Consider the following 144,179-nt stretch of genomic DNA (forward strand, 5'->3'; position numbering starts at 1 on the left):
GTAGTGTTCATCCACGGATTCCTTTCGTCCGTGGAGTTCAAGAATCAATCTTTAAAATACAAAAGCTTGGTTGATTGTGGTGATATGATCATACGCATGTTGATTCTTGTTTGTTTTGCTATATAATAGTATCGTGACTATTTTTATCTCATGAAAGTTATGTCGTTAGTTGAAAAACATGATCTTTGGATGGATTGATAGAATGGAAGCATGAAATCCACCTATGCCTTAAAGAATGCATGCAAGGTGTTTGATAAAATGCCTAGTATGTTAGAACTTCATATTTACCTGATTTCATGATATCTAAATAACAAGTTCATGTTTGTCAGACACTCCAATATGAATTTCCATGCAAATTATGTGTTGTTATTGTTGTTGTATAAAGCATGTATGATAATGGAGATATAAATTATGTACACAAAATATATCCATGCTTTCCCTACCATGTTTGAGATGTTAAATAAATACATGAAGTATAATATCCCCAAATCATTACAATATGAGCTAAATGTTACATGTTGCCGTTCCCTTATGCTTGAATGATTTTCATGCCATTACTATGACTAGTATACGTTGTTGGAATGCCCATGATATTAGAATATGAGATTTATGACTTGATTATAAGCATTCCTATTCCTGATAGATATTATGATGACCATGTACTTCATGAAATCCCCCACTCATGTATTATGGATTTTTATTGATGGTCGTGTACTCAAGAAATTCAAGTTGTGTCAATTTCCTTCCATCGAGTCCTGGGGGTACTTATACCCGAAAAATATAGTTGTGTGCCTAGAGCCATGTCATGTTTTCACGATACTCTCAGTCAAGCCATGATCTATAGAATTCAGTCAGTCATGTGACTCAGGAAAACTTAGAAATCTCAGTAATCTCAGTAGTCCAGTAATCTCAGTGCTCAGTAACCTTAGCAACCTCAGCATTCATAGTCAATCTCAGTAACTTCAATACTCTCAACCAGTCCTCAGAACTCAGTACATTTCATCAGTCATCGGAATCCAGTAAACTTATTTTAGCTCCGCTAAACAATACCACTAGTATTAGTTTAGTTCAGCTTAGTTATTCAGTTCAGTGTCCTTCAGATGGGAGTAGAAGTTAGCACCAAGTGAACCCAAGGATGGGAACTCACCTTCCAGTTTAGGGTGTGATTCTTAGCAGTCATCCTTGTGTTCTAGAACTACGTGGCCAGCGTAGGTTGAGACATCTTAACTCGTCAGATTGGGCTTGATGAGGTGGCTTAACCCATCAATTTAGGGTTCCACCATTCTCATTGAGTACCTGCCAGATAAGGGTCACTCACAGGCTATCTTTACTCATGGCACAGTATTGACACCTCTCCGGTCGGGGCAAAAATTCAACCCCAGCTTAGCTATAATAGCATACATGGGGCATGTCGATTAAACACTACCTCCTATAGTTTCAGTATCAGTCTCAGTAAAAGAACTCAGATAGTTCTTCAGGATATCAGGACTATCAAATGCAGTACGGAACTCAGCTAGTTCTTTCAGATTTAGGACTGTCAAATACAGTCATTCATGCTATCAGTTATCCAAACTCATGTAATCAGATATATCAGTTATCAAAATTCAGTTATCATTCATGATATGTTATTAGTAAATACATGTCATCAGTATTCATACTCAGTAGTCATGTTATCACGAGCTCAGTTTCAGGACTATTATATACGGTCAATTAAAATCAGTTCTTCATAATCAGAACTATCAGAAACAATCATTCCTTTATCAGTAATATAGTATCAATCTCCCAGTATTCAGAAATAGAGTATCAGTAAACTCAGTCATTCAGTATCTCAGCATCAGTAAACTCATATTGTCAGTATTCAGACTCAGTAGTCAGTATCACCACGAGTTTAGTTGCAGTTACATATGTATGTATGAATGTATTTATTCTCACGTTCATATTAGTCAGCATTGTTCATGCATATAAAATCTTTGCATTTAGCCTGCCTCACTCATATACTCAATACATTCAGTCGTACTGACGCATTCGCGCTATGGTGTTTTATTTGACTTCATAGGTATAGAGACACAAGTTTTAGAGCAGCAGTAGCATTGCAAATTTTAGCAGCCAGTGCTCCTCTTCATTCGAGGACAATATTATTATTACTTTATTACAGTATCTCAAATTAGTTTTTTAGTTCATGGAGTTAGTTGGAGACATGTTCCTTCAACTCCTTATTCAGTTCAGTTAGAGGCTTTCGGACTAGATATCAGATTAGATGTTTAGACTTCAGTATTTATGTTCCTTTTTGGTATTGTTATACCATGTTTTTCAAATATGTGTCAGTATTGAACCTCATGGCCTTACAGTTCATATTTCCGCATATTTTATGAGATATTATGTAGTTTACAGGTGCAGATATCAGTCATGGATTAGCTTGTGGTCCTTCGATGTCATGAGCACCATGTAGAGTTTTGGTTCAGAAAATTAGGGCGTTACAAACTTGGTATCAGAGCCTAAGGTTCAAAAGTGTCCTAGGAAGTCTAAAAGCTACATCAAGTAGAGTCTTATACATGGGCGTGTTGTGCACCACACTTTTGTGCAGGAGGCTATGAGATGTTTTAGGAATAGTTTCCCTTCTTTCATGTCTCAAGATCGTGCTATAGCAAGTTTCTCTAAGGAACCCATGTAGATTCATATGATGCACCCCTCATGTTCACTTTACCTTACTTTCAAGGTAACAGAAACAGTGAAGTTCAAAGTCCTAAAGATAGGGCTTTCTCAGACAGTCTCTACAACCAGTTATGGGATTAGGCACAGACTCAAACAGTGTCCCATTAGTTCATTATTGTTTCAAGGTCGTACAGATTTTATTCATGATCATGAGAACTCATTCTTGAATCCAAAAGTTTAGCAGTAGTAGAGTTGGGATAGTATTATTCTATTTGATCAAATTATGTATTCATGGGGATTAGATCAATAGGCTTGAGCAGTACGAGCTAAAAACTTAAGTTTATTGACTCAAAATTAAGCATGAAGGTGTGAATATGATATTAGCAGTATATGAGGAAACAAAATCAGATGATGTGTTTAGTAAGACAGACAGGTGTTGAACATAATGTAGGTATGTGATGGTAGATCAAGTACCTAATCCAGGCCCTCAGATTTCAGTAGTAGAGCCAGTATGTATAGAAAGCAGTAAGGGAAGACAATTCCAGACCCATTCTCATCTCAGTGCAGACTTTTTCACTTAAGCTATTACGAAACCAACTCAGGCATTGCATACCAACTCTATGGTCACGAACCATCCTCATGTATCTATTTTTCCATAATCATGTATGAATTCAATTTCCAGCATAATGAGTCCCTTTTACTCCACAGTATGAGTCATGTTCCATGAGAACAATCTACTTTTACACACTTTCCATGGGATTATGTGCGCCTTCAGTTCCCAGTATAAGAGGTTCAGTTCCAGATCCCTCAGTATTACGAATCATGTCCTACGAGTACAGAAAACTCTAGACTCAGGTCATACAGCTCATGAATCATGTACACAGATCATGCTTTACAGTATACTCAATTTTCATGACTCATGCTATGCCCCTACAGATCAGATAAATTCATACCATATCATGTATATTCTCAGTTCAGACCTTATTGGTAAATCCAAACTATTGATATTTTATTCCTCAAGTTTCAGTCATGTTTCTAGTTTAGTTTGTATTTATTCATGTTTCATGTCCTCCAGATTTACTCCTCCAGTTAGCTCTCCTTATGGAATAGTATAGTGATGAGCAGTTGTTTAGATAAGAGAAGATTGTTGCATGCTTACTTTGCACGAGGGTGTAGTTGTGAAGATAGGCTTGAATGTCATGATAAATGTGCAAGTAAACATCTATCAAGGGGTTGTATTTAGAATTTGGGAAAGTACAAAGTGTTAGTATACATTTAAATCCTTGACTTATGTCATTCCCCAGCATGTAGCCATCAAAAACTCAGTTGCCAACTCAATTATAGTTTCAGTATCCAGCACTCAGTGATCAGTGTCCAATCCTTGAATTCAGTACTTCTATACTAGCTATAGGCTTAGTTATAATGTCATCTTTAGTTCAGTAACCAGATTTGAAACTCAGTTCAGTTCCATACATGCTTGATCATAGTATCCAGGTTGTCAGTACTTAGTTATCAGTATTTCAGTACCCTAGTTTATAGAATACCTCAGAGCCATGTCGTACGCTTGGTCTCGCATTCGAAAATAATACAGACTTCATGAATCCATGATCAGATACCTCATTATACTCAGTTAGTCCTTATCTCCTATGCATAAAACTCAAAATTCCCAGCCGAGCTATTCAGCTAAGTACAGTTTAGCTTTGCAGATCCAGTATTCAGCTATCAGTTATTCAGTTAATCAGATAAGTTTAGTATATTCATGCACTCGTGTTTATCTCAGTTCATGTATCATGTCTCAGTTTCAGATCCTAGCTATTCAGTTATGACTCAGTTCCTAGGTGTCTTGCGCATCGCCTCGATTCCCCTCAGTAGCTCATCCAAGTCAGTATTCTTTGACGGACATAGTGTCCCAAGGGGAGATACATCAAACCCCCAAACTTTCAAGACATAAAAATGCTGCTCTATTTTCTTTTGATGAATCCAGTTTGGAAAAGGGGTACTCATAAGTCAACCCTCAAACTCCAACTTCAGTCGTATGCCATGTTTTCAAGATTTAGTTCAGATCATGAAATTCAGTATATCCACCACGTCCTAGACTCAGTTATGTTCTCATGTTTCTGATCATGCATATGGAGTAATTAATCTCAAACTTATCGATATTTTCAGTTCAAGGTAATAATTTTCCTTAAACTTACTCGTTCTCATGTTCATATTTCAGTACCAAACTTGGTATTCAGTTCCATGCTCAGTTTCAGTTCAAACTTGGTACCTTTACCATTGCATATTCATGAGTAAGTTTAGTCATGAATTCACGCATCAGATATGCGTGATCAGCTCATCAGTACTTTCAGTCATGTATTCGCATATCATGTCAGTCATATAATCATGCATCAGATATACATGGATTCAACATTTCAGTTGTGCATCAGATATGCATTCTCATTTTGAGAAAACTCACTTTATTAGAATCCTCAGTCTTATATTCATGAATCAGCTTCCCATGCATTAGATATGCATGTTCAGTATATTGTGCTCAGCTTTCAGTCAGGTCAGTCATGAACCCATGTTTCAGTAGTGTATGTCTTGTACATACTTTATCTTATCATCTCTCCCGCCTCAATTAATTTCCATTCGAGGAAGAATGTTCTAAAGGGGGAGATATTGTAATACCTCGCATGTTTCTAAGCTAGGAAGTGAATAAGTTTTCTACGTATGAAACCTCCTATCCTGTGAGTAGAATTTTAGTACATGACTTACAATGAGTATCCTAGTGATAATATAGCTTATGATGCATTAAGAATGTTCATATGAGTCACTTAAGGTAATACAAGCTAAGAGTTTTTGAATCCATCAAGTTTTAGCGTTTTATTTTACAAGGGTCATATTTGAATGAGTATAAATCAATTTTAATGTGGTATTTCTGCATATTTAGACCCACCAAGTTGTAGATAATCGAATTAGCTTTCCAATGATACCAATTTCACCTTAATTCAATACCCGAGCAAAAAGTTATGCCCATTTTCGTGAGAGACAGTAAGGATAGGCGATTGGTTAGGCACCGCCCAACCAAACTTAGGCGATTGGTTAGGCGCCGCCTAAGTCAGTTCCAAGTTCCAAAAACACTCCGTTTTGAGTTATTTTGAGGGTAATTAAGTCTTTTAACAATCCTTACATGTCCCTAAACTTAACCCTACGAAATATATAGCTTCTAAACACATTACAACCCTATTAACATCTCAAAACTCATCATCCAAGAGCACTAAAAGAGAAAAACAACTAGGGTTGCATAGTTAAGCTTGAAGATCCGATTTCAAGGAAATTCCTCCATCAGTCATCAAGAACCTCCCTTCCAAGGTATGCGTAGTGTTCATCCACGGATTCCTTTCGTCCGTGGAGTTCAAGAATCAATCTTTAAAATACAAAAGCTTGGTTGATTGTGGTGATATGATCATACCCATGTTGATTCTTGTTTTTTTTGCTATATAATAGTATCGTGACTATTTTTATCTCATGAAAGTTATGTCGTTAGTTGAAAAACATGATCTTTGGATGGATTGATAGAATGGAAGCATGAAATCCACCTATGCCTTAAAGAATGCATGCAAGGTGTTTGATAAAATGCCTAGTATGTTAGAACTTCATATTTACCTGATTTCATGATATCTAAATAACAAGTTCATGTTTGTCAGACACTCCAATATGAATTTCCATGCAAATTATGTGTTGTTATTGTTGTTGTATAAAGCATGTATGATAATGGAGATATAAATTATGTACACAAAATATATCCATGCTTTCCCTACCATGTTTGAGATGTTAAATAAATACATGAAGTATAATAGCCCCAAATCATTACAATATGAGCTAAATGTTACATGTTGCCGTTCCCTTATGCTTGAATGATTTTCATGCCATTGCTATGACTAGTATACGTTGTTGGAATGCCCATGATATTAGAATATGAGATTTATGACTTGATTATAAGCATTCCTATTCCTGATAGATATTATGATGACCATGTACTTCATGAAATCCCCCACTCATGTATTATGGATTTTTATTGATGGTCGTGTACTCAAGAAATTCAAGTTGTGTCAATTTCCTTCATCGAGTCCTGGGGGTACTTATACCCGAAAAATATAGTTGTGTGCCTAGAGCCATGTCATGTTTTCACGATACTCTCAGTCAAGCCATGATCTATAGAATTCAGTCAGTCATGTGACTCAGGAAAACTTAGAAATCTCAATAATCTCAGTAGTCCAGTAATCTCAGTGCTCAGTAACCTCAGCAACCTCAGTATTCACAGTCAATCTCAGTAACTTCAGTACTCTCAACCAGTCCTCAAAACTCAGTACAGTCCGTCAGTATCAGAATCCAGTAAACTTAGTTTAGCTCCGATAAATAATACCACTAGTATCAGTCCAGTTAATTAGTATCAGTTCAGCTAATTAGTTTAGTTAAGCTTAGTTATTCAGTTCAGTGTTCTTCAGATGGGAGTAGAAGTTAGCACTGAGTGAACCCAAGGATGGAAATGAAAACTCACCTGCCAGTTCAGGGTATGATTCTTAGCAGTCATCCTTGTGTTGCAGAACTACGTAGCCAGCGTAGGTTGAGACATCTTAACTCGTTAGATTAGGGTTGATGAGGTGGCTTAACCCGTTAGTTTAAGGTTCCCACCGTTCTCATTGAGTACCTGCCAGATAAGGGTCACTCACAGGCTGTCCTTACCCATGGCACGGTATTGACACCCCTCTAGTCAGGGCAGAAATTGGACCCCATCTTATCCATAACGGCATACATGGGGCATATCGGTTAAACACTACCTCCCACAGTTTCAGTAGTAGTCTCAGTAAAAGAACTCAGATAGTTCTTCAGGATATCAGGACTGTCAAATGCAGTATGGAACTCAGCTAATTCTTTCAGATTTAGGACTGTCATATACAATCATTCATGCTATCAGTTATCAAAAATCATGTTATCAGATATATCAGTTATCAGAATATAGTTATCATTCATGATATGTTATCAGTAAATACATGTCATCAGTATTCATACTCAGTAGTCATGTTATCATGAGCTCATTTTTAGGACTGTTATATACGGTCAATTCAAATTAGTTCTTCATAATCAGAACTATCAAAAACAATTATTCCTTTATCAGTAATATAGTATCAATCTCCCAGTATTCAGAAATACAGTATCAGTTCCTCACTTATTAGTGAATTACATATCAACATCAGTAAACTCAGTCATTCAGTATCTCAGCATCAGTAAACTCATGTTGTCAGTATTCAGACTCAGTAGTCAATATCACCACGAGTTTAGTTGCAGTTACGTATGTATGTATATATTCTCACGTTCATATCGGTCAGCATTGTTCATGAATATAAAAACCTTTGCATTTAGCCTACCTCACTCATATACTCGGTATATTTAATCGTACTGACGCATTCGCGCTATGGTATTTTATTTAATGACATAGGTACAGAGGCACGAGTTTCAGAGCAGCAGTAGCATTGCAGATTTCAGCAGCCAGTGCTCCTCTTCATTCGAGGACAATATTATTATTACTTTATTACAGTATCTCAGATTAGTTTTTTAGTTCATAGAGTTATTGGAGACATGTTCCTTTAACTCCTTATTCAGTTCAGTTAAAGGCTTTCAGACTAGATGTCAGATTAGATGTTCAGACTTCAGTATTTATGTTCTGTTTTGGTATTGTTATTCTATGTTTTTCAAATATGTATCAGTATTGAACCTTATGGCCTTACAGTTCATGTTTCCACATATTTTATGAGATATTATGCAGTTTACAGGTACAGATATCAGTCATGGGTTAGCTTGTGGTCCTTCGGGGTCATGAGCACCGTGTAGCATATCGGTTCAAAAACTTGAGGCATTACGATATAATATACTAATTGGAATCGATAATGCACAATAAAAAATTTTATTTTGACTATAGTTCATTGGCTTTGAAAACAGAATATACATTACATATTGTCTAGTGCATTTGATGAAACCAAAGACATAAAATACAATGTCAATCATATTATCCTACGTTTAGGCTGTATGTTATTCTCTTATGTCCCTACCTTTTGCACTTGGAGAACTTGTTTTCTTTCTTTGGCCTTGAAGGATCCAACTCACCCTTGACGTATCTCACCTTCCTCCTTCGAGTTTAGAATCAAAATCAGATGGAAGAACTTGTATTTCTAGATACTCTCGTGCCACACTCCACACCAACTCCAGAGATGCTGCATAAATAGGTTCTAAGTATGCAAGGAGGTATGATTCTTTCGAATATATGGGCAAAGAGTAGTTGTAAATGCTAGTATCGTATTCGTCCTCATGATTCAAACGCAATGCTTCTATTGCATGAGCACATAGCAATTTCACCAAGTCATACTTTCTGCAAGAAAATGAATATCTCGATAGATTAACTTTGGCGGAAGGACCAAAATCAAGCATGGTAAATTCGTCAGTGCTTCCGTTTATGTTGTTCACATATAGTTTATTATTTTCGTTCATGTTTTCCATCAAGATCTTCTCGGTTATAGGAACGAATGGTGTCCTTGAATTGTCCACCTCTGCATACCTCCTCCTGAATATTTCTCCAAACTTATGTGTAATTGAATTGAAGATGGTCGCCACTAGATACTCCCTTTCATCAAGCAAAATTGAGTTAAGCAACTCGGCGATGTTTTTAGCCATGATGTTAAATCGATTACCTGAAAGTGAGCTCGACTCCACTTTTAAAATCCAACATCATGTTTGAGGCAAGCTGCTATGCTGGGGAATATTTCTTTAAAGGCATTGAAGTAGTCATTAAATTCTTCCAACGTGTACTCCTGTCTACATGGTAGTACAAATAGAGAGAATCTGCATAATGGTGATTCATTCAAAAATTTTTACCGAGATGCCTCATAAAAACACCATGATGTGCAAGTAGATAATGCCTTGCGAAGCCGTTAGCTATGCTTACATGTTTATCCAAGATAACGTACAACTATGGTTCATCGACGACAAAGGCCTTAAGCTTCTCGAATAAGAATCCCCATGATGCATCATTCTCCTTATCCACCACACAATATGCTAAGGGATAGATATGATTCTGCGTATCTTGAGCAACAGCAGACGGTAGCACACTCTCATACGTGCTGAACAAATGCGTGCCATCAATGACAACGACCTTTCTCATGTGTGCATATCCATGGATGGAAGCCCCAAACGCGATAAAGTAGTAAATAAACTTGCCTGACTCCTCCTCGACCATGAGGGAATTTATAGAACCGAGATTGAGGTCATTCAAAATATATGAAAAGGCAGGCAACACTGTATATCCGATCTTGAGTATATCTCAAACTTTATTTTCTTAATGACGCCTGCCATCCAACACTTCTAATAGCCCGGCTTGCAATGTAGCCCCCTAAATACGATTACCTCAATCTCTTTCGGGCTTGGACCTTTGTTGTCGATAAAAAAGTTCAAAATAAGTGAGGAAATGAACTTCACAGTGACATTCTTTTTCTTTCCTGTGACATGATTAACGCCACAACTATGCTCTCCCATGTACTTGTGGATATAAAACCAACTCGATTCTCCGATCGCACATGGGCACACCATCCACCGGTAAGTAGGATCTACGTACCTCACCCTCAAGTATTTCTTACAACTCTTCACCGTTGTGCAATTGAAAGACATTTTCACCAACGCCTTCTTCAAGAAAAGATTCAACGTTTTCTTATCCTTGAATGTTTGTCCTACACACAAAGATTGGTGTCGTCCAAGAAAGAGTGGCTTTCTTGTGGTTTGAACTGCCCATCATCACCTCCTCCACACTCCTCTTCTTTATAATCTCCATTATTTTTCCATTCATCACCACCCATGCAATCGTATTCCGTTGATATATTATCCACTGCTGGGGGTGGGGGTGGGGGTGGGGGTGGGGGTGGGGCTGATTGAAAGCTTCTTCTCGGGACCTTCCAACAACTTTAACCCGCAATATAGGTCTGTAGTTATTAGAATCAACGCAAAGTATGTATAATTCTACGTGTCTATCATTCCTTATGAATGTTGGATAGATTTTTCCACTCCCGTTCATCAAGCAACTAATTACCACATCGCTTTGATCACAACTTAATTCACCGCTCTCCATTACGCTTTTAACCATATCGGCATATGACTCGTTGTGATGAAGGGAAATTGAAACTGTCTCCTTAGATGCGGTTTTCCAAACCCAACATTTAAGAGTCTCCACTCATTCACCAGAAAATATAACACCAACAACCACATAATATAAAATAGACATGATATACCTCAATGATAGTATTTAATAGACTTGAATAGTGTTTTATGAGCCTAGACTTAATAGATTATAGTATTCTTCTTCTTAGTTGTTGTCCGTATAGTACAAGATCGAGCTTTTTCCAATGACCACCAAAATAATCCAACGAATTACAACTTACAAACAACCCAAGGAGTGTTGGAATATTGCTATTGAACCAAGGATCAATTTCAAAATGTGGAACTGATTTTCAAGATTTTTGTATTAAAATGAAAAATTGGAGCTAAAAATATGAGAAAATGGCTTAAAACAATGGATATAATGTCACTTTCCTATGGATGTCAAAAAATTCAATAAAAATGGCTGGAAATGATCGAAAATCGAGGAAATGGCAAAAATATTGGGTGCTTAGTAGTGGATTGGTTGAGAAGTTTGATATTTTTTTAAAATTAATTATCCAATATTTATATTTTTAGACATGAACTAAATTATAGTTTTAAAAAAATTAAGGCTGAAATGGAAAAAAGGGCTAAAGTGTATATTTTTTAAGTTGAGTGCTAGGGTTGCCTTTTTTTGTGGTCCCATTAGGGTGTCTATATTCCTAATTAAAAAAAACTAAAAATTACACAATTACACAACTTATGTTTCTAATATTACAAAAAAATCTCAACTCCCTAAGCATATTATAAAAATCCCAACATATCCACAGAATGTTATGTATATGTCGGCTATATTATGTATATTAATAGGGAGAGAGAGTAAAGTAATTAAAAAAGTGAGAAAGAGTGTAATTACTTCCAAAAGGATTGGTATTTATGTTATTTACACTTAAAAAAACTAGTGTCTAAATATCAAATAAAGTCCTAGAAGTGGACTTTTAGCAAACTCCCCCAAGAAACTAACAACTGCACAACTAAAATAGAAAATATCCATCGTCTAGAAATAAAAACACATTAGAAGTTATATCATCATGCTAACTTAACATCAATTACTAGCTCATGAGGCATATTTCAACATTCCTCTTTGCACAAAAACATGCAAATTCCAAGTTTTTCCTCAAGATCTCAAATTTGCTTGTCGAAAGAGCTTTTGTAAAAATATCAGCCAACTGCTCTTTCGTTTTGCAATATATCAGATTCTCTATACTATTATTTTGCACTTCTCTACAAAAATTTTGCTTTACATTGAAATGCTTGATCTTTCTATGAAATACTGAATTGTAAAAACTAGCAATTACGACTTGGTTGTCTACAAATATCTCAGTGCTTTCCTTCAATTTCAAACCAAGAACCTAAAAGATTTTTATAACCATAAATCTTGGTTGATCGCAAATATAGAAGCAATGAATTTTGACTCTGTGGTTGACTGAGCAACAATCCCTTATTTTTTTGAACACCAAAAAGAAAAATTCAATGACAAAAATAAAGTAATACACTAAATTACTTTTCATATATTCAGCAAAATTACCTCAATCACTGTCAGAAAATTCTTGAAATTTAAAATTTTGACACTTGCTAAATTTGACTCCATAGTTCATGTGTCTTTGACATATATGAGTACTCTTTTTGCAACTTTCATATGTAATTTACTAGGAGAATTAAATAATAGGGATAGTACACTTACAACATATAATATATCTGGCCTCATTGTTGTAAGATACATCAAAAATCCTATTAAGCTTCTGTAGCTTCCTTCTTATGCTCGTTTAACACATCATCCTTCATTAGCTTATCCTTTTGATTCATAGGTGTGCTTATACTTTTGCAATTATCCATTCTAAATTTCTTTAGAATATTGTTTGCATACTTTTTCAGACAAATGAATATTTGATCTTGCATATGTTTAATCTCCATTCCAAGAAAGAAAGTCATCTCTCTTAGATCTATCATTTAATTCAAAGACTTTCATCATCTCCCTTTTTAACTCTTCTATATGCACAGCATTACTTTCTGTATTAAAAGATCATCAATATACAGAGAAACTATAATAATGTCAAAGTTAACATGCTTCATGTAAAGAGTTGATTCATTTAGGATTTTTTAAAAACCTAAGTCCAAAAAGACGGTCATCAATTCCACTGTACCAAACCTTTGGAGCTTACTTTAATCCACGGAGGGTCTTTTTTAGCAAGTAGACTTTTTTTTTATATACTTTTGTCTACACAACATAAATTTCTTCCTGCAACAAACCATTCAAAAAAGCTAATTTAACATTCAGTCTGTAGATTTTCCAATCTTTTTGTATTGAAATTGCTAAAAGAAGCCTGATTGTATCAAGTCTTGCGACAGATGCAAATGCTTTGGAAAAATCTACTACAAAAATATGAGCATAGCCCTTTATCATAAGCTAGCTTTGTGTTTGCTCGGACTATCTAGATTTAGCTTAGTTCTGTAAACCCATTTAATACCAATAATCTATCTGTCTTGAGGTCATTTTTTTCTATCATGGTTGGCTTCTCTTGTATTATAACTATCCATTTCTTTTCCTTTTTAGCTTCTGCATATTCAGCAGGTTCAAATACGATATTGTATTTTTGATAGATTTCTGAAAGTGAACTATTTCCTCAAAATGGAAGATAAGCAACTCACTTCTCAAAATTATGCAACTCATTAGCTTCCCTTTCTTATTTTTCTCCATCCTAATTCGATTGATTTTGCTAAGCAAATTTCACATCTCTACTTACTAAAATTTTTCCAGTCCATGGTTGGAATATTCTATAAGTTTTTGAATGTGAATTACAGCCAATGAAAATTTCAAGTTTTGCTTTCTTGTTAAGTTTATTCCTTTTCATCTGAGGTATGTAGGAAAAACATAAACAACCAAAAATCTTGAGGTTCTTCAGTAAAGATTTTTACCTATGCTAAGCTTCAAAAGTTGTTTGGCCATTCATTGCCTTCTTAGGCGGGCTATTCAATAAGAATACAACAGTATTGGCTGCCTCCGCCCAGAACTTTTGGGAAGCTCTTTCTTGCGAAACATATACCTTCACATATCCATGATAGTCTTATTCTTTCTTTCACTTACTCCATTTTTTTTTAGAGTATATGGAATAGTAAGTTGATGCTCTATTCCAGCAACTTCACAAAAGTTTTTAAACTAATTTAAAGTGTACTTAGTCCCATCACTTGTATTTTGTAGCTGCTTTGATTTTCTATCAAGGCTTTAAATTTTCAAAAAAACTCCAACAACTTATGATTTGAATCTTAAGAAGTATATCAAACACATTCCTATTAAATCATTAATAAAAATTATGTGATACCTATTTTCTTTCAATGATGGAGTTCTTCGGGGGCCTCCAAGATTTGTATGAATCAGCTGTAACTTTATGATTTTGTGAGTGACAATCATATTTGCTTACAAAATTAACATGCCTCGCAACTTGGGAGTTCCTCTTCAAGTGGAGGTATTCTTTTTCTGCATATACAAAAGAGCCCTATGGTGGAAGTGACCCAACCAATTGTGCCAAGTTTCTGCCATAGTGGACTGATTTGGAAAAGCTCTTCGTTCTTCCTCAACTTGATTCAAAGAAAAACTTTTATCCTGCATTTGATTTTAAATAGTTGTTGGCTACTTGGATGAATGATCAGACAGTCCTTATCTTCAAAAAATAATTTTAATCCATTTTTGAGAAGTTTTCGAACACTTAATAAATTTTTATCAAATTCAGGAACAAATAAAACTTCATAAATAAGTTTTGTACTTGTATAACTCGCAATAGCTACAGTCCTCTTTTATTTTGTCGAGAGATATTCTCCATTTTAAATCCCGAGTCTTGATGTTGCTATTCTATCAAGCTTTTTGAAAATATTTTCATCACTAGTCATGTGGTTTGTACAACTACTATCAATAAGCTATCTCACACTTGAAATACTAGATGCAAAACATAATGCAACAAAGAGTTGTTCTTCCTCATGTTGCTTTGCAACTTAAGCTTCTCCTTGTTGCTGCTGATCTTTTTCTTGCAGATGATCTCAGCATGCCTAAGTTTTTATTTTTTGGCATCTCATATCCGTCTTTCTCCAATATTTTGAATTGAGGATATATTCCTTCCACAATATTGACACGAAGGAAATTTGTCTCCTCTATTATTATTTGGGTTATCGCTACTTTCATTACCAACAGAAACTTGATTATTTTTATCATAATTCTTCTTCCCTTTTGTTTTTTAATTTGCTTTCAGCATATCTTTACAACTTGGCCTGTAGTGCACCTTCTACTGTTCCTTTCTGTCTCATTAATCTTCATTGTTTTTGTGCCTGCAATGCACTGTCAAAGATCTTTGACATATACTTAGTATTTTCTAAGAAAACAATGGTGTGGTCAAACTTCTTAGCTAATGTAACAATAATTTTCTCAACAACTATGTTATCTGGAAGCTTATTGCCCAATATTCTTATCTTGTTCACAATGCTAAGAAGCTTATTTGAGTATTTTTTGTCAGTTTCAGAATCCTTCATTCTTTGTATCTCAAATTCTCTGATGAGATTCATAATTTTCATATTTTTGATTCACTCATCTCCTTTGTATTTTTCTCTGAGAAAATCTCAGATTTGTTTTGTAGATTCCAACATCATGATTTTGGAAAAAAATTAACTGCAGCATATAAGCAAAATTTGGTCCTGAATTTTTTGGTCTTCCTTTCCTTATAAAGCTTGATCTGCCATTGTTAGATTGTCATGTAAAGCAGGAATTTCATAATCTTCCTCACTCTTTCTCAGAGATCAGATACAGATGTGAGTTTGCATCTTGATATCCTATACCTAGTAGTTCTCTTCATCAAACACCGGTGGAGAAAAAACATAAGATCTAGAAGAATTTTCTATTTTCATATGTTCTGATGGATTTTTTGAATAATCGATAGGGCTCTTGATTTATGATTTACTCAGACTACACTCCCAAGTTTCTAAAAAATAGAGGCTCTTACACTAATTTGATGGTGTTAATAGATGAAAAAAACAATACGACAGAAGAAGAAAAAGAGAGTTATTTTATTAAGTTAAAAGAAGAGATGTTTAAATACAAGAAAATCGTAATCTAGCTGCAGTAAAATAGTGTAGTAACTTAAAACAGAAACTTCCTAATAATTAGAAACTAAATCAATCCAACAGTTACATGTCTAAAGACTAGAAAATCAACAACTGAAAAGCTAAAATAAAAAATATCTATCTTTTGAAAACAATTTTAGCATAGAAGAATCTTGAAGATTCTTTGAAGTCTTGTTACTCTATTGAGATAATAATTGATATTAAAATAAAAGTCAAATACTTGTGATGGAGTATTGCAGAAGTCGGTCTTAAAATTACAAAATAATTTACTAACTGTGATGGTGAAGATAGATGATTCAACAATATAAAAGTCATAATCAAAAGAAAAACTGTCAATAAAACTCAGGTTCTATCTTCTTACTCTAATCTCTGTATATTTTCTACCTACCAAGTGTTAGGTAGATGATTATTTGGTGACAATCTTGAATGATGCACGTGATCATAAATACCATATGATTCATTTTTAAAAAAAATGCAAATTGATTTGCATGTGTGCATATATGTTGCATGAATAAATTGTAACAATTTAGTCTTTCAAGTTCGTAAAAGGACATGAGTTATATTATTTGAAAAGATACTATATATGCTTGAATTCTCAGTTATTATTTTAAAATTGTGACAAAAGAAAAATACATTTCTTTATATTGTGAAGTTTCTTAATATTAAGGCATGAACGCATGGATCATGTGAATTTTAGATTCATATAACTCTTTGTGAATTATGGATTGATTAATCTATGTGAATAAGAACATGTTTCTTATTATCTTACTCATAATATCTTTAAAAGACAGTTGAAAGAAAATTCACACTTTTGGAATTAATCTACACTAAAATTTGTGAGATAAATTATTTATCACATAATAAAAAGTATATTTATTATGTTTGTTTATGATTATTCAAGATAAACTTCAATCTTGCTGATAGATTTTAAACATGTTATTACAAAACATCATATGCATAGTTCAAATAAAATTGTTGTACGTACATATTACTTCTAGAGATCACAAAACTTTTCATTTTGTGCAGTAATATGAATATATTATTCGTAAAGATCATATCAATACTCAAAAGTTAGATAGCATTTTGAGATCAAGAAAAACGATATTAATTCCATTTTAAAGTAAAGGCTTTTATGAATAAATATGATGATGTATTCTTTTGAGAAGTATAGCATATAGATCTATGATTCATCATACTTGATAATAATATGATCTTTAAATTTTTAGTAAGCTATGAACGTATGAAGAGCATGAAGTATTTGGTTGGTTTTCAAAAGCTCATAGTAGCCTAGATTGTCTAGTATAATTCTGATGAACATAAGAACATGAATATTGATATGTCAGTCCTATGTTCGGTGTATATATTAAACTGGTCTTTTGACGACTAGTTTATGAAATTAAAATTTATAGCTATATCTCTTATTTGAGAAAAAATTGGTTAACATAGATATATTATATCAGATGTTCTTAAATGGAGCAACCAATTGTCATCTTTGATTATTTATTGTGATAATAAAGTTGTTGTATTTCAAGCTTCAAGTGATTGTTACAATGGGCGGTCGAAATAGTTGTCTTAAACGCAATTACATGAGAAATAATTGAAGAATGGTATAATTTTATTCAATATGTGAAGTTCGGATTTAATTTAGCAAACGTGTGGTCTAAAGTTTTAGACAAAATAATGAAATATAGAAAATTTGTAAAGTATGAAAATAAAGCCTGTTGGAAATTAATTTTACTTTATGGAAATCCTACCTAATGATGCTATCTTAGGTTTAAAGAAAAAAATAAATAAAATTATAATTGTGGAGCACATCACAATTTTCATTTCTTAAAAGAGTGAATAGATGTGCAGATGTAGGCATTCTATTCTCTTTATAAATTTATAAGACCGGTCTCGGTTGGATTAAGAGCACTTTTGATAGATTTTTCAATATTTTGGTTAAAGAATAGGATGAGTTCAAATTCTATTAATAAGTCTATAAACCGATTTTGGTTGGGATGCATAGAATTAACTCTTGAAAGATTTATCGACCCTTTGTTGTAAAGGAGGACGAGATTATATTCTCATAATAAGTTTATTAATTGATTGCGATTGGAGTGCGTAGGAACAACTTTTGACAGATTTATTGATCTTCACTGTAAAGGAGGATGTGATTAAATTCTATTAATGAATTTATAGATTATTTGGTCGAAAAATGCAAAGTTACTTTTGATGAATTCACCGGACTAAATGTGAAGTGGAGGCTGTTTCAATAAAATTTTAATAGAGAAATTTTAAAGCACTTGGATAAAAGGATTCAAGACGCATGATCTAAGGTGTCAAAGGATTTCAATTTTCAATAGAACATGGTAATATGTGTGTTGTACTTTCTACTTCATTCAATGAATTACTCCGTTTAAGATTTGTTCATTAAGTAGTCAATGTTTTAGAAAGTCTTCTTTAGCTAATGGTTCAAGTCCAAAAGACATCATTGTTAATGCGTTTTGCTAGATTAATTTTTCAAATTTTCAAAAATTATTGATACAGGTGGGGAATTGTTAGAACAAATGTTTCGATTAATTTTGAAACAATAATTTTGTTAAGAGTTTTGTTTTCAGATTCAATGATATTGAATTCACAAGTTTCTCTTCATTTACTTGTACGTGTTAGGTTCCTTTGGAAGATATATTTATCTTCCAAAATTTATGAACCTATTAAATGTTAATTGATGAAATAAAACTCTTATTTTACAAGAGCTTTTATCTTATAAATAGTTCTTGTTTTCTTGTAAAGAAAAAGTACTTTTAAAACAACATTTCCTTGAAAACATTTGAGAGACATTGATCAAAAGATGAAATCAAAGATTCAAGAATATAAAAGCAACGTTCTTGAATGTATTATTGAGTGGCTTAGTTGAATTTCGGAAATATAGTTGTCATTTGTTCTTCCGTTTCCGTTTGCTCATGGGAGAGACACCAACTATCCTCAAGAAGCATCATGACTTGCTTCTAAGCCAAGCAAGTTCTATATTGAGTCTTTAATATATTTATTATATGTATTCTAGCAATTTGATGATATTTCAGTTTGAGCACCTGAGGTTTTTATTATTCTGGTTTCAAAATATACATGTAACTTAGAATTTTGCAAACCAGGCATTGGAAAGTGTGTGATCATATCGGAGAAGGATCAGAACAAGCTAACGCTCTTCAGATTCTAAAGGGTACAAGATCGGGGTCTATTTCGTCAGGTATCATACGTTTGGGTGGGAACTTGGGAAGTAGACTAGCGACGCGCTTGGCTATCTCAAGGTACTTTACATACTTGTAAACAAGGCCTTCTTTGGTAATGCTTCCTCCTCCATGATTATTTTCTTTGGTGTCATGGCAACCCATGTTCAATGCCTTCATCATTTGTGAGCAGCAAAAGTTGCAATTGAAAAGTTTTTTCTTGAAAGTCCAGGTACCATTCCTCCAGTTGAAATGGTACAAAGGGAGGAATCTCTGTCCATAAATAGATATAAATTCTATTGCTGCTACAATGAACACAAATTCTTCCTTGGACATGTAGTAGGGGAAGCTGACCCTTGTCCATCCAGGCTTTACTCCACTATATCCCTGTCATGTCAAAGATAACTTCCTCAAATGATGTAACACTACCATTAAGACATTAACATTAAATTCTAGGGTTAATAACTTAAATGGTCACTCAATAACTTTTATTTTAGAAAGTCACTTATTTTTTTTATTTTATTCAGGAAGTTACTCAACTTCAGATGTTTTACTCAGAAAGTTAATCAACCTATTTTATTATTTTTTAAACTAATTTTTGCTTATTGTGTAATTTCTTTTAATAACAAAATTTTAAAAAATATAAAATATTAATTTAATGACCCTTTTACCCTTTCTTTTATTTCCCTTTCTTTCATTTCATACTTACAATTAAATATTGAAAGCCTACAGTATTCAATAGTTTATCATCATTTACATGTAAATTAATATCTCATGCACAATATCACCAAGCTGTGCACATATAGAATTTACGGTTGTAATAGTCGCTGAATTTATTTTTATACCCTTTAATTTTAATCTCATATCTTGTTCTAAATAAGGAAGTACATATAGGAAGTATTGTTGCAATAGTCACTAAAGCTTCAATTCTTGTTCTAGTTACTCATGCCTAAATCTAAACATCCCATAAACAGAAGATCGCATAAATCTATATCGCATCTTAATCATATCCTGAACAGCTGAACTCTACAACATAGCGGAGAAGATCAGGTCAGCGGTTAATATAATTAAAGGATATACAAATTGATTTAATAACTATTGCAACAGTACTTCCTATATATGCACAGCTTGGTGATATTGTGCATGAGATATTAATTTACATGTAAATGATCCATAAACTATTGAATATTGTAGGCTCTCAACATTTAATTGTAGGTATAAAAATGAAAAAAAGGGGAATAAAAAAGGGTTAAAGAGTCATTAAATTAATATTTATATTTTTTAGAATTTTATTATTAAAAAAGTATTCCACATAAGCAAAAATTAATTTAAAAAATAATACAATGGGTTGCGTGACTTTGTGAGTAAAACATCTAAAGTTGAGTGACTTTCTGAGTAAAATCCAAAATTAAATAACTTTTTGGAATAAAAGTCTTTTTGGAATAAAAATCTAAAGTTGAGTGACCATTTAAGTTATTAACTCTTAAATTCTATCAAGATCAACACTTACAATTGAATGTTATTATATACTTGTTTAATAATTCTGAATGATGTAAAGCGTTGTGAACAGGACAAGTTCTTGAATGCTGAAAGTACCATTAAGGAGGGTGCGGTATCTTATGATCAGTTTAGCATAAACTTGTCAGCAAAATATTTACCCCCGAAACACATTTTACCAAATACAGCACATCTAGAAATAGAATGTCAAAAACTTAGTGACTCGGACTAGATTTATTCACGGAGACTCACCATTTGAATTGCATCTCTAAAGGCAAGAGAATGAGGTTCATCAACCTTGAGCAAGCTATGTCCATAGGGTCCGGCACAAGCACATCCTCCTCGAGCCTGAATACCAAATAGGTCATTAAGCAGCTTAGCGACAAAAGGACCATGAAGAGGCTTATCTCTTTTGTTCCCTGTTTCTCCCCATAAGTAAAGGTCGTTTTTATCACCATTATTATCACTTGACATAGAGTGAGTTGTAGTATAAATGAGAAAAGAAAGCACAGCTTGTCTCTTGGCCATTACATTTCCCAAAATCCATATGTTAGGATTTGGGAGAAGGCTTTGTAGTGCAAGTTCAATGTAAGTGTGCTCCATTCTTTCAATTACTTTGTGACCTATGAACTCTTTCACCCAAAATGCTAGAGCTGTCCTCACTTTCTGGATGATTGGTGGTGTTCCGGCGTCCTCCCTTTCTTCAATGTTCTCCATATAGAGTGTGTCCTGGTAATTTTATTGCTTATCAAGACTCTATTTGCAGAGAATTACAGAAAATTAAAGAGAGAATGATAGAAACGAGCAGTTTAATTTTAGGATTCAGGATCATATGATTATGGTGTTATTTACTCCATATGCGTAGTGCCTATTTTGTGACTGACTAAGACCCGACTAATGAGAAATAGTGATGCACTTGTATGCTGTTTAGGAAGAGTTAATTATGCACTGTAAATACAAATCCCTAAAGTTAAATGTAAGATAACACATAGATAGAAGAAAAAATGAGTTATCCTTGAAGTATCTAGTTATAAATTGAAAAAGGTTTGTTGCTGATTTAGAGTTTGGTTGTTAGAATTCATACCTTGGTACTACTAAATCTAAGTCAAGTCAATTAAAATGATTGGAAGTTCAATGATTTTGCAGCCAGAAAATTCTTCGTTGACTTAATTATTTAGTCTCTATCTCTAGATCAATTTTTACAAACACCTATTTCTTTTGTAGGAAGAGTGACAACAACCCCATTTGCTTTTAGTCATTGTATTGAGGATTTTGTCGATTATAAACTTCTTAAATTGGCATTAAAGAAAAGCACATTTGCTGCTTATACTTCAAATGGCTGCCAAACTAATTTATGAAGTTGTTGGAATGTTTTATAGCCAAACAGCAGCTACATCAATCTAAATTTCAATAAAGAAGCTGTAGGTGAAAAGGATAATAAGATAAAAAGAAAGAAAAAAGACATCATATTAAATATACATGTATACCTTTTCATTGAAAGGGTTGACAAAATCGACAGTTCCACCACCACAAGTTGATGGAGGTGAATTTCTCAACCGATAGAGTGTCTTGTTCATTACAAGGATTCCAGGTGTCCCTGGCCCTCCAAGAAACTTGTGAGGACTAAGGAAAACAGCATCATACCCATCGATGTCTCCTGATCTCATGTCTATTTTTGTGTACGGAGCACTGCAAAATGACAACAAATGGAAAAGAATATATATCCGAAATTGGAAATTAAGAGGTATAACATAGGATTTAAATTATAAATTATACTATAGAACATAGGTTACCAACATATGTTTGTCATAGAGATTTACTTGTTACTTACTTTAACTATGACCTGATTGTGACTATAAATGTCTGTTTTGTACTATCAATGCATAGAACTTCAGCTCTAACTAATATCTTCACAAAATTAGCGTACCTTGCTGCGAAATCAAAGCAAGCAAAAGCTCCATTTTTGTGAAGAAGACATGCAATGGCTCTAGTATCAGAATAAGTTCCAGTGACATTACTACAAGCTGAGAATGAACCCAACAATGGCCTATTCTTAGACTTGTAGAACTCAAGCTGAACCCTCAAGGCTTCCATGTCTACTAGCCCATTTTCTTCCAAACCAATTTCCACAACCTCAGCTAAACTCTGTCTCCAAGAAAGGATGTTTGAGTGATGTTCATAAGGTCCAACAAAGACAACCCATCTCTCTTTGGTTTCGTTATGAAAGCATTTAGAGAGGACTTTTTCTCTAAGGATGGAAGGGACTGAAATCCCCATGATTTCTTGAAGCCTTTTAATGGCAGCAGTAGAACCAGAACCACAGAATATGATTGCATCTTCTTCTCCTCCCCCTAAGCATTTCTTCACGTATGCTGCTGCCTCATGCACCAATTTTGTTGTTTGGTATCCCACGTAACTATCGCTAGTGTGACTGTTGCCTGTACAAAATAATTACAATAGTTATAGTGACACTGCCTTTGTTCTCCAAAAATGACACCACACCAGTGTCCAAAAATACACTATTTTTGGAGGATCCGACACGTGTCATTAACATTTTTGAAAAGTTTGAGCAACATAGGTGAAAAGTGCATTTTAACTGCTATTAAGGTAAAACTTTTATGTCTTTGAAAGAATACTATTGTATGAATTATAAGTATGAAATAAATAAGAAAGACTACATTAACTTTTTGTTAGAGTTTGTGACCCGAATTTTATTAATCCGGCCCTGAAAAGATCGCGGTGCGACCCATGTTTGAGATTTCTGGGGTCTTTATGTTTTTGGGATTAGAATTTATTTGTACGCACATATAAGTGCGATCTAGTGAGTTATTTTTTGGCGGTTTTAACATACATCATTGTGACCTCCATCTCCTCCTTGTATTCCTCTCTATTATAGTGAATTTCCTCCTCCTCTGCCCGTGGTTTTTCCCATCAAGGGTTTCCACGTAAAATCTGTGTGTTCTTTTTGTTTTCTTTTGTTTGTGGTATTGCTTATTCTTTTCCGTTCCATAACACTTTTCTTACCTAAATTTATAATTTATAATACATACAAATTAGAAAACTGTAATGTGGCAAAGAGTGTGGATACACTCTGTTTTAGGTGCATGGTAGAAGAAAAATTAAAATATCAGCTCCCAAGTGGGGTATTTCCAGTTAAATTTCAGTCATATACAATGATTTTTTTGTTCTAATTGTACTTTTCTTCTTGCTTCTTAGTATACAAGGTATAATTTTCATCCGTTATTGTTTTTTTCGGAACTACTTTGTTTTATTTTTCCTACAGCCGAGGGTCTATGAGAAACAAAGTCTCTACCTCACAAAGCAGGGTTAAGGTCTCGATAGATTTTACCTCCCTACCAGTTGTGGAATTATATAGGGTATGTTGTTGTCATTGGCATTTAAATGATCACGGGAGATATGCAACGATTACCAAGTGACTAGTAAAAGAAAAACATACCATAGAAAGCAAGGACATTATTGATGATATAGTTTTCAATGTAGTGAAGGCATCTTCCAGAGGCAGTGTGATCAGCATAAGTCAGCCTACGTCTCCCAAATGGCGTCTCAAAATCGACATCCGTACCAATTATCTGAGAACGCAGCCAAGAAAGTTTCTTTTCTTCGGAATCACTCTTAGAAACACCGTTCTCTCGCGCATAAATGACTCAATTCTAATCCTACAGTCTTCATGTGAAGCAATAGTGGAAGTTGCAATACTACAATTTGTTTCAATATTGTACTATAGTTCTTATTGTGTTCCGTGCTTTGGCCGCTTATATTTTCTCTCAATATGTGCTGTTCAAATTCCATGTTAGACATCAATGAATGTTAGTGTGTTTGAGATGATTGAACGTGCAGGTATTTATTGCAGAGGAGAATTAAACGTGAAACAGTATATACTTCAATATTTTAATGTTAACGCTAAAGATATCGACGTGGTCCAACTTAGATCCATAAATTAATTTACCTTATCATTGATGAGCAAAGTGATGACCAAGACATAATGTTTCTTTATGAAGTTATCTATTACTCTTTTTGAGAGTACTTTTATCTCAGAAAGTTACTCAGTGTTGATTTTTACTTACAAAGTCACTCAACTTTCTGAGTAAAAATTCAAAGTTGAGTAACTTTCTGGGATAAAAGTTTAAAGTTAAGTGGCTTTCTGGGATAAAAGTCTAAAGTTGAGTGACCATTTGAATTATTAACTCCTCTTTTGATGGTTTTGTTCCCTTTGTTTGCCTATGAGACCATATTGGCAGACTAATTAGGAGCTAGTTTTCGTCAGGCAACATATCTGATAGTACCCGAATTACAGTGGATAGTTGTAGGATGCAAGAGCATCGAAACCATGAGTTTTGTTATGACGCACGTTTAGTAATAATATTAGTCTGAAAATATGTGTCACATGTTTGTTCCTAATTATTATGTTAAAATTAAAAAAACAGTGATTTTATCATTTAAAACTATACATCCATTATACACAGGAAAGAAGAGATTTTATGAGTTTAATTTTCTCAAACATCTTATGCGTATAAAGATAGTGAAGAACGTGACACTTTTTTTGATATGTCATTTTTGAATAGTTTAATTGTCTAATAGAAAAAAGGATCCATTGAGGTGTCTAAGTAAATTAAGTAAATTATGTGGATAACTTTAAAAACATACTTATACATGAAATAATTTTCTTAGATGACTCATGAAATAAACTAATTACCTTTGAAAAGTTCACTACCTGCAACAATGGAGCAGAGAATAGATCAATGGGATGTAAATTATGTAAAGTTGATACAGTTTAGAATGGATTCACTGAATTTAAATCTTGAATTCGCCTATGTATATAGCTAGAAATCAGAGTATTGAAATATTATAAATCATGTTGCATAAAAGTATGAGCCACAACAACACCAAGATAAACATATGTATTGTCGTTCGTAGATGCTAATTAGAAGTTATATAAATATATTTGACACCCGATACGTAATTAGATCGTTATACTATCTGTCGTTACATTGTCTGATCCAATGCTAAGCCACTTGAATAGCCCTTTTATCTTATTTAAGATCGATTTTTCATTAAGCTGATATAGTTTAGAATGAACTCATTAAGTTTATATCTTGAATTTGTCTATGTATAGCTAGAAACCAGAGAATAGAAATATTATAAATCATGTTGCATAAAAGTATGAGCCACAATAACACCATGATAAACATTAGTATTGTAGTTCGTAGATGCTAATTAGAAGTTATGTAAATTTATTTGATACTCGATACATAATTAGGTCGTTATATTATCTGTCATTACATTGCCTGATCCAGTGCGAAGCCATTTGAATAGCCGTTTTATCTCATTTACGATCGATTTTTCATGAAACCAAAGCAAACATCAACTTTTACCATTAAACAAAATCATTCATCCCTAATATTTGACTAAATTGAAAATTGATAGGCGTATAATCATATTTAATTTGTAGTTGAAACCTAATCTCTGTCCTATATACGTTTAGGACTCTACAATAATTGTCTTAGATCAATATAATAAAAATAATTAAATGATAATTTAAAATAGTATATGCCAATATTGTTATTTCTTTGCCCGTCCAAATATATCAATACTTTTAAACCTAAAGAAATCTTAAATGCAGGATCTTTAGTTATAATGTAGTTTTTTATGTCTATTTTACAATTTAAAGTATTCCTATATTTAATATGGAGTTACTTGTTTTTACAAGGAAATATTTCCTATACAACTCAACAGGACAAACTATCCTTTAAATATGGAACACTTATATGAGTTAAAATTTGAAAAGGTGGGGTTTTTTTTTTTTTTTGGGAAAAAAAAAATTAATGTAATACTTATGCTATATTTTAGGACTTCTACTTTTAAGAAAAGTCTTATTATATTTTTAAGGTGTTCATCCATATATTTTAGGATTCAATATCATAAATATAAATTAAATAATAATTTGATCAAAATAGTAAAAAAGACAATTTTGTTTGAATCAAATACTTTTAATGAAAGAAAAAAAGTTCAAACAATATTTATAAGCTGTTTCACACTTTTAATATATTAGAGATTAGGGATAGAGATTAGAGATAGAGATTAGAAATAGAGATTAGAGATTAGAGATAATGACAAACCACAAAAACGTAGGAGCGCGCTTTAGACCACAATTACAGGGCGCAACACAGGTTTCAAAGGATTACAATACCTATCGTGTATCTCAGATACATCGATTGAGATCGTGTATCTATGTATCTTCATATTCACGTTCTATACAAGAAAAAAGATCGCATATCTTCAGATACTTGTGTATATTTGATGATACAAGGGTCTTTGGTATGTTAGGCATTGTTAAAACGTGTATCTTTAGATACCATATCTAAAGATACGCGTTGTTTGTAATTTATTTTAAAGTTAGGTTTGGTTATGTAAATTAGGCACTGATGTTTGTGTAATTCAGTAATTTTGCATATGGTGAAGCCTAGGTGATGGGTCAGGGAAGGTCAGGTTTCGTAAATGACACAGTCCAACATGACGTTAGCTTGATGGGCTTGGTTACGAATTAGAGGTTTGCCTTAACAATAAGTGTTTGATTGTAACAAGTGTTCGACTTTAAAGGCAAGCACATGTTGCATGAGGCAGGTGTGGGGATTGTTTGTTTAAGGCTAGGTCCTGCCAATGGCTAGGTTTAAGTGAAGGGACCGAATGGCTCGATTAGGGCCATGGTCTAATGTGATGCTTGCTTTAATTACGCTTGGTTAAAAAATAAAGTTGTGCACTTGATGTGATCTACAGCCTGTAGCATCATGATAAGTGTTTGATCCTAACAAAGTATTAACCAAAAATTTAATTGATTTCCAATAATTTAAAAGAAAAAGTTCAAAATATTTTGGAAAACGCACATCAGTTTATTTTTTGTAAGCTGGTGGCGCCATTTGATTTATTTTATTCATGAGGAGTTCAAGGTTTACTAGCTTGTTTTACATGCTTGATGATGTTATTTCTATTATTTTGCAACCCATCGATTTATCAATATGAACAATTATGTCCATTATTCATGAGTCTACATTTGTTCCTTTTATACTCACAGTTTGCTTGGTCATGGTGAGAGTTGGGAGATATAACAAAAACGTGTGCAAGTCACCCATTATGAGGGTCATCATTTATGTAGTTTACCTCGTACTTATGTCATTGGTATTAAAATGATCTTGGAGATAAGCAACGACTACTAAGTGTCAAGTGACTAGTAAAAGAAAAACATACCATAGAAAGGAAGGACATTATTGATGATATAGTTTTCAATGTAGTGAAGGCATCTTCCAGAGGCAGTGTGATCAGCATAAGTCAGCCTTCGTTTCCCAAAAGGCGTCTCAAAATCGACATTTTCACCAACGATCTGAGAACGCAGCCAAGATAGTTTCTTTTCAGCAGACTCATTCTTAGAAACACTGTTCTCTCGCGCATGAAATGACTCAATTCTAATCCTGAACTCATCATGTGAATCAACAGAGGAAGTTGTACTGCTACAACTTGTTTCAATATTGTAGTTCTTATTGTGTTCCATGCTTTGGCCTCTTATATTTTCTCTCGATATGTGCTGCTCAAGGTCCATGTTAGAAATCAATGAATGCTAGAGTGTTTGAGATGATTGAAGCGTGCAGGTATTTATTGCAAAGGCGAATTAAAACAGCGTAGACAATACTTCAATATTTTAATGTTAACTTGAAAAAATATTGACGTGGTCCGACTTAGATCCCTAAAATTAATTTATTTTTATCGTTGATGAGCAAAGTGACCCAGCAATAATGTTTCTTTATGAAGTTGTCTATTTCTTTTTTCTTTTTTTGTGGTTTTGTTCCCTTTGTTTGCCTTTGAGACCATATTGGCAGACTAATTAGGAACTAGTTTTGGTCAGGCAAAATATCTGGTAGTACCAGAATTACCGTTGATAGTTGTAGGATCCAAGAGCATCGAAACCATGAGTTCTGTTATGAAGCATATTTAGTAATAATATTATGGCAAACCACAAAAATGCAGGAGCAGCTTCAGAGCATAATTACAGGTCACAACATAGGTTCAAAGAATTATAGTATTTGTCGTGTATCTCAGATACATTGATTGAGATTGTGTATCTATGTATCATCATATCCACATTTTATACAGGAAAAAAGAAGATGTCTCTTCAAATACTTGTGTATATCTGAAGATACATGAGTGTATTTTCTATGTTAGCCGCCATTAGAATGTGTTTCTTTATATACCATATCTGAAGATACACACTGTTTTGTAATTTTTTTTTTTTCAAAGGTAGGTTTGGTTATGTAAATTAGGCACTTTCTTTGTCTACTTTTATAATTTTACGTATGGAGAAGCCTAGGTGATGGGTCAGAGAAGGTCAGGTTCGGGAAGTGCCATAATTCAACATGGGGCTTGGTTGATGGATTTGGTTAAAGAATAAAGTTTTTCCTTGATAATAAGGGGGTGTTTGGCCATGAAAATTTTATTTTTTTCTGAAAAATTATTTTTCTTTAGTGAAAATTGTAGTGTTTGGCCATGAAAATTTTATTTTTCCCCGAAAAATTATTTTGCTTTAGTGAAAATTGTAGTGTTTGGACATAAGAATTCCAAATACAATTTCAAATTGTATTTTAAAAAATGACTTGTTTTCACTTTCACTTCTTCACAAAAGTAAAAAACAACTCCAATTTCTATTTATGGCAAAACACAACTCCAAAAAGAAGTAGTTATCATGACCAAACACCTACTAAATGTTCCATCCTAACAAGTGTTCGACTTTAGAGCCAACCACATGTTGTGTGAGGCAGGTAGGGGGATAGTTTATTAAAGGCTAGGTCCTGCCAATGGCTAGGTTTAGGTGTAGGACTGGAATGGCTCGAATAGGGGCCATGGTCTAATGCGATGCTAGTTTTAATTAGACTTGGTTAAAAAATAAAGTTTTGCCTTGATAATAAGTATTTGATCCTAACAAGTGTTCGACTTTAGAGCCAAGAACATGTTGCGTCAGACAAGTGTGGGGATTGTTTGTTAAAGGCTAGGTCCTGCTAATGGCTTGGTTTAGGTGAAGGGCAGAAATGGCTCGATTAGGGGCCATGGTCTAACATGATACTTGCTTTAATTAGACTTAGTTAAGAAATGAAGTTTTACCTTATTAATAAATGTTTGATTCTAACAAGTGTTCACTTTAGAGCCAAACTTATGTTGCGTGAGGCAAGTGCGGGTATTGTTTGTTAAAGGCTAGGTCCTTCCAATGGCTAGGTTTAGTTGAAGGACCGGAATGGATCGATCAGGGTCATGGTCTAACCTAATGCTTGCTTTAATTTGACTTGGTTAAGAAATAAAATTTTGCCTTGATAATAAGAGTTTGATCCTAACAAGTGTTTGACTTTAGAGTCAACCACATGTTGTGTGAGGCAAGTGTGGGTATTTTTTGTTAAAGGCTAGGTCCTGCCAATAGCTAAGTTTAGGTGAAAGACCGGAATGGATCGATCAGGGCCACGGTCTAACCTGATGCTTGCTTTAATTTGACTTGGTTAAGAAATAAAATTTTGCCTTAATAATAAGAGTTTGATACTAACAAGTGTTTGACTTTAGAGTCAAGAACATGTTGCGTGAGGCAAGTATGGTATTGTATGTTTATTAAAGGCTAGGTCCTGCCAATGGCTAGTTTCGATAAAGGACCGGAATGGATCGAAACACGATGCTTGCTTTAATTAGACTTAGTTAAGAAATGAAGTTAATTTTACCTTGATAATAAGTGTTTGATCCTAACAATTGTTCGACTTTAGAGCCAAGCACACGTTGCATGAGGCAGGTGTGGGGATTGAATGTTAAATTCTAGGTCCTGCCAATGGCTAGGTTTAGGTGAAGGGCCTGATTGGCTTGATCGGGCCATGGTCTAACGTGATTCTTGCTTTAATTAGGCTTTGTTAAGAGCGAACAAATATGTCCCAACAAAGTATAGCTTTGTTAACTATAGCTTTTAGCACTGCGATAAGTGTTTGATCCTAACAGAGTATCAATTAAAAATTTAATTAATTTCAATATTTAAAATAAAATGGTTTTAATATTTTTGAAAATGTACATCAGTTTATTTTTCTAAGATGGTGGCGCTTTTGATTTGTTTTATTCATGAGGAGTTCAAGGTTTAACTAGCTTGTTTTGCATGCTTCATGACGATATTTTTATTATTTTGCAAGCCATCGATTTATCAACACTGGAAACCACGTTAGCTAACGTTGGGGGGGTCCTGTCCTGAAATATGGATGACCATTATGTGCTTGCTTCGTGTTATAGTAGATAGTTATTTTATTGGGAGGTTATTGTCTTGGTAACTTTAACCTATTCTTCAGTCCATACGACTAATATAGTTTGGAGGCCTTTCGACAAAGGAAGCCGGAACCATATATCCCGTGGGTGCCTAAATGTCAATATGATCTACATAATTCAAGAATAAAATTTTTTAAATGATCACGCTCTATGTCCCTTGGTGAACTGTTTATTTTATCCCTTTTCTAGGGCTGCATACCCGTACTCGCCGTACTGACCGTCTCCGGATGTTACATCATTTCATGATGTAGGTTTGGAGAATTTTCTTTTGACCATGTGTAGCATTAGGTGAATGGTTACTCTATTGGACAACTGGTGAGAAGTGGTAGCCCTCCATAATCTGAAAGGCCATGTGACTTTTCATGTCTATTTATATTATTGGTTTCCTTGGTCTTTCTTCTGGCATAGTCCGGGTCATGTTGAAATACCCTAGGTTCCTGAACCTTAGAAAATTTCCTGGATTTTTGATTTCTGGGTAGTGTACAACAGGCGGGTACCAGTCATACCCTGGGGTATGATTGGTATGCCTTGGTCGTATGTTGACCAGTGTTGGTTGGTGAGGTGGATTTGGTTACTGGAATAGATACGACTTGGGTGGTACGAGTTTTATTGGTGGATACGGGTCATTTTGGTTTGTTTTTTCCCTTAACTTAATCTTAGACTTGGTAACTTAAGTTGGATCTGAGTACAAGTGGCTCTACGTGAGCCATAAGCCAGGGTACGAGTCGTACCATGGACTCGTATGGTGAATAGTGTTCAATCCTCTTGAGATTTTATTCTGCTAGGAGTACGGGTTAAGGGTACTAGTCGTACATTTGGATACGACATGGTTTGGGGTGTGTCATACCTTGGACAATATTGGGTCCAAGAGAGGTAGCCTTGGGTACGAGTGGTGGGTATCACTCATATTGGAAGGTACGACTAGTATGGATGGTTGTACCCACCTAACGGGATTTTTGGGAGTTTAAGTGAGGGCAATCTAAACATTTTCCCACTTAACCTACTAAGGTCCCTCGATTTATATACCTATTGGGAAGTTATTTGCCCTATTATTTTATTCATTAATACTTACATACTTCTCTTAAACACTCGAAAATTCTCTCAAGAGTTATTAGGTGAAGAAAGGCTAGGGTTTCACTAAGGTGGTCAATTTGGGGCTTGTGTTGGTGATTTCTCTTCATCATCTTCTTTGTATAATGCATGTTGTTTTCCCTCATTGTTAGTTCCAACTAAAGGCATAGTTTTGTTGTATGGTTTTGGTTTTCAAATATCTGTTGGGTGTTTTGGTTTTAAATGCTTGGTTATGGTTTTTCAATATTTTAATTATGTATTTACAATATTTTAATGATGGTTTGGATACTTGATTTTATGAGAATGGTTGATTGGTAATTGGAATTGATTTTGGAAACTCTATGCCCCCAATATGTTTGATAAAATGCCTATGAGAATGCTTTTACCATACTGTTGGACTTTTAATGAAAACTATTGCATGGTATAGTTTGGTAATGGAACCTTAAATGGTTTGGAATAGTTAAATGGAATGGTTTGGTTAAATAAACACACTTGTGGGGTACAATGGAATCCCCCTAGTAATCATAATAAGGGAACACTTGTGGGGTACATAGGACTCCCCTAAGTTGACCTGGTAATGTGATCTATAGGTACATGGGACTCCTTTGATCTCTAATAGTTTGGCTAAGTACAATACTTGTAAGTTATAGTCGGTATGACGATATCACTAATTATAGCCTTGGTTAAGAATGAATCGGTTTGATGGTAAATAGTTTTAAATAGACAAGGATGGCGGGATGTGATAGCTAACTGTGAAGGTGTAAATCCAATGGATGAACACTAGAAACTCATATTTACTGACATAAGGGGTTGGTCATGGCAACCATATATGATACTCATGAGGTACACGGTAATCCTCTAAGTACAATGTACATATGTATCATGGAGAGCGAAAGGTACTTGGGAATTCCCTATTCTTATGGTATCATGGAGAGCGAAAGGTACTTGGGAATTCCCTATTCTTATGGTATCATTGGTTCGTGTGGCTACACGTATCGGGGCCTATTTAGGGGGTTACACTGGACCTATATAGCCCGTGGGTGGTTAAGGACGGTTAAGATTCACATACTCGGATCAATGGTTTTAAATGCATGCTAACCCTGGTTCCCTTTCCCGGTATGGTTATATATATTTATATGTATGGTTTGTATGGATATGGATGGTTTACTTGGTTTTACTAACTAAAATTAGTTTATCCTTATCTTGAGTTAATGCTAATGTTCACCCGCTAACCTATCTTCGGGCAGTTGTATCCTTACGCGATGCAGAAACCAATCATTTTACTCCTCCTGCTTAGCTATCGAACATTTGGGATCAACTTTTGGATTGAAGTGGTAAGCTTCCATTATTTTGGAAGGCTCTATTTCATGGATGTTATCTTATACTTTGGTTTACTTACAAATATCGGTTTAGGCTATGCTTGGGGGTATGTCCTAACCGAATATTAGTTTTATTTTGGTTAAAGGCTTTTATGAAACTACTATGGATTGGTATGGGCAGGATCGGTATTGGTGTCAGCCTTAGTATTAGCATTGGTATTGGGGCTGGTATCATTAGAATATTTCTCACTTCTCTATCCTTTTATGTTATATTATGGAACTTGGTTTTGTTATCATCTGGGTTATTGGTTTATGGTTTGGTTCAGTGATCGGATGGGTTTAGGCGGTTAGACTCGGTTGGGCCGATCTCGATAATAGACCTATCACAGAGTCTATAATTTGGATAGCTATGCTATCTTGTTAAATGTTCAAAATTCAACCAACTCAGGACAGGCGGCTAGAGGTTGGGTTAGGTACCAAGGGTGGTCTCCGGTCCTGGTCGCACTTGCGGTGCCCATTATGATAAGGCCTTGGGTCCGGTCATGTCAGGTTTGTATTATAGATTTAGGTTCATGGTCAATTGGGGAATCCACAAAGTCGTGTCTGTTAGATTCTCTTATAGGGGTGTGGAGAGTGCTACCCTTACAAAAGAGAAGCTATAAGAAATTTATGAGTATTTCACTTTCTTGGTACTCGATTTTTATTCTTGGAGTGTAAGTCCTGGAATCCTCGCTAATCCTTATTTGTTCTCTTTTCAGATCATGCCTCGTAGATCTAGAATACAAGAAAATTCTTCTATCCCATTTGGGGACGATATTGATGGAGTATGCCCTATATCTGGAGTTCGTACTTAGTTCAGGGGTCCTATCCCTGATGGCGATGGAGTTCCACTGGTTTCTACTAGTCCTCCTCATGGTGAGGTGACTAATGTAAAATTTCATCAACCAATTCATACTATTGCTCAGTTAGTTGATGCTTAAGCTGAGTGGGATGTATCTGGTTTTCTATCTATGGAAGCCAAAAGGGTTGGCTAGTTCATGAAGATGAGTCCTCCTACTTTTACTGGTGTGAAGGTGGAGGAGGATTCTCAGGGTTTCTTAGATGAAATGGAGAAGATATTTAGAGTGACACAGGCCACTAATATGGAAGGAGTGAATTTTATAGCTTATTAGCTCAAAGATATTGCGTACCAATGGTACAAAGATTTGGATAAAGATAGGAGTGATGTGGAGGAGCTATCTTTGTGGGAGGCCTTTTCTAATGCCTTCTTAGATCACTTCATTCCTTAGAAGCTAAGGGGAGCGAAGATGGAGGAGTTTGTGAATCTTAAGCAAGGAAAAATATCTGTCAAGGAATACGCCTTGAAATTTCATCAGCTGTCCAGGTATGCTCCAAATTTGGTGGCTGGTATGAGGGCGAGAATGAGAAATTTTACTTTTGGGCTATCTCGGGATTTGATCCTTAAAAGCAAGACTGCTTTGTTAATTAAGAATATGGTTATTTCAAGGTTTTTTATTCATATGCAGTAAGGGGAGGAAGAAAAGAGAAAACAAATGGAGATCGGGAAAAGGCAGGGTAAGAAGAGCAGGTTCTCTGAGCAGGGTGGTGCTCAACAGTAAGGTGGTTGAGATGGCAGTAAATGTCAAAAGAAGAAGTGGGGGAGTTCTAGTTCCTTCTCCACAGCTAGTGCTCCTTACCCAAAATAATTGGGTGATAGGCGTCATCAGGGTAGTGATAATTTTTAGGTATAAGGTGCCCAATCTCTGGTGAGTGGTGTTCAATTGGCTTCTTCACGCCTTCTTTGCCAGTTCTATGGTCATTTTTATTTGGGATTTTGCAATGAAAGGAGAAACAAGTGTTTTAAATATGGCCAACCAGGCCATATACTTAGAAATTATCCGGTACGTAAGGGTGCTTTGAGAGAGTTCAAAGCTTTGGTTTCTTGTCTTCTGCTTCTACACCTAGTAGTGCTACTTCTGCATCTTCTCCTATCTCTTGTATTGGCATAGGCCAGAATATATTATATGCTCGTGCGTCTCGACAGTAATATGAGGCATTACCTGATGTCGTTACTGGTACGTTATAACTCTTTTCTCATGACGTGTATTTTTTGCTTGATCCGGGGTCTACGCTCTCTTATGTGACCCTATTTGTGGCTATGTGTATAGAATTTGATCTTGAGGTTATTTTAGATTTTTTTCTATTTCTACCCCAGTAGGTGACTTGGTTATTGCTAAAAGAGTTTATAGGGTGTGTGTGGCAGGTGTTGGTAGCAAGAAGACCTTGGTGGATCTATTTAAACTAGATATGGTGGATTTTGATATTATTTTGGGGATAGATTAGTTACACTCTTGTTACACGCTTTTGGATTGCCGGACTTATAAGGTTGTCTTTAAGTTCCCTGGTAAACCAGTTATAGAGTGGGAGGGTGATTCTATAGCTCCTAGGGGGATGTTTATTTCTTATCTTAGATCTTGGAGATTGATATCCAAGGGGTGTATTTATCACTTGGTTTAGGTTAAAGATTCTAACTCGAAAGGTCACTGTTTGCATTTGGTTCCGATGGTAAATGAGTTTCCTGTAGTCCTTTCGGATGATCTTCCTGGCGTTTCTCCAGATAGGGAAATCGAGTTTGGTATTGATTTTATTCTGGACACTCATCCAATATCTATTCCTCCTTATAGAAGGGCTCTAACAAAGTTGAGTGAACTCAAAGAGCGGTTTAATAATCTTCTGGATAAGAGGTTTATTCTTTCTAGTGTATCCCCGTAGGCTGTACTGGTGTTGTTCGTGCATAATAAGAATGGTTCCTTTTGGATGTACATAGACTATCAGTAATTGAATAAGGTAACTATTATAAACAAGTATTCTCTTCCAAAGATAGATGACTTGTTTGATCAGTTGCAAGGTGCCAAGTTCTTTTCTAAGATAGATATTTGATCTGGGTATCATCAGTTTAAGATTAGGGAGGTGGATATCCCTAAGATGGCTTTTCGTACTTGATATAGGCACTTTAAGTTCTTGGTTATGTCATTTGTTTTGACTAATGCCCTAACGATATTTATATATTTGATGAACATGGTATTCATCAGTTCTTGGATCTTTTTGTAATTGTGTTTATTGATGACATTCTGATTTATTCTAAGAGTGAGGTGGACCATGTTAATTATCACTCAATTGTGTTGCAAACCTTAAAGGAACAATAGTTGTATGTCAAGTTCTCCAAGTATGAGTTTTGGTTGAACACTGTAACTTTTCTTGGTCATATTATTTCTAATGAGGGGATTATGGTGGATCAACAAAAGATGGTGGTGATTAAAAAGTGGCCTAGACCCACGAATCCAATCGACATTCAAAGCTTCTTGGGTTTGGCCGGATATTATCGTTTGTTCATGGAAGGTTTTCGATGTTAGCCGCTCCTTCGACTAAGTTAACTCAGAAGAAGGTAAAGTTTTCTTGGTCGGATGCTTGTGAGGGGAGTTTTGAGAAGCTGAAGGATAAGCTAAATCCAGTTCCAGTTTTGACATTACCTGAAGGTAATGTAGGGTTTGTGGTTAACTGTGATGCATCTAGGGTGGGTCTTGGTTGTGTTTTGATGTAGCATGGGAAGGTGATTGCCTATGCTTCCAGGCAGTTGAAGGTGCATAAGAGGAATTGTCTTACTCATGATTTGGAGCACTTAATGGTGGTTTTTGCTTTGAAAATATGTCAGCATGAAATGTATGGAGTGCACGTGGACATCTTTTCTGACCATAAGAGTCTACAGTAGGTGTTCACTTAAAGAGAGCTAAATCTCAGGCAGAGAAAATGGCTTGATATTCTCAAGGATTATAATATGAGTCTCCACTATCATCTAGGTAAGGCTAAAGTTGTAGCTGATTCTCTTAGTAGGTTATCCATGGGGAGTTTAACTTATGTGGATAAGGAGAAACGGGAATTGGTGAAGGATATTCACTATTTTGCTAATCTTATGGTCTTTCTCCTAAACTCCGAGGATGGTGATGTCATGGAACAAGAAATTGTTCAGTCGTTTCTTGGTGTAGAGATTAAGGAGAAACAAGTGCTAAATCCTGTCTTGATAAAAATCAAGAATGATATTGGTGGGCAAAAAGTAATGGGTTTTGAGATTAGTGGTGATAGTACTTTGTGGTACTAAGGAAGGTTATGCGTTCCTGACGTCGATGGGTTACGATAAAAATTTTTGGATGAGGCGCATGAATTGTACTATATTGTCCATCCTAGCATGACGAAGATGTGCCATGATCTCAAGGAGATATATTGGTAGAATGGCATGAAAATAGATGTGGCTAATTTTGTTGCCAAGTGCATGGTGTGTCAACAAGTTAAAGTTGAGCACATGAGGCCTAGTGGGTTGTATTAGGAAATTAATTTGTCCGAATGAAAATAAAAGGTGATCAATATGGATTTCATTACCAGTCTTCCTCGGTCTCGAAACCAATTTGATTCGATTTGGGTCATCGTGGATAGGACAATAAAGTATGCTCACTTTTTGCCACTGAGGACTACCTTTTCAGTGGAGGATTATGCGAATTTGTATCTTAAGGAGGTTGTGAAGCTACATGGGATACCTATTTTGATTATCTCTGATCATGTTACACATTTTTTATCGTGTTACACATTTTTTATCTCATTTTTTTGTGGTCTTTACAGAAAGGATTAGGTACTAAGGTTAGTCTGAGTACTACTTTCCACCTGCAATTGGATGGGCAGGCAGAGAGGACCATTCAGATGTTGAAAGATATACTTTAGGAGTGTATGATTGATTCTGGTGGCAATTGGGTTGATCATTGAACTTTGGTAGAGTTTGCTTACAAAAATAGCTATCATTCTAGTATTGGTATGGCCTCTTTTGAGGCATTGTATGGTAGCTGGTGTAGATCTTTTATTGGTTGGTTTGAGCTTTGTGAGGTGGATATGTTTGGTTCAGATTTTGTTTATCAGGCTATGGAGAAGGTTAAGGTGATTAGGGATAGGCTTAAGGATGCCCAAAATCGCCAAAAGTCCTATGCAGATGTGAGGCGTAGAGACTAGGAGTTTGATATTGGGGATAAGGTGTTCCTCAAGGTGTCTACTATAAGGGAGTAATGCAGTTTGGAAAGAAAGGAAAGATCAGTCCCTGATATATTGGTCCTTATTTGGTTTTGCTGATAGTTGGTAGTGTTGCTTATGAATTGGAGTTTTCTTTTAGTTTGAGCTCCATTCATCTGATATTTCTTGTCTCCATGTTAAGTAAATGGCTTGGTGATCCTTCTTTGATTGTTCCTTTAGAAGGGTTGGGCACCTCAGATTTTCTATCTTATGAGGAGATCCTGATAGAGATATTTGATCGATAGGTTTATTGGTTGCAGACCAAGGATGTATCCTCGGTTAAGATTCTATGGAAGAACCACAAGGTGGAAGAGAAACGAAAGCATACATGAAGTGCAAGTATCTGCATTTTTTCTCTGCTTCGAATATTCATGCGTAAGGTATATGTTCTTGAACACATCTTTATTTTCTGAGTTTGTTAAGAGAAAGGTTGATTTCTTTACATCTTTGTTTTCTATCTTAAAGGTAAGAGTAGAGGCATCTAATGGGTGCAAGTTGTGCATGTACTACCTTGTCCGTCATTCGAGGATGAATGTTCCTAGTGGGGTAGACGAAAAAGCCTTGGGTTCCTGGGTTTCTAAACCTTAGAAAATTTCCTTAATTTTTGGTTTCTGGATAGTGTACAACAGGTGGGTACCAGTCGTACCCTGGGGTATGAGTGGTATGCCTTGGTTGTATCCTGACCAGTGTTTGTTGATGGGGTAGATTTGGTTACTGAAATGGATACAACTTGGGTGGTATGAGTCGTATTAGTGGATATAAGTCGTTTGGTTTAGTTTTTCCCTTAACTTAATCTTATACTTGATAACTTAAGTTGGATCTAAGTACGAGTGGCTTACCGTGAGCTGTAATCCAGGGTATGATTCGTACCATGGATTCATATGGTGGACAGTGTTCAATCCTCTTAGGATTCTATCTACTAGAGGTACGAGTTAAGGGTACTAGTCGTACATTTTTATACAACGTGGTTTAGGGTGAGTCGTACCTTGGACAGTGTTGGGTCCAAATGAGGTTGCCTTAGGTACGAGTGGTGGGTACCACTCGTATTAAAGGGTATGACTAGTATGGATGGTCGTACCCTCCTGATGGAATTTTTGGGAGTTTAAGTGAGGGCAATCTGGAACTTTTCCCACTTAACCTAATAAGGACCCATGACTTATATTCCTATTGGGAGGTTGTTTTCCTTATTATTCTATTAATTAACACTTATATACTTCTCTTAAACACTCTAAAATTCTCTCAAGAGCTATTGGGCGAAGGAAGGTTAGGGTTTCACTAAGGTGGTCAATTTAGGGCTTGTGTTGATGATTTCTCTTCATCATCTTCTTTGTGTAAGTCAAGTTCTCTTCTTTCATTGTTCGTTCCAACTAAAGCCATGGTTTTACACAATGTTTTTATGGCATGATTATTGTTTGGTTTTGGTTTCGAAATATCTATTGGGATTTTGGTTATAAATGCTTAGTTATGGTTTTCCCATGTTTTAATTATGCACTTACAATGTTTTAATGGTGGTTTGTATACTTGGTTGCATGAGACTAGTTGATTGGTAATTGGAATTATTTTTAGAAACACTATGCCCCAATATCTTTGATAAAATGCCTATGAGAATAATTTTACTATATTGTTGGACTTTTAATGAAAACTATTACATGGTATGATTTGGTATTGGAACCCTAAATGGTTTAAATAGTTTAGAATAGTTTAATGGAATGGTTTGGTTAAATAAACACACTTGTGGGGTACAATGGAATCCCCTAAGTAATCATAATAATAGAACACTTGTGGGGTACGAGGGACTTCCCCAAGTTGACTTGGTAATGTGATCTATGGGTACATGGGACTCTGTTGATCTCTAATGGTTTGGCTAAGGACAATACTTGCAAGTAATAGTAGTTATGACGATACCACTAATTATAGCCTTGGTTTATAATGAATTGGTTGGATGTTAAATGGTTTTTATTTGGCAAGGATGACAGGGTGTGATAGCTAACTGTGAAGGTGTAAGTCTAATGGATGAACACTGGAAACTCATGTTCGCCGACATGAGGGGTTGGTCATGGCAACTATTAGAGTTGTAACCTGAATTTTGTTGATCCGACCCAGATAGTTTTATGGTGCGACCCATATTGGTGATTTTCGATGGGGTCTGTGGTGGCAGCGTAGGGATCGGGCCGACAAGCTTGATATGGACCTTTATGTTTTTGGGTCTAGGACTCAATTGTATGCACATATTATATAAGTGCATTTAGTGGGTTGTTTTGGGTTTTCAGAAAATTCAGCCTTCTCCACATTGTACTCTTTCTCCATTATAGTGAAACCTCATTTGCCTCTGCCTGTGGTTTTTCCCGCAAAGGTTTTCACGTAAATCTGTGCATTGTTCTTGATTTTTTGTTATTGTGGTTTTCTTATTCTATTCGAGTCATAACAAACTGGTATCATAGCTTGGTCGATTGATTTCTCGGGGATGGAAACCATAAAGTACGAGATTTCATTGTTAGATCGCAATACTAGATTTTTGTTATGGCAGGTTAAGATACGGGTTGTGCACGGGCAGATGGATTTGGATGATGCTCTATTAGGGTTTGATCATATGCCCTCATCATGGATAAATAATAATAAACGACGTAAGGATCATAAGGCTCTATCACAGATCCATCTTCACTTATCCAATCAGATTCTTCAGGATGTTTTGAAAGAGACCACTACCATTGTGTTATGGTTGAAACTGGAATCCTTATGCATGATTAAGATCCTGATAAGTAAGTTGAATCTAAAATAGTGACTTTATTCCCATCGTTTTTCTGATGGTTCATTTTTTAAAGATCACCTATCTGTCTTTAAATAAATTGTCTCTGATTTAGAAACTCTGGAGGTTAAGTATGATGAGGAAGATTTAGGGTTGATTTTCTTGTGTTCGCTGCCTGCATCATACACGACTTTTAAGGATATGATTTTATATAGTCATGATACCTGACCATAGATGAAGTCTATGATACATTGTTCTCGAAGGAAAAGATGAAGCATCTTGTGAATAGGTCGGAGACTCTAGGAGATGGTCTCATTGTTTGAGGAAGGACTCGTGAGAGAAATTCTAGGGGTGATGATAGGTTTAGGTCCAAATCCAAAAATAGAAACAAAACCTGTAATTACTACAAGAAGGATCATACCAAATCCAAGTATTGGAAGCTATAAAATAGAGAGAAAGAGAAGCTCCAAAACCAAAGGAAAACCAACCTAATAAGTTCGGTGAAGCTAGTTTTGTGGAAGATGGTAGTAGTGATGGAGAACTCTTGGTATTTTCTGATGATAACTCCAAACCCTGTGAGGATTGGACTCTTGATTCAGCTCGCATATTTTATATATATTGTAATCGGGATTGGTTTACAACATATGAAATGGTCTCTAAAGGTGTTGTGCTGATGGGAAATAACATAGCTTGTAAGATAGCTGGTATTGGAATAATTAGGATCAAGATGTTAGATGGGATTGTGAGGACACTTGGTGATGTGTGGTATGTCCTAGACCTAAAGAGAAATCTTATTTCCTTGAGTACCCTTGATTCGAACTGATATAGGTACACTGGTGAAGGTAGAGTCCTAAAGTTTATTAAAGATGCCCTTGTTGTGATGAAGGGACAGAGAAAGTCTTCAAATTTTTATGTCCTGCAAGGCTCAACTATTATAAGTGATGCAACTGTTTCTACCTCATCTCTATCAGAAAGTGATGTTGCTAAACTTTAGCATATGCGCCAGGGGAATATGAGTGAAAACGGGATGGCTGAACTAAGTAGGAGAGGACTTCTTGATGGGAATAGTATTACCAAATTAGAGTTCTGTGAGCACTACATTTTAGGGAAGCAGAAGAGAGTCAGATTTACTAAAGGCATCCACTCAACTAAGGGCTCACTTGATTATATTCATTCTGATCTTTAGGGTCCTGCTAGAGTACCTTCTAGAGGAGGCGCTAATTACTTGTTGACTATTATTGATGACTATTGCAAAAAAGTTTGGGTGTTCTTTATGAAGCAAAAAAAATGATGTATTGTCTACTTTTGAAGGAGTGGAAGACTATGATTGAAAGGAAGACAGGGAAATAGGTAAAATGCCTTCGGACTGATAATGTTTTAGAGTTCTGTTCTAATGAATTTAATGGTTTGTGCAAGTCAGAAGAAATTGTGAGGTACTTGAAAGTTAGTCATAATCCATAGCAGAATGGTGTGGCTGAACGAATGAATAGGACTATAATGGAGAAGGTGCGTTGTATGCTCTCTAATGCTGGTTTACCCAAGTCTTTTTGGGTTGAAGCTGCTTTCACAGTTTGTCTTCATATTAACTGCTCCCCCTCAGTCGTGATTGATAAAAAGACTCCACAAGAGGTATGGTCTGTACTCCTGCTAGTTATTCTGATTTGAAGATAATTGGATGTCCTGCGTAAGCTCATGTTGATAATGGAAAGTTGGAGCCTAGATTTGTCAAGTGCTCATTTATGGGTTATAATGTTAAAGGTTATAAGATTTGGTGTTCAGAAAACAGAAAGGTTATAATTAGCAAGGATGTTGCATTTGATGAAACTGCCATGCTTCGAGCTCCCTCTAAATCTAATGTTTTGCCTCCAGATGAGCTTAGTGACATGAATTAGCAAAAGTCATTTACCCACATTGAATTGCAAATTAGAGCAGAGTTTACGCCAGTGCCTACTTCTCAGTCTAGCCTACAGATACAGAGTGGTACTATTTCTTCTTCACCACCTGTGATTCCACAATATTTTATTGCTAAAGACAGGCCTAGAAGAGATATTAGAACTCCTTAAATGTATGCTAAAGCTGATTTGGTTGCTTATGCATTGAATGTAGCAGAAGGTATTGATTCTGATAAAAAACCTTCTTCTTACTCAGAGGCAGTTAGTTGTGATGATTTCGATCGATGGATGATTTCTATATAGGAGGAGATAGAATCACTTTATAAGAATCACATATGGGATTTGGTAAAATTGCCTAAAGATAATAAAGTTGTCCATTGCAAGTAGGTATTTAAAAAGAAAGAAGGAACATCGAGAGTTAAAGATGCTAGGTACAAAGCACGGCTAGTTGCTAAAGGTTACAGTCAATTCCAGGTGTTAATTTCACAGATGTATTTTCTTAAGTTGTAAAGTATAGTTCGATTTGAGCCTTGCTTGGTATTGTAGCCATGCATTATATTGAGCTTGAGCAGTTGATGTCAAAACTGCATTGTTATATGGAGAACTTGAGGAGGATATCTATATGCAGCAACCAGAGGGTTTTGTAGTCTCAGGAAAGGAGAACTATGTATGATTTCTAAAAAAGTCTCTTTATGGCTTAAAACAGTCTCCCAAGCGGTGGTATAAGAGGTTTAACTCCTTTAATACCTCTCATATGTTTTGAAGGATTAGTTATGATAGTTGTGTCTACTTCAAGGAGGTAAGTGATGGTTTATTCGTGTATCTTCTCTTGTATTGATGATATATTGATTGCAATAAAGGATATGTGAGAGATAATAAAAGTCAAAGCCCAGCTTAGCAAGGAGTTTGAGTTGAAGGATCTAGGAGCAGCAAAGAAGATTATTGACATGGAAATTATGAGGGATAGACAAAAGTGTAAGTAATACTTGAGTTAGAAAAGGTATATTGAGAAAGCGCTTCACAGGTTCAATATGAAAAATGTTAAACCTATAAGTACTCTAATGGTAGCTCACTTTAAACTCTTGGCCACTTTATCTCCAAAGACAGGTGATGAGCGTGACCATATGTCTTGAGTTCCATAATCTAGCGCCGTTGGGTTTCTTATGTATGCGATGGTGTGCTTCCAACTAGATTTATCCTATGCTGCCAGTGCAGTTAGTAGATACATGGAAAATCTTGAAAAAGAACATTGGAAAGTAGTTAAGCGGATTTTTAGATACTTGTATGGATCTGCTGATGTTTTCTTACAGTTTAGGCCAAATAGAGATGGAGTTATCGAGTATGTGAATTCTAATTTTGTAGAAGATCATGATAAAAGGAGGTCCCTTACAGGCTATGTTTTCACTATTGGTGGTTGTGCTATTATTTGGAAAGCTACCTTAAAGACTACAGTTGCTTTGTCAACTATTGAGGCAGAGTATATGACTATTACAAACGCTTTCATGGAAGCTATTTTGTTAAAGGGTCTATTTTGTGAACTTAGCAAAGACTTAAGATTACAACAGTTTTTGCGATAGTCAGAGTGCTATCGTCTTTCAAAAGATCATATGTTTCACGAGAGGACAAAGCACATCAATGTTTAGTATCATTTTGTGTGTGAAATTATTGCTCGTGGTGATATTATGGTGAGCAATATTAGTACTCATGATAATCCTACTAATATGATGACCAAGACACTACCAAGTTTCAAGTTTGAGCATTGCTTAAACTTCGTTAGTGTTAGCTGTTAAGATGTGCCCTTAGGGGCTTTTGTGGAAGAGGTGGAGAGTTTGGCTTGAAATAGATTTGAGTTCTGAATTAGAATTCATGTTAAGGTGGAGATTGTTAGAGTTGTGACTCGAATTTTGTTGATCCAACCTAGAAAGTTTTGTGGTGCGATCCATGTTGGTGATTTTCAATGGGGTCGGTGGTGGCAACATAGGGATCAGGTCGAACGGCCTGATATGGACCTTTATGTTTTTGGGCATAGGACTTATGTATATGCATATATTACATAAGTGCATCTAGTGGGTTGTTTTGGGTATTCAGAAAATTTAGCCTTCTCCTCATTGTACTCTTTCTCCATTATTGTGAAACCTCTTTTGCCTCTGTCCATGGTTTTTCCCATAAGGGTTTTCACATAAATCTGTGTGTTGTTCTTGATTTCTTTTACTTGTGATTTGTTTATTCTGTTTGAATCGTAACAACGACCATATATGATACTCATGAGGTACACGGGAATCCTTTAAGTACAATGTACATATATATCATAGAGAGCGAAGGGTACTTGGGTATCACTTACTCTTATGGTATATTCGGTTGGTGCGACTATATGTATCGGGGCCCGTTCATGGGGTTACACTGAATCCATATAGCCCGTGGGTGGTTAAGGATGGTCAGACTTCACATATCAAGGTTAATGCTTTTAAATACATGCTTAATATGGCTCCCTTTCCCGTCATGGTTATATATATTTATATATATATTGTTTCTATGCAAATGGATGGTTTACTTGGTTTTACTAAATTGCATTATTTTATTCTTATCTTGAGTACATGCTAGCGCCCCACGTGATGCAGGAACCAGTTATTATACTCCTTTTTCTTAGCTATCAGACATTCGAGATCAACTTTTGGATTGAAGTGGTGAGCTTCAATCTTTTTGAAAGGTTTATTTCATGGATGTTATCTCATACTTTGGTTTACTTATGGATATTAGTATAGTCTATGGTTGGGGGCATGTCCCAACTGGATATTAGTTTTTTTTGTTAGAGGCTTTTCTAGAAATACTACGGGTTTGTATGGGTGGGATCGGTATTGGTGTTAGCCTTAGTATTATAGTATTGGGGTTGATACCGTTGGACTATATTTCTCACTGTTCTATTCCTTTATGTTATTTTATGGAACTTGGTTTGGTTATTATTAGGTTGTTAGCTTATGGTTTATTTGGTGATCGAATGGGTTTGGGTGGTTATACTCGATTGGGTCGTGCTCGGTAATAGACTTATCCCAGAGTCTGTAATTTGGATTGCTATGCTATCTATGTAAATGTTCATAATTTAGCCAACTCAGTGCAGGCGGCTGGAGGTTAGGTTGGGTAACGAGGGTGGTCTCCGATCTTGGTCGGACTTGGGATGGCCATTATGATAAGGCGCCGAGTCGAGTTGTGTCATATGTCTAGGTTTAGTATATATTTATTGGATAGAGGCATATAGATAGTTTGGGGTTTATTGTTTATTTGATCTTGGATTTGATTTTTGTTTCATTTCTTATTAAACTTTTTCTTTTCATTTTGGCTTTTGCAATTTATTTATACCATTGTGCTTATGATGTAAGTCTAGGGGCCACCTCATACCTTGGTTGTCTTGGGGTGACCATCACGGCTAGGGCCTCGATTTGAGTTGTGACAAGCTTGGTATTAGAGCATGGGTCAGGGTCACTAGGTATCTACAAGCCATGTCGAGAAGGAACGCCCTACTCATGGTATCCAGACGTGGTATAGGGCCCGTACTTCTGCCTCTACCATAGCTCATGGGATCCTACTGGTCCATGCTAGTCCTCTTACGGGTCCCTACTAGTCCTCCTCAGGCTTTTCGGGCTGGCGTAACTCATACTCAGTATAATACCCTGCACTTTTTCCTAACTCAATTTAGCTCCTAAAATGTCAAGGATTAGCTTCAAAAATAAATAACCTTTGATACATATAGAGTTTTCCAGTTCTAGACCCACTAGTGTGTAGAAATTTGAATTAGCTTTGCAACAATACCAATTTTGCCTAAATCCGATACTCGGTTGAGAAGTTATGGTATTTTTAGTAAAACAGTATGGGATTTTGACAGGCACCGCATCGCGGTGAAGGACGCTTTCGCAATTGTCAAATTTTGGTGGAGCACCACGATTATGTCGCATCATGGTAAAAATCCAGTTCTCACTCATAGTTTTTCCAGTGAGGTGACGCAGTACATAGGTGGCCAAAATGGGACTCATCTCTTTTCTAGTAGCCCAATGCGATAGCCCCGCATGGTGTTGATGGGTAAAATTGGGATTATCCCTTTTACAGCGAGCCACCGCGATAGTGGCGCATCGTGGACATGCCAAATTGGGAATTTTCTTTCTTTTCCAGTTCCAATAAAAATTTTAAAAGGATAGTTGGTCAATTCCCAAGCTCCAAATCGTGAGTAACAAAAGATCAAACATATTGTTAGCCTATTATACCCATTATTCATCAATTCTCTCTCAAAGAAAACCTTAGAGCTCAAAACTTACTCCCTAAGAAATCAAATTTCCTCCATTCTTCTTCCAAGATAACTCAAGATTAAGGATTCCCAATTCAAGAACTTCAACAATTAATCTTCAAAAGCTCAAATAGGAATTCAAGATCAAGCTTTTTACTCAACTGCATCAATTAAGGTATGTGGGGTTTATGAACAAGGATATTCTTTCATCCTTGTGCCCAAAATTCATTTTTAATTACAAATTTACAAGTTTTTGTATGAATATACATGAGTTTCAAATTAGGGTTCATACCCATTATTGTTAATTGCAAGATTATGAGATATCAAGTGATTTAGAAGTTGAGTTGCATGTTTATTTTTGTATATTCATACGTATTGCAGTAAATTCTAGATTTTGAATTGAATTATCAATATTTACACTATCAAGAATGGACATTATGATGCTTTAACATAAATTTGATGCATGAGTTATTAATCCCTAATTGGATATTGCTATTTCAAGATTGATTGTGCTATAAGCACTCTATGACTAGATTATTTTTAGATTTTTGATAAATATTTGGTCTTTTGATCTCAGCTTAGATATGAAATCCACTCTATTGTTTCATATTACAGTTTAACATAACAATTATACAGTTGGTTTTCGTAATAAACCATTATACTAAATTTTTACAGAAAGACATTAGCTACAGACTTCAGCTTTCAGATTTCAAATATAAAAGTGAGTCCTTTCTACACTTAGATAACATGATTTACAGACAGAACACTAGTACAACTTTTAAAACTAAATGTAATGACTCACTAGATTTATAAAGTATGATTTACTACTCATGATTATGATTCTCAATTTTCAAATATTCCAGCTTATGTGAGTCATCTATATTTAGCATGCATTATTTTACAAATTATGATGATGTTGAGACATTGCTTTACTTATGCATTCACCCTCATATACTCAGTACATTCTTAAAGTACTGATCCACATGTACGTCTATGTGTTATATTGTCTCATAATGTAGATTCAGGTGCTCAGTTTCAGCAGCATGAGTGATTTCGAGCATCTCCATCTACATCCTGACAGTTGGTGAGTCCTCATAGTTACGGGACATAGTTTTTCAATTTTTGATCTTATTAGCATAGATGATTCAGTATTTTTAGATAGTTCAAGTCAACCGGAGGCTTGTCCCGGTGACTCTCTAGCATTAGTAGTAGAGGCTTGTCTGAATGGTAGTCAGTATTGATTTATCAAACTCTTAAGTTTAGTATTTTCAAATATTATGTTCAGACAGTTTCAGCTTAGTTCAGATAGATTTCCAAATTTTAGCTTTGATCGTATATCTACATTTTCTCTATTATAAGCTTACAGATTTAGTAGAAGGATGACAGGATTAGCTTAAGGCTACTCATAGTCTTGAGCACTGTGTGACGTCTCAAGACCCATTTTTGGAGTGCTACACTCAGTCTTCTTAAAGAGTTCATTTGAATGCTTAATTTTATTATTCCAACCATATGCTTGCTCAAATTATGGCATCATAGTCTCACTGTTCTGATCATGTTGGTCCTGCCACTGATTCATTTAAGGTCACTCGGATTAATTAGTTTATAAGGATGAATCCCCCAACCTTTACGGGTTCTAAGGTTGAGAAGGATCCTTATGGGTTTATTGATGAGATAGATAATATCTTTAGGGTGATACATGCTAGTGATTCATAAAGGATTGAGTTTGTAGCTTATCAGTTAAAAAAGTAGCTTATCAATGGTATGAGGAGTTGGGGGGTTAAGGGGTAAATGTGTTGAGCCAGCTAGGAGGGAAAAGTTCTTGGGTTCTTTTCTTGATCACTTCTTTCCTCAAGAGTTGAGGGAATCAAAAGATGAAGAGTTTGTGAACCTGAAGTAGGGTAGGATGAGTGTTAAGAAGTATATGTTCAAGCTCACCCAACTATCCCGTTATGCTCCTGATCTTGTATCTAGTATAAGGTCTAGGATGAAAATATTTACTTCAAGACTGTCTCATAACTTATTGTTAAGGTGGCTATTCTACATAATTACATGGATATATAGAGGTTAGTCGTTTATGTGCAGCAGGTGAAGGGTGAGAAAAACAAGCAGATGCAAATAGGGGAAAGGTAGAGTAGAAAGACTAGGTATGTAGTGCAGAGTGTGAGCTAGCAGAATAGTAGAAACAGGAATGGATAGTGGTTCAAGATGATGACTTGGGGTAATTCGTACTCAATAACTAGTTCTCCTTCTTTGAAGACTTGGGAGATTGACGTTTCCAACCTAGTAGTGGTCCCAGGAAAAAAGGTGCCCAGTATCAGACTAGTGCAACTCAATCTACTCCACCTTACCCATCCTGCCATTTTTGTGGAAAGCTTCATCGTGGGTATTGTGAGGAGGGAAAATTTTGTGTTACATATGTGGTTAGCCCCGTCATATGCATCGTGATTGTCCTAGATAGGTTTGCCGCTGGGGCTAATAACTTTTTGGTTACCACTTCATTAGCTCCTACAGTGAATGGTGTTACTTTAGGGGCAGGGAATGTTTAAAACTGCCTTTATTCTTTTTCAACACAGCAGAAATCTGATGCATCCCCAAATGTTGTCACTAGTATGTTACAACTTTTTTCTCTCGTGATGTTTATTGCTTTCTTAATTTGGGTTCTACCCTATCTTATGTGACTCGCTATGTGGTTGTACACTTTGGTTTTTACCCTGAATATTTTTCAACCTTTTTCAGTTTCTACCCTGGTGGGTGGGTCTATTATTGTTAAAAAAGTTTATAAGGGTTATGTGGTGTCTATCTTTAATAAGGAGACATTGGTAGATGTAATAAAACATTATATAGTAGATTTTGATGCAATCTTGGGAATGGATTGGCTTAATTTGTGCTATACTTCCCTAGATTGTAGGACCCAAAAGGTCACTTTTTATTTTCCTAATGAACCAGTAATTAAATAGGAGGGGAGTTCCTTATTATTGAAAGAAAAGTTTATTTCTTACTTTAGGGCTCAGAAATTGATATCAAAAGGGTGTCTTTACCATCTAATTTTGGTCAAGGATTCTTACTTTAAATGTCCCTTCCTGCAGTTCATCTCTGTAGTGAATGAATTTCCCAAAGTTTTTACCAATGATATTCTTGGGATTCCTCCTGATAGGGAAAAAGATTTCGGGATTGATATCCTATTAGATACTTATCCTATTTTTATTCCTCCTTATAGGATGGCTCCGGTAGAATTGAAGGAACTAAAGGAGCAATTAAAAGATCTCTTTGATATGAATTTCTTTTGTCCTAGTGTTTCTTCTTAGGGTGATCTTGTGTTTTTCGAATGAAAAAAGATGGGTCTCTCTGTATGTGCATAGACTATCATCAGTTGAATAAGGCCATAGTGAAAAATAAGTACTCTTTTCCTAGAATTGATGATCTCTTTGATCAGTTTCAGGGGTGCCAAGTGTTTCTCTAAAATAGATCTTCATTCGGGCTACCACTAATTGAAGATTAGGGAGGCTGATATTCCTAAGACTAATTTCTAGATTCGTTATGCCTATTTTGAGTTCTCAGTCACGTCTTTTGGATTAAATAATGCCCCGACTATTTCTATGGACCTTATGAACTGAGTATTCAGGCAACTTTTGGATTTGTTTGATATAGTTTTCATTGATGACATTTTTGTGTACTCTAAAAGTTAAGAGGATCACAAAAATCACCTTTGAATTATGTTGCAGACCTTAAAGGATCATAAGTCGTATACAAAAGTTTCTAAATGTGAATTTTGGTTAAGTGTTGTGACTTTTCTTGGGCATATTGTATCTAGTAAAGGGATCAAGGTAGATCCACAAAAGATTGAGATATTTAAGAAGTGGCATAGACCCACAAATCCTACTGACATTGGAGCTTTGTGGGCTTGACAGTTTACTATAGGTGATTCGAGGAGAGTTTCTCGTTTATTTCTACTCTACTTACAAAGCTGACTCAGAAAAAGGTAAAGTTTCTATGTTTTGATACTTGTGAAGGTAGCTTTGAAAAGTTGAAGGATAAGTTAACTTCTGCTCCTATTTTGACCCTATCCAAGGTAATGAGGAGTTCTTTATGTATTGTGATGCATCTCGTCTAGGATTGGGTTGTGTATTGATGCATCTCAAGAAGGTGGTGGCTTACGCTTCAAGACAACTTAAGGTTTATGAGAGAAATTACCCGACTCACGACCTAGAGTTAGTGGTTGTGGTTTTTGCTTTAAAAATTTGTTGTCACTATTTTTATGGGGTGCATTTAAATATTTATTCAGATCATAAGAGTTTGTAGTATGTGTTCACGCAGAAGGAATTGAACCTCCGATAGGGGTGGTGGCTTGAATTGCTTAAGGATTACGATATGAGTTTGCACTACCATCCATGTAAAGTTAATGTTGTTGATAATGCTCTTAGCATGTTGTCTATGGAGAGTTTGTCTCACGTTGAGGATGAGAAGAGGAGTTTGGTGAAGAATATTCATCGATTGGCCAATTTAGGAGTCCTTCTTTTAGACTCCGAGGATGGGGGAGTAATTATTCAGGAAGTGATTAATTTATCTCTCGGGGCTGAAGTCAAAGAGAAGAAAGTTTTGGATACCATACTTATGCAATTAAGGATGATGTTGGTCAGCAGAAGGTTATGACTTTCAAAATTTGGGGAGATGGCATCCTGAGAAATCAAGAAAGGTTATGTGTTTCTAATGTAGATGGGTTGCATGAAAGGATTTTGACCAAAGCCCATGTGTCCAGATATACGGTTCATCTGGGTTTGACAAAGACATATAATTATTTGAAAGAAATCTATTGTTGGGATAATATGAAAAGAGATGTGGAAACTTTTTTGCCAAGTGCATGGTCTATCAAAAAGTCAAGGTTAAGCATTTTAGGCCAGGTGGTACCTTTCAAGAGATTGAATTACCCATGTGAAAGTGGGAGATGATTAATATGGTTTTCCTCACAAGTCTTCTACGGTCTTGAAATCAGTATAATTTTATTTGAGTCATTGTTGACAGAATAACCAAGTCTACTTACTTTTCGCATGTGAGAACTAAATACCCAGGAGAGGATTATGCAAAGTTGTTCATTTAGGAGTTAGTCAAGTTGCATGGAGCCCGAGTGTCTATTATTTCTTATCATGGTATGAGTTTTTCTATCATTTTTGGCATTCATTTTAGAAAGGGTTGGATACTTAGGTAAATCTTTGCACCATTTTCCACCCTCAGATAGATGGACAAGATGAGCATAATAATCAAACTCTGAAAGATATGTAAGGGCATGTGTGATTGATTTTAAAGGTAACTGGGTTGACCATTTTCCACTTATGAATTTTCTTATAATAAATAGCTATCATTCTAGGATCTTAATGGCCTCTTTTGAGGCTCTTTATGGTTGAAGGTGTAATTCTCCAATTGGATGGCTTGCGGTGGGCGAAACTAGGTTTTTCAATCCTTATTTGGTTCACCAAATAATAAAAAAATTGAAGTTGATTTAAGAAGGGATTAAGACTGCTCAAAGTTGCCAAAAATTATTTGGAGATGTGAAACGAAGAGAGTTAGAGTTTGAAATCAATGATTGGGTATTCTTGAATGTTTCCCTTATGAAAGGAGTTATGAGATTTGGGAAAAAGGGAAAACTTAGTCCCCGTTACATTGGTTCGTACCAAATTATAAGAAGAATTAGAAATGTTGCTTATGAATTGGAGTTACCAACAAGTTTGGCTTCGGTTTATCCCATTTTTCGTGTGTCCACACTCAAGAAATGTATGGGTGATCTTTCTTTAGTAGTGCCAGTCGAGGATATAGGTGTTAATAATTCGTTGTCCTAGGAGGAAATCTTGATTGAAATCTTGGATAGGCATGTTTGGATGTTTCAAACTAAGGAAATAGCTTCAGTGAAGGTGATCGAAAGAGGATATGAAAGTTAAGTACCCATTCTTGTTACCAACGTTGAATGAAAGTGCATAAGGTATGAACCTTAATTTTTTATCTTAGTACCTTTTGAATTTGTTATTGAGTTTCGCTGTGTACTTTCGTATATCATGCTTAATGTATCCAAATCTCTCATTTGGAGATGAATAATTCTAAGGGGGAAAGAATGTAACACATCGGGTGTTATAGGGTCTAGGGAACAAGAAAATGAGCATAACCAGGTTAACCTCATAGATTTTTTACTGAATTTAATTTTGTACCTCCTTAGTGTTTAATGATAATTTTTGAGTGGAATCATATTATTATTAGATGACTTCTACAACAAATTTTTTTTTTTTTTGGTCTCGGATAGACAAAATTTCGGACTTTTTCTTTACGCATGGAAGTAAACTTTTCATACATTTAGAACTTTTATTTCTCATATATTTTGGAGTCTTTCCATAAAATAAAAGTTCTCATATACAGAGCATGTCATATATTTATTATAATCAATATTTAATATAATAAAAAAAATAATTTTATTTATTATAGAATTTTTTTAATAAAAAATAAAAAAATTAAACAATAATTTTAAAACTCTTCACACTTTTACTATATTAGATAGATAGATATTAGGGAGAGAGAATAGAAATTAGAAATTGTTAGAAATTCTTATCAAATTAGAAAGTAGGGGCGGTGGAAGAGGCTCAACAATAAATAAAATAAATATACTCAAATAATATTGAATTCATTAGCTTTAATATAAGATATCGATCTCGAAGCTTCAAGACATGCTAGATGTAGAGAAACTTTCCCTTGTTATTAGGATGAGTAATGTCGACATTTATGTTCACCATGTGTATGAAACAATCTCCATACTGAAGTTTCTGATAAGAATTTGATACATCTTTTTTTTTATTTAAAGAAAAAGAAAAATCTAGAAGGACAGCTCATATTTATTTGTGTGATGATGATAACCTAACTTTAATGAACCCATTAATTCGAATATCTGCCAAACTATTATTACTACCCTTACTCCTTTAATTCTAACTCTAGGCAGAGGATTGAGCTCACAGAATTAAAAATATCTTTCATTACTCTCTTCCCAACTGATTACGAGTAACAATCAAGAACTCCCTCTGTTAACAATCAAAAAATTACTCTCTTTCAACCGACCACCACCCACCGGCAAAACACCTCCATTGTCGCTCCTCCATCACCGTTGAACACAATTCCTCTTCTCCTAAATTCATTAGAAAATGAATTCAAGCGGATCCACCCAAGAGCATTAGTAGTAGCCAAGAAAACAACACTGATTGGGATCGATTGATACCAAATTTGAAGATTTCTATAGTATCATGGTCGATGAATGTAAATTGACGATTGTGGGAAAATTCTTTAAACTTTAGGCCCCAAATTGAGAAAAATTGATCAAAATTCAAAGAGTTTTTCCCAATGGACCTATTTGGTCACTCATCGATGAGAACTTACTAGCGACGGTGGCCTAAGACAGTGACGGAAGAGTAGAAGGTAGAGTACAGAGGGAGTTTGGAGATTCGACAATGGAGGTTGAAGATGATTGTGTTAATGAAGATACATAAGAATGATGTATCTGTTATGAGAGTTTGGAGATATATATGAATGATGTATCCAATTGAAAAGGACAAGAAGATACATCACACGATCCTTCACCTAATATAAAAAAGTTATACACAAATGTTATGTATTTTACAGAATATTAGGTTATAAATACATAAGAAAGATGTGTTTGATTGAATATTTACAAAAATTATGTATTAAAATATTTTTTATGCTATTGATACATAAGACTTATGTATCTGAATGTGTCCCTGAAATATTAATACTTAATAGTTATGTATCAATACTTATGTATCAGGTGGTGTATCGCGAGTCTTAGCTGCGTATCGAGATAATGAATGAAAAATTGAAATTTTACGTAAATATAAAAACAATCGAAATTTTATGTAATTACATACTAAACTATTAGTATTTATGAAAATTGCCCAAAATAATTACAAGTTGGACGTGTTAGAAGAGGAAAATAAGGAAATCGCCGTGGATTTTGTACCATTCGACACTATACTGTAAAAGAGTGAAATGGAGAAGCGAGAGCAAAGACAAAGTGAAAAGATATTTTTTATTTTTTGTGTGTAGAATATTCCATCCGGTTCCTTTTTATTACAAATTCTCAAATATACAAAAGATAAAAAATGATTCAATCTTAATCTAGTTGGCCTGTGCTAGGTGGCCTAGTGTCCATGTCAGCACCCCCCTCAAGCTGGAAGGGGAGTACATGGCCAACTTGGAAAGTAAATGATGATGGATAGGTTCTGATAGAGATTTGGTCATAATGTAAGCCAACTGGTCTGCATAATGAAGAAACTGAAGACTAATCAAACTAGTAGATAAACGATCGTGAATAAAATGACAATCGACATCTATGTGCTTTGTCCTTTCGTGAAAAACCACATTCTTTGCAATGTGTATTGTAGCCTGGGAATCACAAAATACAAGAATTGGATAACAAACGAAAAGGCTAAGATCACCAAGGCGACGTTTAAGCCAAGAAATCTCAACAGCGACCTTACGAAGGGCACGATATTCAGCCTTGGCAGAGGATAAAGAAATGGTTGGCTGCTTCTTGCTTTTACACGAAATTGGACTCCCACCCAATGTGATATAAGAGCCATTCACAGATTTTTAAGAATTGGCACAACTGGCCCAATCAGAATCAGAATATGCAACAATGAAAAAATCAGAAGAACTAGACGGTAAAATACCCTGATCAAGGGAATTAAGAAGGTAGCAAAGAACCCGTCTAACAGCCATCATGTGAGGAATTTGAGGTTTATTCGAAAATTGATCAAGGTTCTGAACAGAAAAAGAAATATCAAGGCGTGTATGTTGCAAAAAATTCAATTTTCCAACAATACGTCTATACAAAGTAGCATCAATAGGATCAGCACCCATGTCAACGAGTAACTTGATAGAAGAATCAAGAGGGGTGGAAACAAAACCATAATTATGGAAATGAAATTCTGTAAGTAGATCAGAAGTGTGCTTGCGTTGACTAACCAGAAAACCAGTAGCAACAACATCAATTTCCAGTCCAAAAAAATAATGAACATTACCGAAATTCTTTATCTTAAACTCAGTATACAAAAAGAATTTCAAGGCATTCAACTGTGAAATATCAGCCCCTTTTAGGAGGATATCATCAACATATACAGAAATGACAATCAAAGAATCAGAAGAACTCTTGGTGAAAAGGGAATAATCATTTTTACTATAAGAGAAGACTTTGGAAAGTAAGGCTTCAGATAACCTGAAAAATCACTGAAGAGAGGCTTGCTTAAGTCCACAAAGTGACTTTTTGAGTCTACACGCCAAGGGGGCAACAGAAGAAGATGAAAAAAATCTGAAGATCCAATGGAATTTTCATGTAAACCCCCTCCTCAAGAGTACGAGGAAAACATTGTTAACATCAAGTTGAAAAATAGTCCAACCTCTTTTAATAGCTAAGGTCAAAAAACATTTAATAGTAGTGAGTTTAACAACAGGGGAGAAGGTCTCATTATAGTCAATACCTTCCTTTTGAGTATTCCCATGTATGACAAGTCTAGCTTTGTAACGCTCGATGAAACCACCAGACCTTTGTTTGATTTTATAAACCTATTTACATAGGATAACTTTCTTGTGGGGTGGCAAGGGAACAATGTCCCAAGTATTATTCTCCTCAAGAGCTTGAAACTCTTGTAGTATGGCCGCTTGCAAAGAAAGATGTGAAATAGCTTGATAAAAAAATTGGGGCTTATGAATATGAGCCTCAGTAGGGAAAAACACAAAAACAGTAAATGCAGGGACAGAGAAGACTGAGCTACAAATATAATAAGAAATATAGAAAGGTTTGCCGGTAACTCTAGTGGGTGTTCTGGTGGAACTTGAAGCAGGTGGGGTAAGGACAGGAACTGGGGAAAAAGAACAGTAGGGGCTGTAAGGGAAATAGGTAATGGATTGGGGTTAGGAGGTGGAGAATCAAGAGTGTCAATGAAAGGTGAAGGATGAAATGTTAGTGGACTGGGAAAATTTGAGGATTCAAAAGGAAAATGTGTTCATGGAACACAACATCCCTAGAGTAGAAAATAGAAGAAAAATTAAGGTCTAGTAGTTTGTAAGCCTTCTTTCCAGGTGGGTACCCCAAAAAATAGCTGAAATTCATCTAGATTGAAACTTATCTCTACTATGTTTAGGAGATGTATCAACACAAAGACATCCAAAAGATTTCAAGTGGTTGTAGGAAGAAGGGGCATTAGAAATCTTCTCAAGTGGAGAAATGTTGTGTAAAAGAGGGAAGGATAATCTATTAATAAGGTAGGTGGCAGTCAATACATAGTCACCCTAATAATTTTTAGGTACATTAGATTAAAATAAAAGAGATCTAGACACTTACAAGAGGTATTTGTGTTTCCCCTTAACAACTCCATTCTGATGAGGAGTATGAGGAATGGTAGTTTGATGGAGTATCCCATGAACATTAAAAAGTTATTGACAAAGATGACTACCTCCAATTCAATAGTATTATTGGATATGAAAATTCGGATAGGATAGTAAAAATGGGTCTTTACCATGGCAAAAAAAGCCTTTAAAACATATAAGGTATTACCTTTGCAAGATAGAAGAAGAGTCCAAGTGACTCTTGAAAAATCATCAACTAAAGTAAGGAAATATCTGTAGTGGTTATATGTTTTGGTGTTGTATGGTCCCCATATGTCAACATAAACCAATTAAAATGGTACAATTGACTTAATGGAACTTTAAGGAAAGGAAGATCTTTGCTGCCTAGCCATGGGACAAATGGAGCATAAAAGATTCTGTTTAGTAGAAAGTTGATCAGGTAAGTTAGAAATAGATTTCATTTACTGAAAAGGTAAGTTCCCAAGTCCTTGATGCTTGAAAACATTAATTTTATTAGTAACAGGAACACTCATAGTACAAGGAATCTGTGTATTAAAAGAAACATTGACAGGAGAAGGGAAAACAGTTGTAACAAAAGATGGAATGGAAAATTCAACACTAAGGGGAACTTGAGATTCACAGGAATAAGAAAATATAGGCAAAATAGAAGTACAAAGAGATGTGTCTAATGTAAGGGATGAAGTATGATATAGGAAATATAATCCATTTCCAACTCTACCAATCTCCAGTGGCCGCTTCAGAGAAAGGCCCTATAGAAAACAAGTAAAAATAGTAAATATAGCATAATACTGGAGCTGAACTAGTAAATTGTGAATAGAAACCAAGTTAAATTTAAAAGAAGGAACAAAAAGTACATTGTGTAAGGTCATATCATGTCTGAATTGAAAAGATCCGGTAGAGATGACCTTGACTTTGTAACCATTTGACAAAGTGGTTATCTATGGTTTAGCTAAGAGTTGTATATTATATAGGAGATATTTGTGTAGGGTCATGCGATTAGTTGCCCTTGAATCTAGGATCCAAGAATTAGAGCTACCTAACTGAGAAGTAGCACATACATATGGGCTAATATTATCAAAAATAAAACTGCTAAACAAACCTATAAGGGCAGTAAAAACAACATTTTCATCAGTAATTCCATTAGTAGGAGAAGTGGTATATTGAAGGCTCTAAAATATGTTGATAATGTTGGTACTGGTCATTATTAAAACTAGGAGGAAGATAAGAAGATGACCCTAATTCAGTAGCAGTTTGTGTATTTTGTACATAAGAAGCAGTACCCTTCTTGTTTTTTGTGAACTTGAAATCTAAAATCTACAAGAAAACTATGTAATCTATAATAATTATCAACTATATGGCCAGATCTTCTATATTATTTGCAATAATCAGCAGTAGTATTGCCCTTCTTGATGTCAAACTGGACTTTGTTGTTAGAATCAGAGGTTTCTTTCCTGGGATCAAATGTGAATTTCTAATTGTAACAAGGATGAGACCTTCTTCTATATTGATTAGAGGATCCAGTAGAAGCAATGAATGAAACAGAATCATTGGAAAAATTTGGGACAACTAGAGAGTTTTTCTTTTGGTGCTCATCATGTTGTAGCATATAATAGACTCTACTGATGGAGCGTAATGGAGACATCATTAAGATATTGATTTTGCATGAAGAATAACACTCATTTAGCCCACTTAAGAACTAAAAAAGTTGTTCCTCCAACAGTTTTGGTAGAGCACCACAAATGCAAGTGGACCCGCATAAGAAGTATGAAGTTCATCCCATAGACTTCTCAATTTGGTGAAACAAGTTGCTATATCCGAAGAACCTTAGGTAGTGACACTGATTTCTCATTGAATTTGGATGTACTTAGACCTATTAGATTGACCAAATAACTCATTTAGGTCCTTCAAAATATCTGTGGCAGTTTTGTACCCCATCAAGCTAAGAGAAATATTTCTAGATAGGAAATTGGTTATCTAGGCAATAAGCATATCATTACACCTTTCCCAACCAGAGTATACGGGAAATTCTCAGAAGGTTGAGGATTCCTTCCTGTAATAACCCCAAGCTTGTTTTTAGCTAACAAAGCAATAGACATTTGTCTTCTGATAGATCTATCAGAAAAGGTAAAAAACCTCTATTCCTATAAAAAAGATCACTGGACGTAGCATCGGTTGTCATAAGAAGCAGTTTGAGAAGTTTCGATTTAAAAAATTACAACAAAATGCTATAAAACACCAACACAAAAGAAAGCTAGACACTCAACTAATATACCAACAACACATCAATAATATTTCAGCAACAACAAATCAAAAATATATTGGCAACACAGCAACAGTAACAATCACCAATAGTAACAGATGGGGACCAATCGATAATACCACAAGTCAAGAATCGAGAATCGATAACACCAAAAGTCAAGAAATAGGATAAAATTTACCGTTCTTCTTCGATTACCTGAAGAAGTAAAGGCTTATGCAACAAATATGGAAAATTCTCACCGAAAAAGCTTGAAAACGGCCGAACAAGATGAAAAGTTGTTGGAAAAAATATTGAAGAAATACTTCGAGGGTAGGATTGGTCGATAGCTATGAGTGAGATCTACTCTATTTCGAGCTATGATACCATATTAGAAGAGGAAAATAAGAAAATCACCATGAATTTTGTACCATTCGATACTATACTATAAGAGAGTGAAATGGAGAAGAGAGAGAAAAGATAAAGTGAAAAGATATTTTTATTTCTTGTATGTAGAAGATTCCATCCGGGTCCTTTTATTACAAATGCTCAAATATAAAAAAGATAAAAAAATGGTCCAACATTAATCTGGTGGGCCTGTGATAGGTGGCCCAGTGTCCATGTCAACAGGACGGGAAAAGTTAGGATATCTTGGATAAGATTTATCTAAAAATTACACAAATACACAACTTATGTTTTCAATATTACAAAAAATCACAACTCACTAAACATATTATAAAAATCCCAATATATGCATAGAATGCTATGTATATGTCAGCTATGTCATGTATATATTAATAGGGAGAGAGAGTAAAATCAAGGGCGGATCTATTAAGGCTCTTGGGGGTGGCACGCCACCTGCAAACTTCGATGGAAACTCTATATATATAATTGTATATATATACAGATATAGTTAAATATTAATTATGTCACTTGCAATAACAGAACACTACCTAGTGCAGGTGAAAAAGTGCTGCTTTTGTAGCCTCAAGGTCGTGTGTTCAATCCTGACAAGCAACATTTGGTTTTTTAAATTATTTTTGCTAATAATTGTTTCATCAAAACAAAGCAACAGCCAACAGGCATACTTCACTCAATAGTTTTCATTAAAACAGGGAACAAATGTATTTCTTAGTGGACTTTTGTATAAAAGTAATATTATTTTTTATTTTTTTAATTTAATTATTGAAAAGGTATAATCAAATATCTCTCATTAAAATTAAAACAAAAAGCCTATTTCCAAAGGACCAAATCAAAACATCGACTCTTGTTCTTGAGGTTTGTTGTTGCTGGTTGCTGCTGCTTGCTCTCTCTCTTTGCTTGTTGCTTGTTCTCTTTGTAAGTTATTTTGAAAAATTATTTTGTTTCTGTTTCTTGAGTCTAGAAATTCAAATTTGCAGTTTTCTTGATTTAGGAGAAAGTGTTCTAATTTTGTGAATTGAGATGGAGAATTTTTTCAAGAAGGTTAATTATTCTCAATCAAGTTCTAGTCATGTCAATGTCAATCGTTCTTTTCTTATAACCGACCTTGATTTGGATTCACTTAAAGTCGATTCGGGAGAAAGCAGACCTATTTCTGATTATGATCCTCGAATATGAGATGAAGTGAGAAAATATTATATTGAAAAAGTGCCTTGTCAACCTGTCTTGAAACCATATCCTTCAACTGAAATAGGAGGTAGAATGCGTTAATTTGCTTCAAGTTGTTTTAAAGGTTCACATTCGACTTGGTTGGAGTATAGTGTAGAGAAAGATGTCGCATATTATCTTTGTTGTTATTTGTTCAAAAATGAATTTGTTCATGAAACTACGGGTGATTTTTATGCATCAAAGGATTTTAGGGGTTGGAATAAGGCTCTTGAAAGATTTCGTTTGCATGTCAGTAAAATTAACAGTGTTCACCACAAATGTTACAATAAGATGCTAGATTTGTCAAATCATCGTCAATCAATTTAAGTTGTTCTTGACAAACATTCTCAAAAGGAAAAAAATGAGTACTGAATTCGTTTGGAAGCTTCAATTGATGTGGAAAGACTTCTTTTGTATCATGGATTGCCTTTTTGAGGTCATGATGAAAGTGAATCTTCAACTAATCAAGGCTACTTCTTAGGATTTTTGCGGTGGCATGGAGACAAACATCTGAATGTGGAAAAAGTGATATTAGAAAAAGCTCCACAAAATGATACTTTGACTTATCCTATGATTCAAAAGGATATTGTCAATGCTTGTGCAAAAGAAAAATTGAAAGTTATAATTGAGGACTTGAATGGAGATTACTTTGGAATATTAGTTGATGAATCCAAAGACATCTCACACAAAGAAAAAATGGCTCTTATTTTAAGGTATGCTGATAAGAATGGTGAAGTTATAGAATGATTTATCGGTCTTGTCCATATTAGTGATACATCGGCACACCCATTTAAGAAAAAAATTTATTCTTTGCTTTTCGATCACTCACTAAGTCCATCCAAAATACGTGGACAAGGTTATGATGGAGCTAGTAATATGAAAGGAGAGACAAATTGTTTCAAAACTTTAATAATGAAATATCGTCCTTCGACATATTATATTCATTATTTTGCACATCAATTGCAACTAACACTTGTTTCTATTACTAAAAAATATTTGAAAGTTGAAGACATTTTTGATCATGTTACTAATGTGTTGAATGTTGTTGGAGGATCTTTTAAGCGTAGAGATTTACTTCGTCATCACCAAGCTAAAAATTTGAAGCAATTACTTGAATCCGGTGAAGCTCATATCGGACAAGGATTACATTAAGAGCGTGAGCTTCAAAGACCGGGTGATACTCACTGGGGATCATATTTCAAAACGTTGGATAACTTTCTTGTTATTTTTCATCTATTGTTCATGTGCTTTAAGTGATTGAAATTTAAGGTTCTACCTCAAGTGATAGAAATCAAGCGGAATATCTTTTGACAAAGGTCAAAACATTCAAATTTGTTTTTATGCTTCACTTGATGTTGAAAGTGCTGGCCATACCAAATGAGTTGAGCAAGATTTTATAAAAAAAGATCAAGATATTGTTAATGTCGTGGAGTTTCTTAGCATCTCAAAGAAAAGATTGCAAGATATGAAGAAAATAGGTGGGAATCTTTGTTGGATGATGTTTCTTCATTTTGTGATTCACATGGAATCTTAATTCCCAAATTAGATGAGCCTTATTTTCCTGGAAAGTCAAAGCGTAAGTGTTTGGATGTTTGTTATTAACACCATTTGTGTGTTGAAATCTTTTGTGTTGTCATTGATCTGCAACTTCAAGAGGTTAATGATCGTTTTGATGTAATGAGTAGTAATTTACTTCTTGGGATGGGCATCTTGAATCCTGTCAATTCTTTCTCTAACTTTGACAAAGATAGAATCATGACTTTAGCGAAGTGTTATCCAAATGAGTTTGATGATGGAAAGCTTCGAGATTTGAGTTACCAACTTGATACTTTTATAATTCATATGCGAGGTGGTAATTTCAAACTCTCCAACTTGCAAGGAATTCGTGACTTGGCAAAGGCATTAGTTGAGGCAAATCTTATGGAGACTTATTCACTTGTTTATTTACTTGTGAAGTTGTCTCTAATTTTACCCGTTGCTACGACAAATATGGAAAGAACATTCTCTTTCATGAAGCTCATAAAAAATGAAGTGCAAAATAGTATTGTTGATCAATATTTAAATAATTGTTTAGTATGTTACATAGAGCGCGATGTATTTGCAAATGTAAGTAATGATGTCATCATTGATCATTTTCAGAATATGAAAACTCGTTGTGGACAATTGTAATGAATTGTGGATATTATATTATGATATTAGTAATATTATTGAAAAATTAAGTTTTGTTATTTTATTATTGTTCTTTTTTATTAATTGGTTGGTTAATTGTTCTATAGATTAAAAAATGAAGAATCTGATTAATTTAATCGATAAGTTTGCTTGGCACCCAGAGAGTCTGGATCCTGGATCTGCCTCTGAGTAAAATAATTTAAAAAGTGGGAAAGAGTGTAATTACTTCCAAAAGGGTTGGTATTTATGTTATTTATACAAGATTTATACCTCATTTGGTAGACGCTATAAATTTATACTGTTGACTAAACACAGTATAAATCTTTTTTTAATATTGAAATATCCCACCTTATCTCGCATATCAAATGAACTTTTAGAGTTTCATACTTTTAATAGAACGTTATAATTGATAATTTAAAGGTTATCTGGCATATCAAATGAACGTTTTATACTTTTAATAAAAGTTTATAATTGATAATTTAAAGGTTAAACTTGTGGGGGTGGAAAACCCTTCTTTTCCAATATGGCAAAATCCTCACATAATAGTATATCTCCGACCATGCATGTTACGTCGAAGTATATTAAACTATCGAAACATATCATTAATTGAAATCGAAGCAATTTCATTTGGGGCTTCTACCACTTGTAAGAATAAATAGTTATCTCCCAAATATGTCCATTATTACCTCTACGAAGGTTTCTGGAGTTTATGACAGTTACAAACATCTACTAATCATATTTTTCTGAGTCTAGAAAGTTAGGGCGGACAACAAGATCAAATATTTATTGTGGCTATACTACCATAATCACATCCCTAGCTATTCTACAATTACCAAATTAACTCAACAGGAATTAATAGACGTGGGGCAAATTGTGTTTTATCGTATTGTATTTAGTGAACTCTATTGCGATGATAAATACACCATTTGAATAGATCATATTATTTTCAGTTACATTGTTACATAATATCACACATCAATAATTTAAACGATAAATTTATAAGAAAAGTAGGGTATAACGTAAAGATATTATAAAAAGGTACAGTAAAGGATAAATACAATAGGCAAAAACAACATGAGAAAATAAAATAAAGTAAATGACTCGATTGCACCAAATTGACTGCTACATAAAATGAAATTTTCCGTTGTTACATAACGATGTATTTAACGATACGATATAATACAATAAAATTTAATTCAAGTAACAATCAACAAAAGTATTATATATAAACCAACTACACGATACAATATAATAGATAACAACCATACTAACAAGCTGTTAATAATACATCTTGATAATAGCCCAAATAACTTTTTGTGATCCTATAATGCCCTAGGCATTTATGAGGTAATTAATCAAGTTGATAAACTGAAAAATTCAAATCATCAATCTTTCAATTCTTTTATCACTTGGAGTGGGCTAATTTCTTTATCTTTGGAATATTTGGCTCACAAATTTAGAAATTATATAGATGAAGGTAGAGATTAACTAAGTATTTGTCGTCCCTAAACCAAAAACGTTGGGAACCACAATCTCCACAATATGTAACTTGAAAAATCTCATCTCTGTATCAATAATCCAGTAATGTACGTTCCTGTTGCATATAAATAGTCCAATTATCTCAAACAGACTATCGTAAGCGTTACAACTTACAAGTACCACTCCTCTATGAGTTACCACTATAACTGAAGAATAATTATTTATCTCGTTGGAGAATAAATTATTTCAGGACTATTATTCCATCCTTAACGTGGAATAAAAATAATACTATAATTTTAAAATAAATAATTAATTACAAAATAAGTTATTCCACGACTTTATCACCAACATGGGATAAATTCATCTAAAAATTAATCTCGAGATTAATTATCCCTTATCCTTATACCCAAGCCCTTCTTGCAAACTCTCTTTTCTTTTCCTTTTTCGTTTTCTTTTTTGACATAATCATTCTCCTTTTGACTTCAAATTCACTAAAAAAAATGAAGAGGTTTATGATATGCTCAAGTTACACCATTAAATGGTATAAAATGCTTGTTGAATCAAATATAGAACTCAACTAGGCTAGGTTCAAATCCCACAAATTAATAGTAAGGGGAAAAAATGGCCTATTCAGTGTAATGCTCTGCTTAAATCCTAATTCCTTAACAGACAAGGAGGAAATAATTTTGATTTGAATTTAATGCTAACGTTTGATATATGAAATTAATTCAATTGATAAAGGAGACGTGAGTTGTTCTTCCAAGGAGGGAGTAATGCAATGGGGTCTTCATATAAAATTCATATGAATGCCTAAACATGCAAAATGATGTATTCAATATATATACTAAAGTCTTTCGACCCATTAATTAAATCTCATTCAAAGTTCTTTTGGCCCTCGAATGTGTGGTTAATTAAATACACCATAAAATATGGATTGAATTTTCCTTTTATAACTCAAGTCATAAGATGGGTTTAAAGTTTTAAGAGAAAATTGAAGAAAAGGTGTCTTGTAAGTCTTGAATGTGGTATTGGTGACATTCACTAACTTAAAGGGTCAAACATAATTAGGAAACTTGATTAAATTAATTATGGACTTGATTAATATTTTTAAAACTGTCTAATCTTTTCAAAAATACAAATCAACCCGCACCCCTCTTCTCTCCAAATCAACCGTCTCTCTTTCGATAGTTTCTCTCAAACTTCTCCCAACCAACAATTTTGCAAATTTCTCCCTTCAAATTCTTGGCGATTTTAACATCCGGCGATAAATAGTTGGGCTTCGAGTTCCTTTTCAACTTTCAACCGTCAATTGACATGACAACATTGCTCTCCGGCAACAACAACTTCGAGTTCTTCATCGTCTCTTTTCTTCTTTCACAGGTAAAAAATTAGGGCTTTTTAGTTATGAAGAAAAAGAGGAACTTGAGCTAACTTCTCTTCTAGTATTGATTAACAATTTCAATAGTTGTTGCTTAAATTTGAAATGATCAGGACTGCAGAAAATCCTAATTTTTGGTATATCTTTTTTTCACTTTCCAGAGTGAAATATAATTTTTTGTTGTTATTTTAGTTCTTGTTGTCGAACTATTGATTCGTTTGTTGGTGTTTGTTGAGTTTTCTAAAATTTGCTTTTTATTGTTTGTGTTTGTATAGACAAAACAACAATGTTGGTGTTTTTGATCACTATTAATGTTTTTGGTGTGTGTGTTCCGTGTGTTGTGTTGGTGTTGCTAGGTTGATTTGTTGTTGTTCTTGATAAAAATGGTGTATTTGATATTAAATGGAGATATTGTTGTTGTTCTATTGAGCAAAATCTTGATATTATTTTTTCTGCAATAGATTTACCATCTAATGCAACAGATTAACCATCTGTTGGATGAAATCCTATAAACTATTCCAATAGATGACATGTCCAGGTCTTTGATTTCTTCCAATAGATCATCAATGTGTTACAACAGATGACCCTTCTATTGGAAGAAAACTAAACAATATTGGCAGTTGAAAATAATTCCAATAAAGATTTCTTCCAACAGATCACTCATCTATTGAAACAGTTGTCTGGTATGTGCAATTAATCACTCATATATTGCAACAGATAAATGATCTGTTGCACAAACTAGTTATCTATTTCAACAAATGAGTGATATGTTGGAAGAAATCATAACAGTGTTAAATTTTTTTTATTGTTTCCAACAGATTACTCATCCGTTGCAATATATTAGTTATATACTGCAATAGATTAACCATCTGATGCAATAGATAAACCATCTGATATAACAAATGAACCATCTGATGCAACAGATGAACCATCTGTTGGATGAAATTTTATCAACTATTCCAATAATATGACATGTCCAAGACTTTGATTTTTTCCAATAGATCATTCATCTATTGGGATAGATGACCCTTCTGTTGGAAGAAATATAAAAAATATTAACAGTTTATAGTAGTTTAAACAGATCATTCATATGCTACAACAGATAAATAGTCTTTTGCACAGACCGGTCATCTGTTTCAACAGATGAGTGATCTATTAGAAGTAATCACAATATTTTTGAAACTATTTTAATTGTTTTCAATAGATTACTCATCCATTGAAACATGTTAGTTATATTTTACAACAAAAAACCCACCTGTTACAATAAATGTGTAATCTGTTGAAATTGTTGTTTTACTTTGTTGTGCATGTTAGATTTACTGTTATCCTTTTTCTAATGATGCATTAATAAATTATAATCTTTTTTATTTTTCTATTATTTTTAGATAATATAGCTTCCCAAAAAAAGTAACCAAATCAAATCTAAGTAAAGGAACAAGTGAAACAACTAGGCTACATCCACCACTCAATGAGCTTGCTATACAAGCGATATCTCAATTAGAAGCAGAAGATAATGAACCTGGAGATGAGGAATGTTTCAAAAGGGATGATCCAAATACTAATAGTCCTTCCACTGAAGAGTTTGTCAAACCTTCAGCATTGATGGTTATTATGTGAGAATGCAATGTTATGATGCAATATATTTAATTGGTGATTTTGTGGTTAAGTCAGCCATGACACCTTCAGAAAAATACTTCGAGACTAAAAATTGAATGCTTATTTCAGGGACAGTCGCTTTGGACAATATCTTTATTTGTCAGAGGACAATAATGCTCGTTTCCAAATGACCAAGGTATATGATCTTCTCAAGGGTAGGTTTATCTATGAAAATAAAGATAATATGGATGAGATGTTGATAAATTACTGTGGCATGCCTGTTTGTTTTGGTTGGAATGATTTTTCCATAGTTACTGAACTGAAATATTATTCTCATTCTCCTTCTCAACTTATACCTATTCTAATAAAAAAAAGCGCACCTCGCATACCCAAAAAAAGCAAAGTCAAGTCAAGTGATGGTGATAACTTGATGTTCTTTGTTGGTCTAAGCTTCAAAATAAAAGTTTGATAGAAGCATTGTAAGGTAAATGGCTTTCAAAGAAGCACAAGCAATCATTGTGCATGGTTTGGTTCTTACATAATTTTCTTTTGACGAAAGGTGCTAACAACAACATACCACTTAGTTTAATAAAGTTCTCTGAGGATCTTGAGGCATTTAACAACTATTCTTAGGGTTATGAAAGCTTCAAAATAACTATTAAATATTTGTTGACTCCGTTAATGCCAAATACAATCAACTTATATGACTTTCCATGAGTTTTCATGGTAAATATTTTTTTTATTATGATTTATTTATTTTTTATTGAATAATGCTTTTGATTTTTTGATGTTATTTTATAAGCTTCACTGCATAAAAGAGGTCTAATTATGGATTTTTTTTGTGAGGTTATTTTAACCTCTACAAAATTATACTAATTACGGGAGGTGATAGATAAACCGCTAAAATATTTAGATTTACGGGGTTTTAACCCCCGCAATACATCAAAAAAATAGCTGGACATTAATTTAGTGTTGCCTTTTTTATTTAGACAAAACCCTCTCTCTAATTTTCCCCCAAAACCCAGCTCTCATTTTCCCCCCAAAATCAATTTAGAACCAAACTCTCGATTTCATTTTCACAAAGGCGTTGCTGAAAGTTAAGATCAAAGACAATTGGTTCTTCTTTGAAATGTCTTAGATAGTCACGGTAACTTTTTTGTTTTTGTTTCATTTTGTAAGTGGATTCTAACTTTTTCTTTTCTTTTTGGCTAATTGCATGCGGCTAATTTGGATTCTCATTTTTGGTTCTTGATAGTTTATTCCAGCTTCCGTTTAGTTTATTCTCATATGGGTAATTGGATTCTCATTTTGGATTCTTGATAGTTTTTTGGCTAATTTCATGTGGCTAACTGAGTATGTTTTTTGAGGAATTTTTTCATTAGCTTGTCAATTGATACTCATTTTACTACTTGATACATAACCAGAGTATGACCTAGTGGTCAATGAAGTGGGTGCAAATCCTAAAGTCCAGGGTTTTAAAACTAGCAAAAAACGGAAGGGCTAACTCGTTCACGGGCTACCGACTTTAGTACTTCAATCTAATCTATATTATTGTTTGTAGATGAAATATAATTAATTTGGTTTAGATTTATGTCTTTCTTGATTGGACGCATGTTATCTGTACTGTAATTTCAACAATTTGTCTATTAATATTTGTATGGTTGTATTTGTGTTATCTTCTTGCTTGTCTTACTCTTCACTTCTAACTAGTTATATGCTACCTGTGTTGCATAGTGTTATTATGAAGAAACTAGTGGCTATTAGTGATTTGGGAGGATTACTCTTCTGAATTAGCTGTGTATTCTGAAACATTAGGTAGTTGTTATAAGTTACGCTGCTTAAATCTGATTATTGAGGTTGTGTTTTCCATCTGATTATATCTAAATTGAAGCTTGATCGAAAAACCTTCAATACTGTAAGTTGCTCGGTACTGTCCTACGTTGTGTCCTGTTACTGCTGGAATATGGTTGTAGATGAATTTTTCACCTTGTTATTCTATAAGTTGACTAAGCTGACCATATTTATTTACACAATATTTTTCATGGACATTATTTGTTTAAATCATGTTCAGCTAAATATGTCCCTGAATGACTGGTTTATGTCTTTCCTTCTACAGGGTCCAAATCCACTCTCAATCAAGAAGAAAAAGAAATTTTTAGATACAAATGTTTCTTCCTTGGGAAAGGTGATTCTCAGTTTCTAAAGTTACTTAAACAAAGCTAGGTTAACTTATCCCAACCAAACTACCCCGATGACCAAGCAATTTATTCTTTTCTGCATGTCTGACCACCCATTTGTTAAAGAGAAGAAAATGTCTATGTGCACACCTCATAAATTTGTCAATAGTTCTAATTGATTATTTATTAGTTACTTATCATTAGTGAAAACATATATGATTTTCCATTCTTCCTCTAAGTATCTAGTGTAGGAAAACAAGAATGGTAAGGGAACTGGGAGAAGCAGGAAGAAAAGGAGTAGGTCGCGCAACAAAACTGTCGTAGAAGAAATATTGAGTGTTAAAGGCATCCACTAGGAAATATTTGTCTGACTGGATTTGTAATATTAGGTAAGTGATAATCTATCAAGTTAGAACTGAAATGCTGATGCTGCATCATAATGATATCATTTTCTTTGGAGTGCCATTTAACTGAATACACAATTCTGCGAAGTGCCAATACAATATAGATATTGTTAACTGCTTTAGAACTTCTGAGAATTGACTATGGTTGTGAAACTCCTCGAGAGTACACCCTGGATGCCACACGGTGCTTAGGATCCCATGAGACCACAAGCTAACCTATGAGCTGGTACCTGTTGTGAACACTGAATAAAACTGATAAACAACATATGCGGAATTTCAACTGAAATTCCATAAGGTTTCAATAACTAAAATCAATACCAAATCATAGTTTAAAGCGTCTGGAAACACACTGATAACACAATGGATAATCAAAACTAAAAAATTGACCAACTGTTAGTTCTAGTCTGAAAGCCTCTAAACTGTCTGACTGTTGAGTTGATGGGAGAAGGCCCCAACTAACTCTGACCGACTAAATAATTGAACTACTGACATAACTAAACATAAGAGAACTCATCCTCTAAGGAAGTGGACTCACCAAGGCTGCTGATGCTGATGCAATGAAAAGTCTAAGTATGATCAGGGATCCAAGCATCTGAACCTATGATATAAGACATCATAGCGTAAGAAAAGAGTATGCAGTTAGTACGTTTCAATATACTGGTATACTAAATGAGGTTAGGCTGATGTGCACTGGTTTATATTCATGAGTAATAACTGACTGAATGTATAACATGAGGTACTGAGTAGCAATGCATGAAAACAGTAAGGACTGAGAATGCAAGACCATACATAAAACAAGTACTGAATTAGCCCGTAAATTGAGGTACTAAACTTTGATAGTTAATTAGTTGGTAAATTACATGCTATGGTCAAGCAAGACTGAACTGAGTGCTGAAACCAAAACTGTGGGAGTTTTCATCTAACCTACATGCCCCAATATAGACTGGTTTGGGTCCAACCTGTAACCTCAGTTAGAAGGGTGTTAGTACCATACCGCGGGTTAATAACAATGGCTGGGTCAACCCTAATCTGTCAGGAAGACTCATGATATATGTATATATATATATATATATATGTACGTCAACCCTAAATTGGCAGAAAGACATATCAACCTACGCTGGCTACGTAGTTCTGTAACTCAGGGATGCTACTAAGGGTCACACCCTAAGCTGGCACGAATGCCCCCATCCTTGGGTTCGCTTGGTGTTGAATCCTACTCCCAACTGGAATGATACTGATCACTAGACAGGGCTAAACTTGACTGAACTCGCATTGACCGTGTTAACTGACTGAGCATTACTGCTTCTGATACAACTTGGACTTTTCCATAACTAATAAAAACTAAGTAAATAGCTAAATTTAGGGTATTACAACCCCCAGGACTCAGTATCATTGACAATAGGACCATACCACAAATTTAAAGGCATAGCAAATAATCACAATTCAACTCTCACTCATCTAGACTTTTTATCAAACACTTGAAAGCCATAACCTTGAATATGGGAATGCACAACATGCTAAAACACCATGAATTTAAGATTTAATTCACAATTTGGGGGTTCTACATGATACTTACATCAATCAACATACGCATTAGCTTATTTCACATGAAATTCATATATTCATAACATGACACTCAAATTACAACGCATACATGGGGAAAATATGATCTAAATCAAGCAAACCCATTACTCAAAGTTTGAAAAAAAGGTTCTTGTACTCCAAGGGTTGGAAGGGACCCAAGGATGAACACTTAACATACTTTAGTAGTTGAATTCGTGTGGGTTGTTGGTGATTGATTGGAACTTTTACTTGGACTTGAAGAAACTAGGGCTTGTTCTTGAGAGAATTTATGAAAAAGATGAGTGAATATGCTATTTGGGGCTTTAATCCCATGTTATGGACCTATTGGATGAAGGAAAAAATGATCCATTTGCCCTTAAAAATGCAAAACAAAACTGAAGAAAATGCACGAATCGAACTGAGTAGGGTGCTGCGGGCTCCAGAGCGCCACTCTGGAGAGGGCATCATGGGCTCCATCACAGGCTTCCCCAGCACTAGACTGGGCAGGGAGCCGCTGGCTAATAGCCCTCTGCTATAATTTTGGAAGTCCAAATACGCCCTTACCCTTGTCTGAAAATCCCAAAACTCACCTGAGGTATACTATTGACTTCCTCGATCATGAATCAACTTAAAAACTAACTTTCCAATGTTGGAAAGGTTGAAAATAAATTCATTGATGTTTGTGGGATTTAGAAAGGACTAAGTCCCAACACTTAGTAAAATATTCTAAGTCTTAGACCCTTTTTACATGCAAGAGTGAGGTGAAATGAGCTTAGGATCTTATGGGGTCTTACAATATCTCTCCCTTAGGAACATTCATCCTCAAATGAGGCTGGTTAAGCTGAGAACACTGAAGAATTGAGGTTACATGCCGAATATATATGCTGAAAATATAATTACATAAATGATCTAATTCGTGAATGCATAACACCATGAGAATGATATGCAACTGGAATTAAGTATGAAGTAGGATATATCTAATGAAGACTATTAAATTAGGTTGAGTCTGAGTCTACAGAGAAGAGATAAGGGTACTTGGTTGGCATGTCTGCTTTTGCTTCCCAAGTGGATCCTTCAATGGACTGGTTTTGCCAATGGACTTTGACCAAGGGAACTTCTTTGTTCTTAGTATGCGAATCTAACGGTCAAGAACTTTGACTGGCATTTTTTCGTAAGAGAGACTGTTTTGGATATCTACATATTCTAAGGGGACTACAACCGCTGGGTTACCAATAAACTTCTTTAGCAAGGAGACGTGAAATACTGGGTGCACTGATGCTAAGTCTGTAGGCAACGCAAGTTCATAGGCTACCTTCCCATAGCGATTCAAGATCCTGTAAGGGCCAACATATCGGGGACTAAGCTTCCCTTTCTTTCCAAACCTCTTTACTCCCTTCACGGGAGAGATCTTCAGATACACAAAATTCCCCAATCTCAAACTCAAGATTTTTTTTCTGCACATTGGTATAAGATTTCCATTGGCTTTGGGCTGTCTTAAGCCTTTCTCTGATAAACCAACCCTTCTCTAAGGAATCAAATAATAAATCGGGCCCTATCAATGCAGCATCCCCTACCTTGAACCAACCAAAAGGAGATCTACACCTCTTTCCATAAAGATCCTAAAAAAGCCATCTGAATAGTGGAATGATAGCTATTATTATACGTGAACTCTATCAAAGGTAAATGATTATCCCAACTACCTTTAAAATCAAGGACACACGCTCTTAATATGTCTTCTAGGGTCTGCATGGTCCTTTCTACTTGACCATCCATCTAAGGGTGAATGGCTGTACTGAGGTGAACTTGGGTACCAAGACCCTTTTGGAAAGACTTCCAAAAATGAGAGGTAAATTAAGTACCTCTATCTGAAATGATGGACAATGGGAATTCATGAAACCTAGCCAACTCTCTAAGGTAGAGCTTAGCATAGTCCTCAGTTGAATAAGAAGTATGGACTGACAAGAAATGGGCTGATTTGGTCATCATGTCCATAATGACCCAAATCAAATCATGCTGACAATAAGTACGAGGAAAACCCGTCACAAAGTCCATGTTCACTTCTTCCCACTTCCAAGTGGGAATAAAGAACTTCTTCATATAACCACTAGGCTTTTAGTGCTCAACCTTAACCCGCTGATAGATAGAGCACTTAGCTATAAACTTTGCAATATCCTTCTTCATACCACTTCACTAATAGATTTCCCTTAGATAGCAGTACATTTTAGTGGCCCCTGGGTGAATAGAGTAACGTGCACCATGTGCTGCTACAAGAATCCGTTATCTCAACTCATCTACACACAGCACACACTGCCTACCCTGGTAATGCAACACACCATCCCCCCCTTGGGTGGAAATCTTTACTTTATGATATTTGACAGACTCCTTTAACCAAACCAAACTTGAATCCATATCCTTATTTTCTTTCACTTCAACAACCAAAGAGGATTCCTAACTATTTTTCACCCGCACACTACCCTCGGCTGAATCAACCAAACGGACACCTAGTCTGGCAAGCTGATGAACTTTCTGAACAAACTTCTTCTTATCATTTTTGACGTAAGCAACACTACCCATGGATAATCTACTGAGTGCATCTGCCACTACATTGGCCTTGCCTGGATGATATAGAACACTCATGTTTTAATCTTTTAATAACTCTAACTACCTCCTCTGGCACAAGTTCAAATCTTTTTGCGAGAATACATACTGCAAGCTCTTGTGGTTTGTGAACACATCAACATGCACCCCATGTAAATAGTGCCTCCAAATCTTTAAGAAAAACACAATGGCTTCTAGTTAAGATCATAGGTAGGGTAATTTTTTTCATGGGGCTTAAGATGCCTAGAGGCATAGGCTATGACCTTACCCCTCTGCATCAAAACATAACCCAAACCAACTCTGGAAGCATCACAGTAAACTATAAACCCCTCTGAACCATAGAGCAACGCCAAGACTGGGGCTGAGGTGAGTCGAGTCTTCAACTCCTGAAAACTCTTCTCACAGGAATTTGAACACTGAACCTTGACTTTATTCCAAGACAATCTATACATGGGGGATGTAATAGATGAAAACCCTTCAACAAACCATCGGTAATATCCATCCAAACCCAAGAAAATCTTAATATTTGATGGAGAAATGGGTCTGGGCCAGTTACTCATTGCTTCGGTCTTTTGAGTGTCAACTCTAATGCCATCATCGGAAATTATATGGATAAGAAAAGCTACTGATCTTAGCCAAAATTTGCACTTATTGAATTTAGCAAATACTGATGGGCTCAAGGATTCTGCAACACTATTTTAAGGTGGCCTGCATAATTTTTTGGTTTACGGGAATAGACAAGGATATCATCTATGAAGACTATGACAAACATGTCGAAGTACTACTGGAATACTCGATTCATTAAGTCCATAAAGGCTGTTGGGGAATTTGTGAGACCAAAAGACATGACTAGAAACTCAAAGTGATTAATCGGGTTTGGAAAACTATTTTTGGTATGTCACATTCTCTTACTCTGAGCTGATGATAGCCGGATCTGAGGTATATCTTAGAAAAGTAACTAGCACCCTGTAGTTAGTCAAACAATTTATCTATTCTAGGAAGTAGGCATTTATTCTTGATTGTGAATTTGTTCAACTAATGGTATTTGATGCACATTCTAAGAGAACCGTCTTTTTTACGCACGAATAGGGATGGTGCGCCGTATGGGGAGATGCTGGGCCTGATGAATCCTTTATCCAAGACATCTTTCAACTATGTTTTAGTTCTTTAAGTTTAGTTGGAGCCATTCTATATGGTAGAATAGAGATAGGATAGGTATCTGGTAGAAGAGGAACTCCGGGAAGATCTTTGAGAAACACCTCTGGAAATTCCCTTGCTATTGGAACTGACTTAAGATTGGGAGTCTCGGAACTAGAGTCTTTTATTCACGCAAGATGCTAGACACAACCCTTGGATATCATTTTTCTTGTTCTAAGGTATGAGACAAATTGACCCCTAGGCGCTGTGGTACTACCCCTCCTCTCCAGGACTGGTTTATGTGGGAATTAGAAGTAGATAATTCTGTTTCTACAATCAGCTAAAGCATAGCATGAATGAAGCCAATCCATGTCGAGAGTGACGTCAAAATCTATCTTCTCTAGATCTATAAGGTCTATTGATGTGACTTTCTACGACACTATTACCGATAATTTTTACTTACTTGCTTGGCTACGATAGACTTACCTACTAGGTTAGATACTGAGAAATTCTCTATTAAGGTTTTGGGATTGACTTCAAAGTTGACCGCTATATAAGGGGTTACAAAAGAAAGAGAATCTCCAAGGTGAAGCAAGGCATAAACATGTAAATGAAATACTTACAACGTACCAGTAACTACATCAGGAGAACATTACTAATCCTGTTGGGGATGAAGTGCATAGAGCCTATTTGGGCATTGAGCACTGGTGGTAGTAGCGGCACCCCACTTAGATGGGCAATCAGACTGAACTAGGGATGATTATGCTGACTCTGCGGACCTTCCTGCATACATTCTTTGATTTTATAACCTAGCTTGCCACACCCAAAACATACATTGCTGCCAGCTCTATAAACACCCTGATGGTTTCTACTATATTTCTGGTAAAGAGCATTTGTTTGAGCATTGTTCACACTACCCTGAGACTTAGAGCCCAGCGCTCTATCCTTGTTGTCATTCTTGAATTTGGAAATTGGTGCACTAGCCGAAGATGAAGCTGGGACTAAATATTTTGGGTGGAACTGAGGGTGGGTTACCACACTCTGACTTCACTGAGTAAAATTAAAGCTACCTATCCTAGACCTCTTGTTCTCCCTCTCTCTCTCCTTAATATTTTCTTCTTCTATCGGCTGTGCATGGACCATAATCCTAGATAAGTCTAGTTCCTTATCAACATCGCAGTTCTACACTCCTTGACCACACTATCAGATACCCCAGACACAAACTGCTTTATCCTAGACCTATTGCCAGCTATTATATGAGGAACATACCTGGTCAGCTGAGTAAACTTGACGGAATACTCTTTTACATTTATGTTGCCCTATCCCATATTAATAAACTCTAACACCTTAGCCTCCCTCAAATCCAATAGGAATAATATATCTAAGAAGGCAGTAGCAAACTCCTCCCACTCTAAAGGTCCAGCCTCTGTGCCTCTATCACTTTTTCACTACTTAAACCAAGTGTGAGACATATCTTGTAATTGGTAAGAAGCTAGTTCAACACTCTCATTGGAAGTCACCCCCATAATGTGTGTTACCTACTACACCATGTCTAGGAATTCCTAAGGATCCTCATCAGACTTAGATCTCAAAAATGAAGGAGGATTCATTCAGGTGAAATCCCGAATCCTAGCTGCGGTAGTATTGGAAACTAGGTTTGCCTGAACAGTAGCTGGTGGCATATTTTTGGATGATACGGAGTGAGATAGAGTGGTGAATGTAACTCTGAACTCTACATGAGAAAAATGCTCATTCAGGGGATCTTCATGAATGGGCGAAGGTGCTAGATGGTTTTTAGGTCTTCTTCCGTTAGTCTTTCTGGGAGGCATATTTCTATACATGGAAGGCAAAAGTTGAATTAGATGGAGAGATTAACTTGAGCTCCTGCTCATTCTCATAATATGGACACTTATAGAAGGGAAACATTTCCTAAACGTCTAGTAGCCTCTTGTCCATAAGTGTGGTGCTCTTCACACAGATGCAAAAGACTACTCAATGCGGCATTTAGACTCCCAAGCACACTTTAAAACTCTAGGCTCTGATACCAAGTTTGTAAGGCCCCGGGAGTACACTATGGATGCCACACGGTGCTTACGGTCCCATGAAACCATAAGCCAAACCTTCAGCTAGTACCTACTGTGAGCACTAAATAAAACTGATAAACCACATATGCGGAATTTCAACTAAAATGCCATAAGGTTTTAATAACTAAAATCAATACTAAATCATGGTTTAAAGCGTCTGGAAATATATTGATAAAACAACAAATAATAACAACTGAAAAACTAACCAATTGTCTGTACTAACCTGAAAGCCTCTAAACTGTGTGACTGTGGAGTTGATAGGACAAGCCCCCAACTACCTTTGACAGACGAAATAACTGAACTAATGACATAACTGAACATAAGATAACTCATCCTCAAAGGAAGATGACTCACCACGGTTGCTGCTACTGATGCAATGGAAAGTATAAGTACGATTAGAGATTCGAGCGTCTGAACCTATGATATAAGACATCATAGCACAATATAAGAATATGTGGTTAGTACTTTTGAATGTACTGGTATGCTAAATTAGGTTAGGCTGATATGCATGGGTTCATGTTCATGAGTAATAACTAATTGAATGTATAACATGAGGTACTGAGTAACAATGCATGAAAACTATAAGGACTGAGAATGCATGATCATGCATAAAACAAGTAATAAAGTTGCCCATAAACTAAGGTACTGAAATTTGATAGTTAATTAGCTATTAACTTACATGCAATGATCGAGCAAGACTGAACTGAGTTCTGGATTAAGTGCTGAAACTGAAATTATAGAAGCTTTCATCTAACCAACATATCCAATATAGACTGGTTGGGGCCCAACCTATAACCCCACTTGGAAGGGTGTTAGTACCGTGCCATGAGTTACTAACAATGGGTGGGTCAACCCTTATCTGGTAGGGACTCATGGATATATATATATATATGTATGTTAACCCTAAACTGGTAGGAAGACATATCAACCTACGCTGACTACGTAGTTCTGTAACTCAGGGAATGCTACTAAGGGTCACACCCTAAGTTGGCAGGAATGCCCCTATTCCTAGGTTTGCTTGATGCTAAATCCTACTCCCAACTGAAACGACACTGATCATTAGATTGGGCTAAGCTTGACTGAACTCGCATTGACCATGTTAACTGACTAAGTATTACTGCTCCTGATACAACTGAGACCTTTCTATAACAAATGAAAGCCAAGTAAACAGCTAAATTTCAGGTAGTATAACCTCTAGGACTTGGAATCATTAACAATAGTCCCATACCACAAATTTAAAGGCATAGCAAATAGTCACAATTCAACTCTCACTCATCTAGACATTTTATCAAACACTTGAAAGGCATAACCTTTTATATGGAAATGTACAACATGCTAAAATACCATGACTTCAACATTCAATTCACAATTTAGGGATTCAACATGATACTTACATCAATCAACATACACATTATCCTATTTCACATGAAATTCATATATTCGTAACTTGACACTTAAATTACAATTCATACATGGACACAATATGATCTAAATCAAGCAAACCCATTACTCAAAATTTGACAAAAAGGTTCTTGGACTCCAAGGGTTGGAAGTGACCCAGGGATGAACAATTAACATACCTTAGTAGTTGAATTCGTGTGGGTTGTTGGTGATTGCTTGGAACTTAAACTTGGACTTGAAGAAACTAGGGCTTGTTCTTGAGAGAATTTGTGAAAAAGATGAGGAAATATGCTATTTGGGGCTTTAATACCGTGTTATGGACCTATTGGGTGAACAAAAAATGACCTATTTGTCCTTAAAAATGCAGAACAAAACTGAAGAAAATGCATGGACCGAACTGGGCAGGGTACCGCGGGCTCCATCGTGGTCTCCCCTAGCACCGTACTAGGCAAGGCGCCGTGGGCTAATCTCCCTCCGCTACTATTTTGGAAGTCTAAACACTAACTTGTCCGAAAATCTCAAAACTTACCCGAGATGTACTATTGACTTCCCCGATCATGAATCAACTTAAAAACTAACTTTTTGATGTTAAGAAGATCGAGAATAAATTCATCGAAGTTTGAGGGCTTTAGAAATGATTAAGTCCCAACACTTTGTAAAATATTCTAAGTCTTGGACCCCTTTTACATGCAAGAGTGTGCTGAAATGAGCTTAGGATCTTACGGGGTCTTACAGGTTGATTTAAATCATCAAGAGTTTCTTTATTTCTTGGGGGTGTTGCTTACTCAACTAAAACAATTACTTTTGTAGGTGTATTCTAGTAAATTTATTAGGCAACTTTGTACACCAAATCTTAGGCAGAAGGGGTGAATCACCTTGGGTTTGTTTCTATGTACTTCTTTTTCTCTTAGAACTTTCAAAAATTAACAATGGTTGATTTTGAATGGATCAAGAGTTCCTCTTAAATGGATTACTTTTCAGTTGATGTAATTAAGCAAAACAATATAAAGCTACTGTATATTATGTATTGATGTAATATGTTTTTACTAAAACACAAGTTATTCAATATCACAATGAAACAAATCATGAGAGTAGGATGGAATAGAGAATTTATATAGCAGATCCTTGACTACCATAGGGTTGAGTATTAAATTCCACATTTTTGACATTTTAGACGATATAGCCTAGAGTTAATGTTACTGCCATCCACTAAGATTTGAACCCAGAATCATTGGCATGAAATGAACAACGTATGTCACATCCTAATTATATGTTGTATTAAGGCCTCCCCAGGTCATAAACTACACAACTAGATAAGATTTGTGATACATTATCAAATTTTGTTTATGAAAAATATATCATTGATGATTCATTTTATTAGTTTCCTGTTGAATCTTATTAATTTCGTGTAAGTATAAGTTTATAAAAATATTTTCCTTCATTTTCATTAATATATATTTTTGATGATCATCCATTTTATCGATTACCTATTTACCAGTGATATAGAATATTGTTAATTTTGTGTTAGTCTAGTTTGTATACATTCAAGCTTAAATCTAGTGACTTAAGAGATGGATGATCCAATTTGCTTTGGATCGAAGCATAGTTGTTATTTGTTAGTTTGTTTACATTCTAGTTGTGGCAATTACTTTGGTTTGATTGAATTTGTGGTGATCATAGATTGATACGGTCTTACTAGTTATCTACAGTAAGTTGCTGGATCGCTATATCATTGAACCAAGTTATTTGACTATGTGGTAAGTAAACAAAGGGAGAACTTTTGTTAAGAGTAAAGTTGTTAGGTAAATTATGTTTATTAAGGAAAAAAGCCCAACTCTTTTGTTCTTTCTATAGGGTGAATGGCTGATGGTGTTCTAGTTTGATTAAATTTGTTCTTTTGTTGTGGTTCTGTTTGCTAATATGTAGTAACATGTGTACTGCACTATATATTTACTAGTATCTATTTGGAAAATCGATTTTCATTGTACATGTAGGAGCTAGTAACACAATAAGCATGACTCAATGCACACCAAAAACATAAGAAACTTGTCCCTGCTTAAACTATTCTTTAGTCTCTACGATGGAATAAATTTGTGTGTCATTTATGTAGTGTAGGAGATTTGTATCATCTGTTTTGCTTCTAATAGTAACATTTTGTAAATCCCCGGGAGTACACCATGAAAGCCACATGGTGCTTATGGTCCCGTGAGACCACAAGTTAACCCATGAGCTAGTACCTACTGTGAGTACTGAATAAAACTGATAAACAACATATGCAGAATTTTAACTGAGATGCCATCAGGTTTTAACAACTAAAAACAATACCAAGTAATGGTTTAAAATGCTTAAAAACAAACTGGCAATATTTTTATCAGATGATTACAATTAAAACTGAAAATTGACCATTTGTCTGTACTAGTCTGAAAGCCTCTAACTGTTTACAATTACAACTGAAAACTGACCATTTGTCTGTACTAGTCTGAAAGCCTCTAACTGTCTGACGGTAAAGTTTATGGGACAAGCCCCCAACTAACTCTGACTGACTAAACATCTGAACTACTGGCATAACTGAATATAAGTTAACTCGTCCTGAAAGGAAGATGACTCACTATGGTTGTTGCTGCTAACACACTGGAAAGTCTAAATACGATCGTGAATTCAAGAATCTGAACATATGATATAGGATATCATTGCCCAAGAAAAGAGTATGCGATCAGTACTTTTGAATGTACTAGTATGCTAAATGAGGTTAGACTGATATGCACAGGTTCATGTTCCTGAGTAATAACTAAATGAATGTATAACACGAGGTACTGAGTAAGAATGCATGAAAACTGTAAAGGCCAAGGATGCATGATCACACATAAAACAATTACTGGTGTAGTATGTAAACTAAGATACTAAAATCTGATAGTTAAATATCTGGTAAATTATATGCTAAGGTCAAGCAAGAGTGAACTCGATTCTTAACTGAGTACTGAAACTGAAACTGTGGGAGATTTCATCTAACTGACATGCCCCAATATAGACTGATTGGGGTCCAATATGTAACCCCAGTTAAAAGGGTCTTCGTACCATTCCACGAGTTACTAACAATGGCTGGGTCAACCCTAATATGGAAGGAAGACTCATAAGATGTAAATATGTATGTCAACCCTAGACTAGCAGGAAGACATATTTACCTACGCTAGCTACGTAGTTATGTAGCTCAGGGATTGCTACTAAGGGTCACACCCTAGATTGGCAGGAATGCCCCCATCCCTGGGTTCGTTCGATGTTGAATCCTACTCTCAAATGAACCGACACTGAGCACTAAACTGGGCTAGGCTTGACTGAATTCACACTGACCATGTTAACTGTTTCAGTACTACTACTCATGATTCAACTAGGACCTTTCTATGACTACTGTAAACTAGGTAAATAGCTAGATTTGGGGTATCATAACCCCAGGACTCAATATAATAAACAATAGGACCATACCATAAATTATAAAACATAGCAAACAGTAATAATTTAACTTTCACCCATTTAGTTATTTTATCAAACACTTGGAAGGCATAACCTTGTACATAGGAATCATCAATATGCTAACATATTATGACTTCACCATTTAATTCACAATTTAGGGAATTCAACATGATACTTACATCAACCAACGTATGCATTAGCTTATTTCAGATGAAATTCACATATTCATAACTTGACACTCAAATTACAACACATACATGGACATAATATGATCTAAATCAAGCAAACTCATAACTCAAGATTTGAAAAAGGTTCTTGGACCAAGGGGTGGAAGGAACCCAAGGACGAACACTTAAAATACCTCAATTGATGAATTCTTGGAAGTTGCCTAGGGATTTCTTGAGAATTAAACTTGAAGCTTGAAGGGCTAGGGTTTGTGTTCTTAGGAGGGAATGTTTTGGATTTTGAGTGAAATATGAATTTAGTGGCAAAAATGCTGTTTTGGGACTCAAATCCCATGTTAAAGGGGAAAGGACAAAAATACCTCATGAGCTCAGGATTAGACAGGCTAAAAATGTACCCAGTGTCTCAATGACCAATGCGCCATCGTGCCATATTACTGAGGCCAACGCAGCGCCCAACGCGACCTAATCATATTGGGTCACTGGTTTGGTCACTCAAACATGCTTCAAACATCATTTGAAAAATTCAAACCTCATCTAAAATGAACTATAGACAACTCTGATCATGAATTAACTTAGAAACCAACTTTTTGGGGTCGGAAGGGTCAAGAATAAAATCATCAAAGTTTAGAGGCAAAAAATGAGACCAAGTCTTCAACACTTAGCTAAATATTTGAGGTCTTAGGCCTTTCATGTACAATTTATGAGCTTAATTAGGCTAAGTGTAAGACCTCACAGAATCCTAATTGTTTGAGTCCCTTAAAGCATGCCAAATAAGGTCCCAGACTTAAAAAATTTCAGCGAAGTGTTAGGACTTAGTCATTTCTAAAGCCCTCAAACTTTGAGAAATTTATTTATGACCTTCCCGACCTTAGAAAGTTAGTTTTTAAGTTGATTCATGATCGGGGAAGTCAACAGTACATCTCGGGTGAGTTTCAAAATTTTTGGACAAGCATAAGGGCGTGTTTGAAACTCCAAAATAGTGTCTCGGGGCGATTACCCCGCGGTGCCCTGCCCAGTCCGGTGCTGGGGGGGCCCATGATACAGACCGCGATGCCCTACCTACAGCAGTGTTCCAAAGCTTGTGGTGCCCTGGCCAGTCAGGTCTAGGTAAATTTTGCAGTTTTGTTTCACTTTTTTAAGGGTAAATGATTCATTTTCCCTTCACCCAATAGCTCCATAACACGAGCTTAAAGCCCCAAATAGCATAATTGCTCATCCTTTTCACAAAATCCTCTTAAGAACAAGCCCTAGTTTCATCAAGTTCAAGAATCAAGCCTCAAGAACTCTCCCCAATCTGCACAAAATTAACAATCAAGGTATGTTAGGTGTTCATCCTTGGGTTTCCTTCCACTCTTGGAGTTCAAGAACCTCTTTTAAAATTTCAAGATGATTGTTTTCCTAAATTCCATGTTGAGTTTAATTGTATTAATGATTATGATTTTATTTGGGTTCTAATCCATTATTAATTACAAAATTCATATGAATTAAATAGCATGTGTGTAGTACCATGTAGTTTCATGTTGGAAACTTTTAAATTTGTGAGTTTGGAATTGTGATCATGATGCTTGCATATTAACTAGTATTATGTGAAGAAACTATGCCCCCAAGTGTTTGATATAATGTACATGTGAGTGGAATGTTGAAACCATGAGATAACAGTATGTGTACAAGTTCATGCCACATAAGTGTTTGTTAAAATGCCTCAATGAATGAATTGTGACAAAGTGAATAGTTATAATTATTTCAAGATTGTGCAATGTTATTACTATCTATGCTATCGTGTCCTGAGGGCATCTAATACCAGAAAATCTAGATATTTTCCTAGATTTATAGTAGTTTCAAAATAGTCTCAGTGATGTAACATATAGTAGTACATAGTTAGTTACAAAACTCAGTATATTCAGCCAGTTAACAGAACTTAGTGAACTCAGTCCAGTTCAGTCAGTTAGTGCGATCAGTAACAGTCCATTTAAGACTAGTACAAACTAGAAATCAATTCAGTGTCTATTCAGTTGGGAGTAGGAATCATCATCGAGTGAACCTAGGGATGGGGGCTTTCCTGTCAGTGAAGGGTTTGACCCTTAGTAGCAATCCCTATGTTACAGAACTACGTAGCCAGTGTAGTTTGAGATATCTTCCTGACAGATAAGGGTTGATACATCTCATACGAGTTTTCCTTCCTGTGAGGGTTGGCAAAATATTTTACTGCCAGATAGGGTTAACTCACAACCATTGTTAGTATCCCTTGGCAAAGTCCTAACAACCTTCCAATTGGGGTCACAGGTTGGACCCCACCTCAGTTTATAATCGTTGTATGCCAGTTAGATTAACATTTTCACAGTTATAATTTCAGTTTCATACTCAGTATAAAACCTCAGTTCAATTTTTAAAATCAAGACTATCAGACACAGTTACCCAGCTTAGTATAGAACTCAGTTAGTTCTACAGAATCAAGACTGTCAGAATAGTCACCCAGTTACAAGTAACCTAGTTATCAGTACTTAGCATTCAGTTCAACATAATCTCAGTTATAGTTTATATGTATATAGATGTATGTACAGTAATGCATCATTAGTATTTTTAGCAGTCTAGTTATACATATACTCTTATCCAGTTTTATTCATATTATTCAATTAGTTATTGTTCATGCATATGAACCCTTGCATATCAGCCTACCTCACTTAGCATACCATTATATTCAAAGTACTGACACATACTTTTTCTTTTGCGCTATGATGTCTCATATCATAAGTTCAGACGTACACGCTCCTGACTGTACTTAGCAGCTCGGATTATCAGCGGCAGATATAGTGCTGAGTCCTTATAGTTTGAGGATAAAGTTATTATTTTAGTATTTTAGTATATTTCAATAGTCGGAGTAAGTTGGGGACTTGTCCTATCAATTCTATTTTCAGACAATTAGAGTCTTTCGAACTAGATATTTCAGACAGATGTTCAGTTTTTAGTATTTATTTATCATTATTTGATTTGGTTATGAACCTTATGGAAAATTCAGCCCAATTTCCATATTATTACAATATTATTATTCAGTGTTCGCAACAGGTATCAGTCATGGGTTAGCTTATGGTCCTTCGGGATCATAAGCACCGTGTGGCATCCGAGGTCCAACAAACTTGGTATCAGAGCCTAAAGTTCAATAGAGTTATAGGAAATCTGTAAGAAACGTCTAGTAGAGTCTTTTGCATGGGAGTGTAGCACGCCACACTTATGAACAAGAGGCTATGAGGCATTTTAGGAAAAGTTTCCCTTCTTTCAGCATTCAGGTAGTGCGAGTGAGCATGAGCTCAAGTCAAACTCTCAGTCTAATTCTTTTCTTACTTTCATTTACAATGAATATGTCTCCCAAAAAGACTAACAGAAGAAAAATTAGAAACCAGCCAGCACTTCTGCTCATTCAGGCAGATCCCCTGAATGAGCATGTCTCTCATCCCGAACTCAGGGCTACTTTCATTGCCTTAGCTTATTTAGTAGCTGCTCAGAATAACTAGCTGGCTATTGTCCTATCTAGTCTTATGGCTTATGATTCACAAAGTGAGGAGGATAAACATAGGGAAAAAGGAAAAAGAATAAGAGAGATAGAATGTCAAGGCCAAAGGGTAGTCGTACCAACCCTTTCTGCGAGAAGTATGGTAGGAATCATCAGGGTATGTGTAGGGCTGGTAGTGATTTGTGTTTTAGATGTGGCAAGCCAGGCCATAGGATCAGATATTATCCTCAATTAGGTTCACAGAGTTGGAATAATCATTTCCCAACTTAGTCCAATCACCCGTCTCAGCAGGGTTCCACTTCCAATGCCACCAGTGGGAAATATCCAAATAGACTTCAAGTACTCCAGTCCCGACAGTATCAAGAAAGAAAATTCTCCTGATATGGTCACTGGTACGTTACTAGTTTATCATTTACATATTTATGCTTTGCTAGATCCAAAAGCTTCTTTGTCCTTTGTAACTCCTTATACAGTTGTTGACTTTGGAGCCAGTCCCAAAATTCTAGCAGGGTCCTTCTCAGTCTCTACCGTAGTGGGTAAATCTATCATATCCCGATTGGTAACAGGAACTGTCCGATTATGGTATTTTAGAAAGCCACTTCAGAAAACTTAGTAGAGTTAAAAATGACAGATTTTGATGTCATTCTCGGCATGGATTGATTTCATTCATGCTATGCTTTAATTGACTGCAAAAAAAGAATTGTCCATTTTTAGTTTTCGAATGAACCTGTCCTTAAAAAGAAGGGAGCACTTAGGGGTCAGTTTATTTCTTACCTAGGGGTGATAAAAATGATATCCAAGGGGTATGTCTACCATCTTGTTCGAGTTAAGGATTCTAGTTTCGAGACTCTGTTCCAGTAGCATGTGAATTCCTAGACGTGTTTCCCTAAGACCTTCCCCGAGTTCCTCCCGAGAGGGAAATTGACTTCGAAATAGACCTTCTCCCTGATACTTATTCTATCTCTACCCCGTCATATAGAATGGCTTAAGCAAAACTCAGGGAGTTAAAATAACAATTGAAGGATATCTTAGATAAGGGATTTATTAGGCCCAATGTCTCCCTATGGGGTGCACCATTTTCTCTTCATGCGTAAGAAAGATAGTTCTCTTAAAATGTGTATTGACTACCATCAGTTGAACAAAGTCATAGTCAAGAACAAATATCCACTTCCTAGAATCGATGATTGGTTTGACCATCTTCAAGGTGCCAGTTACTTTTCTAAGATAGACCTCATATTAGGCTATCATCAGCTTAGAGTCAGAGAATGTGACATTCAAAAAATAGCTTTCAGAACTCGGTATGGTCACTTTGAATTCTTAGTTATGTCATTTGGTCTTACCAATTCCCTAACAGCGTTGATGGACTTGATGAATCGTGTGTTCAAGCGGGAATTGAACATGTTCATCATAGTCTTCATTGATAACATTCTTGTCTCGTTCCGCAGTGAACATGTTCATGTAGACCATCTCAGGATAGTTTTACAAACTTTCAGAGCACATCAGTTGTTTGCGAAATTCAGTAAGTGAAAATTTTGGATAAGGTCCGTATCTTTCCTTGGTTATATAGTTTTCGGTGATGGAATTAGAGTGGTTGAGTAAGTGGTTCACAAATTGAGAATGATGACTTTAAGCTAAGGGGGAGATGGTAGGGAAAGTAACCAGGTCAGGCTCTTAGATTCTAGTGGTGAAGTAGGGTACTGTAGAATATTATTAGTGGGGGAAAGATGCCTGAAATAGCTGTATTTAAGTTCAAGGTATTGTACTTTAATTATTAAGATATCTATTCATGCTTTACGCATCAACCCTATGATCATAGCTCAAATTCATACACTTACCATAGAATCATGTATGATCTCAGTCCCTTAATAAGGAGTCCCAGTTTGCTCAGTAGTACAAATCATGTTCCAAGAATTCAAAAATTCCACCACTCAGGTCATGTAGCTCATGACTCATGTGTTCATGCTCTACAGTATGTTATTAGATTAGGTCATGGATATCCTCAGGTTAGGTGTTTTGATGAACCCATGGTGTTGGTATTCTATTCCTCTCCCCAGGCCTCTTCTAAATGAGGATTTGTGAAAAATTTAGGGTGTGAAAATTTATGATTCAGACTAGTATAAGTGTTACAGTGGGTGTGTGTTCATCTTGTAGCTCCGAGTAGGCTTGTAAGTAGTTGGAGAATTCAGTCCAGCTCAAACTTCAGTAGAAAGAGTTAGCAGTGCCCATATGAATATTTTCAGTGATCTTAAGTGAAGCGCAATATTAAGGTAGAAGGTATATTTGAGAGAGTATTCGAGGAGTATTCCTTACTCCCTAAAAGTCATTAGATCTCCTTAGAAAGAGTGCTCCAGTTAAGCATGAGTTTTCAGTATGAGTTAGTTTGTTAGACAATGATTCAGATTAGTAGTCAGACGACAAGTTCCTATGGTGTTTTGATCTTCGAATCTAGTCCTACTAGCTAAAGCTTCATGAATATATCCCTTCCAAGGAATAGTTTGTTCACGTCCATGTGAATTGTGAATCCAGTTCAGTTCATGCAACATATTTTAGATCCCAGATAGTCAGCCAGGATTCAGTCTGTAAGCATCTTGAGCTTTTCATGTACTAAATATCTCATGCTTTCTTTATGAAATCAAGTTCAACTTTAAGTAATAGTTACTCATAAGATAACTCTCTTGTTATATCTTAGCCGTACAACCATCCTTAGGATAGAGCATGTATTCACAAAAATCAGTTCAGCATTCAGTCTCAGTTATAGTCTTAGTTACAGTCTTAGTCCAGTAATCAGTTCAGTGATTAAGTTTCAGGTTTGCTTGACCATAGCGTACAATTATTAGCTATTCAGTCATTAGTATTTCAGTATTTTAGTTTACAGACTATTTCAGAATTATGTTATATTCTTGGTCTTACATTCTCTGACAATACGGATTACATACAATTATGCTCAGTTATCTCATGTTGCTCAGTCAGTCCTTACCTCATATACATAGTACTCTATAGTTTCAGTTAAGTTAATCAGACTAAGGATAGTTCAGTCTTACATGACCAGTATTCAACTACCAGTCATTCAGTTAATCAGATAAGTTAGTATTTTTATGCATTTGTACGCAGTGTGATTATATATCCCGAGCCTCGATTTATGTTAGTCTCTATCAGGTAGTTTCAGACCCAGCATCCATACATTATCCATGTTCTACCATATCCCAGCTTTAGTTCTACTTATATAATTAAAGTAAAGTTTTACAGAAACTAAGTGTAGAGATTCACCATCTTAGTAAAGTATGTTTGCCAAACATGCCTTAGGATATTTCAGTTTTCAGTTTATTCCAGCCTATTAGTGAGTCTACTTGCGCTTAACATGCATGTTCTAAGGTCCCGTATGAAATTAGTTTTGCTCATTGCATCTACCCCTGCATTACTATATTCCATGCTCAGATTTTCTTTACCAACTCGGTAAAAGTTTTAGCTGCATAGCATTCTCATATCATGCATACCTTTACGAAATAGCTTAGTCATGTGTCATGTCTTAAGAATTTGTTCATGCTTCAGTTATGCATGTTCATTATAAAAACTCAGTACATCAGTAGCTTCAGTCACGTAATCATGCTTCAGTTGTGCATGTTAAGTATGTAAGCTCAGTCTATCATTATTCTCAGCTTAGTCAGTCTCTTTTGAGGACGAATGTTCCCAAGGAGAAGATATTGTAAGACCTCGCAGAATCCTAATCGTTTGAGTCTTTTAAAGCATGCCAAAAGAGGTCCCAGACTTATAAAGTTTCAGCGAAGTGTTAGGACTTAGTCATTTCTAAAGCCCTCAAACTTTGAGGAATTTATTTATGACCTTCCCGACCTTAGAAAGTTAGTTTTTAAGTCGATTCATGATTGGGGAAGTCAACAGTACATATCGGGTGAGTTTCAAAATTTTTGGACAACCGTAAAGGTGTGTTTGAAACTCCAAAATAGTTTCTTGGGGTGATTAGCCCTTGGTGCCCTGCCTAGTTCGATGCTGGAGGGAGCCCACAATATAGATCGCGGTACCCTACCTAGAGCAGCACTCCTGAGCCCACTCCGACCTGGGTAAATTCTACAGTTTTGTTCCATATTTTAAAGGGTAAACAGGTCATTTTCCCTTCACCCAATAGCTCTATAACATCGTATTAAAGCCCCAAATAGCATAATTGCTCATCCTTTTGACAAAATCCTCTTAAGAACAAGCCTTAGCTTCATCAAGTTCAAGAATCAAGCCTCAAGAACTCCCCCCAAATCTCTACGAAAGGTATGTTAAGTGCTCATCCTTTGGTTTCCTTCCACTCTTGGAGTTCAAGAACCTCTTTTAAAATTTCAAGATGATTGTTTTTCTGAATTCCATGTTTAGTTAAATTATATTCATGATTATGATTTTATTTGGGTTCTAATTCATGATTAATTACAAAATTCATGTGAATTAAATAGCATATGTGTAGTACTATGTAGTTTCATGTTGGAAACCCTTGAATTTGTGAGTTTAGAATTGTCATCATGATGCTTGCATGTTGACTAGTATTATATGCATAAATTATGCCCCCCAAGTGTTTGATATAATGTACATATGAGTGGAATAATGAAACCATGACATAATAGTATGTGTTTGATTTAATGTACATGTGAGTGGAATACACATACTATTGTGAGAAAGCGACTAGTTATCATGCTTTCAAGATTGTGCAATGTTATTAATATCTATGCTATTGAGTCTTGGGGGTTTCTAATACCCAAAAATCTAGATGTTTTCCTAGATCTATAGTAGTTTCAGAATAGTCTCAGTGATGTAACGTACAGTAGTACACAATTAGTTATAGAACTCAGTATATTCAGCCAGTTAACAAAACTCAGTGAACTCAGTCCAGTTCCGTTAGTTAGTGCGATCAGTAACTATCCAGTCAAGCCTAGTACTGTCTTGAAATCAATTTTGTGTTTATTCAATTGGGAGTAGGAATCAACACCGAGCGAACCCAAGGATAGGGGCATTCCTGTCAGTTAAAGGTTTGACCCTTAGTAGCAATCCCTATGTTACAGAACTATGTAGCCAGCATAGGTTGAGATATCTTCATGCCAGATAAGGGTTGATACATCTCGTATGAGTTTTCCTACTAGTGAGGGTTAGCAAAATGTCTTCTTGCTAGATATGGTTAACTCATAACCATTGATAGTATCCCTTGGCAAGGTGCTAACACCCTTCCAATTGGGGTCACGGTTGGACCCCAACTCAGTTTATAATCGGTGTATGTCGGTTAGATTAACACTCCTACAATTGTAGTTTCAGTTTTAGACTCAGTATAAAACCCCAGATCAGTTTTTAGAATCAAGACTGTTAGACACAGTCACCCAGCTTAGTATAGAACTTAATTAGTTCTACAGAATTAGGACTGTCAAAACAGTCATCCAATTATTAGTAACCCATTTATCAGTACTCAGCGTTCAGTTCAGCATAATCTTAGTTATAGTATATATGTATATAGATGTATGTACCATAATACATCATAAATATTTTTAGCAGTCAGTTATACATATACTCTTATTCAGTTATATTCATATTATTGAGTCAGTTATTGTTCATGCATATGGACCCTTGAATATTAGCCTATCTCACTTAGCATTCCAGTACATTCAAACTACTGATGCATATACTTTATTTTGCACTATGATATCTTATATCATAGGTTCAGACGCATGGGCTCCTGACCGTACTTAGCAGCTCGGATTATCAGTGACAGATATAGTGGTGAGTCCTCATAGTTCAAGGAAAAAGTTATCATTTCAGTATTTCAGTTATTTTAGTAGTCAGAGTTAGCTAGGGACTTGTTCCATCAACTCCATCTTTAGACAGTTAGAGGCTTTCGAACTAGATTGTTTCAGACAGATGTTCAATTTTCAGTATTTATTTATCAGATTTGATTTGGTTATGAACCTTATGGTAACTTCAGCCTAATTTCCACATTATTATAGTATTATTATTCAGTGTTCACAGAAGGTACCAGTTGTGGGTTAGCTTGTGGCCTTTGGGGATCATAAGCACCGTGTGGCATTCGGGGTCTGAACTCGAGGAGTTACACTAAGAAACATATATGGTATTACAATATCACCCCTCCGAAAATATTCATCCTCGATGGTTAAACTGAGAATATTGAGGAATGTGATTATATTGACACACACAACTAAAACATGACTGAATCTGAAACATGATACATGGCTAAATTGAATCGTGAATGCATGAATGACATGAAAATGATATGCAGCTGGAACTGAGTATGAAGTAGAATAAATCTAAGGAAGACTATTACGTTAGGCTAAGTCTTAGTTTTCCAAGAAGAGATGAGGGTACTTTGTATGCTTGTCTTCTTCTGCTTCCCAAGTGGCTTCCTCAACAAACTAGTTTTGCCAAAGAACTTTGACCAAGGGAACTTCTTTGTCCCTTAGTCTACAAATCGAACGGTCAAGGATTTTGATTGGAACTTCTTAATAAGAGAGACTGTTCTGAACATCTGAACTTTCTAAAGGGTATACAACCTCTGGGTTACCAATATACTTCTTTAGCAAAGAGACATGAAATACTAGGTGCACTGATGCTAAGTCTGCAGGAAACTCAAGTTCATAGACTACCTTTCGAAAATGACTCAGAATTTTATAAGGGCCAACATATCGGGGGAAAAACTTCCCCTTCTTACCAAACCTCTTCACCTCCTTCATGGGGGAGATTTTCAAGTAGACTAAGTCACCAATCTCAAACTCAAGGTATCTCATCCTCACATCAGCATAGGATTTCTGTCGGCTTTGGGCTGTCTTAAGCCTCTTCTCGGTCAACTGGACTTTCTTTAAAGCATAAAATACTAAATCAGACCTTATCAACACAGTCTTTCCTACCTTAAACTAACAAATAAGAGATCTACACCTCTTTCTATAAAGTGCCTCAAATGGAGCAATCTGAATACTGGAATGATAACTATTATTATATACAAACTCTATCAAAGATAGGTGATCATCCCAGCTACCTTTAAAATCAAGGACACATGCTCTCAATATGTCTTCTAGGGTGTGAATGACCCTCTCTACTTGGCCATCCATATGAGGGTGAAAGGCAGTACTGAGGTGAACTTAAGTACCAAGATCCTTCTTAGAGGCTTTCCAAAAGTGAGAATTAAACCGATCTTTCCAAAAGTGAGAACTGAACCGAGTACCTATATAAGAAATGATGGATAATGGAATACCATGCAATCTAATCAGCTCTCTAAGGTAGATCTTGGCGTAATCCTCAGCTGAATAGGAAGTATGGACTGGCAGGAACTAGGCTGATTTAGTCATCCTATCCACAATGACCTAAATTGAATCATGCTGACTACGAATACAAGGACAACCCATCATAAAGTCCATGTTCACATCCTCCCACTTACAAGTTGGGATACTGAACTCCTGTACAGAACCACTAGGCTTTTGGTGCTCAATCTTAACCTGTTGGCAAGTAGGACATTTAGTTACAAACTCTGCAATGTCTCTCTTTATCCCACTCCATCAATAGATTTCCCACAAATCATGGTACATCTTAGTGACCCTTGGATGAATAGATTAACACGCACTATGTGCTTCAACAGGAATTTGCTGTCTCTAGTTATCTACGCACGACTCCCATAGTCTACCCTGGCAACGCAACACACCATCTCCCCCTTAGGACAAAACCTCTACTTTCTAGTCTCTGACAGACTCCTTCAACCTAACCAAACTAGAATCCATATCCTATTTTTATTTTACTTCGGCAATCAAAGAGTATTCTGAACTATTTTGCACCTATACACTACTCTTGGTTGAATCAACCAAATGGCTGCCTAGCCTGGCAAGCTGATGAACTTCCTGAACTAGCTTTTTCTTATCATTTTCAAAGTGAGCAATGCTACCTATGGATGACCTACTGAGGGCATTTACCACTACATTGGCTTTACCTGAATCATACAGAACACTAATGTTGTAGTCTTTCATTAACTCTAACTACTTACTTTGACGCAAGTTCAAATCTTTCTGCAAGAATGCATACTGCGTGCTCTGGAGGTTTGTGAACACATCAACATGCACCCCATACAAATAATGCCTCCAAATTCTTAAGAAAAACACAACAACTGCTAGTTTATCATGGGTAGGGTAATTCTTTTCATGGGGCTTCAGCAGTCTAGAGGTATAGGCTATAACCTTAACCTTATGCATCAAAATACACCCCAAACCAATTTTGGGAGCATTACAGTACACAATAAACTCATCCGAACAATCCGGTAATGTTAAGATTGAGGCTGTGGTGAGTTGAGTCTTCAACTCCTGTAAAATCTTCTCATATAAATTTGACCACTGGAACTTGACTTTTATCTGAGTTAACCTGGACATGAGGGATGCAATAGATGAAAACCCTTGAATAAACCATCGGTAATAGCTGGTCAAACCCAAAAAGCTCCTAATATCTGATGGAGAGATAATTCTAGGCTAGTTTCTTACTACTTCAGTCTTTTGAGGATCAACACTAATGCCATTGCCAGAAATAATGTTACCATGAAAGGTACTGACCTTATCCAAAATTCCCACTTGATGACTTTGGTTCCCGATGGGCTCTAAGAGTCTATAATACTATTCTGAGGTGGTCTGCATGATTGTTTTCATTACAAAATAGACAAGAATGTCATTGATAAAGACTATGACGAACATGTCCAATTACTGTTTGAACACTTGGTTATCCTAAGTCCATAAAGGCTGTTGAGGTGTTTTTGAGACCAAAGGACATGACTAGAAACTCAAAGTGATCATACCGGGTTCGAAAAGCTGTTTTTGGAATGTCACATTCTCTGACTCTGAGCTGATGATAGCAGGATCTGAGGTTTATCATAGAAAAGTAACTGGCACCCTAAAGTTGGTCAAATAAGTCATCTATTCTAGGAAGTGGGTTTTTGTTCTTGATTATGACTTTTTTAAACTGACAGTAGTCAATGCACATCCTAAGATAACCATCTTTCTTATGCACGAATAGGATTGGTGTGCACCACAGGGAAATTCTTGGACTGACGAATCCCTTATCTAGGAGGTCCTTCAACTGTTCTTTCAACTCTTTGAGTTTGACTAAAGCCATTCTGTATGGTTGGAAAGAAATACGCTGAGTATTCAAAAGAATGTCTATTTTGAACTCAGTTTCCCTTTCGAGAGAAAATCTGTAAAGGTCTTCAGGGAACACATCTGGGAATTCCCTTGCTACTGGAACTGACTGTAGAATGGGAGTCTCAAAACTTGAGTCTTTGACTCATATAAGATGATAGACACATCTCTTGGATATCACTTTTCTCGCTCTATGTTATGAAACAAGTTGACCCCTAGGCGCTGTAGTACTACCCCTTCACTCAAGGATTGGTTCATTCAAAAACTGAAAATTAACAACTCTATTTCTACAATCAACTGAAGCATAACATGAATGGATCCAATCTATGCCAAGAATGACATCAAAATTAGTCATCTCTAACTCCACAAGATCAACTGAAGTGACTTTCTAGGATATCATGATCGGACAGTTCCTGTATACCACCTATTGGGGTAGATACTGAGAAAGGCTCTATTAAGGTTTAGGGACTGACTCTGAAATTGACTGCTATATAAGGGATTATAAAAGAAAGAGAAGCTCCAGGGTTGAGCAAATAATAAACATGTAAATGAAAGACCTTCAACGTACCAGTAACCAGATCAGGGGAGCTATCCTGATCTTATGGGGGCTGAAGTGTATAGAGCCTGTTTGGGCATTGCCCACTGGTAGAACTAGAAACGGCACCCTATTGAGATGGGCAACCGAATCGAGCCAGGGGATGATTATGATAACTTTATGGACCTGCCTCTGAACATTCTTTGATTCTATGACCTGGCTTGCCACACCCAAAATATACATCACTGCCAGCTTTGCAAATACCCTGATGATTCCTACCACATTTTTGGCAATGAGGATTTGTTCGAGCACTGTTCACACTACCTTGAGACTTAAGAGCCTGGTGCTTTATCCTTATTGTCATTCCTTAATTTAGGCATTAGTGCACTAGCCGAAGACGGAGCTGGGACTGAAGATTTTGGGCAGAATTGAGGATGGTTACCACCTTTTGATTTTGGCTGAGTGAAATTAAAGCTGCCTGTTCTAGCCATCTTATTCTCTCTCTCTCTCTCTCTCCATAACCTTTTCCTTCCTTATCTACTGTGCATGGACCATCAAACTCATTAAGTTTATCTCTTTGATCAATATCATGGTCCTACACTCCTTGAGCACACTATCAGATACCCCAAATACGAATTTACTTATCCTGGACCTGTTATCAGCTACTACATGAGGGTCATACCTGGTTAACTGAGTAAACTTGAGGGAATAATCTTTCACACTCATGTTTCCCTATTTCAGGTTAATAAACTTCAACACCGTAGCCTCTCCAATCTTCAATGAAAAGAATCTATCTAAGAAGGCAATAGAAAACTCCTCCCATTCTATAGGTCTAGCCTTTGCGCCCCTATTCTCTTTCTACTGCTTAAACTATGCATGAGCTAAATCTTGCAGCTGGTAAGTAGCTAGTTCAACACTCTCACAGAAAGTTACCCCCATAATGTCTGTTACTTTCTGTACCATGTCTAGGAATTCTTGTGGATCCTCTTCAGACTTAGATCCCAAAAATAAATAAGGATTCATTCGGATGAAGTTTCGAAACTTGGCTGTGGCAGTATTGGCCACTGGGTTGGCCTGAACAGCAACTGGCCTTATATTTTGGACTACTATGGAGAGACATAGAGTGGTGAATGCAGCTATGAACTTTGTATAAGAAACATACTCATTCAGGGGATCTTTCTGAATAGGCGGAGGTGCTGGCTGGTTTCTAGTTCTTCATCCGTTAGTTTTCCTGGGAGGCATATTCTGTAACTGGAAGGAAAAGTTGTATTAGATAGAGATCTTAACTTGATCTCTTACTCATTCGCATGATATAAACACTGAAAAAAGGGAAAATTTTCCTAAAATTCTTATAACCTCTTGCTCATAAGTGTGGCGTGCTATACACCTATGCACAAGACTCTACTCAATGTGGATTTTGGACTCCCTAGGATACTTTAAACCCTTAGGATCTTATACCTAGTTTGTAATGCCCTAGGAGTACACCCTAGATGCTATATGGTGCTTACGATCTCGTGAGACCATAAGCTGACCACAAGCTAACCATAAGCTGGTACCTGCTGTGAGTACTGAATAAAACTGATAAACAACATATGCAGAATTTCAATTGAGATGCCATAAGGTTTTAACAATTGAAAACAATACTAAGTAAATGGTTTAAAATGCTTAAAAAAATTGGAAATACTGATAAAACATTTGATGATCATAACTGAAAGTTGACCAACTATCTGTACTAGTCAGAAAGCCTCTAACTGTCTGACTGTGGAGTTGATGGGATAAGCCCCCAACTAACTCCGACTGACTAAACGTCTAAACTACTAACATAATTGAATATAAGATAATTCATTCTCTAAGGAAGAGAACTCACCACGGTTGCTGCAGTTGATGAACAGGAATGTCTAAGTACGATCATGAATCCAAGCATCTGAACCTATGATATAAGATATCATAACGTAAGAAAAAAATATGTGATTAATACTTTTGAATGTACTGGTATGCTAAATGAGGTTAGGCAGATATGAACGGGTTCATATTCATGAGTAATAACTAAATGAATACATAGCATGAGGTACTGAGTAAGAATGCATGAAAACTATAAAGGTCGAGGATGCATGACCATGCATAAAACAAGTACTGGAGTAGTTTGTAATCTGAGATACTAAAATCTAATAGTTAAATATCTAGTAAACTATATGATATGGTCAACCAAGACTAAACTGAATTGTGAACTGAATACTAAAATTGAAACTGTGGGAGCTTTCATCTAACTGATATTCCCCATTATAGACTGATTGAGGTCCAACCTATAACCCCAATTGGAAGGGTCTTAGTACCATTCCATGGGTTACTAACAATGGCTGGGTCAACCCTAATCTGGCAGGAAAACTCATGAGATATAAATATGTATGTCAACTCTAGATTGGTAGGAAGACATATTAACCTACACTGGCTACGTAGTTCTATAACTCAAGGATTTCTACTAAGGGTCACATCTTAAACTGGTAGGAGTACCCCCATTCCTAGGTTTGTCCGGTGCTGAATCCTACTCCCAACTGAATCGACACTGAGCACTAAATTGGGCTAGGCTTGACTGAATTCACACTGACCATGTTAACTATCTAAGTACTACTGCTCATAATTCGACTGGGACCTTTCTATGACTAGTTTAACCTAGGTAAACAACTCGATTTTGGGTATCATAACCCTAGGACTCGATATAATTAACAATAGGACCATACCACGAATTTTAAAGCATAACAAACAGTAACAATTTAACTTTTACTCATTTAGTCATTTTATCAAAGACTTGGAGTCAACCTTGTACATAGGAATGATCAACATGTTAACATATCATGACTTCACCATTTAATTCAAAATTTAGGGGATTCAACATGATACTTACATCAACCAACATATGCATTAGTTTATTTCACATGAAATTCACATATTCATAACTTGACAATCAAATTACAACATATACATGGCAATAATATGACCTAAATCAAGAAAACTCATAACACAAGCTTTGAAAAAGGTTCTTGGACTCCAAGGGGTGGAAGAGACCCAAGGATGAACACTTAACATACCTCAATTGACGAATTCTTAGAAGATGTTGAGGGATTTCTTGAGAATTAAACTTGAAGCTTGAAGGGCTAGGGTTTGTGTCCTTGAGAGGGAATGTTTTGGATTTTGTGTGAAATATGAATTTACGGGCAAAAATGCTATTTTAGGACTCAAATTCCGTGTTAATGTGTGGGGAAAAGACTGAAATGCCCTCCTGGGCTCGAGATTAAAAAGGCTAAAAACATGCCTAGTGATGCAATGACCAACGCGCGTCACGTCACTCACTGATGCAATGGCCATTGCATCCATTACTGAGGCCAACATAGTGCCCGAGGTGATGTAACCTAATCGCATTGGTTCACTAGTTTGGTCATCCAAACATGCTTCCAATGTCGTTTGAAAAATCTGAAACTCACCCGAAATGAACTATTGACAACCCTGATCATGATTTAACTTAGAACCAACTTTTCAGGTCGAAAGGGTCTAGTAAAAAATCATCAACGTTTAGTGGCCAAAAATGAGACTAAGTCTTCAATACTTAGCTAAGTTTTTGAGGTCTTAGGCCTCTCATTTACACTTTATGAGCTGAATTAGAATAAGAAGCATATGGGGTATTACACATTTTTGTGATATATTAGTAGTTGTAGTATCAAGCCATTTTCCTTCTCTAGGAACATAAAATTTCTTTTTCTATTCCCTTTTTCAACTGAGCAGATCACAAGACTTTCAAAAGCATGTGGCCAAGCAACCACATTAGCTATTAGAAACCCCAGAAATGCCTTGGATCAAGAAAACACCTGTTGAGATCTCCTGCGCTTTGAAACTGTAATGTATGGAGTAGTTGTTGATTGATCAATTTACATATATCATGATGTTTTTAGTTGTACGCAGATATAAATGTTTTATAATAAGGACTGAAAGTTTATCTGATTGATTTTTGTACTTTGCATTTTTATGTAGCCAAGTGATACGTCTAGTAGACTCATTTCACCCATGGATGCAAGGAGATCACAAGATGATAGTGATCCTAATGACAATCGTTGATTTTCTTGAATATTGTCTTGGATATTTAATTATGATGATTTAATTTTGTGGTTGGATTGAATCTTAGAATATTGACGGTTTTGTGTTTAAATTTGATTTTGGAGTTTGACAATACTAGTTAATTTTGAAAATTTGGAGTTTGAAGATGCTAATGTTGAAAATTTAATTTTTTAGTTTAATGTTCAATGTATTTTTGATATGCTTGTGAATTACAATGTTTAATTTGTCATGTTGTGTTAATAATATATGAATTGAATAAATATTGGGTTGTAGGTTATGTCTAAAGGAACAATTAAATTTGAGCTAAAATTAGAATCTATAATTTATTATTAAAAATTGATGGGCCCCACTAATTTACAAAAATTGTGGAGGTTTTAAACCGCCACAATTTTTAAATGTTAACTTATTATAAAAAAAATTAAATTTAGAGTAACAGAGGTCGATCGCTGTAAATTAATTTTGGCAGTCAACAAAAAGCTGCTGCAAATTGATTGTGACAGCTCTTATTGTAAGGGCTTTTAGTAACCACTGGAATAAAAATTTACGTACAAACCTTAAAATTAACCTCCGTAATTTGACCCATTTTTTGTAGTACTTGGGCATTTGAAGCCATTCCTTATTTGAGACAACAAGTGAACTACAAGGAAGAAGTTTCATGTCCAAGAAACCTAAGATGGTTATCGACCAAAAATGATTAAAAATAAAATTCCTTAATCTCTTCAACCCCCGAAGGAAGTGGTAAGTCTAATTTAAATAATTTTTTAGTTTAATTAATGATTTTTTTTAAAATTTAATCATTATTCTAATATATGAACTGATTTATTTTAGATTGTGCATTTGTGGCTTGTTCTGACTAATCAAGAGTTAAAGATGATATTTTTTCTTACTTTATGATCTGTACAAACTTTATCAGACCCTAAGGTCATTGATAGAATAAAAAAGAAATTATTTAGAGCAAAAACAATCACAAAAAAAATAATTTTGATGGGTGGGTTTGTTGTTGTTGATGGTGTTAGTGGTGATGGAGCTGATGATGGTAGTAGTGGTAATGGTAGTGGTGCTGCTGTTGGAGCTAATGATGATCCTCTTACAGTTTTTGAAATAACAAATCATTATGATTATGATCATACTGATTTTACAGATTTTGTCCCTCCTAGCGAATGTGCTGTATGCAAATGTTAAAACTGTAAGGTAAAACATGATGGAGTGATTAATGCTCTTAATGCATTAGCTACTTCTATAAAAGAATTGATATCTAAGAGGGGGTGTCGTTCCATCAAAGAGGATTTCATATCCATACACTCTATTAGAGATTAAGGCGGCTAAGAAGAGAAGGAAAAAAGTTTTCAAGGCATTATCAAGTATTGAAAAAAGCAAAATTGCAACTCCTCTGTCTTTGTCTTTCACTTTTGATCAATGTACAAGGGTCACAAGAGAGCAGTATGAGCTGAAGAAGTTTAATATCTATTATCTATTCTAACAATAAACAAACTATATATATCTATTTCAATATACGACACATCTACTGAAAATTATCAAATTGACATAGATATCTATTGCAATAGATGACTAACTTATTCCATATGATAAATTATATATTACAACATATGTGTCATCTGTTGGAGTAAATCAAACATGTTACCAACTATTTTAATTTGTCCCAATAGATGACCCATATGTTGGGACAAATTACATCAAGACTTTCCTACTGTTTTAGGTTATCCCAATAGGTGAGTCATCTGTTGGAAAAAATGACTCATCTATCTGAAATTGTCATGCAGGTCTTTTTACTGTTTTAATTTGTACCAACAGATGACCTATTTGCTACAACAGATGGGTAATCTGTTTGGACAAATAAAATGTAACGCTCCGCATTTCAGGCTACAAGATAGACCATGATTTTGATGTGTTGATAAATCCCGAAGCCATAAATCCTATGCTAATACGGCATGTTAATTATTTGTGTAGTATGTGAATCCATTCAAGCTTGAATTTAGACCATAGGGGTCATCTGACTGAAGGACGAGTTGAGAACTACTTCAACTGATTAAGCTTAAGTGGACATTATAATTTGTGTCAGCTTCTATCGACCATGGCTCTTTGTATATGTCGAATTAGAAAGCCTACTATGTTTAAAATGACAGGTTTCCGAGTTAGCTTTTCAACAATATCAATTTTGCTAAAATTCGGCACCCGAGCAAGAAGTTGTGGCCTTTCAAAGTGATATGCATCGCCTAACCAATTGCCCATGGCCACTGGAAAGCATAGGCGATAGCGTAGGCTGCGCCTATGTAAACATAGGCGATAGCATAGGCAGCGCCTATGTAAACATAGGCGATGGAATGGGCGGCGCCTATGTAAAGATTTCAAGTGACTTAAACACTCCGTTTTCGGGAAAAATGGTCCTTTTCCACCCTTACTTAGCCCTAAAACATGAAATTCAGTCCCAAGGACCCCAAAATACACCTTCATTCATCAAAATTGCTCAAGCATTCTCCTTAGGGTTTCAAAATAAAACCCCAAGCAACTCAAGATTCAACTGGGGGTTTTAGAAACTAATCACATATTTAGAATCTCCAGAACGTAGGCTTCAAGAAGCACCTATAATTTTCGCATATAGAGGTACGTGGGGTTATCTCAAAAATCTCATGGGCTTTAAAAATTCATGTTTTCAAAATGGGGGTTTTGAAATTACAAATATGATATGTTTTAGACGTTTTATGATATTGATTTGGTTTTTAGGCCTATTCCAAGGTGATTTGATATATTATATATAGATATGCATGTGTTTCATAATGATGATAAATTGAGAGCATGATTTACACGGAACCCCTCTCTTGATATGCTATTGTTTTAAGTTTTCACGTGATATGATTCATTTGAAATCATCTTGAAATGCATGTCATGAAATGTCTAAAAATGTCATGATTTGGATATGGTTTTGGACTTTTAAAGAGAGGTTTGTTTTTTTCATGTTGAAATATGTTTTATATGATGATTGAATGAAGAGAATGATATGATATTGATTGACTTGCAAGTCGGGTATGATGATACCCTACTGAGTATGACATGTGATTGATTTGAACAAAATTTGAATGCATTGATTTTCATGAGAAAGGTGGATGCCCGAAGAAAGCGTTTGAGTGAAAGGGCTTATCGCTGGAAATCATAGTTACCGATGTGAGTCATATGATATTTTATCCTTCATGGGAGGATAATAAAATAATTGGGACATCTCACATGGGGGGATTCCCTGTGGTGTACTCACATGGGAGGTATACCGGCTCCATATTCTGGTGGCTGCTTTGATTGGAGGCTCGGCTGCCGAGCACCAGAGGCGGATTTCACATAGCCGTGGAATTTCAATTGTAGGGTATTCCACCTAGCTTAATTGTATTACATTGGTATTGAAAACTATTACATTATGCCCATGTGTTTTCAAATAATTTGACATGAAACTGCTTTATAATGGCTCTCGCCTATATTGTGTAAAAATATTATGTTTTGTTTTAATTTCTCTGCATACTAGTACTTTTGTATTGACCCCTCTCCTCCCAGGTTTGGAGGCACAGTCTAGGGGTCCAGACAACCAGTAGATTTCCTTCCGATAGATCGCAGAATCAAGTGGTGAGCCTTCTATATTTCGGAAGGACTGATGTCTGCAGTTTAATTTATCATTATTAGTTTTGGGTCTACTGGGGGCCTTGTCCCAGTTTTCAGATAGACAATTATTTTAGTCATGTAGTAGAGATTTCACAGACATTATAGAGATGTTGTGTTGAGATTTTAGGACATTATTCCCCATCATTTCTTTCGCATGATTCTTGACCATGTTTCTGTTATATTATGTATCTTCCGCATTTCTCTTATCATATGAATTGTGTGCATGATTACCAGACAGATAGGGGCATTTTGGGCCTCATGGTTCGAAAACTCGTCACGGCCAGGGCCCCGGTTCGGGTCGTGACAAACTTGGTATCAAAATATGGTTTACGGTCCCAGGGTGTCTACAAAATTGCGTCGAGTAGAGTCCTATTTATGGGTGTGTAGCGCGCCACACTTATAAGCAGGAGGCTGCTAGGCGTTTAGGAAATATTTCCCTTCTTTGTGATTTAGTTTGTTCTTTAGAGTCTGAACTGTCCCCTAATCAATGATCACTTGTATTTCAGAAACACAGTTATACCTCCACGTTGTATCATCGATCAAAATGATCAGGCAGATGAGGTCTGTACCACTCATGGGATGCAGACCCATAACAGAGCTCACACTCTAGAACTTGTCCCTACTCTGGGAGTCCCTCCAGTCCCGACCAGTCCACCTCGAGCTCTGCGGACTAATGTCAACCATCCCCCAACTACTCAGGGAGATATTTCAAATGCAGAATTTAGACGGTCTATTCATATGCTGACACAGTTGGTAGCTAGCTAGGCTCAATGATCGAAAGATGTTGGGTCTGCATCTATTACGTCTGAGGCTACTAGGTTCAGACATTTCATGAAGATGAACCCACCTAAGTTCACTGGCACCAAGGTGGAGAAGATCCACAGGATTTCGTAGATGAGATGGAAAAGATCTTTAAGGTAATGCATGTGGATGAGGTTGATGGGGTAGAACTGGCAACTTATCAGCTCAAGGATGTTGCGAATCAGTGGTATGACAACTGGGAGGATACAAAAGGTGAGAGTGCTGAGCCCACAATTTGGGGTGAGTTTTTGGAAGCTTTCCTTAATCGATTCTTTCCTCTAGAGTTGAGGGAGGCCAAGGCGGAAGAGTTTATGAATCTGAAGCAGGGAAGTATATGTGCCCAGTACACTTTGAAGTTTAATAAACTAGCCCGCTATGCACCAGAGTTGACTAGAAATATGAGAGCTCGGATGAGGAAATTTTCATCCGGCCTTGCTGATAACCTAGTACTTGAGTGCCAGGAGGCTATGTTGAACAAGGAGTTAGACTTTGCTCGGCTGACCGTTCATATGCAGCAGATAGAAGAGAAGAAAAAGAAAATTTCAGAAATAAGAGAGAAAGACAGGCAAGCAAAGAGAGCCAGAACCGCGGATCAGAATCATAGCCAGCCACAGGGCGGCAACTGGGGAAATAGATGGCAAAAAAAGAAGTCATGGAGTAATGCACAGTCAGCTGCTAGCACCCCAGCACCCAGACCACCAATAGACAGATGATCGCAGAGTTTTCAAACTCCTCATGGATTCAGAGCCCCAGATACTTAGTCACAGCGCAGTGTGGCCCAACAACGTCGTACTCACCACGGTGCGAGACTTGTGGGAAGAATCACTCAGGGAGGTGTTATTTTGAGGGGAAAATTTTTATACTTGTGGCAAGGTAGGACATCTTCAGAGAGATTGCCCTTATACTGGAGGAAATACAAGGGGGACTAGGCCCTAAGCTGCCCCCACGACTCTTCCTTCTAAGGGTGCCCCTTCAGCTACCAGGAGCGGTCGCAACTGGTTATATTCTTTGACTAACTGCCAGGAGGCGGAGCTTCACCAGATGTTTTCGCTGGTACGTTACAAATTCTTTCTCGTGATGTCTATGTATTGCTTGATCCCGGGTCTACTTTATCTTATGTGACCCCCTATGTGGCTGTTGGTTTTAGGTTTGAGCTTGAAGTCATTAAAGAACGCTTCACTGTTTCCACTCCAGTAGGTAATTCTATTGTTGCTAAAAGGGTTTATAGAAGTTTTGTTGTGTCTATTCTTAGTAGGGATATTGTGGTTGACGTTATAGAACTTGATATGGTAGACTTTGATGCCATCCTTGGGATGGATTGGCTCCATTCGTGTTATGCCACCCTTGATTGCAGAACCCGAAAGGTCACTTTTTCTTTTCCGAATGAGACACCAATTGTATGGGCAGAGAGTTTTATGGAACCTAGAGGTCACTTTATCTCTTATCTTAGAGCCTGAAAGCTTATCTCCAAAGGCTGTATGTACCATCTAATCAGAGTAAAAGATTCAAGAGTTAAAAATCTTCCTTTTCAGTCAGTCCCTATAGTGAATGAGTTTCCAGAAGTCTTTCCTGAAGATCTCGTAGGGATATCACCTGATAGGGAAATAGATTTTGGCATTGATGTGTTGCCAGACACTCGTCCTATTTCTATTCCGCCATATAGAATGGATCCCACAAAACTGAAAGTGTTAAAAGAGCAGTTGGTAGACCTTCTAGATAAGGGTTTTATTCGCCCCAGTGTGTTCCCTTGGGGTGCACCTGTACTTTTCGTGCGAAAGAAAGATGGTTCCCTTTGTATGTGCATAGACTATCATCAGTTGAATAAGGTCACGATTAAAAACAAGTATCCTCTTCCTAGGATTGATGATCTTTTTGACCAGCTTCAGGGTGCTAAGTGTTTTTCAAAAATAGATCTTCATTCGAGTTATCATCAGTTGAAAGTTAGGGAGCCAGACGTTCCCAAGACAGCCTTTCAAACCTGATATGGTCACTACGAATTTTTAGTCATGTCTTTCGGGCTGACTAACACCCCTGCAGCCTTCATGGATCTTATGAATAGAGTATTCCATCAGTTTCTTGACTTGTTCATCATTGTATTTATTGATATTCTAAGAGTAAAGAGGATCCTGCCAATCACCTCCGAATTATTCTTCAGACCCTTAAGGATCATCAGTTGTATGCCAAATTTTCTAAGTGTAAATTCTGGTTAGATGCTATTGCCTTCTTGGGACATATTGTGTCCAGTGACGGGATAAGAGTGGATCCCCAGAAAGTTGAAGCAGTGAGAAAATGGCCCAGACCCATGACTCCAACCGATGTTCGGAGCTTCTTGGGTTTGGCGGGGTATTACAGAAGGCTCGTAGAGAGTTTTTCTTCCATAGCTGCTCTGCTTACTAAACTGACTCAGAAAAAAATGAAGTTTGTGTGGTCTGACTTATGTAAAAATAGTTTTGAGAAGTTGAAGGACAAGCTGACTACTGCTCCTGTTTTGACCCTTCCCGAGGGTGTAGATGGTTTTGTGGATTATTGTGATGCATCTCGTGTGGGACTTGATTGTGTATTGATGCAACATGGTAAGGTGATAGCTTATGCATCTAGGCATTTAAAGGTTCATGAGCGTAATTACCCCACTCATGACTTGGAGTTAGCAGCCGTGGTGTTTGTACTTAGAATCTGGAGGCACTACCTCTATGGAGTGTACGTTGATATTTATACCGACCATAAAAGTTTGCAGTATGTTTTCTCATAGAAAGAATTGAACCTCAGGCAGAGGCGTTGGATAGAACTTTTAAAAGACTATGATATGAGTCTGCATTACCATCCGAGCAAGCAAAATATTATAGCCGATGCCCTCAGCAGGTTGTCTATGGGCAGCCTTTCTCATGTAAAAGAAGGAAAGAAAGAGATGGTGAAGGATATTCACCGCCTTGTAAATCTGGGAGTGCGACTCTTAGATTCCGAAGATAGAGAGGTGATTTTTCATGGGTTAGCTAAGTCATCCCTTTGTGATGAAGTTAAGGAGAAGTAGGTTGAAGATCTCATCTTGATGCAAATCAAGAAAGATGTGGGTTAACAAAAGGTTATATCATTTGAAATTGGTGGTGATGGTATTCTGAGATTTCAGGGTAGATTGTGCATACCAAATGTTGATAGGCTGCAGGAAAGAATCCTTAATGAGGCACACACTTCGAGGTATGTCGTTCACTCAGTCTCTACTAAGATGTACCATGATCTGAAAACATTGTATTGGTGGAATAACATGAAACGTGATGTAGCTGATTTTGTGTCCAAGTGTTTGAACTGTCAACAAGTGAAGGTTGAACACATGAGGCCAGGTGGTACTCTCCAAGAGATAGCCCTGCCTTTATAGAAGTGGGATATGATAAACATGAACTTCATTACAAGACTTCCGAGATCCCGAAACCAGTATGATTCTATATGGGTGATTGTAGACAGGTTGGCAAAGTCAGCCTACTTTTTGCCTGTGAGGACTAATTATTTGGGAGAGGGTTATGCTAAGATTTACATTAAGGAGATAGTTCGATTGTATGGGGCACCAGTGTCCATTATATTCGATAGAGGTACGTAGTTTTCATCTCAGTTCTAGAGATCTTTTCAGAAGGGTTTAGGTACACAAGTGAATTTGAGCACAGCTTTCCACCCTCAGACGGATGGGCAAGCTGAGCATACCATTCAGACCCTCGAGGATATGTTGAGGGCATGCATCATTTATTTCAAAGGTAGTTAGGTAGATCACCTGCCACTGGTTGAATTTGCTTACAATACTAGTTACCATGCTAGCATTAAGATGGCTCCTTTTGAGGTCTTATATGGGAGGAGATATAGGTCTCTGATAGGATGGTATGAAATGGGTGAGATCCAGTTAAATGGGCCTGATCTTGTTCATCAGGCGATGAAGAAAGTGAAAATCATTAGAGAATGACTCAAGGCTGCTCAGAGTCGTCAGAAGTCCTATGCCGATGTTCGAAGAATAGAACTAGAGTTTGAAGTTGGTGATTGGGTATTTCTCAAGGTTTCTCCTATGAAAAGAGTTATGCGGTTTGGAAAAAGGTGTAAATTAAGCCCTCGCTATATAGGGCCATATCAAATTCTGAGAAAAATTGATGCAGTTGCTTATGAGCTAGAATTGCCTATAAGTTTGGGTTCCATTCATCCGGTATTCTATGTATCCATGTTGAAGAAATGCATTGGAGATCATTCTTTAGTATTTCTAGTAGAGGGTGTCAAAGTGATAGATTCCTTGTCTTATAAAGAAGAGCCTGTTGAAATTTTAGATCGCCAACTTTGAAAGCTGAGGAGCAAAGAGATAGCCTCAGTGTAGGTACTGTGGAGGAATCAGAAAGTCGAAGAAGAAACTTGAGAGTCAGAAGATGACATGAGAACTAGATATCCCAATTTGTTTGCTTCGATGGAGGAGGAGACAGAAGGTACTATTCCTATCTTATTTTTTTCCTAGTCCTTTATTATGCTTGAAATTGTGTCTGTCTGTATCCCGCATCATCATTCGGGGACGAATGATCCTAAGGGGGGGATAATGTAACGCCCCACATTTCGGGCTACAAGATAGACCATGATTATGATGTGTTGATAAATCCCTAAGCCATAATCCTATGCCCATACAACATTTTAATTATTTGTGTAGCATGCGAATCCATTTAAGATTGAATTTAGACCATAGGGGTCATCTTACTCAAGGACGAGTTGAAAACTACTTTAACCAATTAAGCTTAAGTGGACATTATAATTTGTGTTAATTTTTATCAACCATGCCTTATTGTATATGTCGAATTAGAAAGCCTACTATGTGTAAAATAATAGATTTCCGAGTTAGCATTCTAATGATACCAGTTTTGCTAAAACCCGGCACCCGAGCAAGAAGTTGTGGCCTTTCAAAGTAATATGCGTCGCCTAACCAATCGCCGATGGCCACTGGAAAGCATAGGCGATAGCGTAGGCTGCGCCTATGTAAACATAGGCGATAGCTTAGGCAGCGCCTATGTAAACATAGGTGATGGAATGGGCGGCACCTATGTAAAGATTTCAAGTGACTTAAACACTCCGTTTTTGGGCAAAATGGTCCTTTTCCACCCTTACTTAGCCCTAAAACACGAAATTCAGTCCCAAGGACCCCAAAATACACCTTCATTCATCAAAATTGCTCAAGGATTCTCCTTAGGGTTTCAAAATAAAACCCCAAGCAACTCAAGATTCAACCGGGGGTTTTAGAAACTAATCACATATTTAGAATCCCCAGAACGTAGGCTTCAAGAAGCACCTATAATTTTCGCATATAGAGGTACGTGGGGTTATCTCAAAAATCTCATGGGCTTTAAAAATTCATGTTTTCAAAATGGGGGTTTTGAAATTACGAATATGATATGTTTTAAACGTTTTATGATATTGATTTGGTCTTTAGGCCTATTCCAAGGTGATTTGATATATTATATATGGATATGCATGTGTTTCATAATGATGATAAATTGAGAGCATGATTTACACGGAACCCCTCTCTTGATATGCTATTGTTTTAAGTTTTCACGTGATATGAATCGTTTGAAATCATCTTGAAAGACATGTCATTAAATGTCTAAAAATGTCATGATTTAGATATGGTTTTGGACTTTCAAAGAGAGGGTTGTTTTTTTCATGTTGAAATATGTTGCATATGATGATTGAATGAAGAGAATGATATGATACTGATTGACTTGCAAGTCGGGTATGACGATACCCTACGGAGTATGACATGTGATTGATTTGAACAAAATTTGAATGCATTGATTTTCATGAGAAAGGTAGATACCCGAAGAAGGCGTTTGAGTGAAAGGGCTCATCGCTGGAAACCATAGTTGCCGATGTGGGTGATATGATATTGTAACCTATATGGGAGGATAGTAAAATAATTGGGACATCTCACATGGGGAGATTCCCTACGGTGTACTTACATGGGGGGTATACCGGCTTCAAATCCTGGTGGCTACTTGGATTGGAGGCTTGGCCGCCGAGCACCAAAGGCGGATATCACATAGCCGTGGAATTTCAATTGTAGGGTATTCCACCTAGCTCAATTGTATTATATTGGTATTGTAAAGTATTACATTATGCCCATGTGTTTTCAAATAATTTGACATGAACTGCTTTATAATGGCCCTCGCCTATATTGTGTAAAAATATTATGTTTTTGTTTTGATTTCTCTGCATACCAGTACTTTTGTATTGACCCCCTCTCCTCCCAGGTTCGGAGGCATAGTCTAGGGGTCTAGACAACCAGTAGATTTCCTTCTGACAGATCGCAGAATCTAATGGTGAGCATTTTATATTTCGGAAGGACTGATGTCTATAGTTTAATTTATCATTATTAGTTTTGGGTCTATTTTGGGCCTTGTCCCAGTTTTCAGATAAACAATTATTTTAGTCATGTAGTAGAGATTTGACAGACGTTATAGAGATGTTGTGTTGAGATTTTGGGACATTATTCCCCATCATTTCTTTTGCATGATTTTTGACCATGTTTCCGTTATATTGTGTATCTTCTGCATTTCTCTTATCATATGAATTGTGTGCATGATTACCAGACAGATAGGGGCATTTCGGGCCTTATGGTTCGGAATAATCGTCACGGCCAGAGCCCCGGTTTGGGTCGTGACATTAAATCAAGACTTCCTACTATTTTTGTTTGTCCAAAAAAATGACTTATATATTGCAACAAATGATCCATCTGTTGGAATTCATCATACATGTCTTCCTCTTATTTTAATATTTCTTAATAAATGATCCATATATTACAACAATAGGTAATATGTTGGGTCAAATCAAAATAAGAGTAAGACCAGTTTGATTTCCTCTAATAGATTACCCATTTGTTGCACCAATTGCAGTAGATAGGTAATTTGTTAAGATAAATTACAATAGATGACCCATCTATTTTAATATCTTTCTTTGAGTTAAATTATTTTACTTAAAAGAAGACTTACAACATCACCCGGAGGGTTAAAAAGATCAACCTCCTTAGTTTTTATGTTGCTCTTTGCAGCCAACCACCTAAGTGAAACACCCTGGGTTTATGACCCTTAGAAAATTTCCTAGATTTTTGGGTTCTATACAACATATGATTGGTAGGTACCAATCGTATACTAGGGTACGAGTGGTATGCCTTGTTTGTATGTTGACTCGTGTTGGCTGGTGGGTTGGATTAGGTTCTAGAATGGGTACGATTTGGGTTGGTATGAGTTGTATAATTGGATATGGGTCATTTGGTTTAGGTCTTTCCTTCAGCTAATGTTAGACTTGGTAGACTATCTTGGATATGAGAATGAGTGGCTCACTATGAGCCATAAGCTAGGGTACGAGTGATACCTTGGACTCATATGGTGGACAGTGTTCAGACCTCTTGTGATTTTATTCTGCTAGGGTTACTGAACAAAGGTATGGGTCATATGGTTTGGGTAAGACTTGGTTGGTATAATTCGTACCTTGGGCAGTGTTGGATCCAAGGGAGAGTCCTAGAGTACAAGTGGTGGGTACCACTCATATTGGAGGTACGACTAGTATGGTTAGTCGTACCTCCCTGACGGGAATTTTATGGAGTTTAAGTGAAGGAAATCTGGAATTTCCCCACTTAACATAATAAGTCTCCACAACTTTTAACACACTTAGGAGGCTATTTTCCCTATTATTTAATTCATTAACACTTAGAAAAGACTCGCTAATTCTCTTAAAGTTCTTGGGAAAAAGAAGCTGGGGTTTCATCATAAGGATTAATTTGGGGCTTATATTGGTGATTTCTCTCTATCATTTACCCATGTTAAGGCATGTACTCCTTCCTTCATTGTTAGTTCCAAGTAAAGACATATTTTTTAAATTGTTTTCATGGCTTAATTGTTATGTAATTTTGGGTTTTCAATAAAATATTGGGGGGTTTTGGTTATAATAGTTTGGTTATGGTTTTCCTATGTTTTAATTATGTATTTACATGTTCTAAATGTGCTTTGGATACTTGGTTGCATGAGAATAGTTAATTGGTATTTGATGTTGGTTTTGGATACACTATGCCCCCAATATGTTTGATAAAATGGCTATGATAATGCTTTTACTATGTTGTTGGACTTTTTAATGGAACTATTCCATGATATAGTTTGGTAATGGAACCCTAAATGGTATAAATGGTTTGGAATGGTTAAATGGAATAGTTTGGTGGTCATGGTTATGGTTAATTGAACTCCTTGTGGGGTTCAACGTAATTCCCTAAGTAAATATTTTAATGAACAGCTTGTGGGGTACATAGGACTCGCCAAGCAAACACAATAATGAAACGCTTATAGGATACATGGGACTCCCCTAGTTAACTTGGTAAATGGGTACATGTAATACCTTTACCTTACTAGGTTTGTCTAAGGATAATACTTGCAAGTTACAGTCGATATGTCGGTACCACTATTAATAGCCTTGGTTAATAATAAATGGAATAATGGATTGGTTGATTGTAAATGGTTTTAATTGGGCAATAATGAGGTGTGTGATAGCTAACTTTGAAGGTGGAAGTTCAATGAACGAACATTGGAAACTCATGTTTGCTAACATAAGGGGTTGGTCTTGGCGACCATATATGATACTATAAGGAATATGGGAATCCTCCAAGTACACTGTACTTATGTATCATGGAGGGTACTGGTACTTAGGAATCCCCTACTCTTATTGTATCTCTGATTTATGCAGCTACATGTATCGAGGCTCGTTCAGAGGATTATAGTGGACCCACATAACTCGTCGGTGGTTAAGGAAAGTTAAGCTATATATACCCAAGTTAATGTTTTTTAATGCATGCTAAACCCGATTCCCTTTCCTGGCATGGTTATATAGATATACATGTATGGTTTGTATGCATATAGTTGGTTTGCTTAGTTTTACTAGTTGGCATCATTTTATCCTAATCCTGAGTTCATGATAGCGTTCACCCGCTAACACATCTTCGGGCGGATGTATCCCCATGCGATGCAGGAATTGACCGTTCGACTCCTCCTGTATAGTGATTGTATTTCAGGATCAGCTCTTGGGATTGAAGTGGTGAGCTTCCATCTTTTTGGAAGACTCCATTTCATATTCATCGATGTTTTTACACACTTTAGTTTATTTATGGATATTGGTTTCGGCTATGGCTGGGGGCATGTCCCAACCGAATATTGTTTTTTTTGGTTTGAGGCTTTTATGGAACTACTATGGGTTGGCATGAACGGGGTCGGAATTGGTGTCATCCTTAGTACTGGCATTGGTATTGGGGTTGATGCTGTTGGACAAAATTTCTCACTGTTCCATCCTTATATGTTATGTTATGGAATATGGTTTGGTTAATGTTTTGGTTTTGGTTCACGGTTTGGCTATGGATATAGGTTGGTTTGGGGATAATGGGACTCGTTTGGGTCGGTCTCAGTTATAGACCTACCCCAGAGTCTGGATTTGGATAGTTATACACTATCTTGTTATTTGTTCAAATTTATTCGATTTGGGGTATGTGTTCGGAGGTTGGGTTAAATATTGGGGTGGTCCCTGGTCCTGGTTGGACTCAGGACACCTATTATGACAGTGCTCCGGTTGTGTCATGTCAATTAGGATCCTAGGATGAGAAATCTCATCCGGGTAATCCTTGACCTACTTTCGAAGGGGAGGAATGACTTCAAATTCTCAAGCCTAAAAAATGTAAATAGGAAGCAAATGAAAAAAGTCATAATAATTATTCAATATAAATTACTGCAAGAGTAAGCAAATAGTGATTAAATTTAACATGAAAGTCTAAGGAAAGACGTATAAGGAGATCATCTTTTGAGATTGGTTTGCAAATAATATTTATCGGTCAACTTGTAGCTATCATATATGAAGGCATAATTGTTGAATTTATCAAAATCCTCAGCAAACACCAATAAATCAACTTCTATGACTTTATAGACGTTTCTTGCCAATATAACGGAATGAGAAAACCAAACTAAGTGAAATTGCCCCTTGTACTTCTTTGGTATGATTTTATCCTTGAGATCTTCTAACAACATCGTGGCTTTGTAGCCACGACCAGCATTGTCCAACAACCCATTTATTTTTTCCTTGCATTTATTGGTTTTGGTGGGTGGTCGCTTGGACAACGTCTTTCCTTTATTTGATGGTGGTGGTTTGACTGTCCTGCTTGCCATGGAATTTTTGAGGGGTGTTTCCTTGATGAGATGTTGTTTTGGACGATTGCATCACAAGCTTATCACTATGTCAAAGACTTTCATGCCAAAACAAATTAGTATGCCACAATAGTTAATCCATATTTCATCCATCTTTTTGTCCCCCTCCTTTAAATCTTTATCATCCCCCACATACTTGATCCTGCGCTTGAGAATAGCATATATCATGCTCAATAGGAGACAACCATTGTTTTCCTGAGGTAGCTTAACAAACTATCCAAAGCAGTTGTTCTAAAATAATTCCTCTAGGTTTTCTTTCTTTATAGTATTCCTAAAATCACCAAAATGTTTTCCCATAAGAGATTTAACTACAAAATCACCAGTTAAATCTGCAGCGCTATCTATCAATAGCGTAACTTAAAATCTGTCAATACTAATAGTTTTGATAGGATCATGCTAGGATTTAGATCTCAATCATGTCCCATTGATGATGCATTATCATCATCTTTCTCACTTTCTACTTCCTCATCATCTTCTTCATCCTCCTGACTTTTATTTTCCTCACCCCCCTCTAAAGACCCTTCTCCACCTCCCTCAACATTATTTTATAACTTTCCTCAGCTTTACTTTTTTCTGACTGAGATTGTTCAGGAAGCTCCTCCGAATTCATCTGTACTCTAGCCTTTTTTGTTAGGTGGTGAGAAGTTGATCCATTTTTACTTTCTTTTCTTTTGGAAGACATATTTTACCTACAAATAAAAGAAAAACAAAAATATATTACAATTGATATCTGCATAATTTAAAAAAAAGGTAACACAAATTCAATAAATTATTATATAGCATATTACAAAAAGTATTTCAACAGATAAACCATCTGTTGGAACAGATGAATCTTCTATTGGAACAGATGGACCATCTAGTGGAACAGATGAACCTTCTATTGGAACAGATGAATCATTTGTTACAATAGATGTATAACTTGTTGCAACAAATGAACAACCTGTTGGAAGAGATCAAAACAGTCTTGCTACAGGTTTGTTTTCTTCCAACAACTGATACATCTGTTAATGGTTAATCTGTTGGAAGAGTTGTTTTATTTTATGCCAAATCTGATACATTTGTTGCAATAGATGTGAAATTTGTTTGGAGACCTATTTTAATATTTTCCAATAGATGTTCCACCTATTGTAATAGGTGGGTCATCTCTAGGAAGTTTTCAAATCATGCAGCAGTTCTATTTTGATAACTTCCAATAGATTACGCATCTTTTTACAGCAGATGGATCATCTGTTGGATGAAATTAAAGGTCTTCCACATTTCCATCAGATGTGTAATTTGTTGGGCAATACAACACCGCAACACCATAAATACCACCAATACCACCACCACTAATACTACTAACACCACCACCACCACCACCAATACCGCCACCATCACCACCAACACCACCATCAACACCACTAATACCAACATCACCACCACCACCACCACCACGTATACCACCAATACGAACACCACCAACACCAACACCACCAACACGAACACTACCACAAACACTACTAATACCACCACCAACACCACCACAAACACTACTAATACCATAAATACCAACACTACTAACATCACCACTAAAACTACCACCAACACCACCCATACCAATACCACCAACACCATCACCACCACCAGCACAACAACCAACACCACCAATACCACCACCACCGACACCACCACTACCACCAATATCACAAACCTTACCAATACCAGCAACATCACCAATACTACCACCACCACGACCACCACCACCACCACCACCAACACCACAAATACCAACACCACCAACATTAATACCAACACCACCAATACTACCATTAACACCTCTACTAATACCACTACTACCACCACCACCACCAATACCATCAGCACCAATACTAATACCAGCATAACCAATATCTACACCAATAATAATACCAACACCACTACAAACACCAATACCATCACTAATAATAACAACACCAACACCAACACCAACACCAACACCAACACCACCAACACCAATAATATGAACACCACCAATAGCCACCAACAACATCAAAAACACCATAAAAATACCATAATAGTCAACAAAACACTATGATAAAAATTAGGATTTTCTTCGATTCTTCCTATGTTTATTAGCATCAAAACTCAAAATTGTCAACTCATTCTCGAAGATAATACAACTAAAATTCTTATTTTCATCATTAACTAGAGAAATCTAATTTTTTTAAAAAACAACAAATGTAGAACTCTTCTCAAACTTTAATACCTGCAAAAACAGAGAAAATGATGGATACAAGCAAAAAGGAAATAAAAACTAATAACTATGTGGTTGAAGATAGGAAGAAAATTAATTTATTATGAAGGATTGATTAATTTGTTGAGTAGTTATTATTTGTATTATTGAGAGAGAAAGTGAATAGAGAGAACTCACGATTTGAAATGATGGAATATTTTTCCCACAAATGAATGATTTGTATGGGTTGATTTGTATTTTGGAAATGAATAACAAGTTTTGAAAATGTTAATTTGGTCCGAATTGATCTTAATTAATTTTTTAAAAGCGATAAATTTTAACTTTTTCATAATAAATTAAATTAATCGTATTAAAGTTAGTTTTTCAGTTATTAAGTTAAACTGAAACTTTAATGAATTTAATATTAACTTAATAATAATTTAATATGAGTCATTTCAATTCAAATTGATCAATTGGTGACTCCAGTTAGGACGAACACAATACCAACATCACACAATTGCAACGACATTAATTAAAATTTTAGTTGAACCTATGAAATCATTCTTAATTCTAAATAAACCAATTTAGATATTTCAAACAATGGATTAATAAGAATCATTTCAATTCAGATTGATCAATTGATGACTTCAACTAGGACGAATATAATACCAACATCATGCAATTACAATGCCATCAATTAAAAGTGTAGTTGAACCTATGGACCCATCCTTAATTCTAGCTAAATCAATTGATATATTTCAAATAATGGATTGAATTGACTAATTTCAACTCAAATTGATCAATTGATGACTCCGATCAGAATGAACACAATACCAACATCATGCAATTGCAATGACATCAATTGAAATTATAGTTGAACCTGTGAACTCATCCTTAATTCTAGCTAAATCAATTTAGATGTTTCAAAAAAAATGGCTTGATATGAATCATTTCAATTCAAATTGATCAATTATTGATTTCGGTCAGGACGAACACCATACCAACATCATGTAATTGCAATGACATCACTTGAAATTGTAGTTGAATATATGAACTCATCCTTAATTGTAGTTAAATTAGTTTAGATATTTCAAAAAATGACTTGATTTGAATTATTTCAACTCAAAGTGATCAATTGATGACTTTGGTAAGGACGAACACAATACCAACATCATGCAATTGCAATAACATCACTTAAAATTATAGTTGAACCTATGAACTCATCCTTAATTATAGTTAAATCAGTTTAGATATTTCAAAAAAGTGATTTGATTTGAATCATTTCAACTCAAATTGATCAATTAATGACTCTGGTAAGGACTAACACAATACCAACATCATGTAATTGTAACAACTTCAATTGAAATTGTTGTTGAACCTATGAAATAATCCTTAATTCGAGCTAAATCAATCTAGATATTTCAAATAATGACTTGGTATGACTTATTTCAACTTAAATTGATGAATTGATGACTGCGACCAAGATGAACACAATACCAACATCATGCAATTGCAATAACATTAATTGAAATTATAGTTAAACCTATGAACTCATACTTAATTCTAGCTAAATTAATTTAGATATTTCAAATAATGGATTGGTGTGAATCTTTTCAACTCAAATTGATAAAATGATGACTCCAATCAGGATGAACATAATACAAACATGATGTAATTGCAATGGCATCAATTAAAATTGTAGTTGAACCTATGAACTCATCCTTAATTCTAGCTAAATCAATTTAGATATTTCAAAAAATGAGTTGATTTGAATAAATAGAGGACTAACCTATTGCAATAGATGACTTATCTCTTGGAAATTATCAAACAAATAATGACATCTATTGCAACAAATGATTTATCTATCGGGAATTATCAAATAGATAATGACATTCATTGCAACAAATGACTTATCTATTGTAAAATATCTAATAGATATTGCCATCTGTCGTCTTCTGTTATGATAGATGACTGATCTGTTGGAAATTTTTAAGCAGATATAGACATCTGTTGCAAAAAATAACTTATCTATTTGAAGATATTTTTTATTTTATAGTAATTTTCTATCTGAAATAAAAAATAAAAATACTAAGGTGATAAATAATTTTGTTGGATAACAAAACATCTCCTTGAGTTTTCTTATCTTGTCTTTTTAATGTCACCATCATAGTCTCCTCGTTCTCCTCAAAAAATTTCACTGCCATAAATTATTAATAAATATCTAAACCCATCTCTAGAATTCTCTCTCTTTCAGCCATAAAATAATTCATCTCTCATCTTTCTCTTTTTCTCCTCTTTAGGGTAATATCATCTATCTCCTCTGTTTTCTCTTTTATCTCTCCTCTTTTGCCTGAGCATTCTTTCAGATCTCAACCATTCTATATACTTTCTCACAATTTTGATCCCTATTATTTTGACATGGAAGGTATGGTTCACTATTTATATGTGCTCTCTACTATTATTCTTGCCTTCTCATCTTCTTCTTTGCCTATTTCATCAATTGTTTTATATTTTCTATGATAAAAATTAAAATTGTGAATATCATATTTTTACATTAGTTATTCGAATTAGTTTTTTACATATGTTGTTTTTATTTTTTTACCCATTACCCATATCCTATTTATTGAGAAAATTGAAGGAAAGGTGTCTTTTAAGTCTGGAATGAATGAACTATTATTTTTATTAAAATATGCAAAAAAGGCATCTGTTGGGAGAACTTAAGAAGCCTTGATGGCAGTATCAATTTTTTGGTTTGTTGCTTTGTTGTTGATGCTGTTGTTGATATTGTTGGTGTTGGTGTTGTAACAAGTGAAATATATGGTGGAAGATATTAAAATAGGTTTTCAACAGATTCTCCATCTATTGAAACTGATGAATCACTAGAATAAATTCAAATATTTCTTCCACAAGATGATCCATATGTTGCAACAGATGAAGAACCTATTGGATGAAGTAGGAAGGTTTGTTTAATTTTTTCTAATAGATGACCCATCTGTTGCAATATGTCGGTCACCTATTGCAACATATGGGACACCAGTTATAACAGATGGGTTATCTGTTGGAATATTTATTGTAATGTGTTGTATTTGTTGAATTTTATATTATTATTTTTTAAATTATGCAGACATAAATTGTAATGTTATTTTTGTTTTTCTCTTGTTTGTAGATAAAAGATGTCTCCCAAAAGAAAAAGAAGTGAAGTGGATCAACTTTTACTCGACCTCAACCAACATAAAAGGCTAGAGTAAAGATGGGTTTAGAGAAATAAGCTATTGCAGATGGATCCACTTCATATGTGGGAGGTATGTATTACTTATCATGTTATCATGAAAACGCATATAGAGTACACTGATTTTGTAAATGTTGTTTGTTATCGACTAGGCATTAATCATTCAAATAAGATATTGCATTTACAATTAAAATTGATAGGTTTGAACTAATAAGGACGAGAGACGAATTAGGTGGTTTTGATACCCTGTTATGGTTTAATCATTATTTTACTAATGTTTACGTGTTAAGTTTGGAGAAGAGATAAAGTTTTTAGGGGTAGTGTAAAGATTAAATAGTGATTGAACTGATTTTAAGGGTTCAATGGACTTCTGAAAGGCCTCCAAATCCTTGCACTGCTACAAACAAGAATGGCAATCAATATAGTTATTGCCCTGTTCTAAATTTATATGGCTGAGTTTCTCGGGGTGACGATTATACAATAAAAGGTGCTTTGGATAATATCTACGAGGGAAAGGGGAGGTGTTAAAGACTATATATCAACTCAGACCTTATTAAAGAAAGAATACAAGGTAGCAAGGAATGTGCAGCGAATCTAGCCGATGAAATTGACATGAAAAATGAAAAAACTGAATGAGCTGAAAAAATAAAAGTGTATCCAAATATTAAAATCCATCACTTGTTGTTGAAGATAAAAATGGTGAAGTGGACTGGAGATATACACTTTTCTAGGTAATTGTGACTAGTTCGTGTGGTCAAAATAATCACCTCCAAAGAAAAGAACAAAACTCAAAGGAAATAGTTTTGCGAGAACCAAGGGTTGGAAGAAGGTAGTCAGGAACAAAACTTAAACCAACAACTCCAAAAGTAAAAATAAGGGTTCAAACTAAGGTGGCAATTTTTGAAGTAAAACTTGCATCCTAGGTCTTTTGGTTATGGTTCTGGTCAAGTGAAAGACAGTGGAAACAAAAACGAATGGGATTTTTACCCAACTTCAGACCTTTTTGTTTCCACTGCCATTAACCTCGCTAGAACCAAAAATAGAAGGCATGGTATGTAAGTTAGACTTCAGAAATTGATGCCTTAGATTCCCTTATTTTTACTTCAGCAGTTCTTGGTTAAAGTTTCGTTCCTGACTGTACATTTTTCAAATCCTCGGTGCTCAGAAAGCTGCTTTCTTGTAGTTTTGATCCTATGCTTTGGAGATTATCATTAAGGCCACACTATATAGTCGTATTTACCTAGCAAAGTGTCCAACTCCTGTCCACTTTACCATTTTTCTTTTCAATAAATATAGACAAATTTTTATTTTTATCTACACTTTTATATTTGCAGCTCATTCAGTTTTTTCATCTTTCATGTCAATTTCATTAGCCAGATTGTCTAGAAGCTCCTTGCTTGCTACCCTGTTTTTCCTCTTTAGCAAGGTCTGAAATGATATAGTCTTCAACAACCCCCTTTCTCCCATAGGTATTCTCCTACAACACATTCTATTATATAATTATCTCCTCGAGGAACCCATCCATATATATTTGGACAAGGATAATTTCTATTTCCATTCTTGTTTGCTGCACAGGATGCTTTGAAGGCCTTCTCAAAGTCCATTTCACAATTAAAATTAGTCCAATCACTATTAAATCTCTATACTGTCATCAAATATTGACCCCTTCTCAAAACTTGAGGGGTAATCAAGAGCAAAACCATCATTAAATTGATGTAACAGGGAATCTATAGTACCTTCTTGGAACACTTCGGCCTCATCAGTTCGCACCTATCAAATTAACTATAAAATCCAGGAACTTGTTTGAAGGATCAATGCCTAATCATTAAAAAAATGCATTCATAAAATCATTGTACGTTATATGTGTTGTTACAATAACTTGATCAGTAATACATAACTGTAATACCCCGAAGTTTCCTAACTAATATTGCCTCAAGAATGTCTAGTATTATATTCTAAATTGAATTATGTTTATTCTATGAGAAATTTTTAAGATTTTCACTTTTTGTCATGTAGGAAATTCAATAAGCGTTCCATCGATATAAGATTCGCTTAAATCCGATAACCGGGTAAGAAGTTATAACTATTTCAAGTTCTCGTCGTAAAACAACACCATATTAGTTAGTGGCGCACCGTGCCACAAGAGAAATAGCATTTGTCAAATTCCATTAAGGGTCCGCAATAGTGGCGTATCGCGCCAAACTTCTAGGTTGTAAATGTAGTAGCAATGTTATGACTCCGTGTCGCGCCATCCCCCAATTTTCCAGTTGTCAAATTCCAGTGACACGATGCGATAGCGCTGTGTCGTGCTGGGGGTCCAGGTCAGGAAATTTTCAGCAATTTTAAAAGATACGTCCAGGGTTAAAAGGGTTAATTTCTCACCCCTATTTAAACCCAATAACACATGATATAGCCATTCTTCACCCAAAATATACTAGTTTCTCTCAATTTTCTCTCAAGAACAATCTAGGGTTTCAATTGGGGATTCAATTTAAATAAAATCTCTCCATCAATCTTTGCTAAATCGAGAACTAAGCTATGCGTTTTGTTAATTAATGGATTTCTTTCATCTATAAAGCTCAAGAACCCTATTTTAAATTGTAAATCATGATTATTATGTTGTGGGCTGCTCAAATTATGTGATGGTTGTTGTTTGATTCCCATGTTGGGATCCTTATGTGAAATTATGAAAACTACGTTAGCATATAAATTTAAATCCATGAATTTGGTGGTTTATGATTTGTTAAATTTGATGATTTCATCTATGCCTCAAGTTGTGCATGGAAGGTGTTTGATAAAATGCCTAGGAGGATAGAAATTATGCACTATGACTAAATTGTGATCAAAAATGACTTCTATGTTATTCTTATGTATTGAAATTGTTGTTGGATTGCTGATGAGATAGCCTTATGAAATTATGCTATGTATACATGCTATCTTGTTCACGTATCAAGCTATGATAATCAAATGCGTATGAAATATCTCCAATTATTGTATTATAGATTGTTGATGTTGGTCATGTAATTGGGAATGTCATGCCTTGTCAGATTCTATCCATTAAGTCCTGGGGGTACTTGTGCCTGAAAAATATAGCTGTGTGCCTAGATTCAGTGTTATGTTTTCACGATATCCTCAGTCAATCCATGGACCATAGAACCCAGTCAGTTATGTGAATTAAGAAAGCTTAGTAATATAATAATCTCACTAGTATTTCGTTAGCTAACAAAACTCCATGAATTTAGTCTAGTCCAGTTTAGTTTCTATTCAGATGAGAGAAGGAATTAGCATTGAGTGAACCCAAGGATGGGAACTCACCTGTTATATGAGGGTGTTATTCTTAGAAGAAATCCTTGCATTTCAAAACTATATAGCTAGCGTAGGTTGAGACATCATAGCCTATTATATGAGGGTAGATGATATGGCTTAATCTATTATATGAGGGTTCACACTATTCTCACTAGAGTTACCTGTTATATGAGGGTTACTTACAGATTGTCCTTATCAGTGGTGCGGTATTAACACCCTTCCAATTGGGGTTACAAATAGGGCGCCAACTCAGCCATAATGGCATATTAGGGGCATGTTGGTTAGATGACTACTTCCCACATTTTCAGTTATAGAATTCAGGGCTGTCAGATAAAGTCAACTCAGAATAGTACAGAACTCAGCTGGTTCCATCAGAAACTAGACTTTCAGATACAGTCACTCAGTATCAGTTAGTTTAGTTATACAGTTATTAGTATCTCATGTTATCAGTATTCAGACTCAGTAATTATGTTATCACGACCCTAGTTACAGTTATTATGTGTTCATGCATGTATTCTTACATTCATATTATTCAGTTAGTTAGTATAGATCATGCATGTAAACCCTTTGCATTCAGCCTACCTCATATGCATATCAGTACATTCAAAGTACTGAAGTATTTCCGCTATGGTATCTTATACCATAGGTTCAGAAGCATATGCTCCAGAGCATCAGTAGCATTCCATTCTCCGCAGTCAGAGTTAGCAGTGGGTCCTCATCTTTTGAGGACATGATCATTTCTTTATTATCACATTAATTAGTTTATTCGTTAGAGTTAGTTGGGGACATGTCCCATCATCTACTTATTCAAACAATTATGTTTTAGAGGCTTTTCAGACTACAATATATTAAGACAGTTTTGTTTTGGGCATTTATATCCCATCCCAGATGTTATATTTTATTGGATATTATGTTACAGTTTCAACCTTATAGCCTTTCAGTTCATGTTTCTGCATTATACAGTATATCATGTAGTATACAGGCATAAATATCAATCATGGGTTAGCTTGTGGTCCTTCGGGGTCATGAGCATCGTGTAGTGTTCTGGGTATCATATTTGGGGCGTTACAAACTTGGTATCAGAGCCTTAGGTTCAATAGTGTCCTAGGAAGTCTGAAAGTCGCATTTAGTAGAGTCTTGTGCATGGGTGTGTTGTACGCCATATTTATGTACAAGAGGCTATAAGAATTTTTAGGAACAGTTTCCCTTATTTCAGTATTCATATAGTGCTAGTGAGCATAATCTCAAGTTAATCTCTCGATCTAATTCGTTTCTTTTTTTTTTCTACGGAACATGCCTCCCAAAAGAAGAAACAGGAATTAGTTAGCCCCTCAGCCCAAAGAACCTTTAGGCAAACATGTTTCTCATGTAGAGTTTAGGACTGCATTCACTACTCTTACTAAGTCAGTTGCTGCTTAGAATGAACGACCAGCTGTCGTTCCGGCCAACTCAGTGTCTAATTCAGCTGCAACTAGGATTCGAGACCTTACCTAAATAAATCCTTCATCCTTTCTCAGGTCTAAGACAGATAAAGACCCTCATGAATTCATCGATCAGATTCAAAAGGTTACAGACATCATGGGGGTATCAGTTGTTGAGAGTGCTGAGCTAGCTACATATCAGTTGTAGGATGTTGATCACACTTGGTTTAAATAGTAGAAGTTAGAAATGCTAGATGATGTAGGTCCTATTGAGTGGGAGGAGTTTGTTAGTGCATTCTTAGATAGATTCTTTCCCCAAGAGATGAAGGAGGCTAAGGTGTTAGATTTTATCAACCTCAGGTAGAGAAACATGACGGTGAAAGAGTATTCTCTTAAGTTTACTCAATTAGCCAGATATGCTCCTCATGTGGTTGCAGATAGCAGAGCCAAGATAAGTAAGTTTGTTTCTAGGGTGAATGATAGTATGGTCAATAAGTATAGGTCTGCGATATTGAATAGTGATATGACTTTAGCTAGGATCATGACTCATGCTCAGCAGATAGAAGAGCAGAAGTTTAAGATAAAAGAGAAGCAGAATTAGAGATCAAGGACAGGTAGTTTAAACTTTGCTCAGCTTAAATCAGAAGGAGAAAACCGTTCTTAGTTTTGTCCTAAGTCATCAGTTCTAGCTCTTTCTTCATCTAGTGCTCCAGCTCCTAAGTTCAGGGATGGTAATAAAGATAGGGCGCCAAGCTTTAAGTCTTAGGACATCGTTAGTAGTGGCCGCACCTATCCTCTTTACCAGACTTATAGCAAGAACCATCAGGGTATTTGTAGAGCTGACAGTGGTATTTGATTTGGATGTGGCAAGCTAGGACACAAAGTCAGATACTGTCCTTAGCCAAGTCCTCAGGCTCAGTAGAACCATTCCTCAGCTCTGTCCAGTCACTCAAATTAGTAGGGTGCGTGCCACTTCTAGTGCTACTATTGGCAGTACCCAAATCGACTTTATGCTCTCCAGTCCTAGCAAGATCAGGAAAATTCTCCTGATATGGTTACTGGTACGTTACAGATCTTTCATGTACATGTTTACACTTTGCTAGATCTAGGAGCTTCTTTGTATTTTGTTACTCCCTATATAGCAGTTAATTTTGGAGTCAGTCCTAAAATTCTAGCAGAGCCCTTTTCAGTCTCTACCCTAGTGGGTAAAACCATCATAGCCTGGTGGGTATACAGGAACTTTTCGATTATGATATTTCAGAAAGTCACTTCAGCAGACTTAGTCAAATTAGAGATGACTGTTTTTGATGTCATTCTCAGCATGGATTGGCTTCATTCCTACTATTCCACAGTCGACTAAAAAATAAAATAGTCCAATTTTAGTTTCTAAATAAATCCATCCTAGAGTGGAAGGGTAGTGTATCCACTTTCAGAGGTCAACTTATTTCCTACCTTCGGGCATAGAAAATGATATCTAAGGGATGTGTCTATTATCTTGTGACACTATTCTGAAACTCCCAACCTTGATTTATTCCAAGTTGTGAATGAATATTCAGATGTCTTTCCCGAAGATCTTTCAAGAATTCCTCCCGAAAGGGAAATAGACTTTTGTATTGATCTTCTTCCAAACATTCAACCTATATTGATTATGCCATACAGAATCACACCAGTAGAACTCAAAGGGATAAAAGAGAAGTTGAAGTATCTCTTAAATAAGGGATTGATCAGACACAGTGTGTCCCTGTGGGGCGCAGTCTTATTCATGTAAAAGAAAGACATTTCTCTCAGAATGTGTATTGATTACCATCAGCTCAATAAAGTCATGGCCAAGAATAAATGTCCTCTTCCCAGAATCGATGACTTGTTTGACCCACTTCAGGGTACTAGCTATTTCTCTAAGATAGACCTCAGATTAGGCTATCATTAGCTTTGAGTCAGAGAATGTGACATTCTGAAGACAGACTTTGGTACTCGATCTGGTCACTTTAAGTTTTTGGTCATATCCTTTGGTCTTATTAGACCCAATAGGTTTTATGGACTTTATGAACCGTGTGTTCAAGCAGTACTTGGACATGTTCGTCATAGTATTCATAGATGATATTCTGGTCTATTCCTGCGGCGATCGTGATCATGCAAACCATCTCAGAATTGTACTTCAGACCCTTAGATATCTTCAGCTATTCTCCAAATTCAGTAAGTGCAAATTTTGGCTAAGGATAGTAGCATTCCTTGGTCATATGATTTCCGGTGATTACATTAGAGTAGATCATCAAAATATCGAAGTTGTAAGAAACTGGCCTAGACCTGTCTCTTTATTAGATATTAGGAGTTTCTTGGGTTTGGATAGATATTACAGATGGTTTTTTAAGGGATTTTCTTCTATTTCATCCCCTATGTACAGATTGACTCAGAAGAAAGTCAAGTTTTAGTGGTTAGATCCTTGTGAGAAGTGTTTTCAGGAGTTGAAGACTTGACTCACCTTAGCTCCAGTCTTAGCTCTTCCAGATGGTTCAGATGGGTTTGTAGTGTATTGTGATGCATCCAGAGTAGTTTTGGGTTGTGTCCTCATGCAGCATGGTAAGTTCATAGCCTACACCTCCAAATAGCTTAAACCCCATGAGAAGAATTATCCTATTCACGATCTTGAGATAGCAGCCTTGATATTTGACTTAAAGATTTGAAGGCATTATTTATACGGTGTTCATGTAGATGTGTTCACAGACCATAAGATCCTTCAGTATGTCTTTTCTCAGAAATATCTCAATCTTCGTTAGAGAAGGTGGTTAAATCTCTTGAAAAATTATGACATGAGTGTCTTTTATCATCCGGGCAAGGCTAACATAGTGGCCAACACTCTCAGTAGACTATCTATGGGTAGTGTTGCTCATGTTGAGGACAGTAAGAAGAAGTTAGCTTAGGAATTACATCATCCTGCCAGACTAGGTATTTGCTTAGTCGATATAGAAGAGGGTGATATATGGGTTCAGAGTAGTTCAGAATCATCTCTAGTTTCTGAGGTGAAAGAAAACCAAGAGAAAGACCCCAGTTTAGTCAAGTTGAAAAAGTCAGTCAAGGATCAAAAAGTAAAGGTTTTCTTCCAAGGGGGAAATGGTGTCCTACATTGTCAGGGTCATCTGTGCGTTCTAGGTGTAGATGACTTAAGGCAGCAAATTCTTGCAGAAGCGTATGGTGTGCGCCACTCTATTCATCTAGGGGCAACAAAGATGTACCGCAACTTGCGAGAAACCTATTGGTGGAGTGGGATGAAGAGAGATATTATAGAGTTTGTGGATAAGTGATCTACATATCAGCAGGTTAAGATGGAGCATCAAAGACCTAGTGGGCCCATGCAGGAGTTCAGTATTCCTACTTGGAAGTGGGAAGAAGTGAACATGAACTTCATGATAGGTTTTCCTGGAACTCTTCATCAACATGATTCAGTGTAGGTCATTGTAGATATAATGACCAAATAAACTCATTTTCTTCCAATCCATACCTCTTATTCAACTGAGGTTTATGCCAAACTCTACATTAGAGAGTTGGTCAAATTGCACGGTGTTCCATAATCTATCATTTCAGATAGAGGTACCCAGTTCACCTCTCATTTCTAGGAAGCATTCTAAAAGGGTCTTGGTACCTAAGTTCATCTCAGTACAACCTTCCATCCTCAGATAGATGGTCAAGAAGAAAGGATCATTCAGACCCTAGAAGATATGCTAAGGGCATGTGCAATTGATTTCAAGGGTAGTTGGGATGAGTACTTGCCTTTGATTGAGTTTGCATACAACAATAGCTATCATTCCAGTATTAACATAGCTCCATTCGAAGCTCTCTATGGTAGAAGATGAAGATCTCCAATTGGTTAGTTCGAAGTTAGTAAGGTTTCAGTCATAGGGCCTAACTTTGTATTTGACGCCTTAGATAAAGTCCAGTTGATTAGAGAAAGACTTCGGGCTGATCAGAGCCGAAAGAATTCTTATGCAGATATGAACAGAAAGGATTTCAAGTTTGAGATTGGTGACTATGTCTACTTAAAGATCTCTCCCATGAAGGGTGTGAAGAGGTTCGGTAAGAAGGGAAATCTTAGTCCCCGACATGTCGGTCCCTTCAAAATTCTCAGTCACTTTGGCAAAGTAGCTTATGAGCTCAAAATGCCTTCAGATCTAGCTGCAGTTCATCTAGTCTTCCAAGTTTCTTTGGTTAAGAAGTGCATAGGTGACCCAGCAGTTGTAGTCCCTATTCAGAGCATAGATGTTCAGAACAACCTCTCTTATGAAGAGATTCCAGTCAAAATCCTATATTATCAGACTCGTAGACTGAGGAATAAAGAAATCCCTCTAGTCAAAGTTCTTTGGAAAAATTAGTTCGTTGAGGGAGCTACTTGGGAAGCAGAAGCAGATATACAAACCAAGTATCCTCACCTTTCCCCGTTAACTCAGATCATCAAGGTAACAGTTCTCCTTAAGCTTTTTCATTTTCAAGTCCAGATTTCAGTTACAACTTGGTATCAGTCTCATGTTTATGATTCCATTTTTAAACTTGGTACTAAGTACCATTGCATATTCAATTATATATTCATGCATCATATTAGTCATGTGTTCATGCATCAGACAGGCATTCTCCTTGTGAGAAGACTAAGTTATTAGAAATATCAGTCATGTAATTAGTTCCATCATGTATTCACGCATCTAATATGTGTGATCAACTTATCAGTACTCTCAGTCATGCATTCATGTATCAGCTCAGTCATGAAATCATGCATCAGATATGCATAATCAGTATAGATCTCAAAAATGTCAGTCATGTTTCAGTGTTCATATTCAGTATGTACTTCAACTTATCATTTCTCCCCTCTCAATCAGTTTGATTTAAGGATGAATGTTCCTAAGGGGGAGATATTGTAATACCCGGAAGTTTCCTAACTAATTTTGTCTTAAGAATGTCTAGTATTATCTTCTAAACAAAATAATGTTTATTCCATGAGGAGTTTTTAAGATTTTCACTTTTTTCATGTGAGAAATAAATTCAATAATCCTTCCATCGATATAAGATTTGCCTAAATACAATAACGGGGTAAGAAGTTATGACTATTTCAAGTTCCCGTCGTAAAACAACGCCATATTAGTCAGTGGCGCACCGCGCCACAAGAGAAAATGACATTTGTTAAATTCAAGTATGGGTCCGTGATAGTGGTGCATTGCGCCAAACTTCTAGGTCACAAATGAAGTGGCAATGCGATGGCTCCACGCCATCCCCCAAGTTCCTAGTTGTCAAATTCTAGTGACACGACACAATAGTACCGCGTTGCGCCGGGGTCCATGTCGGGAAAATTTTCACCAATTTTAAAAGATGCATCCATGTTTAAAAGGGTTGATTTACCATCCCTATTTAAACCCAATAACATACGATTTAGCCATTCTTTACCCAAAATATACTAGTTTCTCTCAATTCTTTCTCAAGAACAAACTAGGATTTCAATTGGGGATTCAATTTCAAGAAAATCTCTCCATCAATCTTCACTAAATCAAGAACTAAGGTATGCGTTGTATTGATTTATGGATTCCTTTCATCCATAAAGATCAAGAACCCTATTTTAAATTATGAATCATGATTATTATGTTTTGGGTTGCTCAAGTTATGTGATGGTTGTTGTTTGATTCCCATGTTGGGATCCTTATGTGAAATTATGTAAACTACATTAGCATATAAATTGAAATCCATGAATTTAGTGGTTCTTATTTGTGAAATTTGATGATTTCACCTATGCCTTAAGTTGTGCATGTAAGGTGTTTGATAAAGTGTCTAGGAGGATAGAAATTATGCACTATAGCTAAATTGTGATCCAAAATTACTTCCATGTTATTTTTATGTATTGAAATTATTGTTGGATTGCTCATGAGTTAGCCTTATAAATTATGCTATGTATACATGCTATCTTATTCACGTATCAAGCTATGATAATCAAACGTCCATGAAATATCTCCACTTATTGTATTATGGATTGTTGATATTGGTCATGTATTCAAGAATGTCATGCCTTGTCAGATTCTGTCTATCGAGTCCTGGGGGTACTTGTACCCAAAAAATATAGCTGTGTGCCTAGATTTAGTGTTATGTTTTCACGATATCCTCAGTCAAGCAATGGTCCATAGGAACCAGTCAGTTATATGACTCAGGAAAGCTCAGTATTTCAGTAATCTCAATAGTATTCCCTCAACTAACAAAACTTCATGAATTCTATCTAGTCCAATTCAGTTAATCATGTCCAGTGTCTATTTTGATGGGAGTAGGAATTAGCACCGAGTGAACCCAAGGATGGGAACTCACCTGTTATATAAGGGTGTGATTCTTAGAAGCAATCCTTGCATTCCAAAACTACATAGCCAGCGTAGATTGAGACATCATAGCCTATTATATGAGGGTAGATGGGGTGGCTTAACCTATTATATGAGGGTTCCTATCATTCTCACTAGAGTTACCTATTATATAAGGGTTACTCACAGATTTTCCTTACCAGTAGTGCGGTATTGGCACCTTCTAATTGGGGTCACAGATTGAACCCCAACTCAGCTATAATGGTGTATTAGGGGCATTTAGGTTAGATGACTACTTCCTATAGTTTTGGTTACAGAATTCAGTGATGTCAGATACAGTCAACTTAGAATAATGTGGAACTCAGCTAGTTCCATCAGAAACTAGACTGTCAGATATAGTCGCTTAGTATCAGTTATTTCAGTTAACAATTGTCAGTATCTCAGGTTATCAGTACTCAGAATCAGTAATCACGTTATCATGACCCTAGTTATAGTTATTATGTATTCATGCATATATTCTCATATTCATATTATTCAGTCAGTTAGTATAGATCATGCATGTAAACCCTTTTCATTCAGCCTACCTCACATGCTTACAAACAAATTCAAAGTACTAACGCATTTGTGCTATGGTGTATTATACCATAGGTTTAGAGGCACGAGCTATAGAGCATCAGTAGTATTCCAGTCTCCGCAGTTAGAGTCAGCAGTGAGTCCTCATCTTTGAGGACATGATCATTTCTTTATTATATCATTAATTAGTTTATTAGTTGGAGTTAGTTAGGGACATGTCCCATCATCTCCTTATTCAAACAGTTATGTTTTAGAGGCTTTTTAGACTACAATATATTTAGACAGTTTTATTTTGGGCATTTATATCCCATCCCAGATGTTATATTTTATCGAATATTACGTTATAATTTGAACCTTATAGTTTTTCAGTTCATGTTTTTGCATTACACAATATATCATGCAGTATACTGTCATAGATATCAATCATGGGTTAGCTTGTGGTCCTTCGAGGTCATGAGCACCGTGTAGCATTTCGGATACCAAATTTAGGGTGTTACAATAACTCCCACGCATGAAAGTGGATCTATCCATCTACATAAACCTTAATCTTCCTTCCCTAATAATATCAAACAATGTTTAATCTTCAGTTTCCATCATGAAGTAGTGTACAATGTTATAGGACTACATGCCCATTAAGAAAAAATAAGTGTTACGTATGTAATGCATCATGATCATTGTAATAGTAAACTTGTGTTGTTATTTGTTATGGACTTTTATAATTTTAACTCATTGTTGGGGATGTAAATGTTGATATATATTATATGACATATTTTTTTATTAGGTTTTTCACCAATAAAAAGAGGTAAAACAAGAACTAAATACGACAGACAAAAAAAATTCAGCAGATTATCTATCTGTTGCAACATATGAACATTTGCTGGAAGAAAACAACATAATTCATCAATATGGACTGCATTTAACCAGCAACTGACCAATATGTTGCAATAGATGGGTAATCCTCTTCTTTCAAAAGATGGTACATCTTTTGCAACAGATCTTCTAGAATAACACAATTTAGTTCTTGCCACTAGTTTGTTTTCTTTTAACAAATCACATATTAATTTTAATAGATGGTCCATCTGTTGAAAAAACTGACTAAAAATGCTTATTAATAAAAAAAGGTTATTAAAATTGTGAAAAATCATGACTTAAATAAATTATAAGGAAATAAATGCTAAACACAAATCTGTTTCAATAGATGGCTCATCTGTTGCATACATGGACTATTTGTTACAACAGATGGTAAATCTGTTGTAATAGATAGGTTATCTGATGCGACAGATGGGTTATCTGTTGCAACAGATGGTCCATCTGTTGTAGAAACTTAATAAAAATGGTTATTATTAAAATAAATGGTTTTTGATTTAATTAAGGCATGTAATTAATAAAATGGAGGTGAACAGTCGTGAATTTTTTCCTAACACATTTAAATTCAATCCTCTATAAATAGGTCCCTTTCTTACTCGTTCATTCTGCTCCACTTTATTTACTTCTTGCATCTTGTCTTTTCTATTACATCTTTAACCACTTATCCTCAAAGAATAGATTTATAACACCTCGATTTTATACCTCGGATGCTACACAATTCTAACAATCCTGAAGGACCACTAGCTAATCCATGATTAGTACCTGCTGTAAGCACTGAATAATAGTAATGTTGTAATCATATTATAACTGTGATAAATGTAGAAAACTACTATAAGGTCCAAATCTAGAAAACAATACTATATACTAAAATCCAAATACTGAAATACAACTATCTGAAAATACTCTAGGCTAAAAAGCCTCTAAACTGTCTGAGTCGTGGAGTTGATGGGATAAGTCCCTAACTAACTCCAACTTGTGATAGTGATACTGAAATACCAAAATAAACCATGTCCTCAAACTTTTAGGACTCACCACTAACTTTAACTACTAAAAATCTGATCTTCTAAGGGTGTTCTGGAGCTCGTGCATCGGAACCTATGATATAAGACATCATAGCGTAAACATGTGTCAGTACTTTGAATGTACTAGTATGATTTGTGAGGTAAGATGAAATATATGGGTTCATATGCATGAACAATACTAACTGAATAATATGAGTATGACTGAATAAGAGTACATGCATGAATACGTAGACTATAACTGAGATCGATAATACTGAGTACTAAGTATGAATACTGATAATAAATATCTGAGTTTACTGATACTGTATTAATGATTATCTAAATGACTGTATTTGACATTCCTGAATTTTGTGTAATAATACTGAGTTCTTTACTGAGCTGAGTGACTATGTCTGATAGTCCTGAATTAGTAGAACTGAACGAAGTTCTATCCTGAGTCTGAGACTGAAACTGAGACTGTGGGAGGTAATCATCTAACTGACATGCCCTTCTCTGACTGATTTAGGGTCCAACCTACAATCCCAGTTAGGAGGGTGTCAATATCATTCCACGGGTAAGGACAAGTTATGAGTTAACCCTTTCTGATAGAAAGCTCTTTCATCAACCCTTGCTGGTAGGAAAACACGAGTGAGATGTATCAAACCTTGTAATATCTGGCAGGAAGATATCTAAACCTACACTAGCTACATATTTCTGGAACACAAGGATTGATTCTAAGGATCACACCCTCTGTTGACAGGCGAGTTGCCATACTTGAGTTCACTCGGTGCTAAATCCTACTCCTAACTGAATAGACACTGAACTGATTTCTAAACTATTCTAGGATGGACTGAGCTGTGAATGATATTACTGTTTAACTGAACTAAACCGAGTTCACTGGATTCCATGGACTGACGAAAACTACTGAATTCTATTAACTGACTGAGTACTACTAAGGTCTGAACTGAGTACTATGACTGAATTACGAACACTACTGAGATTTCCTGATTTTATGTAACTGACTGAGAGTACTACTGATCGTGGCATGACTGGTACTGTTCTATGATTGACCATGACTCTAGGTAAACAACTAAATTATCGGGTACAAGTACCCCCAGGACTCGATAGCATAAAGATTAAAGCATAACATACATCTTGAAAGCACAACAATGACTATATGTTCATAATTAACTTGCTCAGGCATCTCATCAAACACTTGAAAATCTTAAACTTGTACATGTATAGGAATGCATACTAACATGTGATAAGTACACTAAAAAATTCACATAGGCATTCGAACAAACACTTTCAAAGCATAAATTTAAAATGGATGTCATTTTGAACATATAGTTCTAGCATGAAGTCATCATAAAATCAGTTATGGATCACAAAGCACAATTTATTCACTTAAGTATTTTGCAAAACACATGAGAGGTATAACCTTATGCTTGGGCATGAATAATCAATCAATTCATCATGGCTACATTAATCCATACGATTTCAAGGATTTAAACCCACATGATAATATGAATTCATGAACTACACTATATATCTTAACATTGGAAATCATTCAACTTACAATCCAACCCACAACATGAAAATCATGATTCAAGATTTAAAAAGGGATTTCTTAAACTCCAAGGGTGAAAGGGGCCCTTGGATGAACACTTCACATACCTTGATGCTTGATTCTGAGAATATTTATGGTAGAATTCTTGAGATTTTAATCTTGAATTGAAAATCCTAAGGATTGTTCTTGAGAGATTTTGAGAGAAAGTGAGTATACTTTTGTGAATTAGGGCTGAATTTCATGTTTTTTGGGGCTGAAAGTTGGGGGAAAAAAATACCCAAATATCACAAGGACGCGGTGTTTTAGTGACTAAAAACTATACCATCGATGTGTAGACCGCTGCGCCGCGTCATTGGCATGAATGCGATAGCCAACACATTGCATTGAGTCTGCATCAACTCACTGGAAATTAACGCTGGGAGCTGGGGAATTTTTTTATCAATGTGATAGTCGATGCTAAGGATTTTGCGAGGTCTTACATTATCAAGGATTTTTTATCAAGTCTGGATACTTATCTAAAATATTCTAAGTCTGGGTCCCCTAAACAAGCTTAAAGGCTGAATTATGCTAAGAATTTTGCGAGGTCTTACATTATCTACCCCTTGGGAACATTCATCCTCGATTGAGACTGCTGAGTCTGGGAATAATAAGAGACTACTGAGTCTGGGAATAATGAGAGACTGGACCTAGACACTGGGCATGCACAACTGTAGCATGATTTCAAGACTGAGATTACTGATAAGATGAGTTTCTCATACTGGACATGCATTTCTGATGTATGAATGCATGACTGAACAGACTCATGAACATATGACTGACTATGCAGTGGTAATTGAGATCAATTTTGTAACTAAAATCTGAACTTGAAACTGAATGAGTTCAAGGAAAACTATTACTTAAACTGAAAATACTGATGAACTCAAGATCATTTTTGGAGTACGCATAAATGGGAACATGACAACATGATTGAGATTGGAACGTGGTATATGAACTGAATATCATGCACTAAACTGATCCCCTTAAATACGTGGCTTATGGTTGAGACTGGAAATTAAGGGTTAACTTATGAGTACCCATTATTCCAAACTAGATTTGCGACGTGAAGAGAACTGGGAGGTTTAGGACATAAAAGCTCGGGGTTATAGTGCATCTCCCCATTGGGATGTTAAGTCCCTCGAAGAATGCTAACTTGGATGAGATACTGAGTAAAACTGAGGTGATGCACAAGGAACCTATGAACTGAATCATGACTAACTATTTGGGATATAAAACTGAGACATGATACATGAACTGAGCTGAACACGCACTACCTAATTGCTCCATCTTGGAATAATTTAATTCATGAGACATTCAGACAGAGTGACTAGATGGAATGGTGGAAACCACACCATACGAACTTTTCTGTCGGACTGCTAATACTGAATTACTGGCTTTACAGATTAAATCATACTAAAAACTTATTCTCAACTATACTCTCCACCTTAGTACAACACTTCACTTAGGATTACTTAAAAATATTTACATGGGCGTTGCGCACGAAGGCATAAGCATACTAACTTATCTGATTAACTAGATGACTAATAGTTGAATACTGGGCATGTAAGAATGATTGAGTAACATGATATAGCAAGCATGAATTCATGAAAATTGTATTATTTGATAATGCAAGACAAAGCATATAACATGATTCTAAATTAGTCTGCAAACTGAGGTACTGAAATACTGATAATTGAATAACTGATAACTGTACGCTATGGTCAAGAAAACCTGAAATTGAACTGAGTTACTAATTTAATTACTCAACTGAGACTGACAATATAACTAAGACTATGACTGAGACTACGACTTAGATGGTAACTGGGAGTAAACACACTGTAAAACATGAGTGCAGAAGTCATGAGCTCCATGACCAAAGTTTGGAGCTTTCATGTCTATGGAACATGATTCGTACTACTGAGTGAACTGGAACTCCTCATACTAAGAACTAGAAGAGCACACAATTCTATGAAAAGTTCGTGAATATAACTGTGTTCATGGAGCTGAAATGTAAAGCATGCATAGGTATCATGATGACTGAAGTACAAATCTTTGAAATAAGGTAAGGACGGGTTGGGAATCATTCCTATCAATTACTTTTCTACACATATTGATATTACTTCTAAATGTAGAATCCTTACTTCCTAAGATATCATAACCAGATAGTTCCTGTATACCTATAGGCTATGATAGACTGACCCACTGGGTGGAGGATGAGAAAGGTTTTGTTAATATCTGGTCTGACCTTAAATTTAACTTCGATATAAGGAGTTACAAAAGACAGAGAAACTCCTAGATCTGATGAGACATAAATATATAAATTGGAGGTCTATAACATATTAGTGACCGTATCAAAAGAACTTTCCCGATCTTTCCTAGATTAAAGTGCATAAAGCCATTTGGGCGCTTCCCATTGGTGGCACTGGAAGTGGCACTTTGCTAATTCAGGCGATCGAACTGAGCTGAAGAACGACTGTGCTGACTTCATAGGCCAGCCTTAAGACAGTCTCAAACTCTGTGACCTGACTTATCATATCTAAAACACATATGACTGCCATATCTAAACATACCCTTATGATTCTTACCACATTCTTTGCAAATCAGATTAGTACGAACACCACTTGCACTACTTTAGGTTTTGGTGCCTGACGCCCCATCATGATTTTCATTCCTGAACCTTGGTATAGGTGTACTAACTAAAGATGGAACTGTGGATGAAAACTTTTAACTAAACCAAGAATGGTTACTACCCTCTGACCTTGGATGGGCTAAACTAAAGCTACCTATTTTGGCTTTCTTATTTTCTCTCTCTTTCTTCTTAAGTTTCTATTCCTTAATCTGGTAAGCATGGACCATAAGCCTAGATATGTCCATCTCCCTAATCAATATCATAGTCCTACACTCCTTAACCACTCTACCCGATACCCTAGACACAAACTTGCTCATTCTGGATCTATTATCTTCTACTACATGGGGAGCATACCTGGCTAACTGAGTGAACTTGAGGGAATACTCTTTTATACTTATACTACCTTGCCTGAGATTGATGACCTCTAACACCTTGGCTTCTTTCATCTCTAAGGGAAAGAATCCATCTAAGAAGGTTGTAGCAAACTCTTCCCATTCTATGGGCTCTGCATCTGCACCCCTGTCTACCTTTCACTGCTTAAACCATGTATGGTATACATCTTGTAGTTAATAGGTGGCTAACTCAGCGCTCTCAACAATAGTCACCCCCATTGATATCCGTAACCTTATGCACCTGATCAAAAAATTCTTGAGGGTCCTTATCTGACTTAGACTCAATAAACGATGGAAGGTTCATTCGAGTGAAGTCCCAAATTCTGGCAGCAGTAGTATTGGTCACTGAGTTTGCCGGAATGACTGTTGGTCTTTCATTCTGGGCTGCCACAGAATAAGCTATGGTGGTAAAGGCTATTCTAAACTCAGCGTGGGAAATATGTTCATCCTGAGAATCTGGTTGGATGGGCTGAGGTTCTGGCTGGTCTCCCATTCCTCTGCCCTTAGTTTTTTTTGGAGGCATGTTCTATAAACAGAAGAGAAACATGGATTAGGTAGAGATTTTAACTAAAGCTCATGCTCACTCGCATGACATGAATACTAAAAGAAGGTAAAATGTTCCTAAAACATCTCGTAGACTCCTTTCGATAAGTGTGGCGCGCAACACACCCATGAATAAGAGTCTACTAGATGCGACTTTTAGAATTTCTAGGATACTATTGAACCTTATCTCTGATACTAAGTTTGTAATGCCCCAATTCTGTACCTCAGAGCTACACGGTGCTAACAATCTCGAAGGGTCACTTGCTAACCCATAACTGGTACCTGCTGTGAGCACTGAATAAGAGTAATGCTATAATTATAGTATAACTATGATAAAATAAGAAACTTCCATAAGGTCCAAATCTAAAAAACAATACTGTATACTGAAATCTGAATACTAAAATTCAACTATCTAAAAATACTCTAGTCTGAAAAGCCTCTAAACTGCTTGAACTGTGGAGCTAATGGGACATGTCCCCAACTAACTCCGACATGTGATATTGATACTGAAATACTAAAATAAACCATGTCCTCGAACTATGTGGACTCACCACTGACTCTAACTGTTGAAAATCTGATCTGTTAAGGGTGCTTTAGAGCTCGTGCGTTGGATCCTATAATATAAGACATCATAGCGCAAAAAACATGCATTAGTACTTTGAATGTAATTATATGCTTAGTGAGGTAGTCTGAAATGCATGGGTTCATATGCATGAACAATACTAACTAAATAATATTAGTATGAATGAATAAGAGTACATGCATAAATATATAGACTGTAAGTGAGATCGTGATAATACTGAGTACGGAGTCTAAATACTAATAATGGATATCTGAGTTTACTCATACTATATTACTGATTATCTGAATGACTGTATCTGACAGTCCTGAATTTTGTGGAACTATACTGAGTTCCATACTGAGCTGAGTGACTATATCTGGTAGTCCTAAATCTGTAGAACTGAACTAAGTTCTATCCTGAGACTATGACTGAAACTGAGACTGTGGGAGGTAATCATCTAACTGACGTTCCCCTTCTATAACTGATTTGGGGTCCAACCTATAGCCCAATTGGAAGGGTGTCAATATCGTTCCATGGTTAAGGACAAGCTATGAGTTAACCCTCTTTGGCAGGAAGCTTTTCCGTCAACCTTTGTTGGTAGGAAAACTCGAGTGAAATATTTCAATCCTCATAATATCTAGTAGGAAGATATATCAACATATGCTGGATACGTAGTTCTAGAACACAAGGATTGCTTATAAGGATCACACCTTTTGCTGACAGGTGAGTTCCCATCCTTGGGTTTACTCGGTGCTGAATCCTACTCCCAACTGAATAGACACTGAACTGATTTCTAAACTATCCTAGGCTAGACTGAGCTATTACTGATATTACTATTTGACAGAACTAAACTAAGTTCACTGGACTTTGTGTACTGACGAAAACTACTGAATTCTATTAACTAACTAAGTATTACTGAGTACTACTAAGGTTTGAATTGAGTACTGTGACTGAATTATGAACACTACTAAGATGTCCTGAGTTTTTGAAACTGACTGAGAGTACTACTGATCATGGAGTAACTAACACTGTTCTATGTATGACCATGGATCTAGGTAAACAGCTACATTGTTGGGTACAAGTACCCCAGTACTCGATAGCATAAAAAGTAAATCATAGCATACGTCTTGAAAGCACAACAATGACCATATGTTCATAATTCACTTGCTAAGGCATCTCATCAAATACTTGAAAATCTTGAACTTATACATGTTTAGAAATACATACTAACATGTCATAAGTAAACTAAAAAATTCACATAGGTATTCCAACAAACACTTTCATAGCATAGTTTAAACTTGGGAGTCATTTTGAACATGTAGTTCTAGCATGAAGTCATCATAAGATCACTTATGGATCACAAGGCAGAATTTATTCACTTAAGTATTTTGATAAACACATGAGAGGCATAACCTTATGCTTGGGCATGAATAATCAATCAATTCATCATGGCTACATTAGTCAATTTGATTTCAAGGATTTAAACCAACATGCTAATATGAATTCATGAACTTTACTAAATATCTTAACATTGGAAATTATTCAACATGGACAACATGAGTACAATACAACCCACAACATGGAAATCATGATTCAAGATTTAAAAAGAGATTTCTTGAACTCCAAGGGTGAAAGGATCCCTTGGATGAATACTTCACATACCTTGATGCTTGATTTTGAGAAGATTGATGGTAGAATTCTTGAGATTTGAATCTTGAATTGAAAACCCTAAAGCTTGTTCTTGAGAGATTTTAAGAGAAAGTGAGTATAATTTTGTGAATTAGGGAGGAATTTAGTATTTTTGGGGGCTGAAGGTTGGGGAAAAATACCCAAATACCACCAAGGAAGCCATCTTTTAATGACTGAAAATTGTACCATCGAGGCACAGATCGACGTACCGCATCATTGGCATCAACGTGATAGCCAATGCATCACATCGAGTCCACATCGAATAATAAGACATTGATGCTGGGAGCTGGGGAAAACATTTATCAACAGGATAGTTGATGCGGAGCACCAAGATCACATTGATTCACTATTTTAGCTTTCAAAAGAAGTCCAAAAAATCCAAAACATGTCCAAAAATATCTACGGATATTCCTGGTCATGAATTAACTTAAATATCAATATTTGAAGGATATGAAGGTCGTGAAATAAGATTGTCAACTTTCGTAGGCTTAAATGGCATCAAGTCTAGATACTTAGCTAAAATATTCTAAGTCTGGGACCCTTAGACAAACTTAAAGGACTGAATTAAGCAAAGGATTTTGCGGGGTTTTACAAGATTCCTTTTTTGTTGAGGTAATTTTTTTTTAAATCTAGTAGTTGGTAGTATACGCTGTGTTACATTCTGACTATTTTCTTTTCTTACTGTTTTATGTTTTTTGTTAATGCATACGTGTTCTTGATATGGATGACCTGATTTAGGATGTGGTGATTCTGCATGACACTGTATGATAACTTAATAGGTAGGTTAATGAACTCTTGTGGGAGTTGGACTCCATAAGAGCAAGGAAGGTGCGTGAGATTCGAAGGCTAAGGAGGGCCCTACTACTGCCCGTTGCTGATTGAATGGTTGACAATAATAATAATAATAATGATAACAATTAGGTTATTTTTTTTTAACATATATTTTTTGTTTTATTTATATCAGATTCTAACTAAGCCTCATGTCTTTTGTTTTGTTTAGTTAAAAAATCCATGTTTGATCTACTTTGACTTTATTTCTTCTTTAATTTTCATTCTGTCTATTTTTCTTCTTAACATGTCGAGGGTTGGAGGTAAGGATTAGGCATTTGACACAATTTTGAATGCAGTAGCAATAGTAAGAGTTTTGAGTTCTTCCAACAGATGGACCATCTGTTGAAACAGATTGGTCATCTGTTGGAAGAACACAAACTAGTGGAAAAAACTATATTGTGTTATTCCAACAGATGGCCCATCCACCGCACCAGATTGGTGATATGTTAGATGAACATAATCTAGTTTGATGATCTTTATTGTGTTCTTCCAAAAGATCTTCTACAACAGTTGGTCTATCTAGTGGAAGAACACACTCCGGTTAAAAATAATAACATTTACATTCACAATAATGAGTTAAAAATATCAAAGTCCATAACAAAATACAACACAAGTTTTACTATAACAACGATCATGATGGATTATGATCCCCGCATGTAGTTCTTTTATGGCCAACATTCTTACATATGGAGCAATTGTTTTTTCTTGATGGAAATAATTCTCTGACTCCACGCGGCCTCTATTATCGCCTTCTTTTCAGTTTGATAGTGTTTGAATCAACATATGGAGGAGATATTAATCTCCCCAAAATCTCTACAGGAATAACCCAAGATTCTTCAGGAGGCACTAGATTAATATTCTCATTTTATGCCATTATATATCTTTCCACCGAATAATATGAAGATGAACACTCATAAATTTTAGTTTCATATTGTCTCCATATTGGGCTCGAAGTACTGCCATAGCATATGGATTGAGTATTTTGTCCAAGTCAAAAACTATACATGTACAAGATCTTGTTTGAAGATTGACCACGGAAACTTCACCATGACCGTCGATATTGAACTTGTAATATGCCTTTTGATGAGAAAATAACCTATTCTCCAAACTGATGACCGCTGATATTTGTTTTTCCACTTCTAAAACAAATTTATTTATTGTGTTTGCAAACTACATACGCCTTTCGTGAAATAATTTTGCATACTTCTTGTTTATTTCATCAAATAATGCCGCTATGGGAAATTCTCTTTTAATGCCAAATAATAAATTAACTGATTCAACTATATTTGACTTTATAATATTATACCTATACAAAAAAATACTTAGTACGACATCATACAATATTACAAATTTGCAACTCTACCAATACATTAAATTATACAATGTACATATTTATCGAACAAAATGCCTGGCCCCACTCTTGAAACTAACACATTTGAGATATTGTGTTACCTTGGGTGAGATATCCCTTATTTGATTGAAATGGTCAAAAAACTCAGCTACATCATATGCTTTAGCTGCTCTATAAAAAAGAGTCACGATCCTTTTGTTGTGAAAGTTGTTTTGAATATTATCTCTAAGATGCCTCATACAACAACCCAAGTGAGCTGAAGTGCTCAAAATTAAACCCATCTTTGGG

The 144,179-nt window shown here is 35.8% G+C and overlaps 1 protein-coding gene across 2 annotated transcripts; it reads right to left on the minus strand.

The window, feature by feature from the left end:
• Positions 1-19,006: 19,006 nt before the first annotated feature.
• On the minus strand, positions 19,007-60,629 carry LOC107850511 (probable cysteine desulfurase). 2 transcript variants are annotated; one of them, XM_047401440.1, is made up of 7 exons: positions 60,310-60,629; positions 27,951-28,284; positions 22,615-23,125; positions 22,175-22,376; positions 21,351-21,416; positions 20,940-21,035; positions 19,007-19,577 (listed from the first exon to the last, which is right to left on the minus strand). In XM_047401440.1, exons 2-7 carry the CDS (start codon positions 28,249-28,251, stop codon positions 19,170-19,172), a joined length of 1,584 nt encoding a protein of 527 aa, XP_047257396.1. In that variant the 5' UTR covers positions 28,252-28,284; positions 60,310-60,629; the 3' UTR covers positions 19,007-19,169. The 2 variants fall into 2 exon arrangements, with proteins under 2 accessions (XP_047257396.1, XP_016550575.1); XM_016695089.2 differs by having other exon boundaries at positions 20,940-21,416.
• Positions 60,630-144,179: the final 83,550 nt, after the last annotated feature.

The sequence above is a fragment of the Capsicum annuum genome, chromosome 12 (genome assembly GCF_002878395.1).
Source record: "Capsicum annuum cultivar UCD-10X-F1 chromosome 12, UCD10Xv1.1, whole genome shotgun sequence".
Taxonomy (NCBI): Eukaryota; Viridiplantae; Streptophyta; class Magnoliopsida; order Solanales; family Solanaceae; genus Capsicum; species Capsicum annuum.

What these genes read in the sequence shown, in the direction of transcription:
- LOC107850511 (XM_016695089.2), bottom strand. Translation starts at nt 28,251, where the DNA reads ATGGAACACAATAAGAACTACAATATTGAAACAAGTTGTAGCAGTACA. An exon ending in TAATGTCCTTCCTTTCTATG is followed by an intron (nt 23,126 to 27,950) that starts GTATGTTTTTCT and finishes TATTTTGTACAG; the next exon opens with GCAACAGTCACACTAGCGAT. An exon ending in TCAACCCTTTCAATGAAAAG is followed by an intron (nt 21,417 to 22,174) that starts GTATACATGTAT and finishes TAAAATTACCAG; the next exon opens with GACACACTCTATATGGAGAA.